The sequence below is a fragment of the Primulina eburnea genome, chromosome 2, assembly GCF_022965805.1.
Source record: "Primulina eburnea isolate SZY01 chromosome 2, ASM2296580v1, whole genome shotgun sequence".
Classification (NCBI taxonomy): domain Eukaryota; kingdom Viridiplantae; phylum Streptophyta; class Magnoliopsida; order Lamiales; family Gesneriaceae; genus Primulina; species Primulina eburnea.
This window is the reverse complement of record NC_133102.1, coordinates 47,423,964-47,563,667: the sequence shown is the minus strand read 5'-3', so window position 1 is coordinate 47,563,667 and position 139,704 is coordinate 47,423,964. Positions and strand designations below refer to the sequence as shown.

The 139,704-nt window shown below is 36.2% G+C and overlaps 14 protein-coding genes and 1 long non-coding RNA gene across 47 annotated transcripts; 10 read left to right on the top strand and 5 right to left on the bottom strand.

Moving 5' to 3' along the window:
- Positions 1 to 5,153: 5,153 nt before the first annotated feature.
- LOC140823920 (germin-like protein 5-1) lies at positions 5,154 to 6,739 on the top strand. Its single transcript, XM_073185511.1, has 2 exons — positions 5,154 to 5,340; positions 5,997 to 6,739. Exons 1-2 carry the CDS (start codon positions 5,232 to 5,234, stop codon positions 6,530 to 6,532), a joined length of 645 nt encoding a protein of 214 aa, XP_073041612.1. The 5' UTR covers positions 5,154 to 5,231; the 3' UTR covers positions 6,533 to 6,739.
- Positions 6,740 to 8,135: 1,396 nt separating this feature from the next.
- On the bottom strand, positions 8,136 to 12,166 carry LOC140823919 (glutamate--tRNA ligase, cytoplasmic-like). The gene is made up of 6 exons (XM_073185510.1): positions 11,954 to 12,166; positions 11,225 to 11,321; positions 10,883 to 11,036; positions 9,439 to 10,562; positions 8,663 to 9,130; positions 8,136 to 8,550 (listed from the first exon to the last, which is right to left on the bottom strand). The coding sequence occupies exons 1-6, from the start codon at positions 12,082 to 12,084 to the stop codon at positions 8,332 to 8,334; spliced, it is 2,193 nt and encodes a 730-aa protein (XP_073041611.1). The 5' UTR covers positions 12,085 to 12,166; the 3' UTR covers positions 8,136 to 8,331.
- A 2,194-nt stretch (positions 12,167 to 14,360) lies between these two features.
- Positions 14,361 to 20,408, bottom strand: LOC140823917 (uncharacterized). Of its 8 annotated transcripts, XM_073185502.1 has the most exons (9): positions 20,196 to 20,403; positions 19,949 to 19,997; positions 19,676 to 19,868; positions 17,993 to 18,066; positions 17,248 to 17,397; positions 15,978 to 16,263; positions 15,124 to 15,357; positions 14,657 to 15,014; positions 14,361 to 14,544 (listed from the first exon to the last, which is right to left on the bottom strand). In XM_073185502.1, exons 1-8 carry the CDS (start codon positions 20,254 to 20,256, stop codon positions 14,661 to 14,663), a joined length of 1,401 nt encoding a protein of 466 aa, XP_073041603.1. In that variant the 5' UTR covers positions 20,257 to 20,403; the 3' UTR covers positions 14,361 to 14,544; positions 14,657 to 14,660. The 8 variants fall into 8 exon arrangements, with proteins under 8 accessions (XP_073041603.1, XP_073041605.1, XP_073041609.1 ...); XM_073185504.1 differs by having other exon boundaries at positions 14,361 to 15,014; positions 19,949 to 20,016; positions 20,259 to 20,408; XM_073185508.1 differs by having other exon boundaries at positions 14,361 to 15,014; positions 19,676 to 19,865; positions 19,949 to 20,016; positions 20,259 to 20,408.
- Positions 20,409 to 24,426: 4,018 nt separating this feature from the next.
- Positions 24,427 to 27,815, top strand: LOC140823916 (endoglucanase 25-like). The gene is made up of 6 exons (XM_073185500.1): positions 24,427 to 24,880; positions 25,171 to 25,481; positions 25,654 to 26,112; positions 26,219 to 26,354; positions 26,444 to 26,616; positions 27,139 to 27,815. The coding sequence occupies exons 1-6, from the start codon at positions 24,511 to 24,513 to the stop codon at positions 27,538 to 27,540; spliced, it is 1,851 nt and encodes a 616-aa protein (XP_073041601.1). The 5' UTR covers positions 24,427 to 24,510; the 3' UTR covers positions 27,541 to 27,815.
- A 1,641-nt stretch (positions 27,816 to 29,456) lies between these two features.
- On the top strand, positions 29,457 to 32,094 carry LOC140823915 (uncharacterized). Of its 14 annotated transcripts, XM_073185496.1 has the most exons (7): positions 29,457 to 29,622; positions 29,960 to 30,005; positions 30,175 to 30,249; positions 30,334 to 30,405; positions 30,564 to 30,725; positions 30,819 to 30,892; positions 31,930 to 32,094. In XM_073185496.1, exons 1-6 carry the CDS (start codon positions 29,526 to 29,528, stop codon positions 30,883 to 30,885), a joined length of 519 nt encoding a protein of 172 aa, XP_073041597.1. In that variant the 5' UTR covers positions 29,457 to 29,525; the 3' UTR covers positions 30,886 to 30,892; positions 31,930 to 32,094. The 14 variants fall into 14 exon arrangements, 4 of the variants coding, with proteins under 4 accessions (XP_073041597.1, XP_073041596.1, XP_073041600.1 ...); XR_012116327.1 differs by lacking the exon at positions 31,930 to 32,094 and having other exon boundaries at positions 29,457 to 29,669; positions 29,772 to 30,249; positions 30,819 to 31,852; XR_012116330.1 differs by lacking the exons at positions 29,960 to 30,005; positions 31,930 to 32,094 and having other exon boundaries at positions 30,819 to 31,851.
- Positions 32,095 to 45,615: 13,521 nt separating this feature from the next.
- LOC140823914 (leucine-rich repeat receptor protein kinase HPCA1-like) lies at positions 45,616 to 53,550 on the top strand. Its single transcript, XM_073185494.1, has 19 exons — positions 45,616 to 46,003; positions 46,655 to 46,775; positions 46,870 to 46,941; positions 47,016 to 47,090; positions 47,175 to 47,246; positions 47,520 to 47,681; positions 47,769 to 47,843; positions 47,962 to 48,033; positions 48,125 to 48,196; positions 48,294 to 48,362; positions 48,484 to 48,558; positions 48,636 to 48,707; positions 49,036 to 49,170; positions 50,759 to 51,237; positions 51,312 to 51,470; positions 51,762 to 51,898; positions 52,052 to 52,271; positions 52,588 to 52,820; positions 52,928 to 53,550. The coding sequence occupies exons 1-19, from the start codon at positions 45,922 to 45,924 to the stop codon at positions 53,402 to 53,404; spliced, it is 2,859 nt and encodes a 952-aa protein (XP_073041595.1). The 5' UTR covers positions 45,616 to 45,921; the 3' UTR covers positions 53,405 to 53,550.
- Positions 53,551 to 54,788: 1,238 nt separating this feature from the next.
- Positions 54,789 to 57,755, top strand: LOC140823912 (uncharacterized). 5 transcript variants are annotated; one of them, XR_012116322.1, is made up of 5 exons: positions 54,789 to 55,573; positions 55,829 to 56,470; positions 56,998 to 57,081; positions 57,206 to 57,382; positions 57,554 to 57,755. It is a non-coding gene; the product is annotated as an uncharacterized lncRNA (long non-coding RNA). The 5 variants fall into 5 exon arrangements; XR_012116321.1 differs by having other exon boundaries at positions 56,401 to 56,470; positions 57,554 to 57,751; XR_012116323.1 differs by lacking the exon at positions 55,829 to 56,470 and having other exon boundaries at positions 57,554 to 57,750.
- Positions 57,756 to 60,812: 3,057 nt separating this feature from the next.
- Positions 60,813 to 63,232, top strand: LOC140823911 (NAC domain-containing protein 71-like). 2 transcript variants are annotated; one of them, XM_073185492.1, is made up of 3 exons: positions 60,813 to 61,207; positions 61,405 to 61,673; positions 62,409 to 63,232. In XM_073185492.1, the coding sequence occupies exons 1-3, from the start codon at positions 60,991 to 60,993 to the stop codon at positions 63,015 to 63,017; spliced, it is 1,095 nt and encodes a 364-aa protein (XP_073041593.1). In that variant the 5' UTR covers positions 60,813 to 60,990; the 3' UTR covers positions 63,018 to 63,232. The 2 variants fall into 2 exon arrangements, with proteins under 2 accessions (XP_073041593.1, XP_073041594.1); XM_073185493.1 differs by having other exon boundaries at positions 60,815 to 61,201.
- A 776-nt stretch (positions 63,233 to 64,008) lies between these two features.
- LOC140823910 (2-C-methyl-D-erythritol 4-phosphate cytidylyltransferase, chloroplastic-like) lies at positions 64,009 to 68,977 on the bottom strand. 3 transcript variants are annotated; one of them, XM_073185489.1, is made up of 11 exons: positions 68,673 to 68,977; positions 68,457 to 68,531; positions 67,730 to 67,785; positions 67,322 to 67,401; positions 67,117 to 67,199; positions 66,602 to 66,679; positions 66,165 to 66,233; positions 65,365 to 65,433; positions 65,218 to 65,264; positions 64,427 to 64,517; positions 64,009 to 64,291 (listed from the first exon to the last, which is right to left on the bottom strand). In XM_073185489.1, the coding sequence occupies exons 1-11, from the start codon at positions 68,874 to 68,876 to the stop codon at positions 64,235 to 64,237; spliced, it is 909 nt and encodes a 302-aa protein (XP_073041590.1). In that variant the 5' UTR covers positions 68,877 to 68,977; the 3' UTR covers positions 64,009 to 64,234. The 3 variants fall into 3 exon arrangements, with proteins under 3 accessions (XP_073041590.1, XP_073041591.1, XP_073041592.1); XM_073185490.1 differs by having other exon boundaries at positions 68,457 to 68,534; positions 68,679 to 68,976; XM_073185491.1 differs by having other exon boundaries at positions 68,679 to 68,973.
- Positions 68,978 to 69,235: 258 nt separating this feature from the next.
- On the top strand, positions 69,236 to 74,188 carry LOC140823909 (NADH dehydrogenase [ubiquinone] 1 beta subcomplex subunit 3-B-like). The gene is made up of 3 exons (XM_073185488.1): positions 69,236 to 69,501; positions 72,675 to 72,779; positions 73,975 to 74,188. The coding sequence occupies exons 1-2, from the start codon at positions 69,359 to 69,361 to the stop codon at positions 72,745 to 72,747; spliced, it is 216 nt and encodes a 71-aa protein (XP_073041589.1). The 5' UTR covers positions 69,236 to 69,358; the 3' UTR covers positions 72,748 to 72,779; positions 73,975 to 74,188.
- Positions 74,189 to 76,373: 2,185 nt separating this feature from the next.
- Positions 76,374 to 81,437, top strand: LOC140823907 (26S proteasome regulatory subunit 6A homolog). Its single transcript, XM_073185487.1, has 10 exons — positions 76,374 to 76,553; positions 76,707 to 76,823; positions 77,941 to 78,048; positions 78,188 to 78,379; positions 78,479 to 78,670; positions 79,313 to 79,431; positions 79,599 to 79,686; positions 80,009 to 80,128; positions 80,273 to 80,413; positions 81,173 to 81,437. The coding sequence occupies exons 1-10, from the start codon at positions 76,440 to 76,442 to the stop codon at positions 81,248 to 81,250; spliced, it is 1,269 nt and encodes a 422-aa protein (XP_073041588.1). The 5' UTR covers positions 76,374 to 76,439; the 3' UTR covers positions 81,251 to 81,437.
- A 5,717-nt stretch (positions 81,438 to 87,154) lies between these two features.
- On the bottom strand, positions 87,155 to 104,274 carry LOC140823906 (protein root UVB sensitive 6-like). 3 transcript variants are annotated; one of them, XM_073185486.1, is made up of 13 exons: positions 103,769 to 104,274; positions 103,441 to 103,539; positions 99,066 to 99,179; positions 97,137 to 97,208; positions 96,939 to 97,049; positions 96,734 to 96,853; positions 96,027 to 96,128; positions 95,842 to 95,914; positions 94,074 to 94,157; positions 88,875 to 88,939; positions 88,657 to 88,758; positions 88,406 to 88,582; positions 87,155 to 87,693 (listed from the first exon to the last, which is right to left on the bottom strand). In XM_073185486.1, the coding sequence occupies exons 1-13, from the start codon at positions 103,841 to 103,843 to the stop codon at positions 87,628 to 87,630; spliced, it is 1,260 nt and encodes a 419-aa protein (XP_073041587.1). In that variant the 5' UTR covers positions 103,844 to 104,274; the 3' UTR covers positions 87,155 to 87,627. The 3 variants fall into 3 exon arrangements, 2 of the variants coding, with proteins under 2 accessions (XP_073041587.1, XP_073041586.1); XM_073185485.1 differs by having other exon boundaries at positions 103,773 to 104,274; XR_012116317.1 differs by lacking the exon at positions 87,155 to 87,693 and having other exon boundaries at positions 88,657 to 88,786; positions 103,773 to 104,274.
- A 2,578-nt stretch (positions 104,275 to 106,852) lies between these two features.
- LOC140823905 (cullin-associated NEDD8-dissociated protein 1) lies at positions 106,853 to 124,438 on the top strand. Its single transcript, XM_073185484.1, has 29 exons — positions 106,853 to 107,078; positions 107,390 to 107,489; positions 107,593 to 107,762; positions 108,962 to 109,172; positions 110,278 to 110,443; positions 110,553 to 110,682; positions 110,788 to 110,902; positions 111,032 to 111,189; positions 111,282 to 111,405; positions 112,799 to 112,849; positions 112,916 to 112,998; positions 114,495 to 114,579; positions 114,656 to 114,757; positions 114,854 to 114,952; positions 116,039 to 116,149; positions 116,236 to 116,319; positions 116,394 to 116,534; positions 119,072 to 119,164; positions 119,272 to 119,393; positions 119,526 to 119,688; positions 119,775 to 120,014; positions 121,073 to 121,321; positions 121,415 to 121,591; positions 121,677 to 121,823; positions 121,980 to 122,096; positions 122,918 to 123,086; positions 123,256 to 123,333; positions 123,449 to 123,587; positions 123,981 to 124,438. Exons 2-29 carry the CDS (start codon positions 107,454 to 107,456, stop codon positions 124,075 to 124,077), a joined length of 3,657 nt encoding a protein of 1,218 aa, XP_073041585.1. The 5' UTR covers positions 106,853 to 107,078; positions 107,390 to 107,453; the 3' UTR covers positions 124,078 to 124,438.
- Positions 124,439 to 126,842: 2,404 nt separating this feature from the next.
- Positions 126,843 to 130,997, bottom strand: LOC140823904 (protein NRT1/ PTR FAMILY 4.3-like). Its single transcript, XM_073185483.1, has 5 exons — positions 130,672 to 130,997; positions 130,100 to 130,317; positions 129,163 to 129,606; positions 128,501 to 128,646; positions 126,843 to 127,890 (listed from the first exon to the last, which is right to left on the bottom strand). The coding sequence occupies exons 1-5, from the start codon at positions 130,802 to 130,804 to the stop codon at positions 127,017 to 127,019; spliced, it is 1,815 nt and encodes a 604-aa protein (XP_073041584.1). The 5' UTR covers positions 130,805 to 130,997; the 3' UTR covers positions 126,843 to 127,016.
- Positions 130,998 to 137,224: 6,227 nt separating this feature from the next.
- LOC140823903 (uncharacterized) lies at positions 137,225 to 139,427 on the top strand. Of its 4 annotated transcripts, XM_073185481.1 has the most exons (5): positions 137,227 to 137,408; positions 137,878 to 138,302; positions 138,425 to 138,527; positions 139,026 to 139,130; positions 139,202 to 139,427. In XM_073185481.1, exons 3-5 carry the CDS (start codon positions 138,483 to 138,485, stop codon positions 139,316 to 139,318), a joined length of 267 nt encoding a protein of 88 aa, XP_073041582.1. In that variant the 5' UTR covers positions 137,227 to 137,408; positions 137,878 to 138,302; positions 138,425 to 138,482; the 3' UTR covers positions 139,319 to 139,427. The 4 variants fall into 4 exon arrangements, with proteins under 4 accessions (XP_073041581.1, XP_073041582.1, XP_073041579.1 ...); XM_073185480.1 differs by lacking the exon at positions 137,878 to 138,302 and having other exon boundaries at positions 137,225 to 137,408; XM_073185478.1 differs by having other exon boundaries at positions 137,878 to 138,527.
- The last annotated feature ends 277 nt before the right edge of the window (positions 139,428 to 139,704 follow it).

The following is a 139,704-nucleotide window of genomic DNA, read 5'->3' as shown; positions in this document are numbered from 1 at the left end:
ATTCAACAAACTCCAACTTGCAATAGTTAATGAACACGCTAAGAAAACTTATTAATACACATTAATTACTAATCTATTGGCGGATCGGATAATTGAGTAATTACAAAATTACTCAATTAATCAATAAATGAGTTTGAATTTACTTGAGAGTATGTTTTTACATCATTTAATGATTTGTAAATCTTGAAAATGATGTCAGTTAATTGTGACATCTAAATAATATTTTAACAAGAAATTGTGGAATTTTTTTATTTTTTAATTTGATCAAATAACATATATATTATAAGCAGATTAGGAGAATATTATGTGTATATTGGAATCAATTAATACTCAAAATAAAGTAATCAAGAGGATAAACTAAGCGGCATAATTATTTCGTGTCTTTCTAAATAACTTTAATTATTTCGGGAAAATAATCATAATTACTTCGCAATTCCGACATTGTAAATTTGTTCAACACCGAAGAATTATTTTAAAAACGAAACAGACAGTAGATTCATCGACTATAACTTCCTCTTCAAATAAAATTATATAAATGACAGTAAATTATAAGCTTTTATCACCTAATAATATTGGTTAACATATGATACACACACACACACACTTTATTAATTAAGAAGATACATGTAATGCCCAAGATATTATATCATGTTAAAATACGATTATAGATTTTAATCGAGATGAGTATGTAATACTAATTTAATGTGATTATTAAAGGGCTATTACGAGACCAATCGGGACAAGTAGAATTGCATAACATGAGGACAGAAAGTCTGGCGCCCGAGCGGTAGTTTTTAACCGCCCGAGCGCCAGTGTCCATGAAAAATACGTCGCGGGCAGAGGAGTTGGCGCCCGGGCGGTAGATTATTACCGCCCGAGCGCCAAAGAAGCAAATCTGTAGTGCTCGAGCCGAGAGGGCCGCGCTCGAGCGGTACATTATTACCGCTCGAGCGCCGACCGAAAGTCACGAAAAGTAAACACGTAGCTTGGACATGCAAAGTGGATATATATATAAATTATTCCTCAGAATAAGGAAGAAAGAGAAGGAATGAGAAATCTCCGTGAAAATCCTTACGCTTTTTTATTTCAATCCGTCCGTTAGATTTTAAATCCGACTTCGATACCGTGTTCCTATCAACGTAGGCTACAACTGGACGTAAGTTTTACTACGTTTTAACATGTGAAATTATGATGTTGTTAGAATTGAGTACACGTCATATATGTTGTTCTTGACATGTTAGACAGCGTAGAATCGAAATCAGATTAAGAAACGGACTGAATATGAAATTGTTATGATTTTCAGAATGAAATTGAATGAGATGTGATATCAGATTTGTACAGGGATTGATTATAAATTATTAGAACTGGTATATACTGGTTTGGTATCGCCGGTATCGCAAGATTGTACGGTTGTACCGTCAGAATTTGATAAAACAGAGATGTTGTGATTTGATTAGAATATTGATACAGAATATATTGATATGTCATTGCCAGATTGAGTATTGACAGACCTTGTGTTCGAGACTTCGACAGATTCAGAAAGACAGCAAGAAAGGTATAAATTAATGTTGAGTTGGGATGGTACAACTCAAGTTAGGTTTGACTTGAGTTTCCCTAAATCAAATACTTTATTTTATTGCATTGATATTTGCAGATTATCAGATTGATATTGCATTGATAGTTGTAGATTATCAGATTGATATGTGCATGTATTGACTTAGAACAAAGTCAAAGTCCGAGTCTAGGGCAGACAGCCTAGCTAGGGCAGAACCGCTAGTCTTTCTCAGAACCAATAAGACTCTAGACTTACGGTGTATCGACGAGCTTCAGATGTAGATCGACGTCTATCTCAGACACACTCGATACAGCATACCAAAGTCTAAATTAGATTGGGATCCCTAGATTTGAGATAAGATAAGATTAGATCACGAGTCATTAATTCATGTAGTCAGACTAGATACATGTTTTGATGATTGTTTATGCTTTTATATATGTTTTATATGATTGCATGTATACATTGTTTATACTGGGATATTCATATCTCACCGGAGTTATCCGGCTGTTGTCTTGTTTGTATGTGTGCATGACAACAGGTGGGACAGGTACAGGGTCACAGAGGTGAAGACAGACTGAGATTAGAGTGGTGATACCGGACTTGGACTAGAGCTAGGGTTTAAACACTTGATAGTAGTTGTTGAACCTGAGTATGTATGATTGTATATTTTATCAAATTTGTACTTTTATACTGATATGTATAGGAGTTTGATTCTATTACCTTCCGCATTTTTAAAAAAAAAATTTAGACCATGTTTATTATAATTGATTAATTAGTCCCAATCATGATTAAAAGATGATTAGCGTCCGGGTCCCCACCATACCTCAACACTTAAATAATTTTTTGGTGATTTTTTTTTTCTTTGGTTCCAAAATTACCTTCACACATTTTGACTCTGATTTATATAATTGCATCTAGAGTTTTTAAAGTTTTTGTAACAATAATTATACTAATAAAACAAAAAAGACAATAAACAACCAATTCGGCAGTTTGAGTTAAATTGAGTCCTATATATACTTGTCAAATTCCCTCCAATGTTGCATTTGGTAGATTATATTTATCAAATATTAAATCTATAACTTATTTATTTACACATATGTTATACAAAATAGAATATATTCAATTGTTTTTAGTATTCAGTGAACTCGAAATCCAACATAATTAAAATAAAATAATATATAAATATAGAAGAATGAATTTGAGTATATATATGGTCTTGTTAATTTCTCGAAAGCTTTAAGAAAAACATTTGAATATGTCTGAAATCCTTATATTTAAAAATCAATCGATTCAAACACAAATCTAAGAGAAGCGATGATTAATAAATATTCCATATTTATCTTTTATTATTATGTAATTTATTGATCCCTTCGTTCAACGATGTTAATTGCAGCTCGTCTTTTTTTCATTTTGACTTATACTATGTATGTAGACATTGACTTTCAAATGCCAGCTGGAAGGTTTTAATTTTTTTAAAAAAATTATCCAGTTAATTTTAATTAAATTTAGTGTCTTCTGAATCTTATTAAATTGACAGAGTCGAATCTTTGCATTTTTTTAAAAAAATGAATATTTAAAATCTGAAATCATTAATGTCATGTAATCGTGGCGTATGACACACAATATATGTTATAAATTAGAGAAAAACCGATCATTTTAAAATTGAACAAAATATTCTAAATGAAGGAAAATTAATTTGCATTTGAAATCACTTTAAAGCTATTTCCGACTTGTCAAAATAAAAGATAGAGTATGAGAAAATGGAAAATTTTATTGGGTTTATGGATTTTAAAATTTATATTAATTAATTAATTAGGAAAGATACATGCAATTTCTCTTTTTTAAATGGCAAAAGACGGATCTTTATTTGGATAATCCATTAAAAAATATTACTTTTTATGCTAAGAGTATTACTTTTTATTGTGAATATGAGTAGGGTTGACCCGTCTCACAGATTGAGATCCGTGAGACGGTCTCACATGAGACCTACTCTTTTTAAAAAATGAACAATTTAGTCTCACCATTAATTAATCACAGCAATTTTGTAAGGGATATATGCATCACATAAATAATAAATAAATAACAATTTATTTTATAAAAATTATAATTAAAGTACAAATAATAATTTTTTTGAGCTTGTACATTCTTGGAAAGTAATAAAGTAACAGAGGTGTACTAAATGGACAGTTTATTCTTGGATTTGATCCTCGTCTCTCGGGTCCAATACGGCATGTTTCGTGCTTTTTTTCCGATAGAAACGTAGTTTCAAGTACACGTTAAAGTATTTAATTTAACAATTGGATATTAGACAATATGTATCAATTTTTAGTCAACTGTTTGATTTAATACTAATTTTATGATATTGTTTAAAAAAATTAGGCAAAAACTTATGTGAGACGGTTTCACTGATCATATATTGTGAGAAAGATCTCTTATTTGGTTCATCCATGAAAATTAATTACTTTTTATATTAAAAGTATATTTTTTATTGTGAATATCAGTAGGGTTGATCTGCCTCACAAATAAAGATTCGTGAGACCGTCTCACAAGAGACCTACTCAAAAAAAATTTTAAAAATCATGGTTGTTGCGAATCTATTCAGTTATTAAGAATTGAGTAGGTCTCTATTGAGACGGTCTCACGAATCTTTATCTGTGAGACGTATCAACACTAATATTCTTAGCATAAAAGGTAATATTTTTTAATGGATGACCCAAATAAGAGATCTGTCTCACAAAATACGACCCGTGAGACCGTCTCATACAAGTTTTTGTCTTAAAAATTAAGCGAAATTTTCTAGATCATCTTTTATTTTTATTAAATATTACATTAATTTGTATAAAACATAAATTAAAAATCACAAAATCAATTCTAGAATTCGAAATTCCTATGTTATTAAAATAAAAAATTATTAAATGAACAATCAATCAAAAAATGAAATATTTGAAAAAGAAAGATTAAAATATATATAGAGATACATTTCGAAAATTTGAGAGAGTGATATAGATAGATGAGAGTAGAGAAGATAAGAAGAGATGTGATGTAAAGCGACAGGGAGAGAAATAAATAGTTCGTGTATGAGTCATAGAAGTTTTAAAAATCCATCCAAATCTTTCGGTTGAACCAAATACAATTTTTTACAATTCATAGTTGTACTTTAGTCTTTAATGTTTGTATGTTAATGAATTCCATGTAGTTATTAAAAATATATTAAAAATTTGAATACCTATAGATTTTTATAGAGTTTTTAAAAGTCAATGTTGAATAACACTGGACTTTTTAAAATTCTATGAAAGTCTATTTTGAATATCAATAGACTTCTATAAAGTATGTAAAATTCTTAATTGAATACATTTAAACTTTTTAAATCTACAAACGTTATTAAAAATCAATAAATTTCCTACATTGAATACACCCCTGATATTTGAGACCAGATGTTAATTGTTTTCTCGACTACAAAATGAAAACAAAAAGGAAATTTAATTTAATTTAATGATATAACTAATGGGAAAATATTAAAAAATGGGACTTCATTAATAATGAGGAACCTAGACTTGCAACTTTTTCACACTTATAAATAACCTCACCCACTTTACAACTCTGCACACATCCTTAATACTCTTCCCAACCAATCCCACTTCATCTCTTTTTTCTTGTCCTAGCTCTCAGCTCCGCCATGGCCTTCTGCAGAATGCTAGCAATAATGGCTATAATCTTGGTCGCCGGAAGAGCTTCTGCCGACCCGGACATGCTTCAAGATATCTGTGTTGCTGATCTTGCTTCTGGTATAAAAAATATTTATATATATATATATATTCTCCTTTTTTCTCTATATATATATTAGCTAGGTAGATATATAATTTAATTAACTTCTACTACCAGTTGTGATTTTGATGCTTCAATTTTGATTCGATCTATAGTGTGTTCTCTCTTGTTGACCTGTGAATCCTTCAATTAATTTTTTTATTTTTTTCACAAATAATAATAAATCATCGTCTCAATGTGTTTCTAAAATACAGTATATAAATAACATTATTCTGAATAATTGAGATTACCAAGCCTAGTACTTCTTCGCCTCTATAATCTTGAATGCTAAAAAAAGAGAGTTTATTTCACTGAATAATATATGATTTATTGAACTTAACTTCGTGAAATTAATTGTATATGTTTTACCACTTGATTGGATATTATTTCATTTGATATTCTAATTATATGAGTTGATTTTCCCTTTTAAATTTATGTTAACAGATCGTTTTTATTCATTTATGATCTGGGTATTTTTTGTATTTTATTTTTGAAAAAAAGGAACTATATTATTTTTGTGTTACACTCGAGCAAACTATTTAATAGAGATCTTCCAGAAGAAAATTAATATATATGGATATTTATGATAATTTTAAAAAGTGGTTGAATTGACGTTTTTGCCTCCAAATTGGAACAGCTGTCAAAGTCAACGGATTTGTGTGTAAGTCTAACACGTCGTCGGACGACTTCTTCTCCGCCCTCCTGGCCAAACCCGGCCCCACCAACAACACCTTCGGATCACTAGTCACCGGTGCCAACGTACAGAGAATCCCAGGCCTCAACACCCTCGGCGTTTCCCTCTCCAGGATCGACTATGCCCCCGGCGGTCTCAACCCACCACACACTCATCCACGCGCTACCGAGATCGTGTTCGTCCTCTACGGCCAGCTGGAAGTCGGCTTCATCACCACCGCCAACGTCCTCTACTCTAAGACCATAAAAAATGGAGAGATCTTCGTCTTCCCTAGAGGCCTTGTCCACTTCCAGAAGAACAACGGGAGAGTTCCCGCAGCTGTGATCGCCGCCTTTAATAGTCAGCTTCCGGGCACACAGACCATCTCCACCACCTTGTTCGGGGCGACTCCGCCGGTGCCGGATAATGTTTTGTCGAAGGCGTTCCAGATTTCGACTCCCGAAGTTCAGAAGATCAAGTTCAGATTCGCGCCCAAATGATCATGGTGATCGTTAGAAATGAAAGTTGACATGCACTGTGTTTTCGATATTGTCTGTCTTCGGTTTGATAATTTGATTTATCATTTATTTTGTTGTTGTTGTGACGTTTGTACTTTGTATGGCTAATTTCTTTTGATTTTAAGAATAATAAAATCCTTCAAATGAACAAGTGTTCGATATTCAATGAAGATCAAATATTCTATCTTGGTTAGCAATATATATCATGAGATAAGAAAGAGTCGGAAGTTGATATATATGTTTTGATGACGATGTTTTAATAAATTCATTTACAATGGATATCCCACTAAACGAACGATCTCACCTATCTCACTCTATTGGTGGGTTCAAAATAAACACATGATTCCACGTTACCTTTTTTTTTTTTTGGCAAAAACTTGTGTGAGACGGTCTCACGGGTCGTAGTTGTGACACGGATCTCTTATTTGGATCACCCATGAAAAAGTATTACTTTTTATGCTAAGAGTATTACTTTTTATTGTGAATATGAGTAGGGTTGACCCGTTTCACTGATTATGATCCGTGAGACGGTCTCACATGAGACTCACTCTTTTTTTTTTATATCAAAAACAGGATCAAATTCAAATTTGTATCAAAATTATTATCCCTAAATTAACCCATTGGAAATTGTCACTCAAATAATAATAATAAAAAAGAATATTTAAGTAATTTCCCCATGAGGAAATTTAATGTTGTTCGATCATCTTAGCGAGCAGAGTTAATTGTGTTCATGTTCATCTTCTTTCTTGTATGTGCAAGCTAATTGTATATTCATTTCTTATTTATTTATTTATTTTTATATATTGGCATCTACCCCTGGACTGAACACCCCCTCATCCACGTGCCCCTGAGATCGCATTCGTCATCTACGGGGAGCTGCAAGTGGGGTCGCCAACGCCTTCTTCAATCACCAAGACAATTAAGAGCAGGGAGGTATTCGTCTTCCCTAAAGGTCTCCTCCATTTTCAGAAGAACAATGAACATTTTCCCGCCCTTGCAGTCGCCGCATTCGATAGCCAGCTCCCCGCAACGAAGTCCATCTCCACCACGCTGTTCGTGGCGTGGCCGCCAGTGCCGGATAATGTTTTGGCCACCGCTTTTAAGATCGACGTTAACCAAGTTCAGACTGGTCTAGTCCTAGTTCACAACTAATTAGGTAATTGATCATGAAAAATCACACCATGCATGAATTAGAATGAATCATTTGCTTCCGTTGCGTCTTTGATATTTTCCGTACCACGATTTCACTCTGATTTTTCTTGGAATTATCACATATTCCATAATTGCATTTGTTGATTTATACCGCTTATTTTTTTCTTAATTAGAATCACTTCATGAATTATGATTAGGGTCATCCGATTCTTGCATTAATTTATAATTTGTTTTACATTGACAAACCATAGCCAAAAAAATGAATGAAATGATAAGTCATGTGCTCGAGAAAGAATTACATTTAGCTATACGTACATAAACTAGTTAATGTTGGCATAACCAATAACAAGTCGGCCACGGGATTTTGCAGTTCGTTTTACAGTATGCTTCATTCCAAGGCTCGCACATAAAACATCACTTATAGAACAATGAAAAACTATGACAGCATTTTCATATTAACTATTGGAAATCAAGGTCAGATATACCAGTGAACTTCAATGCAGTTCCATGAATCACAAAAAAACCGTGTTCATAGATCAAATATTTCTCGGTGGGATACGCTCAACATCAGGTAAATAAACAGACGAAAAAAATATCTGACCGACGAGAAACAGTATATTTCCTTCATTTTACTTCGTCATGGCTTGTAGCTTGCCATCTGGAATTGCAAACAGGACGATCGGTTTTGAAGGCCGAATAAAAGGGACATCACATCTGTAATACCCTTTCCTCTCCAGTTGTATTATGTCACCACGCTTCAAGTTCCGCATATCAGATTCCCCAAGTGCACGTGTCTCCTTCCTCGTACAGGGATTGAGCACATCAACGAAATCTTCGTTTTCCTCGAGCTGTTATTATAAACAGGAATGAATTGTAACAAGAGAACAAACCCAAAAAAATAGATAAGAACCATTAAAGTTGGAATGAAGGAAAGCTTTCTTGTCCTGACGAAAAAGTCACCTTTTTCTTTGTGATAAGATAGTCAAAGGCTACTAGCGTTAATCTGACGAGCTCGTTGGAATCTGGAAGCCATGTGAGTTTCAATTTCGTTGTCTTGACATTTCCTTTGAGATTCAAAACTCCCACGAGCTGAGTTATGATGCCGTTTTGGTCTTTCTTGATTTCCTTCACAACTGCATTGCCCCAATCCTTTAAAGTGACTTCCTCGTCAACAGCGATCGATTCCGCATCAGCATAGTCCATCCATATTTTATTTGAATAAGTTACGGCTTTCTCTCCAGCACCGTCATATTTCTTGTGTTTGGGTAAAACTCGCACGAAGGGATCGCGGGGACCATCAGTTAGAATCAGCAATACACGTTGCTCTTCAACCACAGCAGTATACCTGGGACATACGGGATCAATGATCTTCTTATTGATCGCCCAGAGTTTGTCCCATTCCATGAGATTGAGATTCTTGGAGGTCCCCTGTAACAAATATAAAGAAGACTATGAGCACCATTATCATATTGCTGTCATGTGACAAGCATGACCACTTTGAGATTCCCTCCACACCATCCCACCCGATATAACAGTAGACAAAATCTGGCACTGGGGATGTAGGTAAAACAGGCAAACATGTGCACACACACGCATTAACATAAGACATTCTCAAAATCATCACAAACTTGTTTGATTGCTCAAGCATGAAGAACAATTTGTATCAGCAGTTATTGTTTTGCCATTAACCAATAAATGCTCCTGCAGTATTATACATCAGAGAACAATAAACTTACCTGTTCCAAGATGAATTGTATCAGTGCTTCAATCTTCAGGCCCCTGCGCACTATTCCTTGAACTGTAGGAAAACGAGGATCATCCCATCCTTCAACCTCGCCATTTTGGACAAACCACAGAAGCTTGCGCTTACTAAGAAGTGTGTACACCATATTCAGCCGACTAAATTCATATATATGGACCCTTCTAAATCCCATATCCGATTGAATTCTATGATATTGGTCATTTCGATCGTGGTATTCACTTGATCGAAGAGCATGTGTGATGCCTTCCACAGCATCAACAAATGGACAACAAAAGTCATATGTTGGATATAATTTGTATTGAGATCCGATCCTGTGATGAGGAGTCAAATTACAGCGGTAATACACTGGATCCCGAAGTGATTTATTTGGGTCCTGCATGTCCAGTTTTCCCCGTAGACAACACATTAATCCCCTCTCTGAGCCAGCTATCATTTCATTCCACAAATTGAGATTCTCCTCCACACTGTTATTTCTGCATCTTGATTCTACACCATCCATCCTTTCCTCCTTCATTTTCTCACGTGGAGTATCATCGACATAGGCCTTACCCTTACGGATCAATTTCTCAGCCATTTCCATGAGTTGGGGAAAGTAGTCTGATGTGTATGTCACAGCATCATATTTGATCCTTAGAGTTTCAATATCTTTAAGAAGATTGTCCACAAACTCACTACTTTCTTTGTCAGGGTTTGTGTCGTCAAACCTCACAATCAGCTGTCCTTTATACCGCTCGGCAAAATACTGGTTCGACAATGCTGCTTTTGAATGACCTATATGAAGATAGCCACTGGGTTCTGGTGCAAAACGCAACTTCACTTTCCCAACCTCTGCATCAGGGAGATCCAGCTCAAAGGCGGATCGGCTACCTGCTGTTTCATCCACATGGACACCATTCTCCTTAGCAATGGATCGAGAACTAGAAGTTTGCGGCTCTTTTGAGTTAGATGGTATTGATTTTCCAGAGCCTCTTTTCCCAATATAGGTTGCAAGAAATTCACTTAGCACACCATCATATTCAGCAGAAATCGAGTTGAACCACCGAACAAGGTTTTGGTACTTCTTAGATTTTCTCAAACTTTCCCATCTCAAACCAGTTCCTGAAAGACAAAAGGTATACACAATACACGTGGATAATTAAATATAACATAGATTAAAACAGAATGCAGAAAAAATTAAACTAAGAGAAGCAAATTATCCCCAATATCAAAAGTAATGAAGGTGCTAGTGCCACGTATAAAACAAAGGACAATTACAGAACAATATGTGATAAAAAGAGAAAAATAAGGAGGCGTGAAATCTATCAGGAGTCAGGAACGAGAATTAGGGAAACGACATCTGGAGTACCTAGTTATTCACTTAACAAAACTTGCACCCAATTACTTGCAGAAATTAGATTAAGCAAAATCAAATAGTTCACCTGCAAGACCAGCCCAGATCGCTACATCCGCAATTGAAATACTGTTGCCTACTAGAAAAGTATGCTCCAGCAAATATTCATCCACTGAGCTGCATGCCCCCTCAAATTCAGATCCAGAACCAAAGATAGGAGCAAAATCAATCCATTCATCAATCTACGATACACATATATAAATGTCATCAATACCAAATCCCATAGCTATGAAAAAAGGAAATCAATGGTTAGAATAGAATATTATTCTACCAAAGAATTGGAAGAATGATTAATACAGGTTTCAAATATCTATTTTCCTAAATTACAACAAATAGCACATTCAAAAAACAAAACATACAGAAAAGGAACCTGGCATGATTGATAAGCATCCCTCTCATAGAAATCAGGAATGCTGGCAGTCCTACCCACATATTTAAGAAGTACATAAGCTCCTTGCAGCCTCAGTCTGAAAATCCATTGGGTTAGCATGCGCAGACCATTCTTTTTCAGTATATTACAGATAAAACATGAAAATGGGTACAAAGAAGTTCATGATAAAGACAAACAGAAACACAAACACAAACACAAACGAACACAAAAAAATTCCAGAAGAAGGGCAGAGCACCATGATTATTAACACAAAAAAATGGATTAGTTTGATAATATACACAATCTCTGCTTCAATACTGCATGCTCAATTATTAATTTCAAGAGTTTCGCATCTAAAGGTTGCTAGATACAGGCCCTACTTTAGTCCCATCAAAGCCTAGACGACAGGCAGAAGTTGTTTACTGTTGATTTGGATGAGAATGAGAATGAGAACTAAAAGACTCCAATCTGGATTCTGTTCCATATTCCCGTACATTTGTTTAATGAACAACCTAATCTAGAACTTGTTGAGCCACATTAGAATTCAAACAAGAGTTGGCATCCCGTTTCAAAATCATGAGTTAAAAAAGTTTTGACTGTTACCCCTTCAAAGCTCAGGATATCCCAAATGTCCCTAAAATAATTTCCAAAAAAATTAAATTTGAGCTTACAGGTGAGCAATAATCATAGATGAGTTAAAAAATTGCAATAAGAAAGAGAAGAAATAACCCGTTAGATAAGGCAAGAGTTGGTGTAGAGCCGGGAGCAAGAGTAGAATTTGACGTGAGAGACACACCGGCAATCTTCGCGGCGGCGATGGCGGCAAGAGGAGGAGAATCGGCGGAGAAATTGAGTTCCATCGCGGGGGAAAATATCGCGTCGCCACCGGCACTCCAAAATTACGCTAACAGTGTGCTTAAACTTGTTACAACAGCGGTGCAAATTTTTGTTTGGCCCCAGGCACCTCAACTGGGCCCTCTTTGTTTTGTTCCCGGGTTAACATTTGGGCTGGCTCATTTGGATTGTCGGTCGAGTCAGAACGGATTGGCCCATCAAATTTTTTTTTTTTCCAAAAAAAATTATTATATTACTAATGATTTATATTTATATGGTAGATCGTATTCAAAATATTTATATTATTTGAAATGGTATATATGTATTTGATGAGTATTTAAATATTTTTGAAAAAAATCAAATTTACATCTCAAATCCATTGTATTCAAAACTAGAATGAAAGATTTGAAATCTTTTATATTACCAATTTTCAAGTTCTGAACAATAAGGATCGGTTTTTTTAAAGAAATATGAAATGTATCGGAAAATCTTAGAAATAATTCCACAAGATTTTGTTTTTTTCAAGTGACATATTCTAGCCAATCAAAAGGATTTTATTAGTAATGATGATTCGGAATATCACATATTTGATCAATTAAAGTGAGATTCAGCAACTAAAAAAAATCGATTCTTTAGGACCATTCTTTTCTTCAAACGCAATTATTGATTTCCGAAATGATTTTCTGGATATTTCTCAATATCACGACTATTAACGAAACGTGAGAAGCATATGATTGTAGTCATATCAAATTCTGAATTTCAAAAATTCAAATTCATTAATTCAAATAAAACTTAATTATATTAATAATTTTTATAGATTAAAATTCATTTTGTTATACGAACTATTGATAAAGTGACAAATTAGTACATGAACTATGATAAATTATTTAATTGATACATGTTCCAACTAAAAAGTCAATTTTATCATTTAATAAAATTTCTTTTAAGTCCAATTATTTTTCAAAGTTATTTTATTGACTAAAAATGAAAAAATAAATTTATATCTATTTAAAAATTATAATAAATGGGTATCTTACTATTTTTCAAATATATTTATATTTTACTCATTAATAAATTTTTTACTCAAATATAATAAAATTTCAAAATATTAATAAATATATAATAAAATGATATTTTTTTCCAGTCTATGTTAAAGTATCATCATTTTTTCTAAACAAACTTTTTTATTAATAATAAAATCACACTCAATAATAAAACATATATTAATTTAAAGATAATAAAATAATAACAAAATAATTTTTTTATTAATATTTAAGTTCAAGCACGAGTAAAAAAATCACAAACTTGTCCATAATGTTTAAAAATCAGGTGCATAAATTTTAGTCCATAATCACGTAAATCAGGATATGAGTGATATTTTTTTTAGGAGATGTGTTTTTTCATGCTCTAAAATTGTAATATTGAACACTTTTTTGGAATGGTAACAGATCAAATACTAGATTTGAAAATCTAAAAAACTGCTTATTTTTGCTTCGACAATCTAAAAACGAGATCAGTGAGCTCCGTAACCATATATTTGTTTTATCATACATTCATAAATATATTAAAATATATTTTGTTGTATAATTTGAATTGATAATCATTTACCATAATATAATTTAAATAAATAAAATATTTTTAAAATTAATCAATAAAATAACTTTGAATGTAAAATGGTGTACCAAATTGGTTTTAATAATGGTAGTGGGACTTAAAAGCACTTTAGGTGAAGTGTAAACTTGATTTTTTAATTTGATCATATACCAATCAAGTTATTTAAAATAGTTCATATAACAATTCAACATATTAGCAATAGTTCGTGTACCAAATAGATTTTACTCATTTTTAATATGTGAGGAATAATATTCAAATACGTCTAAAACCTTTCTGAATCAATTCAATTTGTTTATATCCTAGTGAATATATGCACAAGTGTTGTTGTATAGCATTATAAATGTTACTTTCCTAGAATGAATAGACATTTTTTATGCACATTTCCCACGTGAATGTGGATTTTTTGTTGACATTGAGCTCAATTTTATGGATCAGGGACATTTTTCGTTCTGCTATGTTAGCAAAGATTCAATTATTTATCTTGTTTGGTTGAATTATTCTATATTTCTATTCAACCCTCATGTTATGCAAGAGAATATACTGTGTTTTTCTCTCGACTTGTCCTGTGCCGTGTCAATCTACAAATATTAACATTCTAATGTGTGGTATATAGAACTACCGGCAAGATTTTCTGGTTCATAATCAAGCAGCCAAACTCTACGACTCTAAAAGAAAAGAGAGAGATAACTGTGACAGGAAGTACCACCGAGCATAATCACACAGTTAAGTTTGTTGACATTAAAACTGAAATTAATTTCATGATCTTTAATGGCCTAAAGTATAATACATAGCCAAGCCCATAATTGAGTTTGCATGTGGCAACAACTGGTATTAACTAACCAACACTTGATTCATGTAACCAACGTGTTCACCTACATATACAATTACTATCATCAGCTACTCAAGTAAAAGAGAAGCGAAAAATGTCTAATGTCAAAGCAAAAGGAACTTTTGAGGAAAGTTGCAAAACTTAATACTTGTCACCTTTTCATTGATTCGTTAGATGCATGGATTTCTGTGGAGACAAGTCTATGTCAATGAGCGAAAGGTCGTATGGCACAGAGACAGTGCTTGATGCATCCATGAGCAAAGACGAACTCACTGCCTCTGATTTAGCAGGATTATGGGATGCACCAGACTTTTGAGGAGTTGTATCACTTGAAGATCGAGGACTGGATAACTGTATGTCTTCCGACTTGTTCACAAACATGTGCTTGTTTCTCCTAACTGTGTCCATTTCTGGACCTGTTGGGACAAAAGTACGTGCCCTGTACTTTCTTGCTCCATCATCACCCTCGCTGCTATGGTTGTAGAGAACATAATCATGATAGGTCGGTGCAAACTGTCATTGAATCAAATGCATAAATGATGAGAGTTATTGTTCAAGAGATACGTTCACTGGGATCCCTCATTCCAAAACTAAAATATAAACTCCATATTGTAGTTTTCACCTGGTGGACTGTATCGTGGTAAAAGTCATTCAGTTTCAGAGCATGTGCCAGGCTTGCAGTGAGGCCATGCTTAGCACCAATATTTGCACCAGCATACTCTTTATAGGGAAAAGCATAAAGATGACCAAAAGCAGCAATAAGCATTTCAACGCATATTATGAAACTTTGGAATTCTGCAGCTTGCTCTGTATCTTTTATTAATCCAGACTTGGCGGCAAGAAAAACCAAAACACCCTATAAAAGAATTCATAAAACATATAGTTCTTGTCACATAAGTTAAATCTTCAACCACAAAATTCACATAAGCCTTAACGACAAGGTGGGCGAAAATAGCAAGCTCATGAAAGCCACTAAGCCTTAAAGTCCAAACGGGGGCAGGGGGACATGCATTCCAAGTAACATGAGTAGCAGCCTTATATTGCAAATAAACGGAAATAGTAATCAATATTCCAGTGCAGACAATCTCTACCATCCACTCGTGCCTCGGGTATCTCAACTCAGCTCTTTTCGCTAGCAAAGTTAAGCAGGTTGTTGGAAATAATAGCTTTTTATAGGAATGAATTTCATGCAAGTTTCACGGATACACAGACAATGGAAGCATATCTGCAATATTAGGTACAATCTTAAAATCACATTTCCACTTGAAAGCTCTAAAGTCCAAGAAGAATATAGCATCAAACTCAATTTAAAGCTACAACAGTCGGGCCTTGCATGGGAGAAAACCTACATTTTCTGCATTTAAAGGATGGCGATGGAAAGTAATAAAAAAAAGGTAATCCTCGAAAAATGCAATAAAAGCACATGAAATCTGAGCTGTCTCATTTTTATGCATTGGCATTCTACCAGTAAATTACCTGCCAATATGTAAGAAAAACTACAGACTTGATAATGATAAACTTGGGAACTGGATTGAATGGCTGAAGCAAATCTCTGCAAGCCACGTAAAACAAGGCCAAGGCATAGAGAGCCACAGAATAAGAGATTGTATAGATAATGGTAAGGTAGAGGTATGATTGAATTGGGCTGAAATTCCCATCTTCGTATTTTCCTTTTGCATAAAGTATAAAAGTGACTGTGACTAGAATAGGCTTGAGTATCACAAACTGCAAACCTCCTTGTTTACATCTTCGAATGAAGCGCCTGCACAGAGTTACTCACATTCAATCATTTTGAGTAACTTAACTGGAACTAGTTCAGGAGATGAAACATCCGTGTGTACAGTACTTGATGGAAACTATGGACTAAAAATCAATACAAATGCTTTACAAGACTACAGACTACAGAAGCAAGTGCTCGTCCAACTTATCACTAATACTGAGCGTTCAAAATACTCATAATTTTTCATGATGTCTAAAATGTAAATATTGGAGATACAGACCACCCTGTCTCAGAGTCTCAGCACCTAGTTCTCCAGGGATCATTAATAAAAACTTTAAGAACAACATGAAACAGCAGTGCCAAAGTAAGTATCACAATGACAATGGAGCAAAGCATTATAAATCCTATAAAAGTATTCTCAAACTACTTCAATTCTTCACTTTTTTTTTTAAAAAAAGTGAGAATTCTAAAACCATAAAGATCTTCAAACTCTGTAATGTAAAGGATCGGTAAGTAAAACAGGGACATAATTATGCAACAGAACCTGTGATGGCACTATCAGCCTTCTAAAAGTGTCTGACACCAGAATCCTGACACTAAAAGTTGGGAAAGAGTAGGACGTAAATGATGAGCACAAAAGTAAAATATTTATTTAAAATCGCCTGCACTTTGTTGCACAACCATTGAAAAAATCAAAAGCTATTTGAGTATTTTACAAACAAATACCAATTTGCATGTGACATAAAACCAAATTCAAAAGGAAGATCCCTCAAAAAATGAATAGGAAGAGCTAAAAAAAGAATAATCTATACAAGTATCGAAAATGTTTTCCATGCACTGACAAATAAAATGTTGATACATTTATCACTTTAAAATGTAGTCAACTTGAAAGTTGAAAGTAAGATAAACATGATCAAACAATTGATAATGTTTGGAAAACCCAAAGATTATATAAATAAAATCACATAAAGGGACCACACATTGCACCAGCGAGGCAAATATTAGTTTTGTGTATAGATGGCTCACCCGTCCAGCGGAACTGGGGGGAAACAACACGTCATCAAACACCAATTAGACTTCAAAACTTTTCCAGTCAGACTTAACACAACAGCTCCAGGACCACCTACCCACGCTAAACACAGTGATAGGAAATTATAAATGACCCAAGCTTCATAACTGCACAAAAAAAGGGTTCATAACCATCAAATTCACGAACGAAAAACAAATTGGCCACTCGAGCTAAAACAGCATACATAATCAACCTCAGCAATTGATAGAATTCAGAGGAATCGTGGAATTTTACAATGTAAAAATACAGTATGTCCATCTAGTGCAGGTTCCGTAGGCAAGTTCAAAAATGGTCCCTGTCTGTAACAGGAAAGTGAGTTTGTGTGTTTAGAAAATCCTATATATTTATTAGATTCTGCCCTATCCATGAGAAACCACACTTTGCATTAAAGCACCATACACAGGTATGAAACAGAGTTCCACAAATAATATTAGGCCACATCATGGATTCATGCCAAGACAATTTTTTAATTAAAAACTTCATAAGGAACAGATAGTAGTCGACAAAAAAATATATTGTTGGAAAAATATAATAGATACAGCCAATTACATATAAAATGTTTGAGCTTTTCACATTATGAGGATAAAGCATCAAAACATTGTATTCCATCTGAATGTAATAATACATAATAGAGAGAGAGAGAGAGAGAGATGAAATTTACTGAATGCAATCCAAGAACATAAACCAGATGAGCGAACTTACACTTCTCTGATTGAATTGAAGTAAATTGCACTTTCATTAAAGACCAGAGACAAAAAAGACATCAATGCATACACCTGCCAGAAAATCAATTTCAAGATGATTTTAACACATGCACAACATATTAAGAAAACCAAAATATGGAGAACTAATCTGCAAGAAAATTTACAAATTAGCATAAACACAATAAGGTATATCATGTATGTGCTGAACAAGGACAAATTTTGTTTATTTACTATATCCACGCAATGATGAGTACTTATTGTTCAAGTTTAAGCTAATCAATGAAGTGTGAGCCTTATCGGTTGAAGCCCCAAACCTGATATGCTTTAAAATCTCAAAGCATTTTTTAAGAGTGCGTTAGATGTAGCCATGTAGGATAGTAAATCAAAGGTGAAATGCAACATAATCATTGGATATGGACTAATGAGAAATTATTTTATAATTGTTCATTGTCAGTTACATATATTTAATTATATGCGAGCAAATTTTCTTCAGATATTTAAATTTTACAAAATTATTCTCTAAGGTCCTTTCTAAAATCAATGTAATCAAAATAATGGTCATTCATCTTTGTCCATACTCCATAGCTGTCACTCAATAATTTGTAAGTTATATATTTAATTATATGTAACACATTCTCTTTGAATATTTTATTTCTACAAAATTATTCTTCTATGTGCCTCACTGGTTAACAAGGCGCTTACCTCATTCTACACGCAGGCACGACAATACTCGTGCGCTATAATGCACATTGTGCTACTCATAACTACGGCACAAAGGAATCATATGTGAAAAGGGATAAATTAACGTGCTTTATATAAATCTTTTAAGGTGTCGAATTTCACTATTTATGATTGCTCATGGTTTTTAGCAGAGAACATTTTTGGTTTTATACAACCTAAACATAGGTCCTTCCTGAAATCAATGTGGTCCTAAAATAGGTGCACAATAACAACTTCAGTAAAAATATAAAATAGCCTAGAAGAACCCAGTTTAATATTTCATAGAGCTGCTTGCGTAGGTAGTCCCTAAAAATGTTTTCTTTCTCAACTCTCAGGTTTTGTTGAAGACATTCGGTCCCTTCATTGTGAAAGGACGTCTGCTTGTTTTCAAACATCACAGGACAAAGATATGCTTTATAAGTCATATCCCATTTGTAACAGCAGTATGGTCAATGGTGCCTAGCTGTCAGTTGACTGCCACATCTATCTCTTATTAGTGATAAACTCTGCCATAAATCTTCCTCTCTTTTAAGGAATATGATAAACCAAAAGTCCACTGTCATCTGTCTTAGATACTTTAGAGCAAAAAAGAAACGAGACACTGCACGTAACCATAAATCTCACCTCTACCGTGGTTATACCAGCAATTGCATAACATTCTCCTACTATACTCAACACCTGATCAGTCTACTGATTTTAAGCATGCAGATTCTGAACACTAGCACACCATCAGATGGCCTTTCATATCCGCACAATACTTTTGTGGTACTTGATAAATAAATGAGTTGTAAAATTAAAAAAAAAATCAAGTAAATGAAAACAGTGACATAAATAAGCATGCGAGCATGCAATTCATTCTTTAGAACTGAATCGCCACCAACCAATCGATAAAGCTCCAACTTTATAAATTTGCAAACATATGAGCACACATCTTCCAGAAAAATCCACCAGCAACACTTACTGGAACCATAAAGATAATCCGGACAATGTATCTCTGAAATGTGGGCTCGGTATAATTCAATAAATGTCTGTAAATGTGGATGATAGCCAATGTGATTGCCCCAACAGTGCAAGGCAATGCCACCAATATGTACAATATTGGTCCCATTTTGAATGTGGACTCCAAATCATACACCAAAACGTTCAAATTTCTCCTGAAAACAGAAAAGAAAACCCCATCATCAAAAGCCAAGAAAAAAACGGGGACGAACACACAGAAATTCAATCCACAAACCTTAAGCGCTGGAATTCAATTGTGAAAAGAACACTTTTCCTCCTCAAACCTGCCAAAAAAGCCTAACCCTAGGAAAAGAGCGGATGAATTATGAAAACCGCAACAAACAGACCCGCGTCACTAAGTGTTCGTTATTTTAACAAGCAAATGGAGTCTAAACCAAAAATTTAAAAAAAATGTCATCAATCAATTAAAATGAAAAAAATATAAAAGTTAATCATCACTCCGTAATTATGAATTAATCAACCAGAAATGCGAGCAAGAGTGTGAGCCAACCCTAGAGGTGAAGAATGAAAAAAGGGTAACATACAGTACAGTATAGATCTGCGAAAGAAGGGGAGCAATTGTGCAAAAAGAGCGCGCGAGTAGTAGTCAGTCAGTCGGAAGGAGAGGAAGGCAACCCCAATATGGAGATGATTAACGGCGGTTCTACTAGTTGTTTGTTCTGCGTTTTCTTCTATTCTCCAAATATATATATATAATAATTAACCATTAATCCAACCGCCTTTGGCATCAATAAAGTATTAGTTGCACACATGGTGTTTTTGTTTAGTTTAAATGGATTATATTAGGATTATAAAAATTAATAATAGATTAATCTTTAAATTAAAATGATAATCTTTTTTTTTAAAAAAAAAGGACAAAGTACCTTACTATGACATCATTTTTTTTTATTTAAAAAAAAAAGGTTTTTTTTTTCCTTTTGAATGAAAATTAGATAAATACATTATTAACTTTTTAAGTGGATGGTAAGTATGAAATGAAAAATATCTCACATATAAAAATAATATTAGTACGAGTGAATTTATATTGAATTATACTTTGTGAATGTGTAAGAATTATTGGTCAAAAGGTTATCTGTCGTGCATGGTTATACACGGGTGCAAATTAAGGGTCCGATTTGCACTGGAAAAGACTTGACTTTGTGTGTAAACATACGAGTACAACCTGGGTGTGTCGAATGTTGACAGTACATAATTCTGATACAAGTTTATTCCTAGAAAAATAAAAAATATTTTGAATGTACGTATCTACTATTATTGTTTTTGTTACAAAAAATGATTTTAAAGGCCGTGAAGAATTCTCTTGCTTACTAAGTGGCGACCATTTCATTCATCCATTTGCCCCTCTTAAATAAGAATGAAGATAGCTTAGAGGTTGAAGACCGAACAAGTCAGTTTTGGGAATGATAAGAAAAGAGAATATCACTATCAATTTTTAAGTTTCATTTTTGTTATCAGTTTATTTCAAGTTGTATAGTTCCCCACCATATTTAATGTTTTACATTCCGTTGGTGTGAAACATTATGTCCAATTTCGATTATTAAGCACTAAAACTCGAAAATATCCGATTAATATATTCTGAAATTTCGAAATAAATTCCAGAAAATTTAGAAATTCGGCCAGTACCTACAATCAATGATTTATCACAAATCAATTATACAAATTCGAATTAATCTAAAACTCCAAATTTGGAAACCCCAAATTCGAAATATACTTTCTAGGTTTTGAAATCAAGTTCCTATTGTATTTCAATTCTGGAGCGTATAAAATTGCATATAAATCGATATTTACTAATACATATTTTTAACACACCACTCAATTATTTGACTTTAATTTAGCATTTTAAAATAATCATCCATAAATTGTGCCAAATAACTTGGTAATTAGCATCGGATCCTTTTTAAATTAATTAATTTCAATAGATAAATTAATGGACAGACACCCATTCCATAATATTCTAATTAAATACTTTTATATATTCTCTCAAACTATTTGGACAATTCACCAATTCTAACTTATCAAAATTGTATTTCAGTCATGTAATTTTACTTTTTGTTGATTTTTTTCGTTAAATTCCTCACATGACACCGGACACATCATCAATTTTCCATTGCCACATCAACGCTCCGGCACAAAATCATCTTTGTACTGCTCCTTCTTTATCCTGCGTAGCATACTTGTATCATTGGAAATTAAAGAAACTGTGGCTTTTATGAAAAAGAACTGTAGTTTTTATGAAAGAGCTAGTTTCGTTTTAAATATCTTGAACATGGAAGAATTAATTAATCCATACTTGTTCAGCCACTTTGAAACTACGGGACTAGGCTGCTGACCATGAATAATACTCAATTCCAGTACGGTGGTGTTTAACTTCTTTTCAAAATCTTCATCGGACGTCTCGCAGTCTATCCTCTGTTGCATATATATAGCGTCCTATTGCGTCTTTGTACTCCTGCTCGAGTTTATTGCGAAGCTTAGATTCAGAGACAAGATCAGCCCAAAGCGGTTCTTCCTTCGTAGGATTCAACCCTAACTTCGGTTTGGCCGCCATTGGAAAGCTTCGATTTGGCTTCAAACAAAGTCTTTCTTGTCTTACAAAATCACGTATATATAACCCCAGCCCTTTGATAAAAGCAGAAAGAAAATAAAATTATCATTGGCCATTTTAAATTTCATAATAAATTATAGAGTTAAGGTAATAATATCATTTCTTATTTATGGCCAAAAATAAATAGTCTTTCGACTTCCCTAAAATAAATCGTATTATATAATATCATATAAAATTGAAGTTTATTCGGTATAACTATTTAAAAGGAAAAACAAAAACCAAAACGAATAAACAGTTGATTGTTTTTCAAAGTAAAAAAGAAAACCTTATTTCCAATATTTTTACATTTAATAATTTTAAAATTATCGTTCGTTCAGATGAAAATAATAATAATATAATTACTTTTGTTGTTTATAAAGGTAAATGACATTTTCATAAATAAAAAACACAAAACGGCACCGTCATTTTGGTAAATAAGAAAACATCTAATGGGAAAAAAAATAGAGGCAACCATATAAATTGACAAATTTTTCTAATAAATTTATTTGTTGGGAATTAAGTTAGAATATAGCCTTAATTTCATCTCAAGCTTCATTCGAGTTTCAGTCTCGAAACCCTAGTATTTGTTATAAAATAGTTTCTTGATGTAGATTATTATAGATTGTGATCAAGATAGATATAGAAAAATAATATTTATAAAAAATTTATTCTCTTATTTTCCGATGATTGAGTTCAATTAAAATTGCACCTTAGTATTCACTCATTTCCTCTTCTCTCATGAATTCTCTTTTCTCATCTCTCTGTTCTGTTCTTTTATGAGTATCTTATGATTTATAATATGTTATCAGTCGATTCTATAATTAACCAATTGAGAATGAAAATAATTCACGTTCTTTAAATGTCATCGTAACATCGCAACTTATTTTCAATACTCAATTTTATGAGATATTTATTGGTTGTCTAGAAGTAGTATAATTATAAATTGGTGCTCATGAAATATTAAGAAAGATATAAATCTATGTCAAAGTGTATTAAACATCAAACAATCTGTCCTAAGATAAATGTTTAGCATTTCAAACAATGGAATCAATAAACGTGATTATTTTTAAAATTTGACCGATGATATTTGGCAAAGAACTGATTACAACAAGTTATGCAGCAAAAAAAAAAAAAGGCCAAATCGTAATTGTCCGAAGGGTCGTCGCTAGGAACCAAGGCAACCACCTAATACAATTATAACAAGGCAATACATATTTATAAATAATTCAAAAGAAATAAGTTAGCTAGAATAATATTTAGAATTGCAATTTATTTATTTATTTTTTTTTTAAAATGTGGAGCCCAAAACGAAGCTGTGTGTCTACTAGAATACAGAATATGAGTGTCGGCGTTGCTGTCGGTGGACAAAGCCAATTAATCATTAAAAATAAAATAATGAAGAAGAGTAAATCTTTGAATATTATTTTATAAAATCACACAATTATTATCAAAGAATATGAATAAAAAATTATGGTGACATATTTATTCCAATGTACAAAAACGAACATAAACAACGATATCTTATGGACCAGTCTACTATCTCCGGCCCATCTCTAGCCAATTGAAAGACAGGTCTCTCAAGGTTCAAATATTCCCCTATAAATATGAGTTTTGAGCATATGATAATTCATTCACTATATTGTTTTCAGCATCACCCTTAGCTGCTCATCACTTATATCATCGGTATCTGACTTGAGCGTCGGAGAAGTTACGTCAGGACACCTCTCTGGCCCCCTTCTGACTGTCTTCTTCGTGATTTCAGGCTCGGGACAACTTTGGAACATGTGTTTGGACTAGTGACACTGATTGAAATCAGACTCTAAATTTTTTGTGAGTATGAAACAAATAAACAATTGAAAGGTAATAAAATATGATTGAATATTAATTAACTGTTGTTGACCACAATTACCGTTCTACATTAGTTAGTAGCAAATGACAAAAGATTTCGCCGGTATGTCATAAAAAAATATTATGCGATATTATTTACTAATAATAATAATAATATTCAACTAACCAATAATTGTTTTTCTTTATAATTTAAAATAAAATGATAAGACGGAGAGTCAGCGGTCACTCTCAACAACTAATAATTCCGATATTCACCAATAACAAAAACCACACTTCCATTTTACTCCTCCCCGCACTTCTCCACAGCAATCCATCCCTTTTCCGCATTTGCTTCGATTCTTGCCATGTACGGTCGTGATCCATGGGGCGGGACGCTGGAGATTGCCGCCGATTCCGCCACCGACGATGACCGGAGCAGGAATTTGCATGACTACGACAGGGCGGCGCTGTCCCGGACGCTGGACGAGACGCAGCAGAGCTGGCTGCTGGGTCCCGGGGAGCAGAAGAAGAACAAGTATGTGGATCTGGGATGCATTATCGTGAGCAGGAAGCTCTTTGTGTGGACGGTGGGGACTATTGTCGCGGCTGGATTGTTGGCTGGGTTCGTCACTTTGATTGTTAAGACTGTGCCACGGCATCACCACCGCCCGCCTCCGCCGGATAATTACACTCTGGCGCTCAACAAGGCTCTAATGTTCTTTAATGCTCAACGATGTAAGTGCATACGTTACTGTTGCTCATCACTTTATAGTTAATAATATACGGTTCAATTTGCTATTGGATTTACTGGATCTCATGATTCTGGATAGAGAAATGTAAGATTTTGAGAATTTATTAATCAATGAATAACTCTTATTTTACCCGGTCTGAGGGGAGATCAACTGATACTTTATTTCTTTTTACAATTGTATGTATCTGTCTGAATGAATTCGATCTTATCAGTTTTAAGGTGCTCTAAGACTGTGAATTGCATATTTTCTGATGCTCGATATTTATTTTTGCAGCCGGAAAACTACCCAAGCATAATAATGTATCATGGAGGGGAAACTCGTGTGTAAACGATGGAAAATCTGGTTCTACTACTCTGTTTAAAGATCTAGCCGGAGGCTATTACGATGCTGGTGACGCGATCAAGTTTAATTTCCCTCAATCTTTTGCGATGACAATGTTGAGTTGGAGTGTGATCGAATACAGTGCTAAGTATGAAGCAGCTGGAGAACTTAATCATGTCAAAGATATTATCAAGTGGGGTACTGATTACTTCCTCAAGACTTTCAATAACACTGCCGATACCATTTATCGAATTGTGATGCAGGTATCTATTACTTGTTGAAAGTTCGTTTTAGTTAATTAGTAATATTGTTTCTTCTGTGTTGTTTATTGAAAGAGAAAAGTTTCTGTAACTTGATATTTGATCACTTCGCGTGAACATGCTCAAGAAATTGGTGTACTTGATTTTTTACTTTTGAATTATTCTTTCTTGGTAGGTCGGAGAAGGTGATACCTCCGGTGAATCGACCAAGCCCAATGATCATTACTGTTGGACTCGCCCAGAGGACATTGATTATGATAGACCTGTTCTTGAATGCAGTAGTTGCTCGGATCTTGCTGCGGAAATGGCTGCTGCTTTGGCTTCTGCTTCCATTGTTTTCAAGGACAATAAAGCCTACTCACAAAAGCTTGTCCATGGTGCCAGAACCCTATTCAAATTTGCGAGGGATCAGAGAGGTAGATACAGTGTTGGCACTGAAGCGTCAACTTTCTATAATTCCACCAGTTACTGGGATGAATTTGTGTGGGGTGCATCATGGCTCTATTATGCTACTGGGAATTCTTCCTATCTTCAGCTTGCTACGGCTCCTGGTCTTGCAAAACACGCGGGTGCTTTTTGGGGAGGCCCATTTTATGGTGTGCTGAGTTGGGAAAATAAGCTCGCTGGAGCTCAGGTAATGTGAAAATAAGATGGTAGTCTGCGAAACATTGTTGCACAAATTGCCGTATTAAAATAGGTTTTGCTAATTGTTGATGGAAGTGAAATGATTCTGCATATAGGTGCTTCTGAGTCGTCTTAGATTGTTCCTGAGTCCCGGTTACCCATATGAAGAAATTTTGAGTACATTTCACAACCAGACCAGCATTTTCATGTGCTCGTTCTTGCCAGAATTTTCCACATTCAACCGAACGAAAGGTAATCAACTTTACTTCCTTGGAACTTATCCAGAGTAAATAGTTCACTTCTGTAATGTCTGTGATTAAAGTTTTGTGCACCTTGGGCAGGAGGCATGATCCAATTAAATCATGGAGCGCCTCAGCCTCTTCAGTATGTAGTCAATGCAGCGTTCCTTGCAACATTGTTTAGTGACTATATGAAGGCTGCCGATTCTCCCGGGTGGTACTGTGGACCACGTTTCTACTCAACTGATACTCTTCGGGAATTCGCTCAGACTCAGGTACCACATTATTGAGTATCATAAAGCATGCTCAAGTTCTAGGCAAAGCAGGCCGGCACGGGAACACACCTTAGAGAAAAGAGAAATATTAATGGATAATATACTGAAAGTATAACTATTTGAAGAAAATTTATTACATCATTCAATTTGTATATTTCAAACTTTTGAATGATAATAAAATAATATGGTGTCTACATGATAATGCAAAGTTATTAATTCACATTTTATTTTGAATTCAACATCACTATATTTAAGGTGAACTTAAAAGCCACTTTGAGCGTTTAAAGCACCATGGCTTGTGCTTCATGACCAATGAACACTTTGTTTTTTTAAAATTCTCGTGTTGATTCATGCTCGCCAATGAACACCTCAACCTCATGAACGGTTGCCCTTGCTTGATACAAGGATTGAGTTTTGAGCCTGAGTACATGTGGTTTTATTAATTATGACTCTTCCTTCTTATAATGTCGGTAAATTTATCAAGGAGTATTAATGGAGCTAGTGTCATTATTTGCCTTTCAGATTGATTACGTTCTTGGTAAGAACCCAAGACAGATGAGTTATGTGGTGGGATTTGGAAACCACTATCCAAAGCACGTTCACCATAGAGGGGCATCAATTCCTAAGAACCAAGCCAAGTACAGTTGTACAGGAGGATGGAAATGGAGGGACTCGTCGAAGGCAAATCCAAATATTCTTGTCGGAGCCATGGTCGCTGGTCCGGACAGGCAAGATGGTTTCCATGACGTACGAACAAATTACAACTATACAGAACCAACACTAGCTGGCAATGCTGGATTAGTTGCAGCTCTTGTTGCTCTATCTGGAGGTTCTACCATGGAAATTGACAAGAACACCATTTTCTCTGCGGTGCCACCCATGTTTCCAATACCTCCACCCCCACCAGCTCCATGGAGGCCATGAGTTGACGCCATCGTTTTTCATCGTCCGTGACTGTCAACATTCGAAGTGGTATTTTATCCTTTTTCCCCCTTTTATATTTTTCGTGTATTGGGACATAAATTACAAAAAAAAACTCACAGGGATATATAGGATGGTTAGAATAGGAGGGTTGGTCTGCTTGAAGAAAAATTTGGGGCCAATGCCATGTATTTCAATGTTGTGATGTATATAGTATGTATGTATGTATGAAATGGACCTTCATTCTTTTGACATAGTTTGGAAGTGAACTTTCTGTATGTTTCGAAATAAATATTTCTTCATTATATAACTTTGGGAGAAGAGGAGGGGAGTTGAGCAAGCAGTGCCCCACCATTTTTTTCTTATTTTTTGTTTTTTTCTATGTATTCATCTATACTATTAATAAAAGAAGATGGGTAAACAGTAACTAAATTTGGTGACACTTTTTTGAACGTACCAATAATACACTTAGTTTTTTTCTTTCTTTTTTTCCTAACTATGATTTACTTTTGTGTTTTTTTTACCAAACTCTTCTTGTTTTACAACTTAATTACAAAAAATTATGAAACAAAAATAATTTTAAACTATATCATGAATGTACAAGTACGTAATGCGTGTTTTGGGATGCTAGTATTTAGTATGGCGCATTATATAGTCATAAAATACGAATTCCTCCTAAAATTCAAATTTTATGGTTTTAATTTGATCCTGCCTAGGATCAAAAAATCCCGGATCCACCTTTGTGTGTGTGCAAGACCATCATCTGTGGATGATCGAGGAAAATTCCTCCGATGCATCTTATAATTTTTCTCAAAAAATATGTCCGAAAAGCAATGGTTAAGTTAATAGATCGTGTAAATATTGTAACGATGATTATTTAAAACTTTAGATAAGACCTTTAACTCAATTCAAGGATAAAAAAAAGTTGTATGTATTGGTTGCAACATAAATTAAATATTTTTTTTAGCACAAAAAGCAATAAAAATAATTTTATATTAAATATCACTTTTGATTTAAATTTTAGAAGCTAGATATTATGTACACATCGCCACATTAATTACAACCAAAAAATTCAAATGGCCCGTAAATCTGCCCGACTTTTCAACGTATTAATGAGATTAACAATTCTATGCATTCCACGGCCCCAAACGAGACAACACTTTACAATAATAAATTTCATAATTAAGTTAAGAGCGACATTCAAGAATTATTGGAAAATATGAGTTTAATTTTAATTTTGTTAATAATTAAATAAGAAAATGTCTATAGGTATCATTATCGGCTAAAATTCTGTTGGATTAATGACATCGTTTCTCTCACGGAAGTGTGAAAAGCATAAAATTTTAATATCAATTACATTAATAAGATATTATATAAATTATTATATATATATATAACTATATAAGTTAATAATTTATAATGCTTATCAATCGTAATCATATAATGAAATTAATATGATAATCAAAATATAGATTTTAAAAACAAAAAGACTTTCTATAATATTTATTAATAATTATCTGGTACAAAGTAAAAATTAAGCGTGATAGTAGTTAAAGAGCAGATGATATTTGAGGCTTAAAAATGGAAAGTCGGAAGAATTTCTGGAAGATTTGATTATATTTGATGAGGCTATTGACTAGTTTGAGGCAAAGTTTAAGTCTTTATGAAATGACAGAATCCAATTTTTACCTGTATAATCATATATATTACTCTGGATGCCGCCTAGAAAAGGCAAAATAATTGTGAGAGTTTGATTTATTTTCCTTTTTCTGATTGGAGTTGAACAACTATAGAATTATCCTCTCGATTTCTATTACGGTTGCTGCTCTAAAAGCACTGAAATCTAGCTGGAATAACCTGCCACCGAACTGGCTGGGGGCCGATCCTTGTGGCAGGACATGGGATGGAGTTAATTGCACTAATACCTGACATCACTGAGTTTTGGAATTTTAATGCAATAACTTCCCCAACGTTATGTTTTGTGTTTCATGCCTCACGGTCACTTCACTTGTAGGATGTTAGCAGGAACATGTTTGGAAGGTAGCGATTTCAGTGACATTTCGTTGCTGACGGCTTACAGTTTTTGTATGTTCCCTCTGTTTTCTTTTTGGCTAATAGGTCCTTCTAAACTGGTATGTCGTGTTTACTTCCCAATAGTTAGTACCTAATCCGTGTTACAAGAATCAATAGGAACCACAATCTGTTAATTTTGGACCGAATACCTACTATTATAGCAAAAGTTGTTGCTTACGACAATGGTGCAACTCAACTATTTCAAACTGTATGACAACCGAGTCATCTCACTTCAATCAGAGTGTCACATAGGCAGCCACACAATACAACCGATGCAATTGCGCCTTGCCAACAAGTAATATTTTGTAAGATATCAACCCCTGCGCTCATCAGTGTGTTGTTTGTGTAGTTACCAGTTACACTTCCAGCCATCATTTGGTGGAATTGAAGCTTAGGTTAGGTCATTTAACATCCTTTTAGAATTTAAGTGTGGGTTTCAGAGCACAAAAATCTGATGTTGTACATCATATGTTAACTGTCTATTGCTGTCTTACTGCTGCCACATTGAACTCTAAAATACACATCACCCATCATTTCCTAACAATGTCTTTCTTCTTGATTTAGGGATCTTTCGAACAACATTGGTCTCACAGGGAATCTTCCTCCTTCGATTGGGAGCTTGATGAACCTTACGATTCTGTAAGGAGGACCTTTATCTTTTCCATTGCATGGACATCTTGATTGAGCCCAGAAATTGAAAATACTTGTTTTTGTTGCTTGTAGACTTTTGGTTGGGTGCAGCTTCTCCGGTCCCATTCCAGATTCTATAGGATCTCTACCACAGTTGGTCTTTCTGTGGGTTCCTAGTTTCTTGAGTATTTCTTTGACATTCCCCAGAAGTTTGATGAATGTTCATTTTTAAAGAAATTTTGTCAACTAAATCTGTTGATTTTGTGTTATAGTTGTTTAGCTTGGGATATCTTATTTATGTCTCGTACTTTGTCGTTATACAGATCTCTGAACTCTAATAGCTTCACTGGCTCGATTCCGCCTTCCATTAGAAATTTATCTCGTCTTTCCTGGCTGAATCTGAGTCAAAACAAGCTTACGGGTACTATTCCAGTCTCTAATGAAACAGCATCTGGTTTGGATAAGCTACTCCGTGCTAGACACTTGTATGTGTTTTCCCTCTTAAGCACCAACTTTTTCCTATCTACATTTTGTCCATGTGTTCCTCTTTGGCTTTCCAACTATCAATTATTTTGCAGCCACCTCTCCGTGAATCAATTTCCGGACCCACCCCTGATCAACTCTTCAGTCACAATATGGACCTGATACATGCGTGAGTTTGCGCAATGCATATGTTCTCATTGTGTTTAAAATGATTGTACCTCTCGTCGATTTTGTGAACCGTATGCATGTTATTATCAACTATAACTTTAAATACTGCAACAAAAACTAAATCCCACACGGTTGCCGGAGCATTTGCATCTTTTGTGAACAAGTCATTTGCCTTTTCGCTTTACTTATGATAACAAACTCATCGGGAATATACCTTTGTCTCTTGGATATGTAAAGACATTGGAAGTCGTGTGAGTATCTTCGTTGCACCCGGTATTGTTGTAATGTCCTTTCTTTGCCTTCAAATTTCTTTATGAATTATTTTTCATCGGATTTTGGGATTTAGGCGTTTTGATTGGGATACTCTGGATGGATCCATTCCTTCAAGCCTCGGGAATCTTACAAGTCTAAATGAGCTGTAAGGGAATATAAAATTCGATTAGTGTATAGAGCCGTCAAAACAAGTCAAGCTCAGGAAAACCCGTCCCGTCATGAAAATAAGCGGGTTGGGTTACTGTTTTAGTTGTGTTAAAGAATCTGCAACTGATAAGCCTACAATGGGCGAGGTAGTGAGAGAAATCGAGAATATAATGGAGTTGGCTAAGTTTGACAAGAAATCAGATACATGATACGATCCATCTAGCTAGCTATGAGGAAACAACAGATGAAAGTCATCTGCATTCGAGTACCGCGGAGGGATATGATGTTAGCTATGGTTCGTTCCCTTTTCATGCAGAATGCCGTTGATTGTATTGTTTCTTTTCATAGGTTACACGTTTTTTGTTTAATTTCTTGATTCTGAATGGTTTTTTATGTTCATTCAGAGTCAATAATATTGTTCATTTGTGTGATTAGCCAACTTCGTGCGGATTATGCATAACGTGGAATAGATTTTGTTATACTACTGTTGTAAATTATACAGAATATATATAGTCACAGTTCGCCAACAAATAATGTTATTGTGCTTTTGATTTTTGGTTTTATTCTGAAAAATACCATGTCTTGAATGTTAACATGCAATCATTATGTTGCTTGCAGCATGTTTTGGGGGAAATCTGTGTCCACTTCCAATCCAATCAAGTGTTATTTCTTGGCGTACGGTGAATCACATGAAATGGAGTGCGATTTATATTGTCTTAAAAACATTTGAGGGTCATAAGATCTCATTAATCGTCTTACACTAATTTTGAAATGAAGCTCCTCTCATCGGTATAATCTTCATCTTATGGAGTATTGATACCCCAAGGGAACCCGGGCCCCGGGTACAGACCCTGACCCGAGAGGTTCTCGAACTCGGGCAAGATCAGAACAGAGAGAAAATATCAAAGTGCAATTGCTTTCATTAAACCGGGGTGAAAAACGGGATTCCGGATCTTCAGACGCCCGGCAAGTTGTGCACTCAGTTATCTGAGGAATTCCCAATGAACTACTTGGCGAGCCACCGCCCAGTGAGTAATTAGCCAATACCCGGGTTAAAAACTTCCCGGTCCGAAAAGTACCTCCGAGGCACCCGGGTGGAAAATATCCGGGGAGGAGACATGTTCTGACTACCACGTCTTCCGGACATCGCGGAGCCCATCCTCCCACACTCCATGACCAAGTCCACTCCCAGTACATGGCCCACTACCTTGCAACGTGGCCCATGATCTCAAGTCATGGACCACCACCCGAACCTTGCGGGCAAGTTATCTACCAGCTTCATCTATAAGTACCCTCCGTTGGTATTTCACAGGGGTATCGACTCTTCTCTGAATACTCACAAGCACTCACAAATATTCTTACTTTCGAAGTTTTCCTTTGCGTACATCACTGACTTGAGCGTCGGAGTGGATACGCCGGAACAACTTCCGGCGCTCCCCTAACATTCTGTGGTTTCAGGGTTACTACTCAAATCATCCCGGGCGTTGTCATTCAGGTGACAGGGAGCTCAACCACCCTGGGCCATCAGTAGCTCGTATTAACGTTCGCATATATATCTAAACACTCGACTTGGCAAATCGCCCACCCGGCTACCACCCGATTTGCCCGGTTGACATCATTGGCGCCGTCTGTGGGAAACTGTAGCTGAAGACGTAGATATGGTTACCACTCGTAAAACTACGGGGAACCACTCTGGTCCTCAAAATCCGGAAGGAGGTCAAGAAAATTCGTTGCCCAGTCACCTCCCAGAGGAGTTGGCTCAGTTGATAGCTGCTGCGGTCCAAAAAGCCCTCGCCGAAAGGGGCCTACCTGAACCCAGTCATTCAAAGGAAAATGAGGCAATGGGAGAGTCTCCTCTTGAAAAAGAAAGAGACCGAGAAGAGAATTCCCAGGCGTTTTCCAAAGCTCCTACCTTTTCTATGGTCCAGGAGCTAGAAGATTTAAAGAAGAAAGTGAAAGAGTTGGAAGCTAAAGCAGGGTCATCTCAGGTTTCAGCCCCGGATGTTTCCCAGGGATGCCCTTTCTCCCTGGAGATTGTGAGTGAGCCCCTCCCAGCTCATTTCAAAGCTACCAAAATACGGGAGTATGATGGAAACTCAGACCCTGACGAGCATCTCACCCGGTTTGAGAATATGGCCATGTTACATTGCTACTCTGACAAAATCAAGTGCAAGGTGTTCCTCACCACCCTAGTGGACTCTGCCCAGAGGTGGTTTGAAAAGTTGAAACCCCGGAGCATACAATCTTTTGCAGGTTTCCGAGACACTTTCTTGCACCATTTTAGCAGCAGCAAGAGGTATAAGAAGACTGCTTTTAGCTTATTCGAGGTAAAGCAATCAGGTGATGAATCTCTTCGGGCGTACATTCGCCGGTTCAATAAAGCATCCCTGGAGGTGCCGGCTTGTGCTCCTGAAACCAAAACTACAGCGTTCACTCAGGGACTCAAGGAGGGAGATTTTTTCAGGTCTTTGGTGAAAAAGCAGCCCGGGAATTTTGAGGATCTGCTGTCCCGAGCAGAAAAGTACATAAACATGGAGGAAGCGCAACGGCAGAAGAGGGAGTCCACCCGTCGAGAAAGAAATGATCGAGTCGGGAAAGCTGAGGACAACGCCCGGGGAAATAATCTCGGGCGTTTCTCTAGATACGCCCCCATGAAGCCGCGCAGGGATGAAGGAGTCCATCTTTGCAGCGGTGATCAGGGACCCAAATTATATCGGTCACCTCCAACCCTGCCACACGCTCCCAAGATGTGCTCCTATCATGGAGAATGTGCTCACAGCACAAGTGAGTGCCGACGACTGAAACGGGCCCCTTCCCAGTCGGGCCCCGGGGAGCAGACACATTTAACAAAGAAGCCCCGGGGGCTCCCGTGGGTAAATAAAGAGGCAGGGTACAAACCGGGGGATAAAGGCCAGGTCAGACAAGAAAAAAAAGATAATATCGGTCAAACGTCTCGTGGTCGGGAAAACAGGGACGGAGGAGGGTCGCCCACCCTTGGGGTGATTAAAATGATCTCGGGGGGATCAACGGATGGAGATTCCAACCGGGCCAGGAAAGCACATTCCCGACAAGAGAGTTTTGGAGTGGAGGATGTAGGGAGGGATGAGGGGCCGGTGATCAGTTTTGGTCCCCGGGATCTGCAGGGAGTCAGCCTCCCACACAATGATGCCCTGGTCATCCAAGCGAATGTGGCAAATTATGACATCCGCCGGATTTTCATCGATTCAGGAAGCTCGGTGAACATTATTTTCCAGGAGGTCTTGGATCAGATGGACTTGGAGGGCTACCAGTTGCAGCCAGTGGAAACGGCATTATTCGGATTTGCTGGCCACACAGTTTACCCCCGGGGGGAAATCACCTTGCCCCTCACAATAGGAGCTGAGGAGCTCAGGAAGACGGTGATGACGGTTTTCACGGTGGTAAGTGCTCCTACCTCTTACAATATCATTTTAGGCAGGCCGGCTATGAACGCTCTCCGAGCTGTAGCCTCGGCTTACCATCAGAAGTTAAAGTTCCCGGTGGGGAACAGAGTTGGAGAAGTAAGGGGAGATCAGCCCTCTTCCCGCAAGTGCTATGCGGAAACCGTCAAAGTTGAAAATAAAAGAGCCCGACGAAGTGGAGAGAGTAGGAGACCAGGGAAGGAGGAGGTGCACTCTATCCAACAGGTATACATGGTGGAAGGGGAGGAGCAGGAGGAAGTAAGCATCTTACCCGGGCAGCCCTTGAAAACAACAAAGATAGCCCGGGATCTTGAGCCAGTGACCCGGGCTCAATTACTACAGTGCCTAGCAAAGAATGCGGATATCTTCGCATGGTCCTCATCAGAATTTATAGGGATCTCCTCCCACGTAGCAGAGCACAAGTTAAATATCATCCCGGGTTCTCGGGCAGTAAAGCAGAGGAAGAGACACTTCGGTCCCGAGAAGGATAAAGTAATTGCCGATCAAGTGGGGGAACTATTGAGGGCCGGGCAGATTAGAGAAATCCAGTTTCCCACCTGGCTATCCAATGTAGTCTTGGTACCCAAATCAGCTGGCAAATGGAGGATGTGTGTTGACTTCAGGGATCTAAACAAAGCCTGCCCAAAAGACTGCTATCCCCTACCCCGGATTGATCAACTGGTGGATTCGACATCGGGGTATGAATTGCTGTGCTTCATGGATGCCTACCAGGGGTACCATCAGATCCCCTTGGCCCGGGAAGATCAGGAGAAGGTTAGCTTCATTACCTCGGGAGGAACCTTTTGCTATGTGGTCATGCCCTTTGGGTTAAAAAATGCCGGGGCTACATATCAAAGATTGATGGACAAGATATTCACCAAGCAAGCCGGGCGGAATATCGAGGTTTACGTAGACGATATCTTGGTGAAATCTCGGGCACACAATGAGCTCATCCCAGACCTCGAAGAGACTTTTTCTACTCTCCGAGAGTATGGGGTGAGGTTAAACCCAGCCAAATGCACATTTGGAGTTAAGAGTGGCAAGTTCCTTGGGTTCATGGTCACCGAGAGAGGAATTGAGGTCAATCCGGAGAAAGTCAGGTCTATTACTGAAATGGCATCCCCAAAATCAGTCAAGGATGTACAGAGGCTCACAGGGAGAATCGCCGCCTTATCACGCTTTATTTCTCGATCTGCACACCGGAGTTACCCTTTCTTCCAAGCCCTAAGGAGAGCCAAAGAGTTTGGCTGGGATGAAAAATGTGAGAAGGCTTTCAAAGAATTGAAGAATCACCTAGCCGGGCTCCCTGTCCTTGAGAAGCCTGGACCCGGAGAGAAACTTTGGGTGTACCTTTCGGCTACCGAATATGCTGTCAGCTCTGTACTGATCCGAGAAGAAGGTACTGATCAAAGGCCGGTCTATTATGTGAGTCACGCACTCAAAGGGCCCGAGGTTAGATATACCGAAGTAGAGAAGGTGGCTCTGGCCCTGATAATTACAGCACGAAAACTTCGCCCGTACTTCTTGTCTCATCCTATCACGGTGCTGACCAATACCCCTCTCGGGAGAATCATGACTCAGCCAGAGATCTCGGGAAGGCTGGTAAAGTGGACTGTAGAATTGGGAGAGTATGACATCGAGTACCAACCCCGGAAGGCGATTAAAGCCCAGGCCTTGTCAGATTTTATCACTGAGATGATTGTCCCCGATATCGAGGGAATTTGGAGGATATTTGTAGACGGGGCTTCCGGCAAAGATGGCAGCGGGGTGGGAGTACTATTGATATCACCCACCGAGGAAAAAATACAGTTGGCAGTTAAGTTGGACTTCCGGGCCTCCAACAATGAAGCAGAGTATGAGGCCGTTATCATCGGGATAAAAGCAGCCCGGAATGCTGGAGCTACTCGGGTCATTATTTATACAGATTCGCAGTTGGTAGCCCAACAAGTAAAGGGAGCGTATGAGGTCCGGGAGGAGAAGTTTGTAAAATACTTGACTATCATCAGGGAGTTATCAGCATATTTCATAGATTGGAGCGTAGAGCAGATTCCCCGAGAGAAAAATACTGAAGCCGATGCCCTGGCAAAAATGGCAGCTTCACTTACTGACTATCGGGAACCGGGTATATCTTACCACACTAGCCTGGTATCCTCAGTGGATACCGAGCCTCCTAAAACCCGGGAAGATGATTGGGCCACCCCCATCCTTGACTACATCTCCCGGTCCCATCTACCCGAGGATGCCAAGGAGGCCAGTCAAATCAAAAAGAGAGCAGCTCGTTTTGTTGTGATCAATGACATCCTATACCGGCGGTCTTTCCAAGGTCCCCTTCTCAAATGTATCTCCGGGGACGAGTCCATTTATGTTCTAAGGGAGATTCATGAGGGCTGCTGCGGAGATCATCTTGGAGCAACCTCCCTGGCTAGGAAGGCTTTGCTCGCTGGATTCTGGTGGCCTACTATGCATCAAGATTCTGCCCGGGTGGTCCGCTCATGTGAGGGATGCCAAAGGCATAGCAACATTAATCACCACCCAACTACCCTGATGAAGCCTATCCGGGCCTCTTGCCCTTTTGATCAGTGGGGCCTGGATATCGTGGGATCCTTCCCTGTGGCCCGAGCTCAAAAAAAATTTTTGCTCGTAGGGATTGATTACTTCTCTAAATGGGTGGAAGCAGAGCCCCTGGCTAAAATCACGGAGGGAGAGGTTCTTAAATTCCTATGGAAAAATATTGTCTGCAGGTTCGGGATTCCCCGAAAGCTTATATCTGACAACGGCAGGCAATTCCAGGGGAATAAAGTCAGGGCTTGGTGCGAGGAGATGAAGATTACTCAGGCTTTTACCTCAGTTGCTTACCCACAAGCCAATGGGCAGACTGAGGTAACCAACCGCACTATTGTCCAGGCACTCAGAGCTCGATTATACGGAGTTGGAAAAGACTGGGTAGAAGAGTTGCCCAGTGTTCTTTGGGCATACCGTACCACACCTCGAACGGCTACTGGGGAAACACCATTCAGCCTGGTGTATGGTTCTGAAGCAGTGCTCCCGGCCGAGATCGGGCAAACCTCAACCCGGGTGCACGCATATCCGGAGGATAATGATAAGGCCCGGGCCAATGAACTCGATCTCATTGAAGAAAGGAGAGAAAGAGCGGCAATCAAAATGGAGGCTTATCGGCGTCGGGTGATGAAAACTTATAACCAAAGGGTCCGACATCGGGAATTCCAGATAGGAGATATGGTCCTGAAAAAAGCAAATCCGGCTGGAGATGTTGGCAAGCTTGAGGCCCGATGGGAAGGTCCTTACAAGGTGGTGCGCAAAGTTAGCTCAAGCACTTATTATCTTGAAGATGGGCAAGGCCGTCCTCTCAAAAGGCCCTGGAATGCTTTCCATCTTAAGAAATATTTTCCTTAGAAGTTTTTGTAAATCCCTTGTAAATACTTGGCAATAAAAAGCAAGCTTCAGAAAAGTTTATTATTAAGGGCCCGGGTGGTACCAAGCCCCGGCTTCCCTTCAATTTATTATTAAGGGCCCGGGTGGCACCACGCCCCGGCTTTCCCTTCAGTTTATTATTAAGGGCCCGGGTGGTACCATGCCCCGGCTTCCCTTCAATTTATTATTAAGGGCCCGGGTGGGACCAAGCCCCGGCTTCCCTTCAATTTATTATTAAGGGCCCGGGTGGTACCATGCCCCGGCTTCCCTTCAATTTATTATTAAGGGCCCGGGTGGGACCAAGCCCCGGCTTCCCTTCAATTTACTATTAAGGGCTCGGGTGGGACCAAGCCCCGGCTTCCCTTCAATTTATTATTAAGGGCCCGGGTGGTACCAAGCTCCGGCTTCCCTTCAGTTTATTATTAAGGGTCCGGGTGGTACCAAGCCCCGGCTTCCCTTCAATTTATTATTAAGGGCCCGGGTGGCACCACGCCCCGGCTTTCCCTTCAGTTTATTATTAAGGGCCCGGGTGGTACCATGCCCCGGCTTCCCTTCAATTTATTATTAAGGGCCCGGGTGGGACTAAGCCCCGGCTTCCCTTCAATTTATTATTAAGGGCCCGGGTGGTACCATGCCCCGGCTTCCCTTCAATTTATTATTAAGGGCCCGGGTGGGACCAAGCCCCGGCTTCCCTTCAATTTATTATTAAGGGCCCGGGTGGGACCAAGCCCCGGCTTCCCTTCAATTTATTATTAAGGGCCCGGGTTGTACCAAGCTCCGGCTTCCCTTCAGTTTATTATTAAGGGTCCGGGTGGTACCATGCCCCGGCTTCCCTTCAATTTATTATTAAGGGCCCGGGTGACACCACGCCCCGGCTTTCCCTTCAGTTTATTATTAAGGGCCTGGGTGGTACCATGCCCCGGCTTCATGTCAATGTATTACTAAGTTGGAAAGCCCGATTACCTTCCAACACTTGACGGATTCTTCTTATTTACAAAACAAAGACCCAGGGACGAATAGGAGAAATTTCATTAAGGAAAAGTATTACAACTACCAGAGGAAAGAAGTGCAAAAAATATTAAGAAGCAGTCTCTGGCCCCGAGTCCTCCTCCACCTCGGATTCCTCCTCAGCCGGGAGCTCAGCACCGTCCTCGGGCAGGGAGTTAACAGCCCGGGCTAAGTCCAGTATGCCTTTCTTTTCCAGAGGCAGAAGGCCGGCTTCCCTCACTTGCGCTTTGCATTTATTAAAGCCCGCCTTGAAATAAGGAAAGGCTTTATTTATCACCAGCTGCTGAAATTCTGCAGTAGCAAGGAAAGCAGCCCGCCACTCCTCTTCTAAAATGGCCCGAGCCTTAAGATCCGCTTCCCGGGCTGCAAGAGTAGCCTCCAGCTCAGCCACCCTCTGAGTGGCCAGCACGAAATTATCCAGGGCAGCCCGTGCATCTAAATCTAACTTTTCAACCCTGGCCTCTGCCTTCTCCAATTGAGCCTTCAGCGAGACGATTTCTGCCCGAGCCTCCCCGAGCTGGCCCTGCAAGCAGTCTATTGTGGTGCTCTGGCCAAGGAGGGCATCCGCATGGAGCTCTTGGAGCTGAACTATGCGGGCCTGGGCCTCATCATGGAGAGCCTGGGCGGAGGCTGCCCGGGCCTCAGTGCTTTTTTGATAAGCACCCATCTTCTCAAAGGCCGCTCTAGCCATTTGCCCGCTCTGGGAATAAACCAAGAAATGCATAAGGAAGAAAGTATACAGATGAAGCAAAGAAGCAGGAGTGGTGGAAAGAAAACACTTACAGCTAGTAGGAGATTGAAACTCTCCATCATCAGATCCCCGGCCTTCGAAGCCAGAAGCATGGTCTCATCGGCAGGAGTTGCCACTCGCTTCAGCGTGTGGAAGCCTATCGACGAACTTCCGGCCGAGAAAATGGTCTCGGGCACTGCAGGGGAGGGGGAAGTAGTGCCATCTGTAGACATTGGCGGGACAAGCCCGGACCCCTGAACCACCCGGGCTCAACACGGACAAGCTCTTTTGAAGCTTTCCTTTTCTTAGTGGTTTGGAGGGGCCGGTCTGAGGACTCGTCCTCCCCTTCGATTAGAATAACCCCTCGCTCCTTGGGCTCGGAGGTCTTGGCAGTCTGGACGTTAGGAGAGGTACCAGCCTGCCCGGCCTCAGCAGTAGCCAAGGTCCCTTTTTCGACAGGCATCTGGGATGCCAGCTCCTCCTCGACCCGGTCTTCAGTAGCCGCCTGGGATGAAGACCCCCGCTGCTCTCGTGCCTTCCTTTCAGCAGCAGCGGCCTTCCGGGCAGCTTTCCTAGCCGCTTTTTCCTCAGCCAACTTTTGGGCAAAGGCCTCTTTCATCTCAGCGTCTGCAGGAAATAAAACAGCCCGTTAGATTATGTGATCTACCAAGGGAAAGGCAGCACAATAAGGGTTAGCGAAAGGAACCTACCGGGGCGAAAGGCATCGAACTCTTCGATGATGCGATCGGTAGGCTCCTCCACCCCGGGGCTCAGACCGTAAGTCACCAATAAATTTTCACCAAGGAGGGCAGAGGAGCTATACACCTTACCGCCTACCACCTCCTCACACTGGGTGTAAGAGTCAAGTATGCGGTGGTTCTCAGGAAGACCCGGTTGATCAGGAAGGGTAGAAATAAACCCAATCGGGCATTCAGGGAGTTTAGCAGGACGAATGTAAAAGAACCGACGTTTCCAGTCCTTGACGGAAGAAGGAATATCTCCGAAAAGTTTATGGTGAGACCGGGTCTTGAACGAAAAGGCGTAATCGCCAATGTAGCAGATAAAGAAAAAATTAAAAAGGCAAGGCTCAAGGGGAATGTCGGGGTGCATGGAGAGGAGGGTGAAAAAACAGGTCATCATCCTAATGGCATTAGGGTGAAATTGGTTGAGAGGAATGCCAAGAAGGGAAGATATCCCAATGAAAAAAGGGTGAAGAGGAAACCTGAGGCCATTGATAACCTGGTCTCGGAAAAAGGTAAGATACCCTTCTGGGGGCTTGTCAGCCCGGTCACTAGGGCCCGGGATGACAATAGCATGGTTAACAGGGATGGAGCCAAGGAGGCGGATCTCCTCGGCGGATTTGGCTCGGAGGGAGCTCACCATGGTAGAAAACCATGGCAAGGGGCCAGAATCAGCAGCCCGGGCAGGAGAAGGAACAGCCCGGGCTAAAGATTTCGAAGAAGTTGCCTTCTTCTTTTTCTTCTGGGGACGGGAGGGTCCAGCCCCGTGAGAAGTTTTGAATTTTTTGAGGGGAAGAGGAGGAGGAGTTGGATTCTGAGGACGAAAAGTGGAAACAGGGGAGGCAGAAATCGGTGGACTATCGCGCAGGGCCTCCGACTCGAATTCCGAGGAGCCCTGGTAGATATTACCCGAAGTAGAAGAAGTACGGGAGGAAGACATAATGGAAAAAGGGGGAACTTACGCGGTGTTTGGAAGAGAAGTAGTGGTCTGAACGCCGGGGATTGATCGGAAATATGGCAGAGTTGCAGACGCGGAGGCTTAGTGAAAATTGGCGAAAGTAATGAAGGGTTGGGGAAGGAGATATATATAAGAGTAGAGAAACGATCTGGACCGTAGATCTAGCCATGATCCAAAGGTCCGCATCGGTTCAGAAAAATACACCCGGATCACGGATCTCCGCCGTTGATCTGGAGGGATATGAACGATCAGATTGGCATCGTAAGTCGCACCAAGCAGGTGAAAGGACGTGTAATTATGAAGGTGTCAGACTTATCGGGTCCTCGGGAGACGGAACGCTGCCGACCGTTGGAAAGAAAAAAGGAACACGTGTCATCATGACATCCTACATATCCTTCAAAAAAGGATAACGGGCATGTTACCTCAGGCCCGGGAGGTTTGAAGCCCCGGCAAGTTATTTTAAGCCCGGGAGGTTTGAGGCCCCGGCAAATTATTGTTAGTCCGGGAGGTTTGAAGCCCCGGCAAGTTATTTTAAGCCCGGGAGGTTTGAGGCCCCGGCAAATTATTGTTAGTCCGGGAGGTTTGAAGCCCCGGCAAGTTATTTTAAGCCCGGGAGGTTTGAGGCCCCGGCAAATTATTGTTAGTCCGGGAGGTTTTAAATCCCGGTTCTTTACTTTAAAATCCATAAACTTGGAGGAAGAACACAAGCAAAGTGCGCAAAATAAAATTTTATTAATAGAATCGGTGAAATATTGCAGTAGCCAGCCTAGAGCCTACATGATCTTCCCAGTCCGACATCCAGCTATGAAGCTCAGGGAAGGAAAGGTTGGCAAAGGACTCGGTAGCAGCAAGCTTGCGCAGCTGTTTCCACTCCTTCCGCAGCATCGCCTGAAGCAGAACTTGATCAGTGGCTAGCTCGGCCACGTGCGTCACATAAAATATCCGTTTGTATCTCCTGGCCAGTGCTCTCTGTGGCCTGGTGAAAGCCAGACCATCTTGGAATGATTGCACAAGATTGTGAATCTTATGCCAAGTGGACATGACTTTCGCAAGAATAAACTCCTCGATGGTCCTCTTCAACGACTCTAAATGAGCACGCGTAGAGGGCGGCAAATGACCATACGGGCTGCTGCTGACAGTAGTTTCACTTGAACTCGGCATGATTGAAATGATCGCTCTCACTTCGCCTCCATCTACATATTTATATGCGGAAGGTAGGTAGTATGGAGGAAGCCGAAAAGTTTCCAACCATGTGAAACGACTCCGCATTTATGGAGGAGAGAGATTAATCACGACCGTTGGCTTAAGCATACGTGTTGGATCAGGAAGCGCCTCGTAAATTGGTTCAAACATAAAAACTTTTTATGGTTGCGACACCGTATCAGGGGTCGAGAAGTTTTAGGTTAGCGGCATTTTGCGAAGCCCGGGAAGCACCAGGCCCCGGGCTATACGCGTAAATTAATGGATTTAAAATTGTCGTATCCGGACAGTGACAGAGAAAGAAACTGAGATAAAGTTGTATTTAACCATATACATTGGCACGTACTACATCATCATATTTCTCTTCTATTACAATTATTCGTATCTTCAACCAAGCAGACAGCGGGGGAGTGGAGCCTTGCATGAAGATAGGAGAACCGAGAATGTTCTTCAGGAGCCTCAATTCCTTCCGAAGCATTAGTTGATATACACGGCCATCAGTGAAGATGTCCACCCACTCAGCTATGTGTAGTTGTTGGCGCATCTTCCTTAGTTTGGATACCAGGGCCGGGGTGACGGCTCCCCCAGAATCGTAGAGAAGTTTCAGTTCTTGAAGCTCTTCCCAATATCTGAGAACTTCGTTAAGCACTTCGTCTTCTATGAGGGATTTTTGGACTTCCAGGTTGGGCTCCCTAAGGGCTTCAATCATCCCTGGAGTTCTGGAGTTGCTGGCACCGGCCATATCTATTGAAGTAATCGGCAAAGGATAGTGGAAGGGTAGGAGGACACCATATATATATATATATATAGGGAGGAGGAGTGTATCACGATCGTCAATTCCCGAATATATCAACGGTTGAGATGAGTATTGGAAGTTGCACCGAGCAGGCGAAAAGACAGGCGTAAATATCGAGATATCATAACAGTCTTCGAAACGCGAAACATTGCGGATAAGTGTGAATCTTAGGGCTTACGACAGCATCAGCAATGATATCCACATCTGTAGGATTCTAGAAGACTCCGCTATCACCAGGAGAACTGCTTTGTACCAATCGGGACAGCGAGACAGACTCTAGCCCGACTTTTTTAGGAGGGAGTGGTGATACCCCAAGGGAACCCGGGCCCCGGGTACAGACCCTGACCCGAGAGGTTCTCGAACTCGGGCAAGATCAGAACAGAGAGAAAATATCAAAGTGCAATTGCTTTCATTAAACCGGGGTGAAAAACGGGATTCCGGATCTTCAGACGCCCGGCAAGTTGTGCACTCAGTTATCTGAGGAATTCCCAATGAACTACTTGGCGAGCCACCGCCCAGTGAGTAATTAGCCAATACCCGGGTTAAAAACTTCCCGGTCCGAAAAGTACCTCCGAGGCACCCAGGTGGAAAATATCCGGGGAAGGAGACATGTTCTGACTACCACGTCTTCCGGACATCGCGGAGCCCATCCTCCCACACTCCATGACCAAGTCCACTCCCAGTACATGGCCCACTACCTTGCAACGTGGCCCATGATCTCAAGTCATGGACCACCACCCGAACCTTGCGGGCAAGTTATCTACCAGCTTCATCTATAAGTACCCTCCGTTGGTATTTCACAGGGGTATCGACTCTTCTCTGAATACTCACAAGCACTCACAAATATTCTTACTTTCGAAGTTTTCCTTTGCGTACATCACTGACTTGAGCGTCGGAGTGGATACGCCGGAACAACTTCCGGCGCTCCCCTAACATTTTGTGGTTTCAGGGTTACTACTCAAATCATCCCGGGCGTTGTCATTCAGGTGACAGGGAGCTCAACCACCCTGGGCCATCAGTAGCTCGTATTAACGTTCGCATATATATCTAAACACTCGACTTGGCAAATCGCCCACCCGGCTACCACCCGATTTGCCCGGTTGACATCAAGTATTATGTTTAATAGTGTGACTAGTAAGTTTATTCTTCTATTCCAATACTTATTTTCAGCTTGATATTTTACCTTATAATTAAGATATTTTATATTTTATTTTAATTTAAAACAGTAAATATACATATGAATATATGATGATCGATGACAGAATAAAAATGTGATATAAATTACAAAGACTCAAACGTTCAAAAGAATTCAAGAACCTTTCTTCCCTGCATTCGAATATTTTGAATCCAAATACACATTGTAAAATTATTATATTCAACACTTCCTTTATATACTAAGTAGGTTTGATTTTGTCCCCATGATTATTTATATCACAACTCCATTTCACCTACCCGCTGCCCATTAACCATATATTGTTAATAACAAGTCTTTAAGACGACGTGTGGTTGATCTGTTTAATGCGTGCCCATTTCCATATGGGTCAACTTGCCTTGAATGCTTCCCGAAAATGACCCCCAGGTTTTTGATTAATTTCTTGAAAATATCAGCCGAAATTAATTTTTTTTATCTATTTAATTTATATTAATCCTATCGCCGGGTGGAGTTGAAAGTTGATTTGGGTTTGGCGACAAAAATGATTTGCTAGCAATCATGGATATATTATTTTTAGTATTAAAAGATTTATGCATGTACGTACGATAATAGTAACTTGTAAGAGAAGCAGCGTCACCTTGAGCAGATAACCACGTAATAAATGCATGCAGATGCGATCCCACCGTTGGAACAAATTTTTATATCCGTGGAATGTGCGGAGTTCTACTTTTTTCTGCTGTAATATTTAATGTCTGAGATCCTCGGGTGAAAGTAAAAAAATTAGGGCCTAATCTTGTCATGTAAATATTATGAAATCCAAAACTTGTGCCGTAGAGAAGTCACATATAATTATGTATGATTTATTATGATGTGCTACCATTATTGGTAACGTGAATAAGTAAAATATATATTTTCTCACACTTTGAGGAAGCTTGTGAAACTCGAATGGGAATTGATAAGACATTCGAACATAAGTCGGCTGCAAGAAGATATATTGTTTTCAACTGTTGGCAAGTTGGGCAGAAGTCAGTGGTGCTGTATTTCTCATCGTGAAGCTTTCGTGTCCTCAGTCTGTGCAGATATGTGGGGTGTTTAATTTTTTTCTTGAAATTTTGGTCTGTAGATATCAAACTTCGTGGTGTCTTGAGCAACCATGTATTGGAGAATTCATCTTTCTGTGCTGGTTGGTTTGGTCCACGTTTTGGTAGTAACAGCTCTCACAGATCCAGATGATTGTAAGTTATCTCAGCTTGCATAAAAGTTGTCTTTCAGACTTGATACATTTGTTTCTACGATTAATTGTGAATTTGTCATTTGTTGGAGGAACCATCCATCTGATGTTTTAGGCAAATGAGTTTGGTGAGATTTCTAATCAAGATCTAGCTACCACCTTGATTTTGTAGTGCTGGACTGAGTCATCTCTTCAGGGTCTCAATTTCTAAGTAATCTTATATGTTTTTTACATGTTTGAAGGAAAAATCGAAACCTTTGTTTCTCCTTTTTGCTGTCGGTTGAAAAGTTTACCTTGTTCTTGGGAGTTTTTTAAGATGGCCAACCGAACTTATTTTAGTCCATTTTCTCACTTTCAAGCATAGCATAGATATGGGTTTTGCCGAAGGATGGGTTCTTGATACTTCAATATTTCCCGGAATGAGAATAAACACTCATAGCTTGATGGAGCACTTGAAGCCTGAAGCCATGTGTTGTGTTGTTATGATCTGTATTCTGTTTGATTTCATTTTTAAATTTGAAAACCTGTTCTCCTACGCTAGTTCCTTAAATAATTGCCGATGTCGTTTTTACGGATTTGATCACCAAATGGTGGGGACAATGACTTAGAATCAACCCAGTAATGAACTGAAGGACATAGTTTTTCCCTGATGCAGTTGCTGGTCTACAGGCTCTGAGAATCAAATGGGACAATGTACCTCCAAATTGGGTCGGAGCTGATCCTTGTGGGAATGCTTGGGATGGAATTAGATGCTCTAAAAACCGCGTTGTTTCTATGTAAGTGTTTGCCGATACTTGCAGTGTAGAGGAGACTGCGGCAAATCATTTCATGTGTTTCTGAATATAATCCCAAGACATCTAATTTTTTCAGCACATTGGCAAGCATCAACTTGAGTGGTCAGCTATCCTCAGACATCAACAATTTACCAGAGTTGCAAATCCTGTAGGTGTTTCTAAGCATTTTAAATTCTTTGTTTGTCATTTGTTTCTTTATTACCATAAATTATGTATGTTTAGGGATCTATCATACAATAAAGAGATGACTGGATCTCTTCCTTCAGCAATGGACAATTTGCAGAAGTTATCGAGCTTGTAAGCAAATCTTAACGTGTGATAGCACCTTGAAATAGACATATTACTCGTACGATGAGATAATTTCTGCTTTGTGCATCGCAGAATCCTCGTTGGTTGTGGATTTTCTGGTGCAATACCACCCTCAATTGGATCTCTACGAGAATTGGTCTACCTGTAAGGGGGGGCTTTTGAATATCTGCTATGTTCTCATCTAAATGTCTTTGTACAGTGAACCTTTTTTTCGAGGATACATCGCATTAATGGATTGTTGATGTAATTTAATGACCACGTTGTTAATTAATAAGAATCTCAGTTCAGATTACTTGCCATGCTAAAGTGTTGGATTTCGTTCATATTCAAATGGGACTTAGTTTCTTACTTTTAGTTCTGTTGCACCTTTCTTCTTGTTGCATTGCAAATCTAACGCTCCATTTCCTTTTCTATAAGGTCTCTTAATTCGAACAATTTCATTGGCGGGATACCACCTTCTATTGGCAGTTTATCAAAACTTTATTGGCTGGATTTGGCCGATAACAAGCTTACAGGATCTCTCCCCGTCTCAGATGGGAGCACACCAGGTCTTGATTTGCTCGTGAATGCAAAACACTTGTATGTACATTTTCAACTCATTTTCACGTTATTTTTGTGTTATACTGATTGATTATGTGCTAACCGGAGTCCCATGTTTTTCTGCAGTCATTTAGGAAATAATCAGCTGTCCGGTGAATTACCACCCCAGCTGTTTAACTTGAATTTGACTCTAATACATTTGTAAGTAGTTCCAAATTTGTTGTACAGTTAGGAAACTTGAATTTAAAAATTGCTCCCATCATCTCAGATACCTTGTAAGAATTATACACCTATGTTTTAACCATGTTTGCTTGATTAGGCTTCTCGAAAATAATCAGCTAACTGGAAAAATACCTCCCACAATCGGACTTGTAAAACCTCTGGAGGTTTTGTAAGTGTCACTATCCCATTTTCTGCACCATAATTATCTTGAAGTATGATTTACTAGGAAAGTTTGGACTAAATACCTCGAATTACAACAGACGGCTTGATGGGAACTCTTTAAGTGGATCTGTTCCTCAAAGCCTCAACGATCTTGTTTCTGTCAAGGACCTGTAAGTGGAATAAAAATATGTAAATTTTTTTAGTTTATTTAGTTCTTCTCTAGAGTATCAGACATAAAAAATATATATATGTCCGATGAACATTCAGGTATTTGGCAAACAATAAGTTGGTTGGAGCCTTGCCCAATTTGACTGGCATGGATGTGCTGAATTATGTGTAAGTTGATCCCCAATTTACCTATGCTTTGAAATTGTTAAATTGTGATGTCTCTATAAAATGATAAACGTGTGTGGTGCATGAAACAATGGTTGAAGGTCGTAAATTGTGATTTTTTCAGGGACATGAGCAACAACTCGTTTGATGCAACTGAAATTCCAGCATGGTTTTCGTCTTTGCAGTCATTGACTTCACTGTACCTCTCCCTCTTTGGCTTTGTATATAAGTGTCATTTGGGACTGCTTTGTGTCCCTAACACTGTTGAACTTGCAGAATAATGGAAAATACAAGACTTCAAGGACAGCTCCCAGTTTCTCTATTTAGCCAACCCCAATTACAGACCATGTGAGTAAACTCTGATGTTCCTATTATGTTGCGCATCATAGAACATTAAGAGGGGACTAAAAGCAAGAGTGGCTCATATATTATTCGGTTAATCACGCACACAAACACCCCTGTTTGTATCCTGTCGTGGTCAGGAATGGAAATAGATGGGGGGAAGCTGCCCCACTGAAACGGGGTACTATGTATCATGTGGTCCGCAATGGAGCTACAACTTCTGTCGCAGCTCATCATATCATATATATAATAACTTTAGGCGCGGTTCTAGCTTTTTTGTTCTTGTAGTGATGATCGTGAATGTTGATGCATAGTCCCCTTTTGTTCCTCCTAGAGTATTGAAGAACAATCGGATCAATGGCACACTAGACATTGGCTCCGGCTACAGTAGCCAACTGCAGGTGATCGATTTGCAAAGCAACTTGATTGGCGCCTTTACACAACGAGTTGGTTACAGCATCACGATTGTGTACGTTTTTCGCCGCTCTTTTTTGTCTTCTTTCAGTGCTAAAGGGGGTGTATTCAATCTAAACTTTTAATGACTTTTAATGACTTTTTTTAAAAGGTGGACTTTTGTGGAGTTGATGGATTTTGATTGACTTTTATAGAATCTCATGGAATTGTAAAACATATTTCATAGACTTTTATAGACTTTTTTTGTAGACTTTTGTAGACTTTTGTAATTGTGATTTATTTTTTTATTAATTTTTTTTAAATAATTATTGGACATATATAACCTATTCAATTTTAAATTTTTATTTATTTATGAAAATGTAAATGAATTTTACTTATTTAAAGGTTAAATAAATTTAATTTGTGAAAAACGACAAATGAACTATCCAATTTATTGAAATCAAAATTTCAATTCTTTATGTCAATTCAATATATTAATGAACAATATTTTTATAAGTTCATAATAAAATTTTATTAAAAGAACACTCAAAATAATGAGTAGTCTTTTATAAAAAAAATCTAATCATTACTGACAATTTAAACGACATCGTTCTACATTTCATTGGTTATGGTATCCCTCCATGCATTAGCATTTGCTCGTTGTTGTTTTTGAGTATTAAATAACTGATCAAAGTCGTCACCTTCATAAACTTGTGTTGATGAAGACAATTGAGCTTCATTATCTAGTTCAATTTGAAATTCATCAAATTGACACTTCTTTCAAAGAAAATTGTGTAATATAGCACATGCCAATACAAGCTCTATTAGGGGTGGAAAAAAATACCGAATTTTCGATATACCGAGATTACCGTAACAAAAAAATATTGAATTTACCGAATTTTAAGTATACCGAAGATTTCGGTACAGTAACGATATCCAATTTGAAAATTTTGGTATATACCGAAATACCGAAAAAATATACAAAATTTTTAAAATATATAATATTTTAAAACAATAAATTATAAATTTTTTTAAAATGTAAGGTTTTTTGGTTCGGTATATCGAAAATTTTGGTATAGTATCGGTATGAATTTGCTTATACAATAATTTAAGATATAGATTAACTAAAATTAAAGAAAATAATTAAAAATAAAATGTTATATAATAATTAATAAAAAAATTAAATTTTAATTATGTTTTTAAAAAGTACAAATAAAATGAAAAATAAATAGATGAGAAAAGAATGAAAGTTTGTATTGAATATGTGAATTTGGGAGATTTCTCAATTAAATGTACATCCAAATCTTTAGGTTGAACCAAAGACTTTTGTTGACATTTTATTGTTGTACATTAGGTTATAATTCTTGTACTTAATAGAATTTCATAGAGTCATTAAAAGTCTATTGACATTTTGAATACCCATAGACTTTTGTAGAGTTTTTAAAAGTCAAGTTTGAATATCACATGACTTTTTAAAATTCTACAAAAGTTTATATTGAATACCACTAAACTTTTATGGAGTATATAAAAGTCTAGTTTGAATACCTCTAGACTTTTAAACTCCATAAAAGTCATTAAAAGTCTATAATCAATACACCCCCCTAAGTTTCTGAACCCATGATTTTTTTCTTTGATAACACGGGTTTCTGGTTTTACATCTGCAGACTTGCAAATAACCCTATATGTTATGAAGGAGCAACAGAGACGTACTGCACTATTCCTCGGCAGACTGATTCCTCATACACAACGCCGGCAGAAAATTGCATTCCACTTTCCTGTAGTTCAGAGAAAATTTCGAGTCCCACCTGTAAATGTGCTTATCCCTACACAGGAACCTTGTTTTTCCGAGCTCCTTCCTTCTCCAATTTTGGAAATTCAAGTGTTTATGTATCTCTAAATCAAGAACTGATGAAATCTTTTCAGTCCAATAGTCTCCCTGTGGATTCAGTTTCTCTGAGTAATCCAACTAAAAATGTTGATAACTACCTTTTACTGAATCTCCAAGCGTTTCCATCCGGTCAAGATTATTTCAATCGAACCGCGATTACCGGAATCGGGTTTATTCTAAGCAATCAAACTTTCAAGCCACCGCCTGGTTTTGGACCCTTCTTTTTCATCGGCAACAACTATGCATACTTCGCAGGTATTTTTATCTTCCATTCAAATCTGTAAAATGAGAAATCCACCCGACAATTGGATGTGTGTGTCATTGTTCAGGTCAGGCTGCGGGAAAAGGCCACTCATTCAGTACCACAATTATCATTGGAGTAGCAATTGGTGGATCTGTCCTCCTCCTGCTATTACTCCTCGCTGGATTATATGCTTTCCGCCAGAAGAGAAGAGCTGAAACAGCTGCCAAAAAGACTGATCCTTTTGGTATGCTTGAGAATTTGATTTGCCTAATCTTCTATTAGTTGTTATAGCTAGTATACCCGATCACAAGTCTGTAAAAAAATGTATTACTCTTAGAACATTATGAGAGTGAAGAAAGTTATTCGCAAAATAAATTGTTGATTCATAGTTAAAATGCGGTTTTAATAGAGATATGCCTTTAGATAGAAAGCACAACACATCAAGAGATCGAACACCGTTAGTCCAAGATGCTCTCACATAACATAAGTAGTAGATATATCATAACAACCGTTATAATTTTACTCATTCTTGCAGCAACCTGGGATCCAAATTCTAACAGTGGGGGGGTTCCACAGTTAAAAGGAGCAAGAAGTTTCTCCTTTGAAGAACTGAAGAAGTGCACAAATAACTTTGCAGAAAGTAACTGTATTGGAATTGGTGGCTATGGAAAGGTGACTTTTTCATTCTTTTTTGTTCCATGATACAATGTTTTTGGTCGAAATTATTACTTCTTATTATTCGGTTTAAAAATATTAGTAGCTATGCCATATCTCCATTCATACCGACCGATCAATTCTGTATTTTTTTTTGGTAACATATGTCAGGTATATAGAGGAACTCTTCCCAATGGGAAACTGGTTGCCATTAAAAGAGCTCAGGTTGGATCCATGCAGGGAGCAGGGGAGTTCAAAACTGAGATTGAGCTTCTCTCGAGGGTTCATCATAAGAATGTTGTCAGTCTTATTGGTTTTTGTTTCGACCAAGGCGAGCAAATGCTAATATATGAATATATTGCGAATGGCACCTTGAAAGATAGTATTTCAGGTAATCCATGAAACTGAAAACTGGGCAGAAGATCTATCATGTTTGAACTGGATAATATTGGTGCTTTGGCTTATTCTCTCTGTTTCCAAACCTTAAGTTTTCAAACATAATAATTGCATTCTTAGATAAAATAGCTATACTAAATTTGTTTTCAGGTTTACTCCTTTCCTTTGTGATCGAAACAAGTAAAATATATGAGCTACACTAGTACTTATCAGCTATAACTTTTGTTACAACATGTTGATTTCTTAATATTGACGGTGAACTCTATCGTTTCCCTTCAGAAAAATAAATGGTATAAACTTGACTTTTGCAGGGAAGTCAGGAATCAGGTTAGATTGGACAAGGAGACTCAGAATAGCTCTTGGAGCGGGCAAAGGCTTGCAGTATCTGCATGACTTAGCCGACCCTCCCATCATACACAGGGATATCAAATCAAACAACATCTTATTGGATGACCGCCTGAATGCTAAAGTGGCAGATTTTGGTCTCTCGAAGCTCAAGGAATCTGAAAAGGGCCATGTTACAACTCAAGTAAAAGGCACAATGGTGAGTGAATTTATGGGAAATATGTGCAGCTTAATTGTTGTTCTATGATGAAGTGCCTTTTTTTTTCTAATCTGTATATTCAACTCCTTTCTGCTTTTCTTTACAAGGGATACCTGGATCCCGAGTACTACATGACACAGCAATTAACAGAAAAGAGTGACGTCTATAGCTTTGGGATATTACTACTTGAACTCGCAACGGCCAGAAATCCGATTGAGAAAGGGAAACATATTGTTGGAATGATTAGGCAAGCAATGGATAAAACCAAGGAGTTATACAACCTCGAGCCAATTCTTGACCCAATAGTTGCTTCGTCTATGTCACCAAGGAGCGTAGAAAAGTTTATCGATTTGGCGCTAAGTTGTGTTCAAGAATCAGGTGCTAACCGGCCACTGATGAGTGAGGTAGTGAAAGAGATAGAGAATACAATGGAATTGGCTGGTATGAATCCTAACACCGAATCGGCATCGACATCAGCAAGCTATGAAGGAGCAAGCAAAGGTTTTGAACATCCTTATAATAGCAATGAGAGTCTGTTTACTTATAGTGGGCTTTACAGTCCCTCAAAAATAGAACCCAAGTAGTGTTGCTTAACATGTGCCAGTGGTCTGCGGTTCAAAAGAAACCATTTTTCGGGGCTAAGAGCATGGACACGAAGATTCCAGTGTAAATGGTCACAGGTAAATGTACGTATAATTGTTAGATGTATTTCATTGAGTTGTTTTGATTGTTTTCTTGGATAACAATATAATTTTTCCTTGGGTTCAACACGTTTCTCCGAAATTGATGCGTAAAGTCATCAAATTTCACAGTTTCCGTTAGATTTTAGCAGCGGTTGATGATCAACTGATTAATGCTTGTTACAAGCCGAAACGTGTGATAAAAATTAAATATTTAAAATTAATTCATAAATGATTACCATAAATTTTTGTAGCAGCTTAGTTAACAATTTTCTAAAAAATACTACTATGAAATAATTACTATGGAAGTCCATTATGCGGTCGAGGACTTTAGAGTAAATGTCATCAAATAAATACAACCGTACCTTATATAGAGAAAGAACACGTAGTTGATTTTAGGTAAAAATTTGTGTGAGACGGTCTCACGGGTCGTACTTGTGAGAAGAAAAAGTATTATTTTTTATGCTAAGAGTATTATTTTTTATTATGAATATCTGTAAGGCTGATCCGTCTCACGGATCAAGATTCGTGAGACAGTCTCACATGAGACTTACTTTTAATTTAAGAAATAAAACAGAAATTAAATGGCTACTCGAACTTTTTCCATACGAACGTATAAATTTCATCGAAACAAATGGAACCAACAATATTAGACCAAATTAACTATAATTAATTTATTAAAACCCAAGAAAATAAATTTGTCGAACTGGTCGTCAAAATAAAGAAGCTTTCTATCAGAGTGATATAATGAACTAAACTAGACAAATAAATCTTGGGATTGTACATAAACGATGTTTATCACTAGTGTGGTTTACAGTCACCTGAATCGAAGAGAAGTGTTTGCAGTCCATCGTCACACAAAAAATATTATTATTATTATTTTAATAAAATATCCGAATGTATTTATGTAGTAAAAAATAAGATGAATGGTTTCGTTCTCCTTTTTTTTTTTTTTTTTTTATAAAAGATTACAATCAGATTTTGGTTATGACAAACCATTTCTTAAATTCCGTTGAGTAATGAGTTATGTGCGAAAGTTTGAATGCCCTAAAATATATTTTGGAAAAAAAATTCAAAGAATTGTACAAAATAATAATTAGTATTATTTTCAAAATTGATATACAAAATATGAAATAAAATACTTTAAGAATTGTTTTTTTTATATGTTAGTGACTATTGACATTTGTTGCATGGACTTTTTATAATTAGTTTTATTTATATTTAAATATTAATCATATCATACAAATAGTAAGTAAAAGATATAATTTTGTTATAATATAAAATAAAGGTATGGTGATTTTGACTTTTGAGCCTCTTGTTCCTCATTCTATATGAGTAATTTGTGGCGAATAACTGGTCTGAGCCTGGCCTTGGCGGATGGTTTACACTGTGCCATTAGTTCATTACTTTATTGAGCAAAAACATCGGGAAAAAGAGAAAAAAGCCTACAGTCAGTTGAGCTGGATACTAGACTTTTTGAAGAATACGAAACGACTTAAAACTTTTGCCAGTGAAGGGTTCAAGAATCGTTGAAATGTAATGAACTTTGTTGGACCAACCAAGAAATTCAAGAAAGGGAAACAACAAGATGCATAATCGTACATGGCATTCAAGAACAAGAAGCATCCAAGTGTAGAGTAGCCTACTCATGAAAGCCATATCAAATGCTTTGAATTGAGAGACAAAGGAGTTTCAAAAGAGAAAATCTGACACGCCCAGGCCTGCAACTAGTTATCACAGAAAGAGAATGGAAAAGGAAGAAATGCCAGATGACAACGAAATTTCTCGAGATCCAACTCTATCCCTCTACCATTAATACTTTTTTGCTTTTACTGTTTTGTTCAACTTAGTTTTCCAGGTTGTCCGATGTAGAACATCTAAAGTTTAATAATTTACTCAACTCTTGTAACAGTACAAACCAGGGTTTAGACACAGCATTTCCTGTCTTACTTGTTGATGGTTATAATGTTTGTGGCTATTGGGCTAAGTTGAAGAAGCATTTCATGAATGGAAGACTTGATATTGCTCGCCAAAAGCTGATTGATGAACTGGTAACATTTAGCGTGCTAAGAGGTTTGTGCTTCGAATCATTTTTTATTCATAGTAGCTAGATGTAATCCATATCTTTGAAGTACTGTTCTGTTAAATTCTGGCCAAATACGAATTGCTGGTGGCTTATAGCTTTGTCTAAAAGTTTTATTTTTTTCCAGTATTCAAGCATGTACTCTATAACTTGGATTTTCATTTTTATCTTTTGGAGCTCAGCATTGCCCTCCCAATCTATTTAGAGCTTATCCTTTATGAGAATTATTATGTACTCTTCTCCAGGCGGCATGTGAAGGTCATTGATACTTGATTCACACCCAAAAAAACGAAGCTTGGAAATCTTACAAGTGATAAATTGTTGAGACTGATAAAGAATGTGCTTTCGATTTTCTAGCAAAATATGTAATACTGCTTCTCAAAACATTTACTCGGGATAGAGTGTGGCCCGGCAATGAGTTGTATTCTTCCTATGCAGGTTATTTGACAGCCAATAATGCAATAGCACTTCTGTATATGTCGACGTAGTCAATTTGATAGGACAATGGATTAAATTGATTCCATTAGTCAATCAATCGAAATTTGTTCCACTCTAGATGACAGAAATCCTTATTATGATTCATCAATTTTATTAGAAATTTACGGTCTTTATCATATTGTAAAAACACGATTCATATCCTATTGGAAGGGGAAAATGTGCTGCTGCATATATGTTTGTTTACATCTAGATTTTAAGTTCTAATATAATTCTTTTATTTGTATTTAAAAATTGGACTTATTAGAAAAATATTCTACTCCATGTGTTCTTGTCTGCTTGCATGGGCACTATCTCATAGACTATTTTGAAATTTCTACAGAGGTGAAAGTGGTGGTTGTATTTGATACCATGATGTCTCGCCTACTAACGCACAAACAAACTTTTGCTGGGTATTCTTTTGTGAATAAGATTTTATGGCCTAATTTCCTTGGAATTTTTATGGCTAATCTATTAAAATCATAATAGATTTATCAGCTGAAACATGTGCTGATTCATGGATTGAGAAAGAGGTGAGAGACAGACTCAAAACAAAACCTATGTTGATTCATAACCAATATTTAAACTTACTTTTATCATAGAAAACAATGAGTTTATGATATACCTCTCTTTCCTTTCCAGTCACGGCTTCTGTAAATTATATTTATCAGTGGGAAAAATATATGAACATTATTAATTAGTTAGAAACATTATATGTGGTGAAATATTTGTTTGTGTAGAATTGTACAGTTCTTTTGGCACACATATTGAATATCTCTGTCTGCTACTTTAACGTTTAATAGACTAAGGCAAGTTTTTTCCCCTTATATTCAAGAACTTGGCATCCTTTCCTGAAACAATAGTTTATTTATTTTATGTTATAATATTTCTGTGTTTACTTCAACTCACCTGATGGCTTGCTTTTGTTTCTTATGAGTAGGTTGTGACATCAAGGGAGGATGGCTGTCCAAAAGTTTGGGTTGTGTCATCTGATCGTTGTCAGCAGCATGCAGCTCATGGAGCGGTATGTGATCTCTTCAACATTTTGGACTACACTCGTATAATGAATTGTATTATGCTAATAACTTAGTCTCTAAACAATTCTCAATATTTCTGCATATTCAATCTGAATCCTTGTTTGTTATCAGAAATTGATGTAAAATCGCTAAGATTTAATTCTAAGAGAAGGGTCCATGCAACTCAAAAATACAGGATTCGATCAGTTAGCAATCCACCCATTCCTTGTCTTCTCTATTGCCACTGACATGCTTTGGAATAGAGCTCTGGAAAGAACCTTCGGAGGGCGACTCTTTGCCTGCAAGAAGGTACAATGTTATAGAAGTCTGGTTTTTTTGTTGATGTAATCTTCAACGGGGCGTGATTTTGTTCAACAAATCTGTTGATCAGATTTGTTTTCTTTCTTTGATAGATCTTGTATCCATACTAATGTGTTCATTTACTCTTCTTTATTTTATCTAATTTCTATTTTTGTCCAGATCAACTGCCATGCAAGGTGAACTGTGGAAGACAATCTTGATTCGGAAGTAGTTGACGCTCTCAAGGATTTAAGGAACAAATTGTCTGAAAATGCATCCCCTACTTCACTTTTAAGTCATAAAGTATTTGGAAAGGTCTCCTTTGTTTTTAACCATTGACATTTCTTTCGCATAAAGATTACTTTTATTTTGTTTATGTAGGAATCAAACAGAGTGCATTTTATATTTAAATAGTAATACGAAAATGTATCATAACACATTTCCGAAGAGACTAAAGCCTGAGAGAAAAATATATATTTAAGAATTTAACTAATTTTTTAATTGCACTAGTTGATAAGTCGATTCACCGAAAACATATTTCATATTCAATTATATAATATGAATTTACTAGAAAAAATTTACTTACCACGCAACTTAATTTTCTTCGGCTCGTGTTTGGGCTAAGAGTTGCCGGTTGCCCAACATACTTGGCTATTGGATGTATAGTTTTATTATTATTATTAAATTTTTTTCTTTCGGAAAAGAGACGTATTTCTTTAATCTCGAGGACTCAGTGGCATAAGTCTTGTGTAATTTGTCTGTCAAATGTGACACGGTTGGCCTTTTCAATTACATTGCACAAATGTTATGTTCATATCAGTCGAGGATCTGCCTACTCATTCGTCCATTCCAGAAAACGAGATGACCAATCATGGCAGGCCCATTCATTTTAACATCATCGCACCATCAAAATATATATACATCATCACACACGCGTATGTATGTAGGTACGTATTAAATTTTTTATACGGATGCTGACGTATGGAGTTTCACATCAATATCTCGATTAATTATCATAAATTGAAAGGTATATGACTAAAAATGAACTTTGACAATATAAAAAATTAAAATCACAAACAAGCAAACATATCAGATCAAATATGTGCGCAGTTTTACTTGATTCAGTTTTCCGTTTTGAAGGGTTTAAGTCTTCAATTAGATCCACTTATATACTCTCATCGTCCTTGTATTTTGGCTTGTGTTTGTTTTCACACGATGAAAGTTATTAAAAAAAGTAAATTTTACAAAAAAAAATTCATGTGTAGGTGTCCAATTATACGTTCTTTTTCTCGTAAGTCCTATAATTCGAGGCCTAACTCCAGTGAAAATTGGTTGACTTCAAAATGGAATTCAGTACTCTAAACTAGATTGTATAATTAAGTACGGCTCTGTTCGATGATAAAACAAAAAGGGAAATATTTATATATATCTTAAATAATATTTTTTTTATATGATATCTAAATTAAATTTTTATATTAGATATTTCTAATGTAATTATCTTTGGTATTTAAAGCACATCGAATTTTCCCCTAAAATATCTTTATATTTTGTGAGAAAACAAAAAAAAATTAAAAACTTTTAATTTGGATTAAAAAAAAAACTAATCCTTAAATATTATATTTTAAAAGGGATTGTAAGTAAGCGGTGGTCGGGTTCGCGATCCCCCTATTTTTCTTGCCATGTATTATTGAAAATCAAATTCTTAAAGTAGCAAGTGTTAGTTTTTATAGATGAAATGTGCGAGAGATTAGAAAGAGATTAGTTAAGGGGTGAAAAGGATGGGAAAGGGCAATAAAAACAAAGAAAAAGAAGGTCTTGTTATTGTCATAATGGGAATAGTGGTCACGGGATTCTCTTGAATTTTTGCATGTCTCCCAGCTTACCCATATGCATACATATAAATTTATTTTTTGCCTTACAGCCCCACACCCCAAATTCGATGAATATCTATGTTCGACTTAATTAGGTTCATGTGTTTAAATTTTAAAATTTTGAATATATATCAGCCGAGTTGATCAAGTCATGTGTTCGAGCGCTAACGTGTACTTAATACTGTATTAACATGCTGCTGCTGCTCTTCGAAATTCTTCATCAGCTAGGGAAGTGATTAAAAATGTGTGAACTTCGTATTTACGATGCCTTTTGTGGGTGTGTGTGTTTTTGGAAAGGTGTCCAAAATTAGCCAAGAATGTAAGTGTACTTTCCAGTTCTCATAACTGCATATATACTTCCTCGGAGTTTCTTTAGTGCATGCTAGCTAATGTTGACAAGTTAATTTGTGTATGCATAGATTTAAAATACGAGCAGTTGTCTGATCTGAATGGCATGCATGTGATGAATCTAACTCAGATTTGATATTTTGATCAAGATAACATTCAGAAGTCCTAAATGTATTTTCATAGTTTGTTTTCTCGTATGTTGATGATCCAAGTATTAATATTTGACTATGTCGTAGAGAGATAAATACTTCAGATATAACATAAAATAACGCGTGGTTGGAACATGGGCTCCAATTAGACTAAATGGCCAACCTGTATCGTATTTGTAATGTCCCTTTCACATCTACAACACCTTAATCAATGCAGCGGCTTCCACACGTAGGCCCTCAAGCCAAGCTAGCTAACGAATTCTTTCAAGGGGTGACCAAGACTAGCTACTTCTAGTCTTTTAATTAATTTATTAATTTCTACATGTTTAAAAATTTTAAATCGAATATATACTTGCTCATTTTAACATGGTTAATTTTCTTTGAAGAAATTTAAACCATTATTTTTTTAAAAAAAAAGTCATCCCACAAGTACAATGAGATTTGTACAACAATTTTTACTACACAAAAAATTCCATACAAATCTCACGATATAATTGTTGTAAAAATCGATGTATAATATATTTGTTGTAACTTCAGCATATTCCTTCAAAAATCGGAATTAGATGGTACAAAAAGAATTAAAAAAACAAGGACTTGTTACAATTTAGTTTTGATTCCTAAAAATAAGAAATAAGAATTGGGACCAAAACCATAAATTAAGTATAATTTCTTGAGTAGGTCTCTTGTGAGACGGTCTCACGAATTTTTATCTGTGAGCCGGTCAACCCTACCAATATTCACAATAAAAAGTAATACTCTTACACAAGTTAAGAGATCCGTTTCACAAAATACGACCCGTGAGATCGGTTCACAAAATACGACCCGTGAGATCCGTTTACACAAGTTTTGATTCGAATAAGAGATCCGTTTCACAAAATACGACCCGTGAGATCATCTTACACAAGTTTTTGCCTAAATTCTTTTGAACACTTTTTTGAAAAAATTAATAAGTAAAATCAGGTTAGTACAAAATAGTGATTTTTTTTTTAACTTTTGTTTTCTAACTACACTAGATTTATAATTTTTAAAAAAATTAAAATGTACGGGACCTTCATTCTATCAACTCACACCCATTTTGATGAGGTAAACCCTTGAACCATACATTGTAGTATTGTACCTGCGCCTATTAATATTCATCTTCCTCCTCTCTCCCATTTCTCTTTGTGCACAAATTCCATGTCTGCAAAGAGATGTAGAGATATAATTCTTTTGCTGATACTAACTAACTAAGGATTTGTACTTTAGTTTTATGGCCGTTGACGCAGCAATGAATACTCAAGAAGAAAACTCGAAGCAAGACGAACACGAAAACGACATGATTATGCCTGGATTTCGCTTCCATCCGACCGAAGAAGAACTTGTTGAGTTCTACCTCCGGCGGAAGGTGGAGGGCAAGCGTTTTAATGTTGAACTCATCACTTTTTTAGACCTTTATCGATATGATCCATGGGAACTTCCTGGTAAATGTATATATGCTTTCGTATGATTTAATGCACTTGTGTATATCTCTTATGATCCTAAGCAACCCTTTTCTTGTCTTACGAAATATCTTCAAAAAACTGGAAATTTTCAAATTCTTGTTTCTTTTTTAGGTGCATCTCTTCTGATTTTTTTTTTTTTTAAATTATATATATACATGATTTGATTCTTTGGATATTCTTAGCCTTTGCTGCAATAGGGGAGAAAGAGTGGTACTTCTATGTTCCAAGAGATAAGAAGTACCGAAATGGGGATCGGCCGAATCGGGTCACGACTTCTGGTTATTGGAAGGCTACTGGTGCTGATAGAATGATAAGAAGTGAGAATTTGAGTTCTATTGGTCTCAAGAAAACCCTCGTTTTCTACTCCGGTAAGGCTCCTAAAGGAATCAGAACTACTTGGATCATGAATGAGTACCGTTTGCCGCAACATGAAACCGAACGCTTACAAAAGGTACCATCTCAATATCAGATGGTAATGAATAAATATATAATCTTTCTGTGTTTCTTAATAAAAAATTTCATTCTTACACAATTCCTGGCAGTGCGAGTTTCCGAAATTAATGATTTTTGGGCCATTATTTTTGTGTTTTCTGTTCTTTTTTATCAAATCGTTTTGCTCCGATACCTGCTAGTCTTGTGTTTTGGTTTCAATAACCTTATGTTGCTGACACTAACAAATCCAGTAAGAGTTGATTTTCTTGATACACAGTGTGTATGTATCATGAAACCAAAATGAGTTTTTGTTCATGTATGAAATTAAGAAAAGGTACAAGAACCTGACAACTGTCTGTCTTGATCTCTAATTTTGTTCTTACTATGGGAGTTCTTAAATGTTCACAGCAGAAACATAAAGAGACAACACATAAACATTAAATTTAGGCACATTTAATGCACTGAAACTTCCATTAACTGCTACCATTCAAAAAGATGCTGCTCATATATATGTTGTTACATAAAATAACACTTCTTTCCGGACGGAAGCCAGTGTGAGGATAATGACAATACACGGTTTATTCAATACAAATTATTTCAAATTTCACCGCCCCGTTAATAATTTTATTACTTGGTTGATGCATGTAACAACATGTATATATGGAAGTGTTTAGTAAAATGTTGTACGTTCATTAATCCTCGATCTAACGAGAAATCCCCGGTTCGCTCACCGTACCTTATCTCGTATTCTCAGGCTGAAATTTCTCTCTGCCGAGTGTATAAACGAGCTGGAGTCGAAAACCATTCGTGTCTCCCTCGGTCTCTTCAGACAAAAGGTTCGTTATCTTCAGCGAGAGCGACAAAATCAGCTCGAAAAACTAATGGAAAGATGAGCAAAACAAGGCCGTGTAGCAGCACAGATATTGGAACCTCTCTTGCTCATGGTTCAAAGTCCGATTCTTTTAGCACAAATATAAACTCATTTCTCCCCATAAACTCAACTATTACGCTTCATAATTCATCAGAACATGATAGAAGTATATCGCACCAATCCAGAGCACAAGATTGTACCGCCATTTTCGCCGGTTCTTCATCCCATTCAAGTGATCCTGATCTTCACAAATTAGTGAATATTTACTCACAGCAAGCCGCTTCAAACCTCGGTCAAGAAAATCAGCATTATTCTAATAATAGTGCGACCAATATTTTAGCCCATTTCTCCACTTTGCAGCAACAGCAACAGCAAATGCCGGTAGAGATTCGGAGCTCTGGTCAGATCGATTTCTCGGATAGAATGTGGAATTGGAATGCAGTTTCAGAGGCAAGCAATAAAGATCATCACTACACAAATCTTTACAAGTAATTGTAACGATCGTCAATAATAATGTGCTGCACATACACATGTTCCATACCTCCATTGTCATTATTTGATTCCTACTAAATCTTAATATTTGCTATTACACTTTTAAATTTCACAATTTCAACATTATGATTTTGGTTTTTGTTGGTTTTAAGCAATGTATGTAGCATCACCCTCACAATTATTTCGTTTCTTGAGAAATTGCAATTTTTGTCCGATATATATTTGTAATTGCAATATTGGTCCTCTAAATATCAAATTGAATTTTAATATCTTATCTTTCAATTTTTTACAATTTTAATAATTTTTCATTGAGCATGCTAATGCACACATACATGAGCATCATATCAATGTCATGTCATAAAAAAGACCAAAATTGCCTAATAAAAAAAAATTCTAAAACTGAACTTGACAATATAAAATATCCATTTTTCCCAAAAAATTTTTTTAAAAAAAACAAATCTGAAACTTTTCACATTAAAACGCCTCAATCACTAAAATTTTAGGTAAAGGACGCGCAAAATTAATGACGATGCTATGGTTGCATACAAATATAAAATTGAATTTAGTCAAGGATGCTGGTTGCTTGCAGAGGATAAGTAAGAGAGAAAGGAAATCGTAACCATAGAAATTAAATTACAACTCAATTTGTACTTGCACGAACAAGAGAGACAAAAGAAACGAGGTGTGGATGATGTTAGGAGTATGTATTGTCGCATACGCATATGAGAAGCTCTGAGAGAGAGTCCGTTTGCGCCCAAGATTGAAATAGTCCATTGTCGTTATACATTTTTAATTTACACAAAAGATGAGAAGTAGAGTTCCCACAGATGTGAATTAATGTTCTCACTCAAAATTAACAATACAACTAGTTATGCTGAGCAGTGCAAACTTAATCCAAGTTCTTCGGAAATTTTAATGAAATATGCTGATCACTTCCCTATATTAGAAGCTTTCGTAAAATAATGGTCAAAATTTGAATTCAGACAATATGTGCAGTGTGAATAGATTATTTAAACTCGAGTCACTAAATAGAATTGTACATAATCGAAGAAGCGACAAAGTTGATAAATTTCATTCATTCACTTTCTTATGATGTAACAATATTCGAAATACACGTAAAACTCAAAATTGGCTAACGTTTTGCAGGACCTCGATGAATAATGGATACGAAAACTTTAGGCTACCTGTACCCAAGTTGAGGAATTCATGGTAGAATTTCAAGAATCAGGATTCAATATTCTCTCAGCAAGTAATAGATCATCCGGGGTTGTAACCTGCAATTCGAAATATTAACTGAACTATTTTCTTTTCGAAATCAAGCTGTGTAAAATATAATGTCATTATCATCATCATCCGAGTCGACAAAAGGAAACAAGCAATTTCACAAGACCGTGAATTTATTTATTTACCTTGATGTTGGTGTAGCATCCTTTGGTAATGTAAACCGGATGCTTAAGATACTCTACAATTGACACATCGTCGGTGACTTCAAGACCTTCCCTGTAGAAACATAAAAAGGCTTCAAAATTTTCCATGGGACTTCCCAGTGCAGATAGGTAGGCGAACATTTTCTTTACACTAGAGAGTAGAGACTAATCTATTTCATCCATTATCCGTCTGCTACCATATTTAAGTATGCTAAACATTTAGGCTGGCTTAAAATGAGCTGCAATGCTTTCATAGTAGAACAATTGTGATTTTCTGATCGATGCCACGCCCAGCTATGGCTTTCACATGCAAAATTCTACACAATGGATTCGGTAATTAGCAATTACTTAGCAAACCGATATGAGACGGGCTTTATACTCATCTGTACAATATTCCATGTCCTCGTTGTCGGATAAGATATTGATCCATTGGTACCAAAAATCTATGAGAGTCATAAGAGTTCAAGAGATAGTCCCCGTACATGTGGCACCTTATCAGAAAGGGTCAATGAGAATTTTCTCTCACACAACATTTCTCACATAGAACTTAGTTTTTTGGTTTTTTCTGTCAGTGAACATCTCGTAGATCATTATATCACACCTCAAACCCACAGGCAAAACTCTACAAATGGGCTACACTAGAAGCTATTTTCCTTCATACTCCATTGTTCAACATTATGAACACATTCATTCCAATTTATCCAACAAATTGATGTGCAATGAATAATAAAAAATGGAAGTTATTATTTTGGCTGTCGAGATTTTATAATTACCTATTAACCAATTCAAAACCTTTCTTGAGCAATTCAGGCTTGACAACCTGCCGAACAGTTGATGACATCAATAGTAAGAAAATGCCTCCCAACAAGTTCGATAAATAACATTGTGAACACGCACTAATAAAGTTTTGATGCTAAAACCTGGGGAGTTTGCATTTCCCAAAGCGTCTTTCTGTCCAAAGTTTTTACCACGAAACCTTCACTATTTGCCTGACCCATTGCAGTCACAAAGACACATAAATTTATTTTTTAACACAATGTGCACGATGCATGAATAAGAAAGAGGGAAAAATAACTTATTATCTAATTGCACTAGTCTTCAAACTAATTTTTGCCTTGAGTTCCATATTTAAGGTCTGTAACTGAATCATGACTTTACTCTGAGATCTGATAGTGCCACAAATTCCAATCTTTCTGGACTCGAGTGGTGGTGATTATGCAAAAAAACTTATATTCAGGCTCAAAGCCCATGTTTAATCTTTTCTCATTCAGCATGTATTGAACACAACAGAATCATTTTTTAGTTCACACACATGAACATGATAACTTGTTTGAAACCATATATATGTATAGAAGAACTCTAGTTCTCCTAAGATTATAATCATTGTTACTTTATCAGAATTCTGGATGAACTTGTAGAGTAGTACAGATAAAAAAAAAGGAAGTATCAGCAAACTCTTGGTCAAAAGCGCACTAGAAGACAATTTTAATCAAAATCATAGATATATCATCAAAGAGATCTCATTTTATGGGATGTAAAGGCTCTCAGCCACATTGGCAGTCATAAGAAGAGAATTTAAATCCAAAAGTTAGAATATATGAGAAATCAATTATAAAACAATGCGTTCAGCCCTCACATGTAAAAGTAAAACTGATCTTTTCTCCAGAAAATTATTTCATGTATAGCTGGGGCTTTACAGATGGAGATGTGAAATAACCACCTCTTTAATTGTAGCTTTCGCAGGAACACCTAATACAGCTGCCCCGATAAGCCAACCATCCTTAAGAACCTATGACAAACCAATAGAGTAGGAGTTTAGGAGAATGATTTCATAGAAAGTTGGTTTCTATGTAAAAAAAACCAATATCAGATAAATTCCGATCACAAACAAAATTAATAGCTGAGATGAATTGCTAATTCTTTTAAGTTCATCCCTTGTTCAAGATGCAGTTATATATGCTTCTTGATTTCTTTGCCGATTGAACATAAACAAGCACAGTCTCAATTCATTACAGGGTTAAATAATACTATGTGAGTGGTAAATTCAAATAAATATGGACAACTAATAGGATTTTTGAGAACCGAGAAAAACTGAAGCTGAAACGGTTAAAAGAAAGATATAGACAAGAGAAAAACCGATTCAACTGAGAAACCAACCTGGGTTACATCTTCAGTTAATACAAGAGGTCTTGCAGAATCATGAATGCAGACAAGCTCAGAATTTGAATCAATTGCCTGAACATCAAGAAACCACATTCATCTCACAACACAATCCGGTATACTTAATTCACAATAGAAAACAGTTGTCTTATCCTCTTATCTACAAATGTTAGCCGCCATAAGTTTTCATTGACTGAATTCCAAGTTAAAAGCAACAATTATGATAGTTATTTGTAGAGAAAACGTTCCAAGATTGTTCCTTTACATGTTTGGTGAAAATAAAAGTCTCCAAATTCCCAGTCTCCAAATTCCCAAGAGATAGCCATTAGTAATACTACTTGAAGGCGGTCGGGGTATTCTAGTTTTTTGTAAAATCTAGAACATTATAGTCTGCATGCTTGATTATAATTTTCTTAGATAAAAGGATGCTGGAGGAAAATAAAAAGTGCACAACTAAAGGAAAGGCCTTCACAATCCAAGTACGAAAATTAGAACAGGAAAGGTGTATACACCTCTAATCCACTATATACAGAATCTTGTCTCTCCTTTCCGGGTAATGCGAATTTCAGGTCCACTTGGATGTTCTCCTTGGCATCTAAAAAAAAAACAATGAGAAAACAAGCTTGATCGATCTTGAGAAGTGTGTATTTTGCAGTAATGTTTCAATAAATATTTCTGGTTTGGCATTACTTCAGCTAATATAGAGTAACTTCAGACCTTCAAAAATATCTTGATAAGAAGGATCGCATACAACAACAATTTCCTTCACTTCAGGCATCTTTGAGAAAGTATAGAAACTGCAAGAAAATGTCAAGTTTGTGATTTCAAAAAGTAAAAAGATCATAAATGAAAAATAAAATCTACAATCCCTAATTTGAAGTTCTCATTTTTATTCTGTTTTATCATGATAAGCCTAGACATAATCATATTTCTGCTGTATCAGTATCCGAGAGAGCCGGAGCAAGGATTTCAACATGGACAAATTTCACAATTTAACTACTACCTAGTTCACTTTAAAAAAAACCTCAAAATAATGAAACGAAAGAAAGTTATATCAAAAGAAAAATGTCATATATCTTGGTCACAACTGTCCCGAGTTCAAGAATATTGAGTCACCGCACTCGCCTGTACAATGCAATTGGTTGGCCCAGAAGTGGAAGATACTGTTTTGGCATGCTTGCCTACATCAAAATATACTTATATATATTATCATGTACTTGGAATACAGTCCATAAAAGTGAATAAGTAATAAAAGCATAAAAGGGCATGACAAACAAGAATTACAAAATCCAGAGAAACTTTCGTGACTCAAATTTCAGTTCATTTTAACTGTCGCCAACTTAACAAGCTAGTCTATCTTTCCATCTTATTATCACAGTTCACCTTCTCAAAATATTGTGGCAAGTCCGATTTTCATTCTTCACCATGCTATAATGACAGGATTTATGTGCTTCTTTCCTGTTAAAAAAGGGATTTGGGCGTATCCATTCTATCAAATTTGAATGGTTGTTTTATTCTAAATCACTACGTTAGAATACCAGAAGGCCTTCAGCTTCTACATTCCATTAATATTGGATCTTGCTCTCTTTAGCAAGGATCCTAGGTAAAAGAGAAAAAGAAGAAGAGAATTTGAAATGGTCAACATATTTCATAAGCTCACTATATTGTAAAAGCATTCAAAAGTAGAATTCTAAGGTTACCCAACGAAATTTGGAATCTTGAAAAGATTATTCAAAAACTCCTATCTTGTTTCACTTAAGATACCATCGTCCCAACCACGAAATAATGCCAATTCTTTATGACCAAAAATCATGTACAGACAATTATATAAAAGGAGGAATTAATGACTTACACCCATTCTTTTGCCCTTTCCTCCTGCAAGCAGGACAACAGATACACTTTTGTCTTTCACCACCACTTCAGAACCCTGCTAAATACCAGCCAAAAAAACTTAAAAACTACAACTTTTCAAAGAACTCCAGGCCATCTAAAAACGCACAAAACACAATTCCAAAAAAAATAAATATTTGCGTAACTTCTATATAATAATGCAACTTCTGTTTTTAACCTCTACCTTTGCAGCATCCGCAGAGCAAGTGATTCTTGAATGGAAAAATCTGTGTCCCTTCAAAGACTTAAGTCTGCTAGAAACCGAGTAATTCTTGAAATGGGTCGGATTATTGGAGACAAATGGCAAAAATTTGATGGAAACTGGGGAATCATTTTTCAAGAAAAGTGGAGAGATTGAAATAGCTAATTGATATGTTGACATCGTATTGTTTTTCACAGTGAGCAGTCTGAGGAATATATAAATATATAGCAGCCGAGCATGTCTGACTTGCTTGTGGGGGAAATATGAAGAAAATACCTCGGTTGTTGGTCAATGTTTTCCTTTCTGTTTTAAATTTTCGTTTAATTGTTGTGTGACTTAGGTAGAACCAATTTATATTTGTTTTTTTTTATACGAATGTGAGAATTATTATAATTTTTTCTTCTTGAAAAAAGCTGATATGGAAGTCATAAATTCATATTTTCAGGATTTTTTAAATTTATATTTTAATATTTTTTTAAAGTATTTCTGTATCCAAACATAAAAAATTATTTTAAAAAAATTGATAGGAAGGCCTATTACATAACCAAATCCCAAGTGGGCCCAATTTTAGCCCATCGTCAAGAGCCATCCCATTCCCAGCTCACCCAAGCTTCATTTCTGATCGTCGGGATAAAACCACCAGGAAAAAAGGAGCATTGTCGATGGCGAAGCCGCTGGGATCCACCGGAGAGTTCTTCAAGCGGCGCGACGAGTGGCGGAAGCACCCAATGTTGTCGAATCAGTGGCGGCACGCCACACCCGACCTTGGTATCGCGCTTGTTGCCTTCGGTATATATCTTGTCGGCAGAGACGGATTTATACATGGGCTGCACTGGGCTGGAGCCCAGCCCACTTTTTTTTAGCGACGATTTTTCAGAAACCGTCGTTAATATTTGCGACGGTTTTAGTAAAATCGTCGCCGATCCGACTGTTTTTTGAAAAACCGTTGCTAATAGCGACGGTTGTTTCAAAAACCGTCGTACATCAATGTCTTAGTCCAATCAAGTCCCGTCCATTTACGAGGATGAGACCAAATCCATCCCATATCCTCTGATCCGTCCCACCTCAATTCTACAAAATTTATCTCCCTAGTCCCAAGCCCTTTAACGACAAAATAGAATTGCGGACTCCCGAAGAAATCGAATTGCTCATCAGCAAGGCAACAATCCAAGTAAAAATTGGCTATACATTTTTTATTTTGTTTTTTATAGCTTCTCTATGCGTAATTTGTGGTTTCTTGATTGTTTGTTGTTGAGTTGTTGATTGACTATTACTTGTGGTTTCTTGATCCACCGGAGAGTTCTTCAAGCAGCGCGACGAGTGGCGGAAGCACCCAATGTTGTCGAATCAGTGACGGCACGCCACACCCGGCCTTGGTATCGCGCTTGTTGCCTTCGGTATATATCTTGTCGGCAGAGACGGATTTATGCATGGGCTGTACTGGGCTGTAGGCCAGCCCACTTTTTTAGCGACGGTTTTTCAGAAACCGTCGCTAATATTTGCGACGGTTTTAGTAAAACCGTCGCCGATCTGGATCGGCGACGGTTTTATTCAAACAGTCGCTATTAGCGACTGTTTTTTGAAAAACCGTTGCTAATAGCGACGGTTGTTTCAAAAACCGTCGTACATCAATGTCTTAGTCCAATCAAGTCCCGTCCATTTACAAGGATGAGACCAAATCCATCCCATATCCTCTGATCCGTCCCACCTCAATTCTACAAAATTTATCTCCCTAGTCCCAAGCCCTTTAACGACAAAATAGAATTGCGGACTCCCGAAGAAATCGAATTGCTCATCAGCAAGGCAACAATCCAAGTAAAAATCGGCTATACATTTTTTATTTTGTTTTTTATAGCTTCTCTATGCGTAATTTGTGGTTTCTTGATTGTTTGTTGTTGAGTTGTTGATTGACTATTACTTGTGGTTTCTTGATCCACCGGAGAGTTCTTCAAGCAGCGCGACGAGTGGCGGAAGCACCCAATGTTGTCGAATCAGTGACGGCACGCCACACCCGGCCTTGGTATCGCGCTTGTTGCCTTCGGTATATATCTTGTCGGCAGAGACGGATTTATGCATGGGCTGTACTGGGCTGTAGGCCAGCCCACTTTTTTAGCGACGGTTTTTCAGAAACCGTCGCTAATATTTGCGACGGTTTTAGTAAAACCGTCGCCGATCTGGATCGGCGACGGTTTTAATTCAAACAGTCGCTATTAGCGACTGTTTTTTGAAAAACCGTTGCTAATAGCGACGGTTGTTTCAAAAACCGTCGTACATCAATGTCTTAGTCCAATCAAGTCCCGTCCATTTACAAGGATGAGACCAAATCCATCCCATATCCTCTGATCCGCCACACCTCAATTCTACAAAATTTCTCTCCCTAGTCCCAAGCCCTTTAACGACAAAATAGAATTGCGGACTCCCGAAGAAATCGAATTGCTCATCAGCAAGGCAACAATCCAAGTAAAAATCGGCTATACATTTTTTATTTTGTTTTTTATAGCTTCTCTATGCGTAATTTGTGGTTTCTTGATTGTTTGTTGTTGAGTTGTTGATTGACTATTACTTGTGGTTTCTTGATCCACCGGAGAGTTCTTCAAGCAGCGCGACGAGTGGCGGAAGCACCCAATGTTGTCGAATCAGTGACGGCACGCCACACCCGGCCTTGGTATCGCGCTTGTTGCCTTCGGTATATATCTTGTCGGCAGAGACGGATTTATGCATGGGCTGTACTGGGCTGTAGGCCAGCCCACTTTTTTAGCGACGGTTTTTCAGAAACCGTCGCTAATATTTGCGACGGTTTTAGTAAAACCGTCGCCGATCTGGATCGGCGACGGTTTTAATTCAAACAGTCGCTATTAGCGACTGTTTTTTGAAAAACCGTTGCTAATAGCGACGGTTGTTTCAAAAACCGTCGTACATCAATGTCTTAGTCCAATCAAGTCCCGTCCATTTACAAGGATGAGACCAAATCCATCCCATATCCTCTGATCCGCCACACCTCAATTCTACAAAATTTCTCTCCTTAGTCCCAAGCCCTTTAACGACAAAATAGAATTGCGGACTCCCGAAGAAATCGAATTGCTCATCAGCAAGGCAACAATCCAAGTAAAAATCGGCTATACATTTTTTATTTTGTTTTTTATAGCTTCTCTATGCGTAATTTGTGGTTTCTTGATTGTTTGTTGTTGAGTTGTTGATTGACTATTACTTGTGGTTTCTTGATCCACCGGAGAGTTCTTCAAGCAGCGCGACGAGTGGCGGAAGCACCCAATGTTGTCGAATCAGTGACGGCACGCCACACCCGGCCTTGGTATCGCGCTTGTTGCCTTCGGTATATATCTTGTCGGCAGAGACGGATTTATGCATGGGCTGTACTGGGCTGTAGGCCAGCCCACTTTTTTAGCGACGGTTTTTCAGAAACCGTCGCTAATATTTGCGACGGTTTTAGTAAAACCGTCGCCGATCTGGATCGGCGACGGTTTTAATTCAAACAGTCGCTATTAGCGACTGTTTTTTGAAAAACCGTTGCTAATAGCGACGATTGTTTCAAAAACCGTCGTACATCAATGTCTTAGTCCAATCAAGTCCCGTCCATTTACAAGGATGAGACCATATCCTCTGATCCGCCCCACCTCAATTCTACAAAATTTCTCTCCCTAGTCCCAAGCCCTTTAGCGACAAAATAGAATTGCGGACTCCCGAAGAAATCGAATTGCTCATCGGCAAGGCAACAATCTAAGTAAGAATCGGCTATACATTTTTTATTTTGTTTTTTATAGCTTCTCTATGCGTGATTTGTGGTTTCTTGATTGTTTGTTGTTGAGTTGTTGATTGACTATTACTTGTTTATTTGTTTAATAATTATTTTATTCTTGTTTAGGATTATAACTTGAACTTTTTCAAAATGGAACATTAATCTTGTTTTGACATTACCTGTGTGCCCCAACTTCTATTCCTGGATCCGTCCCTGCTTGTCGGAGAAACCGCGTATAACAAGATCTACGCTCCTAAATCTCATTCTCATACCACCTCTTCTTCTTCTTCTCACTGAATTCTATCGAATCGGAGACTTGATTTTATAAGGTCGGGCTCATAACTCAATGTTCTCAGTCTAGGATTGCATTTTTAAAACAAAATCAGTTGTATGTGTACTGCTTGATGTTTAATCTGATAAATTGTTTTTAACTGCTGCTCGTCTATCCATCCCATGAAATTTAGTTTTTTTTTTCTTTTTTATGACATGAACTTGGAGTTACTCGGGCGTTATTGTTGTCTGCAACCTAAGTTGTTTCATGACAAGAACGTGGGTGTGCCTTTTGGGTGGGCAGTGGATATGTCTGTACTTTGTGGTGTTGCAAAAGCTAAAAGCCTAAAACTTCAGTGTTGCTGTGGGATGATAATTTATGTACCATCATCATTTACTGGTAATAAGATTTTGTGCATCGAAGGAGCTGAGTTTGGATGTTTGTTCGAGATTTGAAAAATATTGTCCAATTCAACTTAAGCACCATCTTTCTCTTTACTGTACTTCACAAATATTATTTTTATTTTTTTTCAATTGTGTTTGGTCAGTTGTTTTTAGTACCCCCAATATTCAAGACGTATAGGGAATTTAAAAAATTCATATGGTTGCCTTGAAGAATCAGTTTGTGAGAGTTACTGTGAGCAGAAACAAATGTTTGACATTCCGTTGGTGCTACCAAATTAATCAAAATAGCATTTGAAACGGTTATTGAAATCGAGTAAATAATTTTGTTTTCATCTAGGCATATGGATTGATATGTCGTGAAGTCTCATAGACATGCCAAAGAGAAATAGTAATATTTGGTATTGTTTTTTGGGTGCTTGCATTGGAGAATATAATGTATGTTTGGTTTTATTTTATGAAAATGACTATTTTAATGTCATGTAGAAATTTGTTGGATTGATTTATTTATGTTAATTTTGTGTATTGAGTCTAAAGTTAATACAATGACAGTATTGTGGGGAACAATGAATAGTTGAATTAATGATTATATCAGGAGATTTGAAATGAAATAAAAACATCTCTACTTACTCAAGGTTTCTTCTCTGAGCAGGTTCACAGTATTCCTATGTCATAAACTGATCGAGGTGAATAGTTTGTATCCTAAGGGTGAAGTCAATGAGAATTATTACAGTATTTAGGTGAAGAGAGAGAACATCTGCTCACAAATAGTAATTGAAGTTGTGCATTTTAGAGTATTCATTTAATTCCTTACACATTGTAATTACTTGACTTTCTAATTGAGGGATGCAGGTGGCACACACTTTTACTTTGGTATTGCTAGGAAATTGGTCCCACGAAATCTAAGTCCAAGTGGTGACTCGAAGGCCTTTTGCTATAAGAATGCTCTGCAGCATTCAACTATTTTTGCTTTCTTCCCAGATTTATGCATTTGGTTATAACTTTTTAAGATGAACACTTATATTTGACTTTTTTTTACGGTTATTGATTAATGCTACTTATTGCTAATCAGCAGATGAACCTGCATGTCGGGCCGTGCGAATGAGGTGTCATCGTGTTTGCCTGTTCCCAATTTCCGAGTGTTGAAGTAAAGTAATCCTCGGACATGTTTATTGCTTTCCATTGGATGAAGTTTCAATTAATAACCAAATTAACAGTGTTGTATCCAGTTATACATATACGTGCAAGTTTGTGTGCAGTCACAAGGTTGACCCTCAATATGTGCTCGTTTTGCTCTTGAAACTCCTTAGATGGGGTTCATCATATGTGATCATGATATATCAAATTAGCACAGGCGCCAGAGACGGATCTACGCTAGGGCTGTACTGGGCAGCCCAGCCCATTTATTTTATTTAGCGACGGTTTTAGCGACGGTTTTGTGAAAACCGTCGCTACTTTTGCGACGGTTTTAGTAAACCTGTCGCCGATGGGGATCGGCGACAGTTTTATCAAAAACCGTCGCAAATATTAGCGACGGTTATTGCTAAAACCGTCGCTAAATTATTAAAAAATAAAAAAAAAGTGGATCGGCGGTTTTAATTAGCGACGGTTTATTCAATAGAACATCATTACCACTTTGATGTTTTTAATGCAGCAATAGATTTCATTTTGATGGAGTTAAATACTCGGTTCAATGAGTAATCGGTTAAACTTCTTTCTCTTAGTATAGCTTTAGATCCTAAAAATTCATTTGACTCATTTAACAGTGATGATATTTGCAAGCTTGCGAAGAAGTTTTATCCTGGAGATTTCACAGATCAAGAAATTGTTGTTTTGAAGTATGAATTGATACATTTATAAACTCGATGTGATGCAGAATTTAAAGGTTTCTACACTTGTTGAGTTGTGTCAGCAATTGACCGAGAGTGGACGGTCAAGTGTTTATGTTATGTTGACTAGATTGATTCATCTTGTTTTGACATTATCTGTGTCTACTGCCACTATTGAACGGGCTTTTTCAGCAATGAAGCATGTGAAGACGGAACTTCGCAATAAAATGGAGGATGACTTTCTTGCCGATTGTTTGACACTCTATATTGAACGAGATTTAGCTAAACATATTGATGTAAATTCTATTATTGATGAATTTTATGTTTTAAAATCACGTAAGGCACAACTTCGTTGAACGATATGATGTACTTTTTTTTTAATAATATATAACTTATCATATTGAGTTCAAGCCCACCCCAACTCTTATTCTTGGATCCGTCCCTGACAGGCGCCAAATTTATATGATATTTTTGGTTCAATCAATTTGATTCTCCATACTTCAAAAAATAAATAAATAATTTTTTTTTATTAGTTTCATTGTTTGATTAAACTTTTCTTTGTAAATTTTGTTTACAATCTCAAGAACAATTTACTTGTACACGGTAACATAGAACACCTTTTTTATGAGATTGGTTCTAGCTTGCTCTTTAATTAATTTGTTTTGGGGAAAATAAACAAGTATAATTATATGCCTTTAAAAGATTGAATGCGCATTGCACTTCCTTTTTGTGTTCGCTTAAATTTCATACTCATTAATGCTTTAGGATATAACCTGAATCAAGAATTGCATGGAATTCACGCCATCTTTACATTGAAAGTAGCTATTAAGTCACCTTTTTTAAATAAAAAAAAAGTGCAAAGTGACACTTTAAAATGAAAAAGATTTTTATCCCAGAATAAAAAAAGAAAACAGTAGACTATGGTGATTATGAAACGAAGCTATTTTTCGCTCATTAAAAATAGCAACGCTAGTAATATTTGGTTCCGAATTGCGTTTCATTTCCTGTTTTATACACAAATGATTGGTATGTGTAGTTAAACAAAATATACGAGAAAAGGACATGAAACACAAATATATAAAATTAGTTGTGCAACAATGGCTTCACTTTTAATTTTATCCGAATTCACTCAACAGGAACAATGGCTTCCAACACCTAAGTCGTGAAAATTAACAATTTGTTGAAAGAACTATAAAACGACGTTTTTAGTTATCAACCAAGCTTTTGAACTTTGCAATGCAATCCAATGCACGCTTGAAATCACCATCTTCCAGACCGAAAGTGAAGTTTTGGGCCTAAAATTTCAACAAAGGTCAAGCCCGAAAAGAGAATCCTTCACTTCAAAGCCCATTAACAAAATTGAACCATTAGCCCATGACATCATGTAGGCCCATATACTTAAAACCACTTTTCGCAGAGAATTCCTCACTTCTACGCATAACATTAACTTACCCCTCTCTCTCTCTCCCCCTCTGTGACGGTCGGAAAATGGCGACGCCGATGGTAGAAGACAATTTCGAGGACGATCAGCTTTCTTCCATGACCACCGAAGATATCATTCGCGCATCTCGCCTTCTTGATAACGAAATTCGAATCCTCAAGGTCATCTTCTGGTCACTTTTTCTACGTTTATTTGAATATGGTGATGGATGATAAAATTTTGCGTTGATTATAAAATTACTTAATTTTTTTTATCTTCGGTGGTACGTATTTTAGTCCTACTGTGTTGAAGTATTGATCTCTTTATTTTCACAGGAAGAGTTGCAGAGAACGAATCTCGAGTTAGATTCATTCAGGGAGAAGACGAAGGAGAATCAAGAAAAAATTAAGCTGAATAAGCAGCTTCCTTATCTGGTCGGCAACATTGTAGAGGTATTTTTTCTGTTCATCTTGGTAGTAACTTTAGAAATTGGAATAATTTTGCGCCATTGCTCAAGGTGTTGTTCAAAAGTTTTTATTTTTTGACCTTTCAGAGAGAAGGAAACAGAATTAAATGAATACAGAATACTGTTTAAAACAGCCATCTTGGGTTTTAGCTCTTTACAGTTCTTGGTCATTTGCTAACCATGGACTGGTGGCGTGAAAAATTCAGTCAGGGGGTTAAAAGGAACTCTAAGTTCTGAACCACATGTGGTAGAAGCAACGTGTTGTCGTGGTGTCGACAAGGTGAATTGCGGACGGTGCTGAGAGCTGTACTAAATCTATTAACGGGTTGCAATGAGAGACTGTTTCTTTCTCGTTCTTTTTCGTTTTTTATTTTTAAATTTTCAGAGTTTGGGGGCAAGGGTTTGGTGTTAAGAGGGCATAGTTTCTCCCTACATGTTTCGATTTCTTTTTGGTTGATGATCCAACATCTCCTCTTATTAACTCTTCCCTCATTTGGAAATCTCTATTCCTTCTTAGTTACGTGTATTTAGTTGGATTGTGAGAAAAAAAATCATTATCTGGTATCATCATCCAGTTGGTGTATTATGTTGAGACTATGTTTCTCTGTCTCGCAATTTCATAGTGAATATGAATTCAACAGATATGGACTGGATTAAACCAATGGAAGTTGGTGGTAGTAGTAGCAATCACTTTATGGTTGTGGAAAGAAGGGATAACTATTAGTCTTTTGTGTCAGTCTATTTGGAGCTCTATATTTATCTTTCTACCTCTTATGTAAACTGATTAAAATGAAGCCGGAATTGTATCAGTTTGCTCCTCATTCCTTCTGTTACCCTGTCCGTTTCTATGCCTACTCTGTGTGTATGTGTGTGTGTTGGGGAGGATATGTATTTGAATTAGAATGCTTTGAAGATTGAATTTTGGTATCAATCAACTCTTAGACTAGGCAACTTGCTATCATGAATGATTCTTAGAGGCTCTCCCTTAAGGTTGATTTTGTATTCATTAATTTCTCTCATTTGACAAGTAGTTTGAGAATGTTTAGGTAATGTGATTTTCCAGATTTTGTGAATCATATTTTCCCATTCTCTACTTTTGTTAGATTTTGGAAATGAACCCAGAGGAAGAGGCTGAAGAAGATGGTGCAAATATTGATCTTGATTCACAGAGAAAGGGTAAATGTGTAGTGCTAAAAACATCCACTCGCCAGGTTTGATAGCATGTATCCATGCATTTTTTCCTTTTTCTCTCTTCCTCTTCCTTAATGAGCCTTTTTTATATTGATCATACTTTGAGTTGTCAGCCCTCCTTGATGGATGGTATTTTTACTACATACTATGTCAATGCAGACAATTTTCCTACCTGTAGTAGGCCTCGTTGATCCTGACAAATTGAAGCCCGGTGATCTGGTTGGAGTAAACAAAGACAGCTACCTGATCTTGGATACACTGCCATCTGAGTATGATTCTCGTGTCAAAGCCATGGAGGTTGATGAGAAACCAACTGAAGACTACAACGATATTGGAGGCCTGGAGAAACAGGCAAGTTATTCCCTTTGAGACCAATTGTTATGGGCATATTATCATAAATCTTTTCTAATGCTTCTATTCCTTAATGGGAATACTTTATGATCGCTGCAGATTCAAGAACTGGTTGAGGCAATTGTATTGCCCATGACTCACAAAGAGAGATTTCAGAAACTAGGAGTTCGTCCGCCAAAAGGAGTCCTTTTATATGGGCCTCCTGGGACGGGAAAAACTCTGATGGCTCGTGCATGTGCTGCCCAAACTAATGCTACTTTTCTGAAGCTAGCAGGCCCTCAGCTTGTACAGGTAACTACATTCAAGATTTTTTTAGGAGGATTTACCGTCTGATGAGTTTGAGTAATCATAATCCTGAATATGCCTGTTAGGTATCTCTACGATTTTTTGGGTTTTGAAGTTGCTTTGTTGCATATACATTTGGTGTCGGTATGGTAAATGAGTTATTCAGAATTTGAAGGAGTATTGGATTGTTGAGAGTTTTGTACTGGAGTTGATAAAAGCTGAATGAATTGCTAATTTCAGATGTAGATTTTAATTTTTTAGTTTTCAAACTTCGTCCAACTTTAGTTGATTCGTGTTTAAACTGTCATAATTAAGGCCAGTATGTGAGTCTATGATTTAGTTTATTCAGTGTTCCTCCTTTTTAGTCAGCTACACATTCTAATGCAGTTTTGAAGACTTCATGTAACATGCAATTTTGTGGTGTTTCACCTTTTTATGATTTCATTACATGGCTCGTTTGGCATCATCTGCTAAGAAATTTCTGTATATAAGATGCTGTCCTTGTGACACGTGATTCTTATTTAACCAGAGAAGGCACTACCCTACATTGAAGCTATAAAATAGCCAAACGATGTCTCACTTTTAAGTGAAGAGTATTTTCTTTTGATGACTTGAATCCACCATAATCGATTCTACTCTGGATTTTAGATGTTCATTGGAGATGGAGCAAAACTTGTTCGTGATGCTTTTCAACTTGCCAAAGAGAAATCCCCTTGCATCATTTTTATTGATGAGATTGATGCTATTGGCACAAAGCGTTTTGATAGGTGGCATTTGCTTTCTAATTGTTTGTCTGGTTGTCATCTGTCCCCCTGCTTCATTTTTGTGATTCTTGAGTCTTTAATCGGAGCCGCTTCCTAGCCTGAGGACTGGCTATTGAGGGCTCCGGTGCTTTGTCTATGCTGATAATTAATGATGCTTTCTTCTTATGCAGTGAAGTTAGTGGGGATCGAGAAGTGCAGAGAACTATGTTAGAGCTGCTCAATCAGCTTGACGGTTTTAGCAGCGATGATCGGATAAAGGTATTTTCCCTACTTGTTTATTTGTTCCTTCTTGTTGCGTACTTTAGTGATCGTTGCATGTTGGAACTTTTTAATTGTCTTCTGATCTTCCCACCTATGATTGATGGGATGGAATTGCTTTGTGCTGTTCTTTCGGCCTTTGATTTATTTCATGGACTTTGTATGTGCTATTAGTTTGATCTTTGGTTGGATACATTTTATTCCACCATTACAATATTTGAATCTGAACTCTGTAAAATGTGTTTTCTTTTGGTGCAGAAATTCATGTATCGTGTCTAGTTTTTTATCTTATTATGCTCCGACATTTTATTACCATGTTTAGGTCATAGCAGCGACAAACCGAGCTGATATCTTGGACCCTGCCTTGATGCGGTCTGGTCGACTAGATCGTAAAATTGAGTTTCCTCATCCTACGGAGGAAGCCAGAGCTCGGATTTTGCAGGTATACCTTTTAGATGAGAAACTATATATGATTGTTTTCCTAAAGAAATTTTTGGTTTTGAAGTGAGTATGGTATCGTGCCCAGGTTTTATTTTAAAGGAGTTCCCTGTTGGAACATCTAAACTATAAATCTTTTTAATAACAGATCCACTCCAGGAAGATGAATGTTCATCCAGATGTAAACTTTGAGGAGCTTGCTCGGTCTACTGATGACTTCAATGGTGCACAACTTAAAGCTGTTTGTGTGGAAGCAGGCATGCTAGCCCTTCGCCGCGATGCCACTGAGGTCTCTCTTTCCCTCCCCTTCACCCCCCCCACCCCCCCCCACCCCAAAAAAAAACCCCAACACACACACCTCTCTCGACATGAGCATACTCATGCATGTGCCTGTTTATGTCTACTGAGACACACGGGCATCTAAATGAAACAGTGCTGTTTTATACGTAACAATCGAAATATATGTTTTAGCGTTTTTTCCCGTGGCGGTGCACCTAAAATGTACTAGGGTCAGGGCTGAGGCATGTCCACCTTAGAATTTTACGTCATACCATGTTAATTAAAATAAATAAACAAATAAAACAATGGTGATTTGGTGATTAATTGGTATAAGTGGAAATAATTTGGCATTTGAAGGTTAAAAGGTTTTGACATTTGAATTAGAGGGGTCTACTTCAAATATCCCATATAAGGGGTATAGTGTATTCAAGCCCCAAACTTGATTCAAGATTGTCTTTGTTGGTTTTGAGTATTGTAGTTTGGAAATCGTGATATTGTTTGAGGTTTATTGGAATTCAGTGTGTGTATGAACTTTGGAAATCAAGTCTACTCCAAAGGTTACACAAATTTAACCTGTAACTTTTGCCGTGGCACTTGAAAATTTTGTTGAACTTTGAGAATGTAAGACTGTTGCCTTTGCTCATCTCTGTAAACTTGTCTGGAGAAGCAAAAATGTATGAGTTGCGTCCTAATGTTCATGATTTCAAATCTCTCTTTTTTGTACATAATTTAATGATACATAAATATATGTCTGATCTTGATGTAACAGGTAAACCACGAAGATTTTAATGAAGGTATTATCCAAGTTCAAGCAAAGAAAAAGGCCAGCTTAAATTACTATGCCTAGGTGTCAAATGCTCTGAACACTGTGGAACTCTTGAGCATAAAAAACTCAGGGAATCGCGAATATGCCCCCTTGGAGTTGAAGATTAAAATACTTGAAATCTCTTCAAATGGCTATATCCTAGAATTGTGTTCTCATTTAATTTGACGCAATTCAAAAAAGTCATCTTGATCGTCATTTTTTGGAAGCTTTGAAATAATGATTGCGTGCATCATGTCATGAGGATGATATAGTTTCAATATCATTTGTTGCGTTTAGAACATAATATTATATTATTCATTGAAACAAAACAAATTTTCTTATATCGAGTTTATATTTTGTTTTATAATATTTTATATCTTGTGGAACGATATACAAAATTAATTTTTGTATTTTAAAAATATTGAGAAGAGATACGAATAATGTAATTAAGATATGCATATGAGATATCATTCAAATATATGTCAAAGTATTTGTCTTATTCAATATCTCATCTAATAATATAACCACTTAGATTTCATGAGCATTTTATGATAGTCAAAATTAATTTGATGAAATATTATAGAATTTTATTTGAATTTCAATATTTGGCTAAGTGAATTTATTTGACGAGGAGTTTTCTATGCTACCATCATAAATGTTATGAATTAGCTGGTTAGACACTTTGACTAAAAAAGAGACAAAAACAATCTCGTAGTCACCTCGAAATATATCGAGACAATATTGGAGGAAATAAAGTGAAACTGGGTTAATGTCTCAATAAAATGCACATAATTGATCTACTATATTGTGTCAATAAAGTTTTAGAATTGTTCTCATACCATTATAAATAGAATGAGAATTATGCACAATTTGTTTTTCATGTATTTCTTTTTCTGAATGCAAAAATTTTTCTTTTTGAAAAAATATTTTATTGAAAAATATTAACATTTTATATGACATACATATGTCGCACAACCATGAAGTAGCAACATAATCATTATATAACACTTAACGTACACATACAATTCTTAAATTTCTTCTTCATTGTGCTTTGTTGAAATTTAAATCTGAATCATTCTTGATTTTAACATTTTGCTTTAAATATGATTTAATATATATGTATATGTTTTATGTTACTTAGTTGGACCTAATTTCAAATATCTATAAAAAACGTGCTTGAATTATATCATACAGAAATTAGGACATAATATGTAGGACCGAGCGCTTGCCGTTTTACCAAAAGCTATAGCTAGTAGTAATGGTGCAAATCAAATCTTTTAAACCTCACATATGCTCAAACACCACGGTTCGGCCGCTTTACCAAGCAGGGACAATTATTGCACCCAACAATCTTCCTCCCAAGAATTGAACTCCTTGCAATTAATGAGAATCGAACCCGTGATCTTGGCTCTGATACCAATTGTAGGACCGAGCGCTTGCCGCTTTACCAAAAACTATAGCTAGTAGTAATGGTGCAACTCAAATCTTTTAAACCGCATAGTAGCTCAAGCACCATGGTTCGACCACTATGGTGCAACATGTCTCTTTTTTTTCATCCACTATGTTTGTCTTAACTTTTTTGTTCGAAATTTGACGCATTTCGTAGACTATATGTATGAAAAACCAAGAAATTATATAATTCACATAAATCATTTATTATTCTCTTCGTACAACAGAAGACCCAGAATATGTGGCTTTGATTGGTATACTCTCATACTTATTTTTATATAAACTAACCAATTGCCGCCAACAATACTAACCAAAACGTATAAAAAAATCATAACGCAAAGAACCTCGATATGAAAAAAAAATGATAACTTAAAGTTTAAAAATAATTTATTTAGTACAATAACAAAGAAATTGAAGTATATACGAGCAATAAAAAGCATAAATCACTCTCCAATTAAATATTAACTCATATTATTCACAATTTGTATAAATTTTCCAATATTTTTTTCAAATAAAGAGAAGACGCCTTATTAATGTCATCGTTTTATAGATATTAATTCCACTTCTTTAAAAAAAACACAAATGAAAAATGGTGACTTGAAATCATAATAAAACCATTTAGAAAAGCAGCCGTAAAAATATAATACAAAGTCACACAATTTTTCTTAAACCATAGAAAAATATTATACTATTGACAAAATATATCTAGCAACAACAAAACATGCGTTAACTTGTGATATAATTAAAATTTAGAATAATGCATAATCATTGAATTAGAACAAAATCGCATTCCAAAAATCTATTGGATATTATATATTTTAATAATTTATCCATATTTGTCGTTCATCAGAGAACTCTTAGACCGACCAAATTTTGTAGTTCACCTATTATTTTCATAATAAATAATATTACAAAAATAATATAAGCAAGAACATAAAAACTCAAATTAAAATGCCTTCTATCAATCTAAGTAAAAAAAATTGATTAGAGAATATAATAATATCGTAAAAAAATTAAATATTGATTTATAGACAGAAGTTTGGAAATATATTTGCCCCAATAAATAAAAAATATTATCTCTTGATAATCTGATACATAAGGTAAAAACGAAGAAATATTTCAATTTTTTTAGTATTTTGTAAGTCACTTCAAACTAAGTAATCTAAGCAAACAGAAAACATGCATTATGTGTTTAAAAATTAAAAAGATATCTCAACAATAAAAAATTGAAAATAAACATTTTTGTTGGATATTTGATTTTGTTTCTCTTTTCTTTGTGCAAACAAACAAATCACATAAACAATTCAAACACAATTACATGATCATACAAATGACATATAACAATCAAACATGTAACGCTAGGGTAAAAAAACTCCTCTCATTGCAAGAACACAAAATAATCAAATGGAGCATATTATTTAGTAATATTTATTTAGCAGCATTTATAAAAAAATTGACTAAATAACTTAAAAACAGTGTTTGAAATCACTTACAGACAAACATTTCTCTCAATCACATATCTCTATTGACACATAAAGATTCTGAAAATATTTTTATTTTAAACGACAGAAAGAAATTTTGTATGACATTAATATTTATTAATAATTTATTTTTATTCAGTCCGACTCATTTCCCTTTGTCTTCCTATTATTTTTTGACGGCAATATATAAATTTAACTAATAAAAATTAAATTTAAAATTAAATTAAAATAATAATTAGTTTGATTGAGTTAAATACACTATTAATGATCTTATTAAACTAAGATAAAAAATGACTTAAATAACACTATTAACATGACAAATTGTAAAACAAAAAAATAATATAATAGTAAGCTCACAAATGAAAGTCATATATTTAATAGATTAATTAATAGATAATATATTATTTAGTAATATGTATTTAGCATCATATATTGAAAATTGATTAAATAACTTAAATGTTTGCAATGAAATCACTTACATACAAACATTTTCTCAATCACATATTTTTGTTGATATATAAGTAATCTATATATATCTACCTTCTAAATAGGAAAAATATGTTTTATATGACGTTAATATTTATTAATAATGTAATTTTATTCAATCACACTCATCTCTATTTGTTTTCCCATTATTACCTTAATGTTCGTAATATTAACAATTTATTTAAATTTATAACATTATCATAGTGATTTTCTGTGAATTTGATGTCAATGTAAATATTAAAGTAAATAATTTTAAATTTAAAAATAAAAATATATTAATGATTATTATTAAATTAATAGATGAAAAAAAAATAAATATATATTTATGATAGTGCTTTTATGTAAATTTGATGTCAATGTAATTATTAAAGTAATTAATTTTAAATTTAAAAATAAAAATATATTAATGATTATTATTAAATGAATAGATGAAAAACAAACAAAAAATAAACATGTATTTATGATAGTGATTTTCTGTGAATTTGATGTCAATGTGAATATCAAAGTAATTAATTTTAAATTTAAAAATAAAAATGTATTAATGAAATGATTATTATTAAAAGAATATATGGGAAAAAACATTTATTAATGATTATTATTAAATGAAGGTAAGAATATTTATGTAAATTATTATAATTAATAAATGAAGATAATGATATTTATGTAAATTCACAATTCACATTCATATATATAGATTTGTATATAGATATAGATATATATTAAACCTCGACATATAAATTTATAATTTCTTATTTTATGTTTTGTTAAATATAAATTTTTTTGTATTATTTGTAAAAACTAAGATTATGAAAAATATAAGTAATACATAAATTGTAAAAATAAGTTCGAAACCTACAAATTTTTTTGTATTTTTTTGTAAAAAACTAAGATTATGAAAAATATAATTAATACATAAATTGTAAAAATAAGTTCGAAACTTCTATTAGCATAATTTTTTGTATTATTTATTTTAATAAAAGAATGTATAACACTATTACTATTATTTGTAAGGTATTTTCACAAAACCAATTCATTTTATAAATAATATTATTACATATTGATTCGAATCATTAGTTGTTGAACAAATATTTTGATATTATTTGTAGTCATGTCATGAAAGTGAGTGAAAGAGTAATAAATAATAATTAGTCAATGGATTAATAATAATTGATTAAACAAAGTGTCATTAGAATACAATTTTAATGAGGATAATAGAGGAAATTCACAATTCAATTGGTATATTTATATAGATATAGAATATAGATATAGATATAGATAGATAATTAATAAATTAGTCATAAATAATATAGTCCCATTAGTAATGAGCTTGGACATTCGGAGCCAGGTTGGATACTTTTATGTCAGAAGTTTACAGATTGAGCCCGAAAAAGTTGATGCTACTGAGAGGCGGGGATGCGAAGGGGGAGGAAGCAAAATATGACAGGCCGATTAAAATTTAACTTTCAACCTGATCGAGATTATTAACTGTCACTAACTGAGTCTAAGGCTCCAATTCCTTGACGAGTAAAATTAAGTGTTTAATTTCAAATTTATTTAATAAAACTTACCATATAATCCCAACTTTTGTTATACATATTACAAATGTTAATTACAATTTTTACGAGATTAATAATTAACAAATCTCTGAAAAAAAAAACTCTTAAGAAATTTTTTTAAAAGTTAATTTTGTTAAACGAGTCTCTTACTCGACCCATAAAAAGTTTTATATTTTATGCTAAAAATATTAATTTTTAATTCAGATATTAATCGGATCAACTCGTATCACAAAATACTCACTCTAAATCTTTTGGTCAAGATTCTACTCGAGATTAAAAATCAAGCTTCTTGAGCACAAGCTCTATCTATTAGAAAAACACTTGTTGAACTTGAAATCAAGCTTGAGTAAATAATTTCCTTTTCCGAAGCACACCTCTGGAGGCGAACCGCGAGCGTGCCCCCCACTTTATTAAGCCTGGCAAATTTCATTGCTTCGGAGTCCCTAAGCAACAGACTTGTTGAATATTAACAACACCACTTGTTTGTTATCGTTGGTTCTGTGATGGCCGAAATAATCTGCGGGTTACAAACTTCCAAATTTTGACTTTAAAAAACGATACGAAATTAAACGAAGTATACTTCAGAAACAAAATGAATTTTAGTACACACATCTCTCATAGATCCATTTACCAATAAGTAGAGAATACAGATGCCCTTCTGGCACATGATCGAATTAATTATCATACATCCATTGAACAATAAATATATGTTTATTTTTATTTTTTCATCATTTGTCGAAGAAATGTCGGTATAGATTTTTTGATACAAACAATTAGACATTTCCAAAGTAAAAATATTAAAACAAGAAATATAATTAAATGAGTTTGGGAAAAAATATATATTTATTACCCGAATGAAAAGCTAAAAAGGAGGAGGTGGATGATCTCCACGACCATTCCTATAGAAAAATTAGGAAAGGAAATAAACGAGGCAAAAAAGCAAAATATCTGCGCAAACAAGTACAGGAACGTGAAAAAAGGATAAAATATTAAGGCATATCACAACCGTTTACAGTACTGAATCTAAATTGAAGCACACTGAGAAGGTATACAGAGTATTCTCGTAACTGAATATACATAGATAAACTAAATATATCTAAAAGCACATGGAACAGGATACGAAGTATACAGTATATATTATATGTAGAACAAAAAGGCAACGTAGAATCCTTTATAACTAGATCAGAAACATAATCAAAAATTGTGAATCCATGCATAATCTGACCTCCCCAATCATCACATGTAGTGCCAGGTTCGACTTCCGAGTAGCAAAGTCTCGGAAGTGCATTTGAGGCCAAAACTGATTTTGATTATCGTGGTTCACATGAATCTGACAACAGCAGTTCTGGGCATGTTCAAGTATAATGAATGATAACGAGCAAACTTCACATCTTCGGAATCCATTGATATTTTTACAGGATATTTGGAACACTAATTTTGTCATATCTTAACTGCCCAATTCACATAACCGTGCTCTGCCGGGATTAAGCAGTGATTCAGACATAACCCAACCCTTCAGAAAAAAACAAGGTGTCGGTTTATTGAGAATATATTAAAAAATAATCTTACAAATGAAAGAAATAGTAGGGACAGGTGCTTCAAGTCAAGTTCCCATAATTTTTATTTTGTCGGAACATATTTTTAGCGTTCAGTTTTGTTAGAACGTATTTATGTTTCAGTAGATGGATGAATTACAAAGTTTCTAGAAGTTCTTTTAAACCAAGCACTATCTCAGTCCCACTGATGATGTTAAACGAACTCTCAAACAACAAGAAACATTTATCGTATTGAGTGGGGCAGGCTGAAATTCGGCCTCAACTTTCTCTTGCTGTTATCAAAAACATTACCAGGACAGAAAATCAAGCATTTGAGATCACAAAGTTGAAGCATTAAACGCACATGAACCTGATAAACAACAGCGAATCATGATTCTAGGCTTTCTACTAGTAGCCTAATGGTTCAAAGCATGAAGCTAGAGCTGTCGGTAGGGGTTATATCGGCCCTTCCCAAAAATATCTATTTAGTAATACTCCCCCATTACTGGCTTTAGATGAAGCATAGGACAAATGAGATTTACACAATTTAATGTCATGCACAATTTTACCATAGGCTCCACTGAATCAATAATAAAGAACTATTTAATATTAATGCAAAGTAGCTGAACTTAGGTGCTTCTCTATTCAAATTTCAAAATTAGAGAGGAAAATAACTAGGCCTGCCCTCACCTGTTCCATAGCTTTATTCTTGAACAGTCCATATAAAGCAGACACCATCTGATATGATTCAGCATTATGAGATTGAAGATCAGACAATGTTGGTCCAACCGAGAAATCATGCTCTCGTTTCCCAGGGGAAGACATGTTCTTATTGGAGGTGTGAACAATGTGAAAAAGCACACGAGCCTGTAATTGAAAAGAATTTAGAAAGAAACACCAACAACGGTAGTCACTATAATATCAAAAATCATCAATCTTACATGAAAGGCAGCTTTCAATATATCATCAGACTTTGCTTCATCCTTGAATAGAGCATATATTTTGTCCTTCGAAGAATTATAGGTAACAATATATTGCTCTTTCTGTTGCCAAAAAAAATTCATTATGCCGCTGTAAGCCATTAAAAGTCGTAATGGACAATCACGTGAATGTACAGCCCGAAAAATAAAAATATCTTCTGCTCAGCATGGTAGCATACCTCAAAAATTGGCTCCACAGCAAGATATGAATTAGGATCTTGGAATGCGTCTTTAAACCGCGGACCTGCAAAAGTAGTAGAAAATAGTATGATCTGTAATTTGGGGAATAAAATATCTTAACTTTTATTGAACACCAACCCTAGTATATATAGTACATTTGAGAATAGATAGAAACTAACAACTAGCATAAAAGTAGGAACTAACAACCTCCCAACAATCAGAGAGGAAACTAAAAAACAAATAAAAGATAAGATAGGGACTAATGATAAGATAAGGAATAACAAAAAGAATTCAAATAAACTGCCTATCCTAACACTCCCCCTCAAGTTAGTGCATAAATGTCTAATTGTCTATCATGCCCAACTTGCTTATACAACTCTCAAACATCGGTCTAAACAATCCCTTGGTGAAGATGTCCGCAGCTTGCTCGGTTGATAGGACATATGGAGTACAAACCAGCCCATTATCTAGCTTTTGTTTTATGAAGTGTCGATCCACTTCAATGTGTTTAGTCCGATCGTGCTGAACCGGATTGTGAGCTATGCTAATCGCTGCCTTATTGTCACAATACAGTCTAATTGGAAGAGTAGCCTCAATTCTCAGGTCCTGTAACACTCGTTGAACCCAAATAGCCTCACATATCCCATTAGCCATAGCTCTAAACTCGGCCTCGGCACTGCTACGAGCTACAACATTCTGTTTCTTACTCCTCCATGTGACGAGGTTCCCCCACAAGAAAGTACAGTAGCCCGAAGTTGATTTCCTGTCAGAAATGGACCCAGCCCAATCAGCATCTGTACAAACTTCCAACTTCTTGATCTCACTCTTCTTGAAACATAAGCCCTTTCCTGGACACCCCTTTAGGTACCTTAGGATTCTGTTAACGGCTTCAAGATGGTCTCTAGAGGGAGCGTGCATAAACTGGCTCACTAGGCTCACAACGAATGCTATGTCTGGTCGAGTGTGAGATAGATAAATCAATTTACCTACGAGTCTCTGATACTGATGCACATCTGCAGCATTCTGAGTGGTGGTCTCCTCGAGTTTTTTATTTGCATCTATTGGAGTCTCAGCGGGTTTACAGTCACTCATGCATGTCTCTCTTAGCAAATCCATGATGTATTTGCGCTGAGAAACAGCCAGCCCTTGCTCGACCGAGCAAACTCCATAGCTAGAAAATACCGAAGCCCACCTAGATTTTTGATCTCGAATTCCTTTGATAGTTTTTCCTTCAACGAACTCATCTCTCCAATATCATCACCTGTGAGAATAATGTCATCCACATAGACAATCAAAACCGAGACTTTCGATCCCCGAGAACTTTGTGAACATAGTGTGATCGGATTGCCCCTGCACATAGCCTTGTTTCCACACAAATTGGGTAAATCTTCCAAACCAGGCTCTTGGAGACGGCTTGAGACCGTATAGAGCCTTCTTCAACCTGCAAACTTTCTTACCACATGTGCCTTCAAATCCGGGAGGAGGATCCATGAAGACTTCTTCCTTTAACACTCCATTTAGGAAGGCGTTTTTCACGTCAAGTTGTTGAAGAGGCCAGTCCAAATTTACAGCAATGGACAGCAGCACCTGGACAGTATTCATCATCGCAACAGGTGCAAAGGTCTCCGAGTAATCGATGTCGTATGTTTGTGTGAAGCCCTTGGCCACAAGGCGTGCCTTGTATCTTTCAAGTCTCCCCTCTGCATTAAATTTCGGTGTAAATACCCATTTACACCCAACGGCAGACTTCCCCACAGGCAGCTCCTCAAGAACCCAAGTCTGATTTTTCTCAAGTGCACCAAGTTCCTCGTGTACAGATTTCTTCCACTCAGGACTTTCTAAGGCTTCTTGAATATTTCTTGGTATATGGACAGAGGAGACATTACCTGTAAACATTGAGAATTGTGGACACAATCTAGAATAGAAGACAAAGTTGGATATAGGGTATTTGGCACATGATCTTCTTTCTTTTCGTAGAGCAATTGGGAGATCCAGAGGGGTAGGGGACTTACCTTCAGAAGATGGCTCTGAGTTGGACTCATGGTCAAGTTGAGATATGATGTCTCTCCCTCCTTGATGTGAAACCCTTCGCTGGTAGACTTGCTCATAGAATTTTCCTCTTTGAGTACTACCTTTATCAATTGGTGAAGATTGAGAAATACTTGGGCTAGATTCTTTATTATGCAAAATTTTTGAGTGGTCCACATTTATGTGGTCAATGTTTCCCACAATTTTAGGACTCGCTGATATAACAACCGAGTCCTCATGTAATCCAGGGATAGTTTCTTTATTCTCGGAAGTTAATTCAATAGAAATATCAGGACTTTTAGTATTTTCATTTATTCCAAAAATAGATTTATCACTCTGATTGTTAGAGACCGAAGGAGGCAACAAAAAACCTAAACCATCATCTTCACTAGTCCTTATCTCCCCTTGAAGATGAGACCCAAAAAACGGAATTTCTTCAAAAAACGAAACATCAAAAGATACATACAGTTTTTTTGAAGTTGGATCAAAACATTTGTATCCTTTTTGAGTGGAACCATAGCCAACAAAAACACATTTTTTAGCCCTAGGATCTAATTTACTCATGTTTCGATCAAGATTTCTCACAAAAACAGTACATCCAAACATTCGCAGAGGTAGAGAATAAGAGAACAATTTCGAGTTTGGAAAAATGTCTTTGAGAATACCTAGGGGAGTTTTAAAATTGAGGACTTTAGATGGTAATCTATTAATTAAATAGACTGCTGTTAGAACTGCTTCGCTCCACAAATATTTCGGGACTTGATTAGAGAACATAAGTGCTCTGGTGACTTCTAATATGTGCCTATTTTTTCTCTTAGCCACACCATTCTGTTGTGGAGTATCAGTGCATGAGCTCTGTTGGACGATACCGTGCTCCTTAAAATATTTGCCTAAGGTTTCTTTAAAATATTCCCCTCCATTGTCATTTCTTATCATTTGGATATTTGTTTGAAATTGATTGACAATCATGTTGTGGAAAGTTTTAAAAATCTGTTCAACCTCAGATTTTTCTCTCAATAAAAAAACCCAACAAGCACGTGAGTGATCATCTATGAAAGTGACAAACCATTTTTTTCCGAGAAGACCTGTAACACTAGAAGGACCCCAAACATCACTATGGATTAGTGAGAAGGGTCTGCTAGGTTGATACATTTTTGGTTGATGCACAGCTCTATGATGTTTAGCGAGAGCACAAATTTCACACTTAAACAATGAAGGATTTTTATTCAGAAACAACTTTGGAAACAACTTTTGCATATAAAAATAACTAGGGTGTCCTAAACGATAATGTCATAAATAGACTTTATTATTCAGATCAATAGAGGTAGTCTCCAAACCAGAGAATGCTTGAGCAACTTTACAAGAGTCGGTTTCCCCATCAAGGAAGTAGAGTCCACCATATTCCCTAGCATTGCCAATCATCTTCCCCGAGTCCACCTCCTGAAAAACACAATGAGAGTTAGAAAATTTAGCTTGACACAAGGTCTTGAGTTAGCTTGCTAATAGATATAAGGTTACAAGACAATTTAGGAACATGGAGGACATTTGAAAAGGTAATAGATGGTGTGAGTTTGATGTCTCATACTCCTGCAATCGGGTTGAAGGAGCCATTAGCAATCCTAACTCTTCTATTACCTGCACATGGTTTGTAAGTGGAGAAAAAAGGAGACGAACCAGTCATGTGATTGGTTGCACCTGAATCTATGATCCAGGTACATTTGGGTTTAGAACACATGAGAGAAACAATAGGACGTTTACCATTTTGTGCGACATGACAGTTGGTAGAGGATGGGGTTGGATTTGAGGTTCGGAGTAACCTAACAAGTTGGTCTACTTGGTCCTGAGTGAATGGAAACTGTCCAGAGTTGATTGGAGTTCCTTGAGAAACCTCAGTCACCGTTTGTAGTGTCTTCTCAGACCGTTTCTTCCAACCAGGTGGCTTTCCGTGAAGCTTCCAGCAAGTTTCTCAAGTGTGCCAAGGTTTATGGCAGTGGTCACACCAGGGCTTCTTCTTCTTATCAGTATTTGGAGTTGAATCCGAGTCTCGAGATACCAAGGCTGAGTTATCGCTTATCGGGCCAATAGTGTTCTCGGCCTGGTTATGCATCACCTTCTTCCTGTTTTCTTCTTGGCGAATTTCAGAGAAAACTTCTCTGATCGACGGAAGTGGTTTTCTTCCAAGTATCCGTCCTTTAACTACATCGAGATTTTGATTCATTCCAGCCAAAAACATGTAGACCCGATCATTCTCCTCCCTCTTCTTTTGTCTCGCATAATCATCTTCGTTGGCCCAGACATCATCGTAGTGTTGATCCAGCTCCTGCCACAAAGCCGCCATTTCATTATAGTAAATGGTTACCTCACGATCACCTTGTTTCAGATTCCAGAGTTTTGCCTTCAACTCGAATATCTGAGATGAATTCTCGGAGTCTGAGTATGTCTCTTTTACAAAGTCCCACACATTTTTCGCAGGCTTCATGAACATATGTGGTCAGGCGATTGAGGTGTCCATGGAGTTGAGAAGCCACGCCATCACAAGAGAGTTTTCTGATCTCCATGTTTTGTATGTTGGTCCTGTCTCAGCCGGTTTCTCTGCTTCTCCAGTCAAATACCCCAGTTTTCCACGCCCATCAATTGCAAGTTTTACAGACTGTGACCACTCCAAGAAGTTTTGCCCATTTAGACGATGGACAGTAATTTGAATCGAGGTAGATGTCATGTCGTGAGGCGAGGATGAGGTAGAAATTCCAGAGGTTGCCTCTGATTCAGAGGTTAGCCCAAACGAGCCAAAATTTATTCCGTTGTTGGCAACCATGACAGGTTAGGGACCATGCTCTGATACCATGTAATTTGGGGAATAAAATATTTTAACTTTTATTGAACACCAACCCTAGTATATATAGTACATTTGAGAATAGATAGAAACTAACAACTAGCATAAAAATAGGAACAACTAACAACCTCCCAACAATCAGGGAGGAAACTAAAAAACAAATAAAAGATAAGATAGGGACTAATGATAAGATAAGGAATAACAAAAAGAATTCAAATAAACTGCCTATCCTAACATGATCAACATTTACACAAATAATGTGCTAAAATAAGATGAAAAGCACCAAAATATGCTAAGCTCATGTGAGGGCCAGCAAAAGATATGGTTTTTCATGTACCAAGAACAATAGGCCTGTGTTCCTTCCATGGAAGATTGAATATATTTTCCATTGAATTTCCCTCGTGTAACGTTGGAACTTGCCCTGGAAAATAAGGATATGTTAAAGTTAGAGTGGAATCATAAGGTGTAAATATTTTTCTACTAGAAGCACAAAATTCATGTCCTAATTCGTTTCCAACTTGACTGGGACGAAAGGGATACCTTATCCCTCTTGCTTTGCTGAAGGTATAGACAAACTAGAAATTTGAGCCATTGTTTTTTGCAAAGTTAGCCACGCAAGCATTGGCAAGCACTCTCTGAAGCATCTCTCAATGGTCAACCACCATGTTCAAAAATATTTACAGAAACTTGTTTAAAAATATTCTAATGGCCTTTCTTCCTACACTCAAACTTGGTTTCATCCAATATTTCCAAGCCAGATCCTCATGCATGTGTCTTTGTACAGTCCGATATCAGCCCCATCCTTATGAAGATATCGTATATTTTTCCAAATGTACCAGGAGTCCATCACCCAGATAACATCGAAGGTTCTCCTGAAATTAATTCAATTGGTTGTTTCTATATTTGATCAAAAATTTGGTGATTTCTAAGTTGAGCGAGGCCCTCGTTAATGAGGATTGGTTGTAAGTTGATTTCCATGGCCTCCCTAACTTCTTGGTTTGGGGCTGTTCATCGGATCATTTGCCCTGTATTGTCTCGCTTATTCAAAACAACAGGATGCATCACCCCTTTAAATTCTCCAATATACGGGTTTTACATGATTCGTTTTTTAAGATTGTATTGAGATGTTGGTCTTTTCATGTTCGAGCACTAGACAATTTTCAGTTTGCCGCAAGCTACATTACTGACAATAGATTTGAAGTGCCTTAATGACTTACACTTCTACCAAATTGCTAGTAGGGTTAAGGATGCTAAATTGAGTTTGAATCTGCCCAAGCTCACTAGCTATCAGAATCAGATGAGGATGAGGGCCCCCAATTGACCGACATGCTCGGATGCTTCTGGAAGCTGAGAGCTCATTCTATCCTCAAAGGGACAAGCGCCTTTATTTATCCAAAGTGGTTGTTGCACTAGGTTTTTATTTATTTTTTTAACAATTTAGTCAAAAAGAAAAACTGAAGAAAATTAAGTTGTTGCTACTTGTCGGCACAATACCCAGATGACTACTAGTAGTGACCAAGATGCAGAACACGAACTTCGATGCAAAGATTTCGTGAATGAATTTTTCCTTTTTTGCATTTTCATTATTGACGAGTTAATTCAATAAGTCTCCTTACACGGAAGATAGCACATTGTCTACACACATAAACTAAATTATAACTTAATGAATTGAACTCTTGCCAAAGTCATTACTCTCTCCGAGGTTTAACCAATATTATGCATATTCAGCCTATCTCCGAGACAACAACGTGAAATAATACTTCATGAAGCGAAGCCTACGACCCTACCACCAGGAATAAGTAGTTTTCTCATGGGGACCGACCAACTTTCAAGGAGACCTAATATTTTCCTTAATTGGGTTACTCGAAAATTAATAGCACGTAACAACAGCTTTCTTCACCTGATAAGCGGAAAGGAACAAGAATAAAAGGCAAATGTTTGTTTGAGAAGTTCTGAGCATATGTTACTATGGTTTCCTACCAAAATAAATAATACATTCCTCACATTCTCCAATCAATATGATATACAAACAAAAACAAAGCCTAAAGGGAGATGAACAACAAGCGGCACAAACACACACGGGGAGAAGACAAACTCATTCTGACCTGTCTTCAAGAAGGATTCAACTGCCACAGTTAATCTTGCCCGATTCAGCTTATGCAATACCACAGATTTCACCTAAAAGAACAATAGAATATTCATCTCAAATCAGTAGTTATATTAGCTGGGAGAAAAGAAAGTAATAAACAAATAGAGAAACAAAAGTTCCAGTGTTTTCTCTCTATCCAACCTCTTGGTAAGAGCTCATCAAATACCCACATGAGAGCAAAGTAAATGTGGTAACCAAGGATGGATTTTGCTTAGACAGCATAATGCTCAGTCCAGTTCCGAGCTTCACAAGAAAGAAATTCAATAATCAGTTCCAGCGAAGAGATAAAACTGGTTCGAATTCAAAATGCAAGAACTAAAGTCGCAATTTTTCTGTCAAAAAGTCAAAGACATTCATGACAACTCAGAAATGAAATATTCTTCATAAGCATTTAGATTGATAGGACCAAATATGTTAAGTAGGTAGGTGGCCAGGTTAGACCCCTTCCTTTTGTACCCCCCCTTATCCAAGATCATAAAATTACTTGGTGGTTAACGACTCTAATTAACCCGTAGTTACCTTCTCAATCCCGCTTCCACACACCCAGTGCTTCAACTTGCAAAGTATATTTCCTTCCATTCCACCAGTTTCACATTAGTGACTCTTCGTCTGATTTTCAAATATATGAATTAACAGTTTGAATTTATCACTGAGAGGATGTAAGAAAAGAACTAGACTTCTAAATTTAATAATAATCCTCTCATATCTACCCCTAAACCAGGAATCTGCAATAAATTGGATTAATCCATTCACTCGTGGGCCGGAAGTTTTTGAATCAGTTTATTTCGCAGTAGTGCTCATTTTCCACAATTTACAATGTTGTGATATTTTCAATCAGAAGAGCATACCAGATCAGCCATATTTGCAACACATTCTCCTTTGGCAGTCACATCTCCAATATTTTCGCCCCTAGCAAAAGCTTTGTAGATTGGGGTTCGAGTTGAAGCAGATGTCACAGCAGCAACATTCTATAAGGAAAGCACAATGAATGTCGACATAATTAGCCAGGATTGCATGACGCGGACAAGTGAAAGTGACAATAGATGATACAACCTTGGAAACATTGGCTACACAGGCCAAAGGAAGAAATAAATGGGGAACAACAGCAGTTGCCAACTCTAAACCAGCTCCCAACTCCATCATGATATCGCCAGCAAACCTAAGCTGTGTAAGAAAAATCATCAGACAAGGTGTTATTTCTATAAATTAAGTCACAAAAGCATCTCCTTTGACCTCCAAATTTTTACATACCTGCTTTAGATCATAGTCAAATTTCTTTCCCTGACGAGAAAATAGCATCTTCCCAACCTGTCCAGCACCATCCTACAGTTAATTATATCAAGGAACACGATATAGATAACTTTATCACAGGACTTCATCTAGACCATTGTATGATTGTTTTAACTGACATTAGCAACTCAATAAAAATCCATATATTGTTGTTGAGTAAGTAAAGCAACATGCATTTACATCCAAGAGTACCTCAATTTTAACATACTTTAATTTGCTATTTTAGTCTCATTTGCTTTTATCATACGTAAATGTAATTCAGAAATTTTGGCAAGTGGTGGTTCAGTGCATATGTTGGACGGTATGATTGGAGAGAAATCAAAGAATATTTGAGGAAAAAGAGTCAAATATGGACACATGCTGGGAGAAGATAAAGATTAATGTTGCCGTGTGGATTGGAATTCACGAAGAATTCAAGAACGTTTCAGTTTTTGATATATTAAGACATTGGGATTATGTGTATCACTAGATTTTTGCGTTCTATATTGTGCTTCTTAGGACAGTGAACTCCTAGTCCACTGTTGTAACACTTAATATTATATCCTTAATAAAGTATTGTTTCCTAGCAAAAAAAAAATGTAATTCGGAAATAAATAGCATAGTTCTATTTCATTTTTCTATCGATGAGGTTTTTACATGTGTTTGATATGTGCTACATTTTATAGCTTCAATTCCGAAAGAACAAATTCCACTTGAAACAAAATGATATTACCCGATATGTCTTTGGGGTAGAAAGGGTGTAAAACAACTAATTTTTAATGAGTTTCTGAAACATTAATTTTTTTAAAGACTCAGCGTTAAAGAAGCCCTTCCAAAATTTCCTAAAAATAAAGCAGATGTTAAATCAATGCTACACTTCAAATAGTGGAAAGCGATGGATGTAAATCAAATGAAATTTAGACGTAAATTGGAAAGTTCGGTCCATAAGTTTCCTAGTTGATTATATGTAACTCAAAAGGTGAGCATTGTTCCTAACAAGCACTTACAGGAAAGAAAAGACGCGATAAAAATTAGATTCTTACATCCAGATTGGCATGTTAGCAGGACAAAGATGCATACTATTTTTCACAGTTTTGAGGTATTTTCTACATCTACAAAACTTAATATATTGCTGGAAGAACAACTACATCCCACGTAGGCTCCACAAGAAAATATAGAACATAATAATTTGTGAGATTCTTCTATCCCATAGCTAATCTTTTCAGTGAGGGCTTTTCTCTCGAGCTTAACATGTGTTGTTAATATGAGCAAATGCAGTAGAATGGTTGACTTAGGAAAGGTTACTATCAGTGTCAATGATAATGTTGTGTGCATATTATATGTTGGATTAAGATGTTTGGGAAGAATATTGATAGATGAGTGAAAGACGTCCAAGACCATTTTCTCAAGGGGTGGATAATATTACATCTAATATCGACTCCAAAAGTAATTGTGGAATGGTTAATAAGTTTGGAGACTCTCCAACCTAGAGATCTGGTCTTCTAGCTTTGGTTTTTCCTCTAAAAATAATAGCAAAATCTTTTACCATGAGAAAGATACAATACAAGAATAATAAGTAATCTAAGTACTACTGGATTGTTTAAAAATATGTGCTGAACATGATAAATATAACGTTCAATAAAAAAGAGGTCAATGTATACAGAAAAAATAGAGGCAGCCAAATTTCGTGATTTGCCTTCAACCCACTACTTGAAGCATATATCTGTTACCAACTACCCCTGAGATTTATTTCAAGCTTCAGGGTGTCAACACTTTTCTGTCAAGCATTTGAAACATGTCCTAACTTTCTAGGATACACAAAAAAAAAACCCAAGCACCTCTAAAACTAAAATGTAAAAAACATTTTTGTCTTCATTTTTTTCCAACTAAATTGCATTAATTTTATGATACCTTTATAATCCAGTTGATAGCCACAGCTCCTGGTACAGCTCTATTTCTTGATACTCCCACTGAACTTAGAAGAGTTTGAGTTGTGAAAACACTCATTGCCCCGCCAAAGAAGTACTACAACAGAATGCATCACAAAGGAGCAGCAACTAAACATGTCACCATGCTATAGTATATAGCATGCAAGCACATTATCAATGGTCTTAGCTTGTGCAGGTTAGATATCTTTATTGGGTAAAAAAAGTAGGTAAACCCCGGATCCCCTTTAGTTACTCATCAACCTTTCGATTCAAAAAATGTAAAAGAGTACCTTTGTAGTAGCCCGAATGCCGAATTGGGTAATCAACGGACTAATGGTGATTAATCATGATCGGAAGGTCCGAAGATGGTTCGGAAGCACCGAAGTGTTCGGAAGGTCCGAAGTGAGTTCGGTGGATCCGAACATGAGGTGTCAAGAGTCGATGGACACGTGCATGATCGGACGATCCGAAGTGTATGATCGGAGGATCCGATCATGAGCTGTCAAGAGCCAATGGACACGTAGCGTTCGGACGTTCCGAAGTGATGTTCGGAGGATCCGAACATGGCCTATAAATAGTGCTCGGATTTCTCATTTGTGACTTGCCATTCCTTGAGTTAAGTCTCCTCTTTGAGAGTTTTGGAAGGATTCTAGGGCTAGTTGTTGTTCGAGCGATAGCCAAGAGCTGCCGGGATTGGTAGCATAGCAGCGCCGGAGTTTCGAGGCAATCGACATCAAAGGGCTGTCGACGGACGAAGGTAAACCCTAAACCTTTGGTAGTACTAGGGAGTACTGGTTTTGCTAGCCGAGCATGGTAGTATTGTTCATTGGGTATGCTTTTGATGAATAGGCTTGGATTAGACCTGTTGTCTGGTTGTTCCAGTGGATTAGGATTGCAGTGATAGAGGTACGAAAGTACTATCCGAGATATCCTGGTTGAGTATACATTCATATATGTGTTGCATGATTATCTGTTGCATTGTTATATATCATATGATGCATGCTATTATGGCACGAGTTATGATGCATATTGCATTTCATGTTGAGCCGTATCTCCTTCGAGATAGCCTTTGCTGTTGAGCTGTATCTCTTTCGAGATAAGCTATATCTTGGGGCCGCTCAGCCCTGTCTTGTGGACGCATGGACACCGAGAGTACACAGTGGCCGACGGGTCGGGAGGGCTTCGGTGGTCCGGGACATTTTAGGTCCACGTCCGTCTTGTAGTGGATGCAGTGACCCAGAGGTGTACCGCGCGGCACTATCCACTTGGCGCCTCTAGACTGAGCATTGTTGAGATCCTTTCCTTTGTGACTCCTGTTTCTTGACTACCCCGGTATCATGATCATAGCATGTGCATTTCATATAGGTCTGTATACTCATACTTTTGTACTGGGCGTTCTTATCGCTCACGTCCTCGGTTTTGTTTATTCTTGGACACCCCATTCCCACGGGGCAGGCCTCAGGTTGGACAGCTCAGGAGGAGCAGGAGGAGGACGTTGAGTAGCTGGTTGGTTTAGTTTATCGGTATTGTTTTGATTCGATATGGTTGTATTGGATATTTTATTTTGAGTTATTCTAGACTTCGATTGGGTTGTATAACCATTATTTTGTTGACTTTTCCGCTGTTATCTCTGATTATTGTTAATTAGGTTAATTGCATGCTTAGTTCTTGCTTAGTAGGTGATTCTGGAACGGGTCACTACATTTATGGTATCAGAGCATGCGTACGTTTTTGGGATATAGATTTCTGTTTTGGGATTTCCGTTGACCAATTTACTAGTTCCTCATTCTATGTTGTAGCGATGGCTGACCACTTTGGTGATGAGAGTAGTCAGGGGAGTGTAGGTCGTTGGGGCGACCAGGACGATCGTAGGCGGCATCGTGAGCATCGTCATCGTCGGGATGGTCCTAGGCGTTTCGATATGCATCGTTTCATGCAGATGGGGCCTAAGCCTTTAGTTGGCGGTGAGACTCCCGATGATGCGGAGGATTGGATAGAGCGCATGGAGAGTTGTTTTCGCGCATTCCAGTGCACCGATGAGCAGAAGATGGAGACCCTTAGTTTTCTTCTCGAGGGCCGTGCTCGCAGGTGGTGGCGATCGACTTCTGCGCCGATAGTTCAGTCGCAGGGTAGAGCGACGTGGGCCGATTTCCGTGCAGCGTTCATGCAGCTGTACTTTCCTCCAGCCCTTCGCCAGGCCAAGACGATTGAGCTCCTGAACCTTAAGCAGGGGAGTATGTCTGTTGATGAGTATCAGCAGAAATTCTTCGAGTTGTTACCCTTTGCGCCTCATATCAGTGGCAGTTCTGAAGCCAAGTACGATCATTTCCTTCAGGGCCTTAACCAGGAGATCTTTGATCGAGTCACTGTCTGTGATAATCCTACTTCGTACGATGGGTTGGTGAACCGGTGTCGCCAGGCAGAGATCAGTCTCCAGCGTGGTAGGGCTATTTTTTCTTCTAGACCTTCGCATACTTTGAGCCCTCGACCTCAGTCTTTCAAGAAATCTGGTTCTTCTTCTTCTGGATCTGGATCAAGGTCTAGCGGTGATGTTCGCTTTGGTGAGAAGAAGGATTCTTGTGCGCATTATGGGAAGAACCATCCATCAGAGCAATGCCGATTAGCAGCAGGAGCTTGTTTTCAGTGCGGAGAGATGGGTCATCTCAAGAAGAATTGTCCTCAGTTGCGAGGTGGAGCAGGATCTGGTTCTGGATCTCAGACGACTGTTCAGCAGAGGAGGCAAGGTCAGGCTGTGGGTAGTTCGAATCTTCGACCTCGTGCCCAAGGTCAGGTTTTTGCGCTGAACCAGGATCAGGCTGCAGATGAGAGTCAGAGATGAGAGAATTGAAGCAACAATTGAGATGTAATAATGATGTTGTTTTTATTTCAGTTTTGTTCATTCTATAAACTTGATTTCGAGGACGAAATCTTTTAAGGGGGGGAGAATGTAGTAGCCCGAATGCCGAATTGGGTAATCAACGGACTAATGGTGATTAATCATGATCGGAAGGTCCGAAGATGGTTCGGAAGCACCGAAGTGTTCGGAAGGTCCGAAGTGAGTTCGGTGGATCCGAACATGAGGTGTCAAGAGTCGATGGACACGTGCATGATCGGACGATCCGAAGTGTATGATCGGAGGATCCGATCATGAGCTGTCAAGAGCCAATGGACACGTAGCGTTCGGACGTTCCGAAGTGATGTTCGGAGGATCCGAACATGGCCTATAAATAGTGCTCGGATTTCTCATTTGTGACTTGCCATTCCTTGAGTTAAGTCTCCTCTTTGAGAGTTTTGGAAGGATTCTAGGGCTAGTTGTTGTTCGAGCGATAGCCAAGAGCTGCCGGGATTGGTAGCATAGCAGCGCCGGAGTTTCGAGGCAATCGACATCAAAGGGCTGTCGACGGACGAAGGTAAACCCTAAACCTTTGGTAGTACTAGGGAGTACTGGTTTTGCTAGCCGAGCATGGTAGTATTGTTCATTGGGTATGCTTTTGATGAATAGGCTTGGATTAGACCTGTTGTCTGGTTGTTCCAGTGGATTAGGATTGCAGTGATAGAGGTACGAAAGTACTATCCGAGATATCCTGGTTGAGTATACATTCATATATGTGTTGCATGATTATCTGTTGCATTGTTATATATCATATGATGCATGCTATTATGGCACGAGTTATGATGCATATTGCATTTCATGTTGAGCCGTATCTCCTTCGAGATAGCCTTTGCTGTTGAGCTGTATCTCTTTCGAGATAAGCTATATCTTGGGGCCGCTCAGCCCTGTCTTGTGGACGCATGGACACCGAGAGTACACAGTGGCCGACGGGTCGGGAGGGCTTCGGTGGTCCGGGACATTTTAGGTCCACGTCCGTCTTGTAGTGGATGCAGTGACCCAGAGGTGTACCGCGCGGCACTATCCACTTGGCGCCTCTAGACTGAGCATTGTTGAGATCCTTTCCTTTGTGACTCCTGTTTCTTGACTACCCCGGTATCATGATCATAGCATGTGCATTTCATATAGGTCTGTATACTCATACTTTTGTACTGGGCGTTCTTATCGCTCACGTCCTCGGTTTTGTTTATTCTTGGACACCCCATTCCCACGGGGCAGGCCTCAGGTTGGACAGCTCAGGAGGAGCAGGAGGAGGACGTTGAGTAGCTGGTTGGTTTAGTTTATCGGTATTGTTTTGATTCGATATGGTTGTATTGGATATTTTATTTTGAGTTATTCTAGACTTCGATTGGGTTGTATAACCATTATTTTGTTGACTTTTCCGCTGTTATCTCTGATTATTGTTAATTAGGTTAATTGCATGCTTAGTTCTTGCTTAGTAGGTGATTCTGGAACGGGTCACTACAACCTTTAAAGCTCTCCACGTCATGTAAGGAACATAAGAAGGTGTAACCGAAACAGGAAAACCTTCTGGAACTACGTAGGATCTTATAAAAGTCATCAACTCCTGGAACAGGCACGACCGAATTTAGGCAAGATTAAGGAAGGTATTTCATAATATTTCGTGCGCAAATGTACAGTTGCAAGGTATTTCATAACTTTTCTGTGACAAATGTCCATTATTACATCAAGGTCTTTGACTGCAGTATCAGGCCGTTAATGAAAATAAAAAGTTCAATCGCTCAATTAAATTATTTTAACGAAGCTGAAAAATGGAAAAAAGAGGAAGAAAATACCGACATCAACGGGAGCCTTGGGTGACTGCAAGCAGACAGCACGAATACAATTCTTCTTAAATTGCTTCGATCCATGACTTATAAAATCATCGTTCTCAGCGAAGTATTTCCATCTCCTGCCATCGATCTCCTCGCAACAGATCACCCTCAAGCTCGAATCCACAAATTGATCATTGGAAAGTCGGTCGAGTCTCAAATCCTGCCGCTCCGGCGTCACCGCCGCTGCCGAGGGGTACGGAGGAGCCGCTGATGCTAGGTTTGCACTAATGCAAAGCGTCTCCCGCACTAGAAGCCTCGAATCCGCGGACGCAATTGTTTGGGAAGTCGAATTCGAAGGGTGCTTGAATCGCATATTTTTCAGAATTTGATCACACTTTGATTGCATATATATAAATGTTTTGGGCGTATCTATCTATATAGAGAGAGAGTAGGAGCGAGAATTCCTCGTTTTGGTTTCTCTCCCCTCCCGGCATGTGACGAGAGAGCGTTTTGATAGAAAAGGCGGGGGAGCGCGGGGGGGTGGGGGGAGCGTTTGATTCGATGACGTGTGGGTGCAACGAAGACGACTGAAACAGACACGTGGAAGTTAATGCAGCACGGAAACCCACACTTACTGCTGTGAGCGTTTTTCGCCCGTTCGATATCTGTTTTATTATGGTAAGTTATATTTCTTAAAACGGACACGTGGAAGTTAATGCAGCACGGAAACCCGCACCCACTGCTGTGAGCGTTTTTCGCCCGTTCGATATCTGTTTTATTATGGAAAGTTATATTTCTTAATCTTAATTTATGAAAAATATAATGGTGTGATTAACCAAAATTCGTTAATTATAACATTGATTTATCATCTTATTAACGTTTTAAATCAAATTTCTTCCTTGTACATTATTTTTATAGCTCAATGGATAACTATATGTGTTGTGAATTTAAATTGGTTTGATTTATGAGATCAGGAGATAAATTTGAAATATGATGATGATAAGTTATTTCTCGACTCCAAATATCGCTGAATTTTATTATTCGAAACAAACAATTTACCCTAGAAAATTCATACTAAAAAAACTATTTTTTTATACAGAATGTGATGGTTTGAAATTTCATGCAAAAAATTTGTAAATGAAACATGAAAGGCTGGTCATCCTTTTGAGAATGTGCATTTTATTAATGAATACGTCTCTTATGAGACGATCTTATGGGTTTGTTTTTTGTAAGATGAATCGACTTCATCTATGCCTACAGTAGAATTTAATACTTTTGATATAAAAACAATGTTTTTTTATAAATTAGTCATAGATTTATGTCACAGAAGTGACTCGTAATATGATCTTACCAAAAATATTTCGGTATACCTCAATTTTGGTACGGTATCAGTGTAATACCGTGTATACCGAATTTTTTTTAAAAAAATTGTTATTCTCATCACAATCACAACAAAATAACTTTTAACCATATGTCCTACCAATGAAAATCAAAATGATACCTCAAATTTCACATGGCAGCCACAAATAACATGATTTATCCAAATGAATTCCAAGAAAACATAAATATCTCAAAACAAAACAGGTTTATGGACAGATGCAGCAAAGATTAAACTACACAAGCCGTATCTACTTTAAAAGGAAACTAAACGCCACATATCGAATAATAGAGTTTTATAATATATATATATATTTCAAAATAGCAACTCAACAAGCAAGAATTCTACAAGACATGATAATATTTTCAAAACAAAATGGCACATCAAATATATCACAAAATTGTAAGAAGGAGGACGCGGACAACAGACCAAGCAAACCTTCTTTGTTGACCTTTGCTCGCTGCCACGTAGGCAGAATAAAACCGAGACTCCAAAACAAAGCAAGACAAGAAGAAAACAAAGAGGCGGAGAAGGAAGAAAACCTTCACTGTAACGTGTTATCTCTGCAGTTGTGGTAGTCTAGTAGAAGAAAAAGCCCAAGTCACGTGTTTGGGTTTAACCAGTTACGGGCCAAAACTGGCCAAGCAACCCAAATTTACACTTTAATACGAGTAGATAAAAACAATATTTAGTAATAAAGTTCGGTACGACATCATAACGTATCGAAATAGTCGTTATATCGTTAAATTCGATATGTGCGTTATTTTGTCGTACGGTAAATGCGGTATACCGGAATTATCGATATTTTTTCCCGCCCCTAATTTTATTAATGTATTAATAAATTTTTTAGCACACTTAACTAACACATCAAGCTCTTTTTTTTTCTCTCACCTCCAAATTTCCTAAATTTAGGAAGAGTGTGTCTCATGTGAGACCGTCTCACGGATCATAATCAGTAAGACGGGTCAACCATACTCATATTCACAATAAAAAAGTAATACTCTTAGCATAAAAAGTAATACTTTTTAATGGGTAACCCAAATAAGAGATCCGTCTCACAAATACAACCCGTGAGACCGTCTCACACATGTTTTTGCCATTTAGGAAAGTTGAGTTTGTTATAAGAAGGAGAATTACGTCGATTATTTTAATATTTTTTTTAAAAAATGTTAAATATTATTAATATATTGAATTAGAAGATTATAATTTTAATTAAAATAATATTGAGTCAAATCTCATATTGAAATTGACGAACACATCTATACTATCTATACTATTTTATACTATATTATTAAGTGTGAGACATTCAGAGTAACTAATTTAGATGATACCAAAATATTTAATTCTATAATTATCTTTTTTATCATACTAAAAACATCATCCAGTGACTCCATATTTTACATGAAAAAATTCTAAACAAAAGTTATCTTTTATATCTAACAACTTCTTATAAATTAAAAATAATTTCGTTTTAATTGTTTAATATCATTTGTTAATAACACATCCAAAACGTGTGTGCATCTTTTAATAGTTTAAAAAATATTAACACATAGATGGCAATTTAAGGACTTAAATTAATCATAAACTAATTCTTTTAAATAAAAAAATTATATAAACAAATACTATAATAAAAATAAAATAGAATTGATAGAAGCGCACGGGACGTCTCGATCCGATCCCACCGCAAATGCAAACAAAATCATCTATCTATGACAAAAAAAGATATAGATTCAAACTGAATAACTACGCGCACATAATTTATAACACGCATTGCGAATGCGCGAGTTATCATTGCCGCATTCACGATTGTTGTGGCTCCATCTGATCTGGCCACCACTCGAGTGAACTCACTCTCCTCTCCGATACTTTAATAGGGTTTAAGAACAACCACAATCGGTCCATCCGCCATCGGCTCCGGCGTGAAATTTATTCCGATTCCTTTCGCAGTCTCAGGTAACACATGCCAATCCATCCCGAGACAATTTCTGAAAAATAAGCCTGTGCAACCACTCTTACTGTAGAATTCTTTTACCCCATTTGTTTATTCACCGACTTGTATTGATTTTGTTAACTTCCTGCTTTGCGATGCCCTTCGGTAAAATGTTCTATCAATTGGGGTTTTTCTGTGGAATCTCTTATTTTTATCGCAATTGATTGATTAATGTATGTAATGTCATATACGGGTATACTCATTTTTCGTATCTATAAACTCAAAAGGCGGTCTTTCTTCTTATACTCATTTTTCGTATCTATGAACTCAAAAGGTGGTCTATCTTCTTCTGCTGAATTACAAGCTGAACGAGTTGTTGCACTTAGAGGTTCAAGAAGATGGCTAACTTAACATTAACTGGGATACTTGAAAAGGTAAGTCATGGATACTTTATATTCTCGAATTCATCTCGTTGCTCTTATTTTTCTAATGTTAGTATGACTTAATTATTCATTAAATACTGTCTATGCCCTACAGATGACGGGAAAGGATAAAGATTACCGATATATGGCGACATCTGATTTGCTTAATGAATTAAATAAAGAGGGATTTAAACTAGATGTCGACCTTGAAGCAAAATTGTCTAATATTGTCATACAACAACTGGATGACGCAGCAGGCGATGTTTCCGGATTAGCTGTGAAGTGGTTTGGTCTCGCTTCTTTAAATAAACAGCCTTTTGGATTTATTCTCTGTCTTATTCTTGTTCATGCATTTTTTTCCCTGCATTATGCTGCTGTTTGACTGCATTGACTTGAAATATATCTCGATCCTTTGTCATCATCCTTTCCAGAGATCAGAGTGTTCAAAGCAATTGTATGCTCATCTTTTTGTTAGCCATAAATCCTTGTTTGTCTCTTGGAGATTCTACTTCATCGTTTAGGATTTTTTTCCAATTCCATTTTGTGTACCCACAAGATGAAACCGAATATCACAAATCACAATCTTCATTCTTCTTCCCCAAAGAATCTTTTTCACTTGCCTCAGTATAATCGTTATTTTCAATTCAACTGTTCAACATTTTCCAAAAATACCACATTGTGATGTTATGTTGTGGTCTGAAACACAATATTTTATAATTTTAAATCATTTATATATTTTGATGTGACCAAGTAATCTATGACATGATTTGATATCAACATAATAGATTTTATTACATTACAAAATATGTCTTACTTGTTCAAAGATTTCCCTAAATTTATATCCAAACATATATCCTGGATATATCCTGAGAATGCCAAAATGAAAACAAACAAACCCCGCTACAATTGGTTTTCTTTTTGCCCTTTTCCCTCTTTTGAATTTTGGTTTTCTTCATGCTTATATCACAGCTCATATTTTTCAGCGATAATTTTCCTTAACGCATTGTTTCGTTCGAAGGTTAAGAATTAGAATACACATACTAGCATTTGGATATCTCTCTCATTAAATTGTTATTCTTTTTGCTCAATTATCTTAATCCAGACACACATTTTATGCTGTACTTTGTGAGGTTCTAATTCAGGTGTGTCTATTGCTGGTTGAAAATTATTTCCAATCCCCTTGTAGGCTTAGATTCATTCCTGGTCTTCGTGAATATCAGGAAGAGGGTTCCCCTTAATTAGAGTGATACCCTATGGAAATTAACTAGTTAATGTTCTGCCTTTTACTTATTATATTCAGTGCAAATTTATATTATGCATCTTGATCTAATAAATTTGTGGTTTTTGGGTGTCTCATCCCTAAATTGCTACCTACAAGTTTGATGCTTTGTAGTAGGCTTATCACTGCGCAAAATTTTCGTTTCATAATAGTTAATATTGGGAAACTGCAATGTTATTGATTTTGCTTTGATGTTCATTTCCAGTCTTGTTCCTTTGGTGAAGAAAATTAGAGAGCAGCAAGTTCTGGAGATGACTAATAAGCTCTGTGATAAATTGCTCGATGGGAAAGAGCAACACCGTGACATTGCTAGTATCGCTTTAAAGACGATTGTTGGGGAAGTTCCTAGCCCATCTATTGCCCAATCTGTTCTTGTATCTATTTCTCCAAAGTTGATTCGAGGAATAACCGCTCCGGTGAGTCACATGATCAATACTATTATGTGCAAGCTTTGTTGGAAGTTGGAGGACAATAGTTTGAATGCGTAGGGATTTTTATTTTAGGATTCAATAATAATATAAATTTAATTGAGCTGTGCAAGTCACTCAGTTATTGGTCACTGGATATTTCCTTTCCTTGGGCAGTACCTCCCAACAAGATTGATCCCTTCGGATCTTGGTCCATGATGGTATTTTTATTGATTTTGACGATTGGATCTCTCTATTAATGGAAAAGGGTTCCTCATAGTTATGGTTATCTGTTTCGTTAATATTATTATTATCATCCTCTTTTTATTTCCCATGAATTGGATCTTGGGTCAGGTTAGTTGATTTATCATGATATCAACATGAGCTCATTGTCCTTGTTGATCTGAAATAATTTGATTTTCAAGCACTATTAGTAAAGCATAATCTCCGAGTAACTTGCTTAAACCAGTTGTGAGACAAATGTGAATTTGGAGCCATTAGCGTGTTTCACACTTGACTGCTGAAAAATTGATTGTTAGAAAGACCATTAACATCGTTCACTTTTGGACAATAGTTGCATGATCACTCCTTTGTTTTAACACGGGCTTCATCATCTTAAAATGTCTGCTTTGTTACAAATTATAATGCCCGTCAGAATGGACCAGCATTATTTAAAGATGACCTAGTGTAGGTGCGTGTTTAGGTTTCTTTGGATTGTTTTGGGAAAGATAGATTCCTCCTATAATGCAACCTGTTAGATCTAGAAAAGGAGATCAACTTGCGTGCTTGGAGTCCTTCAAAGCTTGAAGATGAGAGTGTTGGAGCTGTCGTCTAATAACAATAATTTTCTTTGACCTATTTTATGAAAGATTTTCTACTCTCTTGATTTACGGGTGCTTAAAACTAAAAAATTGACGTGCTGGGGTTTTTAGACCTTGTCTTATGGGGTCCCAAACTGTAGATTGTGTAATTGTGTGTGGTGTTTTGTATATTGTAATGGTAGATTTATTGCAGTGAGTTGAAATATTTATGTATTCACAAACTTTTTTTCGTTATTTAATTCGAGTTTGGCGTTCTTTATCCTCATTATGAAATTTATGTATCCTCTTTTCAGGGAATGAGTACAGAAATCAAATGTGAATGTCTTGATATTATATGTGATGTTCTTCAAAAATATGGGAATGTAATGGCGTCAGACCATGAAGTCTTGTTAGGTGCATTGTTGCCTCAGTTGAGTTTGAATCAAGCCAGTGTCAGAAAGAAGGCTGTTTCTTCTATTGGTAGGATGAAGCTAATTCAAAATCTTGCTGATGACACTTTGTTGTTTCTAGTTTGATCAGTTTATTAAATTCTTCCGTTTCGCTGGTTATTACAATATTTCTGCTGCAGCGTCTCTCTCTTCAAGCTTGTCTGATGATTTGTTGGCTAAAGCTACTGTTGAAGTTGTTCGGCTTTTGAAAAGTAAGGCCACAAAATCTGAAATTACACGGACAAACATCCAAATGATTGGTGCTTTAAGGTAAATTATTGAAATAACCTTTTTTGGCTGATGGTTGTGTTTCCTTTTTTGTCATTCTTCTATGATGAATCATATCGATTGACTTCTGAATTTTTGGTTTTCAAGCCGAGCTGTTGGTTATCGTTTTGGTCCGCACCTAGGAGATACTGTTCCAATACTAATTGGCTACTGTAATAATGCGTCAGAGAATGATGAAGAGCTTAGAGAGTACAGCTTGCAGGTATTTGTTCTTTTAATATTGTGTATCCGTGATCATTTTCGTGACTAATAATGTGTTGAGCAATCTTTGTTTGAGTTCCCTGTTCTTATTTCTCTCATTTTATACTTGGTTGAATACTTTTCTGCTCAGGCATTGGAGAGCTTTTTGCTGAGATGTCCCAGGGATATATCTTCCTACTGCGACCAAATTTTACGTCTTACTTTGGAATTTCTCAGTTATGATCCTAATTTCACTGATAACATGGAGGAAGACACAGACGAGGAGAGTTGTGTGGAAGAGGAGGATGAGTATGTTCCAAAGTTATTTGTTTGCTGATTGAGGACTTGGATATTATCAATGACAGGGTTTTATGCTAATATTTCATTCTATGAGCTTGTAGTGAGAGTGCTAATGAATACACAGACGATGAAGATGTGAGCTGGAAGGTGCGTCGAGCTTCTGCTAAGTGCTTGGCAGCATTAATTGTTTCTCGTCCTGAGATGCTCTCAAGACTATATGAGGAGGTATACATTGATAAGTTTCAAGATTGTATACATACTTTATATGGAATCGTAACATTCTATTTTAGTGTGGTAATAGTATGCCACGATCATTGTGGCTCTTCTCTCGGCATTGTTCTTGCACATCCTTTAAATAATTCTCCACAAAATTAAATTGTAAGAGACTTGTAATAAATTGTCATTCAAGAATCAAGATGTCATTGACAAGGTGACTTTTTCTCTCAAATGAGCATACAGCTCTAGCCTGTTTAATTACTTTATGTTTCCTCATGAATTGTAAGCTTATCTGCTTTTTGGAGTTGCGAATAATTAAATCGGAAAGAGCTTCTAAACTTGTTAAACTCTTTTACCGAAGATACGAAACGAAGAGAGAATATTGCGAAGATAAAAGAATTACTTGTAAGGTGGCGATATATTGCTAGTGACAATGTTGAAAACTTGAAAGGTAGAAATAGAAGCTTCCACTTCAACAAAGCAAGCAATGCCAAAGATTTATCTGTACTCTCAGGCTTCGCCTTTTCTACATGAATAAGATAAATTTAATACATTATTTGTTTGAATCTATGTTATGTTCACAACTTGGAATAATATTATTAACAATGACTAAATTTGTCATTTGACATGTATCAAGACGGAAGGGAAAAAACTGTACATAGTGGCGTTAATTTAATCCCAAAAATATGGAATGGGTCAAGTTTCCGTATCTGATGAAATTGTCATAGTTGAAATTAGGATAACCCGAGCAGAGCTGATGGTCAAGGAAGAGCATAGTGGTAAATGTCAAACTGTTTGGTTTGAATCTATAGTGGATAATTTTGGACAGATAAACCTTGACGTCCTTTGTGCTACATAGGCAATCAGTCACTCCTAACTCGTTGAAGTATTGTGTGATGATTATAAAATTTTCACAAACCCTAGTGTATGTTTTGATTGGACATTTTTCATTTTTTTCTTTGGTGTTGAATTTCAAATTGCCTTTTAATGCTTTAAAGCTTTATGATGTTGGTTATCATTTGAACTCCATTAAATTTAACTAAAAAAATTGAAATTGCAATAATTATTGGAAAAATCTTTTTTGTTGGGCATAAGTCATGTTTTTACAATGGTAATACTAATCTTGATGGCGTAGTGACATTTAAAAGGAAAATTATTTTGGTTAAAAACTCAGTTGTCATATGTACATGATTCCTGAAATATAGAGTATGCTTTTATTTTTTCCTCAATGTCATGAATGCTATTTTCAGTTTTCGTTACCATTGTAAATGTAAGTGCATGAAAAATGAGATATTGGAGTATCATCGAGAAGATTATTTGTGTAAATAAACCATTTTTCTTCAATTTCTCTCGTGTTCAGTTAATCAGAATACGGTGGTTGACTAAAAAAGTATACTTGCAGGCATGCCCGAAGTTAATTGATAGGTTCAAAGAGAGGGAAGAGAATGTCAAGGTATGACGTAAACTGTACTATTCTTTGTTTTACTTATCCTTGGCTGATCATCTGTCTTTGGTGCAGATGGATGTCTTCAGTACGTTCATTGAGTTATTAAGACAAACAGGAAATGTTACAAAAGGCCAGACAGATTTTGATCAATCAAGGTAAGGTGTCATGTATTTCGTCGGATATCCATTCTTTCTATGACATTTAAATATAGTTGTGATTATCAGCAGTTCAGCATGTCAACTCTATTATATGATGTTTGACACAATTTATTTTTATGTGGACGTCAAAATAATATAATGAAACAAAATCATTTTTCCGATGTTTTTGACGAAATTTCAACAAATATCTCAGCAAATAATAATTTGAGGAACTTGAGATTGCTTATCTTAATGTTTTGTGAGCTTTGGCATGTTAAGATGACGGAAGAGATCATTTTTTTTCTGGGACCATAAACAAAGAGGAAAATGATAGTTAATAAAGCCAAAAAGTGGAATTTTTGCGTTTGAATTAACAATGTCTAGTTAGCTGATGACTTCACTAATGAAGCAACACAAATGGGTGTATGGGAGAATGGAACATTGATGTTGAATTCATGAAAAGCTTATGTACCAGGACGAATTTAGGAATTAAGGTTTGGAGGGCTTGAATTTAATGTAATAAATTATATATTATTACCAAAAAATGTAATAAATGTTATATATATATATATATTATGAATTTAAGTTTCAAAATTTCGCATGGCACAACTTCGTTGTGTTTTATTTATTACAAAAAAAAATCTATCACATTATACAATCCAACGAATTTGTGCCATTTGAGATTTTGAAAAATATAATGAATCTATAATAAAATATATGACTCAACAACAAATGATTTCGTCTTTTCTTCTTTGCAGCAAATCAAAGTTTCATTTTGAAATAGTCAAGTTATATCCCTAAACGACTAATAAAATAAAAATCAATCAAATAAACAAGTAATAGTCCATCAATTAATCAATAACAAATAATCAGGACTGAAGAATCAATGATTCATCAACAAATATTCAAGCAATAACCAATCAATGACTCATCAACAAATATTCAAGTGAAAACCAATTAAGCAATCTAAATGGTTTTCTATACAATATAGTTTAATACCCATTCGATAATTTCATGAATTTAGAGTAATAAGACAATAAATACGACTTGAAATTTTCATTTTTTCCAACTCTTATAATTTAGTTTGATCTAACATCGAATAGTTGATTAAAATTTCATTATTCAAGAATTGCGATTTTTTTATCTGTCAATCATGAAAAAGTCTCATTTTTTTATTACATTCACAACACACAATGATCGTAATATTTAAAATAATATGAAAAAGGGATTTGGCACCTGTGCTTGAGACTCGTGGCTGAATTTTATAGAGAAATTTCAGAGAAACAACGCGTATGCAAGGACAAGAATTTTACAGCACTATTAATTATTTTGGAATCCCTACATAAATAATTAAAAAAAAAAAGGGCTGGGCTATAGCCCTAAGGAAGATTCGTACCTGCTTCTGCTTGTGTCAAAATTTGATGAATTATACCCTGATTACGGTACACCGTTACCCTTTCCTACAACAAGTATGCAACGGCTTTTTTTTCTGATATGCTGCATATGTAATGCAGTCCCAAATACCTATTGAAGCAAGAAGTGCCAAAGATAATTCGATCTGTAAATAGACAGCTACGTGAAAAATCTATCAAAACTAAGGTAAAAAATGTGGCAAGTATACCCCTGTGATTTTAAAATAGATTCTGAAATTTCTTACATTTTTCATGTCTTACAGGTTGGTGCCTTCTCAGTTTTGAAAGAGGTGGTAATTGTTTTACCTGATTGCCTTGCTGACCACATTGGATCTCTTACCCCTGGCATTGAGAAAGCACTTTGTGTAAGTTTAACCCTTTTGGGGATTCTATATTGTGAATGAATTTTGTTATTTTTTTTGCCAGGGATGCTCTAGTACTTATATTACCTTTATGAACAGGATAAATCCTCGACCTCAAATTTAAAGATTGAAGCTCTTGTTTTCACAAGATTAGTTTTAGCCTCGCATGCTCCTTCAGTTTTCCATCCCTATATTAAGGTACTTGTCTTCATGCCACGGAGTTTTATGATGTGTTGAAAAGTATGAATATTTGGCCAATTTCTGCGAACACGCTTTATCTAAATTAATGTTTTATCTGTTGAAAAGGTGATGAAACTCCGTTATGAATGTCGGGATGCTTCTCTGTGATCTTTTAATCTGTTTGAGTTGAGTTAGGATTGTTCATTTTAGAACCCCCAGATTCCGGAAATAAAGATTGGAAAAGAGGAGTCCAGAAACTATTCCTCTATCAGAGAGTAAATACCAAAATAATAGATAGCTAAATTGAAACAAGCAGTTAGAATTGACTTGAAAATGCCATGCGACTGCTTGACTATCTCTTCTGTGTGCTATAAAGTATCGGTGATTTCCTTGTACCATGTACTCCTAAATTTTGTAATATAATCAGCAGCTGCATTAGCTTCCTGTAAAGATAAGTACATGTTTCTGCAAGTCACCATAGCCACTTAAAGATGTCTAGTTTGTAGCTGAATTTAGTCGTGGCTGTATTTTCTGTTGTACGGTCCATGTAATTACACCCCAAACTTCTTTCAGTAAGTGGTTTAAGCTAGTTATCATATTTTGAAATTTTCTTCAATATCCTTGTGCATATTCCATGGTCCTCCAATATTCATAAACAGTATGTATGGTTGGCTTATCTATGCAATGATCATGACCATAAGTAATAAAACAGATAAACAGAAAGATTACCTTTTTATTTTAGCTTGCCATGTCCTTATTGGCATTACCACCAAAAGGATATGTTGCAGTCTTCGCTCTTTTATGATAGCTAATGGATGATGTTATTTATGGACTCTTAACAGTGCATGCGAAAAATCATTGAAGATGATGATGTAGGATTACTGAGATCTATTGGTGTAAGGAGGAAAAATTTGTTTAAAACCAGATGCATTGATTGTTGTTCAGCTCATAATGTAGAGCATGGGGCAGTGGTTCAATTTATGCAGACCAATTTGTAATCTGTAAAATGCTTAAGTGCAAGATTTAAACAGTGTTTTTCATAATCACTACAATTTGACCAACAAATATCTAATACTTGCTTCTCTACTGAAAATCTTGTTCTAGGCCATTTCTGCTCCTGTTATATCTGCTGTTGGTGAACGGTATTACAAAGTTACAGCCGAGGCATTAAGAGTTTGTGGAGAACTTGTTCGTGTTCTACGACCAAATTTTGAGGTCCATTCTCATACTCTCAGTGCATTCCTGTCTTCTGGATTTTGGAGGGCCACGTCCTGAGATTTTACTTTGATCTTGTTCCTCAGGCTTATGGTTTTGATTTCAAACCTTATGTCCATCCAATTTATAGTGCTATAATGTCACGCCTAACAAACCAAGATCAAGATCAGGTTAGGGCCATTTGTCATATAGAAATCTTGTTCTCTCACCAGTTTTTTGGGGTGTGATTTCTCTTCTCTCTCAGGAGGTTAAAGAATGTGCCATTTCTTGTATGGGACTTGTGGTTTTTACATTTGGTGATCATGTTGGGGGAGAATTACCTGAGTGTCTTCCTGTGCTTGTTGATCGGATGGGTAATGAGATAACTCGACTTACAGCTGTGAAGGTATTGAAAGATTTTGCTAAGGCTTTCTTCTTTTTCTCTTTTTTATTCCATGGTTGTTAATGCATTTGCTGCTTTCTTACGATTGTGTTAAGGGCTGAATTCTTGTATTTTTGCCAACTGCACTATATAACTGTTATTGATTGTGTCGTATCAAAAAAAAAACTGTTATTGATTGTGGTGTTAGTGTTCGGAAATACTTTAATAAGTTTTTTGAGGGATGAAGTAGATCTTGTATGATGAAGAAGTCTGCTTATAAGAGAGTGAACTTCGAACAACTGTTCTTCTTCATGGATCGTTTTGTCCTGCTCTTGTTTGATGTGGCTGTCTTAATGTGAAGTGTTTGGTGCTTGATAGAAGCATATTCTGATACGTCGTTCTGCTTTTGTAGTCTGTTTTTATTAAGTTTCGTGCATGGAACTTAAGTAAAAGAGTTCCAGGGATTAGCGATTTCAGATTTAATTAGAGATTGGTCTTACATTTATTGGTAGAAGTTTTATTTTAGTTCGTTCGGTGGATTTCTAGTCCACTTCCTGTAATAGACTCTAAGATATTTTATCAATAAAAAGTTTGTTTCTTATCAAAAAAAAAAAAAAAAGTTTCGTGCATGGAATATTAGCTAAGTGAAATTTTTAATTGACTGAAGGAGCTGGGTCATCTATCATTTGAAGCTCCTGAAGTTGCTTACTTTGTAGTTCTAGTCAAACACGGTAGTGGATTTGCTTTTGTTTCTATGAGGGAGAAACATGCATATTTTTTTTACTAATTGACATCTGCATTTTAAGTCATATTTAATGTGTTATCGCAACCTCCTCTATCAAACAAGGATAATGCTAATGTATATCTAATGTATCATACATCATTGGGTGGGATCAAGTGTGTAAACCGAAGGAGAGGGGAGGCCTGGGATTGAGGAATATTTGTTTGAGGAACAAGGCACTTATCGGGAAATGGTGGTGGAGATGTTCAGTGGAAAGGGAGACGTAGAAAAAAGTAATCAAGAGCATTTATGGTCTTCAAGATAATGGGTGGGATGTGGGGTTGGCTAGGATCTCGGCATTCAGAAGCTCTTGAAAATTTATCTCTCGTTCTTACCTAACTTTTCATCAATTAATTAGGGCGGTGCTAAAAGAGGGTAATATCATTTTGGGAGGATGTTTTTTTTTGTAGGGTGGGGGTGGTGTGGTGGTTTCATGGTTTAAAGACCAATTTCTGTCGTCTGTTTCAGATATGTACCTTGACCAACAAACCGATCCGTAACTTTGCAGATGTTGTCGATATCAGAGTCAATTCTACTTTCCAATGGGATGTGCGGTTTAGAAGAGATTTTAATGAGGTCGAAGTAGGTGAGTTCACTAATCTTTTAGGGGTCTTAGAGGCAATTAAATTGGAGTTGGGTAAGGAGGATTTTAGAGTTTGGTTGGGAGATTCTTCCGGGTTGTTTTCTGTTCGATCTTTCTACGACTCTTTTTTCCTGATTTTTAACTTCCTTTTATTTTCCTACTATTATAATATTTGGAAAGTACCTATCCCACAAAAAGGTTTTAGTTTTCTCGTGGATTGTAGCTTTGGGGAAACTGCCCACTTGTGATTCGGTGCAAAGAAGGTGGCCTGCCTGTGTCTTATGCCTGCAATGGTGTACCTTATGTCGAAAGCAAGAGGAGAATCAAGACCATCTACTGGTGCATTGTTCTTTCTCGAGTAGTGTATTTGGATAAAAGTGTTGCAAGAGTTGAGTTTTCAATGAACTTTTCCGAGTAAGGCACATGACATGTTTATTATGGAGCCAAGATTTCCCACCGGGAGAAGATTTACGAGCTTTTGGTATATGGTAATTCATTGAATCTTTTGGTCGATATGGTTGGAAATGAACAATAGAATATTCGTGGATTTGTCGGAGTCCATGGACGACATCTGGAAGAAGATCAAATTCAGAGTGGCGAATTGGACGACTAAGCTGTCGGAGTTTAATCACTTGTTTATTTCAAACTTAGTTAGGGATTAGAAGTTTATATGGTCATGATGATAGCGTGGTAGTATTTTTTTCGATCTCCCTTGTAACACGTTTTGCATATTCTATTGTAAACCCCTCTATTATTATAATTAAGTTTAATTTTTTATTTAAAAAAAGAGATTTTGACAAGTTGAAATTTTGTATTGTTATTTTTTTTGTGACGTAAGATTTGATGTACAAATATGATTTACATGTAGCATAACTCATCAAATAATGCTTCGGTTTGTAACAACTGAATTCCTTCAATTAAAGCTGAACTATCTTTAAGTCCAATCGATGAGTAGAGAAAGACATGCCTAAATTTTTCTGATAGATTTATACTATTATATAACTTATTTTCCTTCAGGACTGTCAGATGGCCTTTAGTCTGCTTTGGAGAATTTCTACACGTATCGTATGAATTTTGTGGAATTGATTTTATTGAGACGCCATGCTCAAGAAATCCATTTCTTTTTAACATTTTGGAACATTACTGCATAAAAATGCCTCTGCTTTCAAATGTTTAATCCTTTGCTCCTCTCTGCAGGCTTTCGCTGTCATTGCCACTTCTCCACTTCACCTCGACCTATCTTGCGTATTAGAGCATGTAATTTCGGAGTTGACTGCTTTCCTACGAAAGGTGTAACATGCTATATTTCTGTGTTACTTTTGAATGGTTTTTCTGTAATGAACCTTACTAATTGGTACAATAGCTGTTGATAAGCTTACATGTTTTCTAATTAACAGGCTAATCGAGCATTAAGACAAGCGACCTTGGGAACACTAAACACACTAATTGTTGGCTATGGTGATAAAATTGCTTCTGCTGCTTATGAAGTCATAGTAGTTGAACTTTCAACCCTGATAAGGTTTTACCCAAGTTTTGTACTGTCCACCCCTCTGCAATTGCTATCTAGTTTCATCCTCTAAGTTTTGGTGATAAATTATTTATGGGCGATCAGTGTAATGTTTTTTATATTAAACCTGCCTTGTGTTTCCAGCGACTCAGACTTGCATATGGCTGCTCTAGCCCTGGAATTATGCTCTACCTTAATGGCCGACAAAAGATCTGGTCCAAATGTTGGTTTGACCGTCAGAAACAAAGTTCTCCCCCAAGCACTGACTCTAATTAGAAGCTCATTGCTGCAAGGGCAGGCCCTACTGGTATTAATCTAATGCTGTCACAACTGACAAGTGCACCTGCTATAGAATCGTGTGCTATGTGGTAACCATTATCTCTAAACATGCAGGCTCTGCAAAACTTTTTCAGTTCCCTTGTATCCTCAACAAACACCAGCTTTGATGTCCTGTTAGACTCACTTCTTTCAACTGCAAAACCATCTGCCAAGTCTGGTGCTGTTGCGAAACAGGCTTTGTTTTCCATAGCCCAATGTGTGGCAGTTCTGTGCCTCGCTGCTGGTGATAAGAATTGTTTGTCCACTGTAAATATGCTCACAGATATCTTAAAAGCTGATAGTAGCACCAATTCGGTATGCTAATCTATCTGTCTTACCTGCTGTACTGTACTTCAATCATTATATGCATTCGGAAAATAAATTGTAAAATTTAAGAGTTGATATATAATTATTGATAATAAAAGGATACGAGGGGATGTGCAAACTAAAATTATTGGTGAACTCTAATTGTCAGTGTGATAAAACTAGTTCACGAGAATTAGAGCGTCTTCTCTCTCGAAAGAACTGTTTGTTTGAAATACTTGAAAACAAAGGTATTAAATGTATGACCCACTAAAGTGGAGTCTACTCTATTTTAGGAGAGATTATGTGAGAAAATATAGGTATTGGAATTTGAGTAACTACTTGGCTTTTCTTCTCTTCTTAACTATGAGGTTGGAAGTAGGGATGCAGAAAAACTGAATCGAGTCGAAAACTACTAACGTTACACTTTTGAGTCAGAGCTTGGAGTTTTTTAGACAGTTCTAGACTTGAAACTAAATTTTTTGAGGCTCAAGCTCAGTGTGAACTAGAGTTCGAAGTTGAATTTCATTCAGTTGGGTCGAATTTCATTTTAAGTATATTTATTATAAATCATATATTAAAGTTCACAAGCTACCGAATAAAATGATTTGCGATGTAATCGGCTTGAAATTTTAAACGAATATGATTGACCTGGTTCGAGTTTGATACTTTTTTATACGAATCAAATAATATTTGAGCTGTTTCTTTTCTTTTGCACATCTAATTGGAACAAGTTGGATTAGGCTTACTAGCATGCACACACTTCCGGCTTTATTTCTGTTACATTTCTTGAGCATTTCCATCTGGAACACTTCGAAGAATTTCACTATCTGGGCTTCTTATCAAACAAATCTTCTTGTTATCAAATATTTGGAATGTGATGAAAGCAGTCCCCATTGTTCTTATATGCATTACTTTTGTGCTTTTCTGTTGTTTTCGAGAAATACTTGTGGCTTTAAAGAAATATTAGGTGTACTTTCTCAACAAATTCATTATGCACTTGGATGGTGATTCCTTCTCACTATTTTTAGTTGTCATATTATTTTACCAATCTGCATTATTTCACATAGGCCAAGCAACATCTTGCTTTGCTGTGTTTGGGGGAGATAGGGAGAAGAAAAGATCTAAGTTCCCAGGACCATATCGAGAATATTGTTATCGACTCCTTCCAATCACCTTTTGAAGAAATAAAATCTGCGGCATCTTATGCTCTTGGAAATATTGCAGTTGGTAATCTTTCAAAGTATCTGCCTTTTATATTGGACAAAATCGATAATCAGCAGAAGAAGCAATATCTATTACTCCATTCTCTGAAAGAGGTGTGCTCTCTGAATATAAACCCATTTGATAGAACTTTTTAGTGGATGTGTTCTGGTAACTGATTTTTGCTTTGCTTACTCCCCTGTTTACAGGTCATTGTGAGACAATCTGTTGATAAAGCTGAATTTGATGATTCTAGCGTTGAGAAGATCATTAATTTACTTTTTAACCACTGTGAAAGTGATGAAGAGGGAGTTCGCAATGTGGTTGCTGAATGTCTGGGAAAAATTGCACTTATTGAACCAGGAAAGCTTGTTCCTGAACTCAAGGTACCATCCAAGAAATGATACATTTTCTTAGTTGGGAGGAGCTGATTGTGATCACTCTTCTGGTTTGCTTGACATATTATTGTAGGAGAGGACTTTATATCCAGCTGCTTTTACTCGAGCAACCGCAGTGATTGCAGTGAAATATTCTATTGTTGAGCGTCAAGAGAAGATAGATGAGATTTTGTACCCTGAGATTTCTTCTTTCTTGATGCTTATCAAGGATACTGACCGGGTATTTTGACAAATCATTCCTAGTAATTCTTAAGTCATTCAGTATATACCTAACATTCATGAAGAATCATAAAACAGTATTTTATATCTCATCCAGATTTTCCTACTTGCTGTTTTATAATTCTACCTATTCATGGCTTGTCAATTTTTTGTGCAGCATGTGAGGCGTGCAGCTGTATTGGCCTTAAGTACTGCGGCTCATAACAAACCGAACTTGATAAAGGGCTTGCTTCCCGAACTATTGCCGCTTCTATATGACCAAACCGTAATTAAGGTGATTTCTCTAGTATTTTCATCCCTGTTTTATAGTAGCCTCACAAACTATAAGAAGCACCAATGATGATATCTTATAAAAGTCCTATTCGGGATAAACATTGTGGATCCCGCAGTTTGCTGTCGAAACTTTTGGCATTGTTTCTTACAGTGTTATATTCTAGGTTTTGTTTTATGCTTGTATGCTCAGCCACTCATACATTCACTCGATGCTTCAGTGAGCATTAAGCTTCATTTCTTATCCTCGAAAAGATTACAGTTGTGCTTATGACTCCGCGTTATGTGAACGGCAAAAATTTTCTACATACATGGTTAAATGAATATTTGGGGCTTATTAAGAGATTATCACTCAATATTTGAGAGAATGTTTTATGTAAAATTTTGATAGTTTGTGTCATGCGAAAATGCATTAAAAATACTGTTTCCTAAATTCAAATTCTTTCAGACAAATAAATTACCTTAAATAATAGGACTTATCTCATGTTTAGAGAACATCAGAATATTGGCAGTGATCATTATCTTTATTCAAAAATTAACTCAATTGATAAACCGCATATAGCTAATCCAAAACCAAGACCAAAGAAGCTGAAAGTTCGCTCTGGTTTTAATAAAACCGTAAAATGTGTGGATTAAACTGCAATCTAGCTGGCACGCCCGCAATCTTTCTCCTTTTATCTCAAAAAATGTCTCTCTTTGTTGTTACCCCTTTAGTCATACTGCAAGCAACCTAGTGTATATTTGAGTTACATGTTACTGGTGGTTGCTGAAGTCCATTTTACCATTGAAGTTTTGGCTGATCAGTTTCTTTTTTTTTTTCCACAGCAAGAATTGATCAGGACAGTCGATCTAGGTCCTTTCAAGCACACTGTTGATGATGGGCTTGAGTTGAGGAAAGCTGCATTTGAATGTGTAGACACTTTGTTGGATAGCTGTCTCGATCAAATGAATCCTTCATCTTTTATCGTCCCATATCTTTCATCTGGTTTAGATGGTAATTCAATCTGACTCCCCATATACCCTTTCAATACTGTGTTATTCTTTGGCTAGTTAGGTTATACTAGTTTTGAGCATTACTGATTTACTGTAAGACCCGTGACCTAATTAATATCTTAAATACCTTGATGAATGCAGTATTCATTCTTGCATCTTTTCTTCTCCAGATCATTATGACGTGAAAATGCCTTGTCATCTCATCCTATCGAAGTTGGCTGAAAAGTGTCCGTCTGCTGTGTTGGCAGGTATTTATTTCAATTCATTATTTCACAGATGCAGTTAATTTTATTTTTCCGCTTCGCTGTAGCTTTTAAATTTGAAGTTAATAAACATTATTGCTGGATAATATTGTACGTTCAGTTCTGGATTCTTTGGTGGATCCACTCCAGAAAACTATTAATTTTAGACCTAAGCAAGATGCTGTCAAGCAAGAAGTTGACCGGAATGAAGACATGATCAGGAGTGCCCTCAGGGTAATTGCATCACTGAATCGTATAAGGTATGTTTCTGGTGATTTCTTGGACAGTTCAATTTTGTGTTTCTTCAGATTGTTCCAGCATATCAAGTTTAAGAACCACCGAGGTAAAACCTAAACTATAACCACCTCAGGCTTGATTTGTTAGACCTTTGATCCTTTAAACTCTTCCTACCGAACCCCCTCTTTGTGGCATTTTGTTCTTCTTTCTTCTGTTCAGGAAGAATAGAAATTACCTGACATATTTTGGAAGTGGAACAGGATGGATTTTGCTATTCCCAGCTTTTCTCCTTTAAAAACCCGATAGTTTTCTTCTAATTAGATGCATTGCATATATTTTCTTTTACTTCATGAGATTATATGAATTTAGGATTTTATTTATTTTTTCAATCTATAATCTACCGTTGATGATTGCAGCGGAGATGATTGTAGTCACAAGTTTAAGTATCTTATGAACGAAATAGCCAAGTCCCCAACTCTCTGGGAGAAGTACTCTTCAATCCGAAACGAATGAACTTGCTTCGGTGCATGCTTTGTAGGTCATGCTGTAAAATTTTGAGGGCACGATCTTTTCGAACTGGGATATTAACCTCAGTTACAGACGAACAATGTATTGCTTACAGGTTAAAAGAAAAGGGGAGTGGTAATTTGAACATGGCTTGCTAGATTTGCGAATCTTTTATGAAGAGATTGAACCGATTCCACCCCCCCGAAAACTGTGTGTGGTTTCCTGTGCCCTGTGTATAGGATGCACTTTTGTTGTTGTTTTATAGTCCTGTGAAAGGCGACTACAGTTTAAATTTGGAGGACTCGGTTTTATGTTTTCTATATTTTGTACAATGTTATTATGGAACTATTTGATGACTTTGATAGTTTCATAGTTTATCAATACGAGGTCTATTTTCTTGTCAGTAAACATTTAATTAGTTCTCAGTTCCCAAAATGTCTCATATTGTTTTTTAAAAAATATAGTTACCAACAATATGCATTAAATGATAAATGACAAAGCAATTGTTAAATTTTAGTCACAAATTGAAAAATATTTGACCTTTGCGTCATAAATTCATACATTTTATATGATCGTTTGTTGATATTAACCAAACGATAAATCCTTCCAAATATTTTTTTTAATCGATATCAACAGTTTTTGTTCATATCTTTCATCTAGTAGAGAAGCTCCTTTGTACGGATGTTAGAACTTAGAACTCGTGGTTTTATCTCAATAACGGGTTAGATTTCTTTTTTTTTTTTTTTTTGAACACGTCAATATAGGAAATTAGGTCATTAGATGATTTGTGGGAAAGTGGGGTTAACATCTACCCGGCGCACTTCCCCTTGTCATTTCATTGTTTCTCACTAATGACAAATTGTCGGCCCGTTGTTTCTCATATGCTTTTTCTTGTACATAATTTCTTTTTTAAACGTAACTGCGAAAGAAGGCCGTGTGAAACAAATGAAGGCGACATCCTGAAAAAAGGACATACCACATAATTTGTACATAATGAAATACTAATGATCTGAATTTTTCCTATATAGTCAATCAGGAAAGGTAAAGTTATTTTGATAGATTTAATCAGTTATACCGAATAGATATAAAATAAAACCTCTAATATAATATAGACAGATACAAGTCTACAACATAGAAGTGTAGTTACGTATAATGGTCGAAAGACAATTATTTATGATTGGTCTTTATCAAATTGAAATTGAATGGTAGAAAACATATTTTCATAAGAGATCGAATTTCTTATAAATGGGAACAAATTAAGATGAATACAAGTTTGAAACTAAAAAGAGGGTCGTTTATGAAAAGCCATTAAGCTACCCCAAGATACCAACCTATAAGGTGTTCTATTTTATAAAACACAAAAACGCTAGTAAGACTGTTTTATGAGTTAATTTTGTCATACATATCTTTTATTTGAGTCACTCATGAAAAATATTAATTTTTTTAATTGTAAATATGAGTAAAATTGTTCTGTCTCACTAATAAAGATATGTGAGACCGTCTCATAAGAGATCTACTCTTTATAAATACGCAAAAAAGTGTAAAACTACTACGGATTTATATATATATATGAAGTATTTACTATATATGTGATATAATGATTATTGAGTCAGAATGAAGATTTAATAATTAACACTTACTACAGAAGCGGTGATTATAAATTGTACAAGCTTAATTTTTTACATGATCTTAAATAATGAAGTCCTTGAGTCATGGTGTATCATGGAATATCCCATGACTGAAGGGTAAAAATTGTCAAAGAAAGTGAGTAAAAAGTTAAAAGACAATTTAGAATGGAGGGACCAATTAATGTCAATCTTTTAGGCAACACAATTGAGGCATTGGTGTTAGCTAGGAATTGGAAAAAAGGCTCCTTTTCAAAGAAGATGCAATGGGAGGTAGGGCCTTGTACGTTCCAACGTCACATCGTGTTCCAGACATGTTTCTTTGTCAAATTAAAGTTGAATCATTAAGAATATATACTGATTAGGATATATTCTATGAATAATATATACATATATAGCTTCATTTTGAACACCTACGACAGATTCAAATATTTTTTATTGGATGAAATCAATAAATTTTTTTATAAATTGGATCATATTTTTTTCTATTTGAGTGGATATTGAATGGGAAACTGTTCTCCTATTAATTGTCTTAAATCGGTTGGATAAAATGTATGGAAGATGTATATATGGACTTGGATAATATTCTCTTTTTGATCTAGATTTTGGGGTCGAATTAGATATAAATTTCAATCTCAACATCTCTCACAGTGTCTGCACTTCACATGTCAATATGCAAAGTGAATATCACAACGGAATATCCTATTGCCTTTACTACAACTTGCTTCCCTTAGCTTCACGTTCCGTGTTAAATTTGCATTTCAAATGAGGACTCTATTCTTTCAAGCAACGAAAAGTAGAGACAAAATATTGGCTGGCTAGCTACCTAGCTAGGCCCTCCACTTTCCCTCACAATTTCTGTCGCTTAGGGAACTATATATGTAGACAATGATGCAATAAGGCAAAATCAAATGAATCTTGATTTGGATGTAGATGATCATATTAATTCCTTGATTTTTATTATCATTTTTCCTTCTCAAAGGTTCCTTAAAAGTGGCAATATCTCTTGCGCACTAGAAAATTAAATTAGTATTATTCTACATAATAAATTACTAGCTATTGAAAAAGATTTCTTTCGACCCAAGATGACAAGAACTTCTTATTTTTGAAAAATAAATCGAAAAAAATAAAAAGTTCAACATAAGATAAGATAAGAAAGTTAATATTAATGCCGTTTTCTATATACACATTATGCAAATGCCATCACCACACACACACAGAGAGATACATACATGACATTATTTTCTCCTCCCAATTCTCTACTCTTAAATAGTACAATAATACTAACAATAAAGTGAATTACAAAATAAGTATAATAGATCATACAATATCATTTTGATCATCTCCACCAATAATTTTTGGATTATTGGAACCATTCTCTTGTGGCAAGAATATCCCAGATGCAGACTGATTTTTAGAATACCATCTTGCCCAAAAAAGATAGTGGAAAAAGTTGATGAAACTTAGACCTGCAAGCAACCAATAGAACAAGTCCAATCTATCTTTATTCAGATCATTGTCACTGAGCCATCCCGAACCAGAAGAGCCATGTGAAGTCACCTTATTCACTAGTGAAACTAGTATCGAACTCAAATAAAATCCAAATGAATATGAGCAATAAGTTGTAGCTGTCAAGAAAGTTTGCATCCCTTTCACTGATTGTTTGTAGAAGAATTCAACCAGCCCAACTGCAGTAAACATTTCTGATATCCCGAATATCAGGAACTGAGGCGTAATCCAAAATATAGATATCGTTCTATCTGAGTCCCTTCTCTTTTTCTCCGTAATGGCAGCTGATACCATCGAAAAAGTCGCGAAAAACAGGCCGAACCCTATTCTTTGTAAAGGGGTGATCCCGGCTTCGTGACCGGTGATTTTACGCGCAAAAGGGACAAAGAATGTGTCGTATAGAGGGACGATGAAGATTAACATGATGTAAGGGATGGCTTGGAGGGAAGCCGGAGGGATGTGGAAAGATTTCGTGATTTGAGTGTTCATTTTGCTTCCTTGTTGCACTGAGAACGTTTGCAATTGTGCTAAGATGGTGTTGAAAACAATTGTGCATGCAAATATTGGAATCACTGAAATTAGTGTTTTGACTTGCTCTACTTGGTTTACGGTACAAAGTCTCCATGCACTTTCTTTCTTCTTGTTGTTTGAATCTTGAATTTTTATGCAGGCCTTGTTCAAAAATCTGCAAATCACATGTATAAGGAATTATTATCATTATTATTATTATTATTATTATTATTATTAGTGCATCAAGCACATGCAACATAAATATATTTATAATTAAAATTTTTTTTGAAATTTTGAATTTATTTATAATCTTTAGGATAATGAGATGGTTGTTAAATTTAAATAACAGGAAAAGAACGTGGAAATTTTTGAGTGACACTTTAATTTTTTGCGACTTAATTTTTAAATATCTAGGAAGAATAGTAATGACAAATGTGGTTAATATTATCAAATATGCATTATAATATAGTAAAGATTATTGCAGAAAGACATTTTTGCTTCAAAATGGAGAGAAAGGAAGCAGACTAAAAAAGGAGGAAAAACCCACTATCGAAAAAGGAAACATCAATCATATACTTTAAATCAAATCGTGTAATTCTACCTCGATGCTAGATAAGGTTTAATTATATAAAACCGAAAAAAATATTCTAATATATTTTGATTTCTGAATATTAATACTATATATGACCTTCCAAGTATATATATTGCATTTACATCTTTGATTTTTTTTAAAATAATACAAAAATTTCTGATATTTACATGTAACTTTAAGAATATATTCTAACCTGAATCTTTGAGTGAGATGAAAATTGCCAATATTATCAGAAATGGAGATGCCGCCATTTGTTAGTTCCTTTGAGTGGTTTCCATGAAGCATCGTAGGATCAGAGGGACATATTTGCTTTCTCTTTAAAGTTGCAGCCACGATCACCTGAAATTAATTCATATATAATAATTGGAAAAAGAAATTTAATTAAAAGGCTGGATTAAAAAATTTTAATTATACGATCAACAGGTTGCCAAATCTTCCGACAAATCAGAATCTTGTATTATGATTAATTAATTAATTTGTCACTTTTAATGGTAGTAAATGAATATTCAAATGGGAGCACTAGCTAGGACAGGCAGAAACTTATTAAATTAAAAATTGAGGGGAAAATTTGTTTAGTAATCAATATTGCATTCATGATCATCAGAATCAAATAGGAAATATCGATAGCTAGAATATTAAAGACTCGTCTCAAATATGATAATTATTAATTGATTTATGAACATAAAATAGTAGGGACCAACTGCATAATTAGGAAGTAATCGAGCATGTTATGAGTGCAATAATGGGATATAATAAAGATGAATAAAATTTTATAATTTTAAAGCCAATTAAGCTATGATGTTCTGATTGGAATTAAGTGCCGAAAGCTTTTCGAACGAAATCGCGGGAACTCACCTGTGCGATAGGAGTCAAGATGCTGCCCTGAGGAGGCTTGTTCCTATAAACAAGTGTTCCACAAATCAAGCTAAGCAATCCCATGGCCATGGCTGCAGCCGAGACCCCGAATCCAATATCCATCCCGGAGTGTGTTTGGACATAAACCAGGATAGTTAAGGCTATGAGTTCACCCACAGAGAATGCAAAATAAGCAGCATTGAAATATTTGGATAACTTCTTGGATTGGTTTGGATTATCTTGAATATTGAATTGGTCAGCACCATGTGCTATCATGTTAGGCTTCACACATCCACTCCCTAATGCCACCAAATAAAGTGCTACAAAGAATATAAATGCTTTGAACCCTTTGGCTTCTACGCAGTTTTCGGCATCGGTTAACATGTTGCATTGTGGTGGTTTGAGTTGGGGAAGATGGGCTTGCACTGATAGTAATATAAAACCCTGCAAAATTAATTTCTAGTTAGATTTTAATCGGAAAAATGGTAAGAAGAGAACATAGGCGGTATATATTACAATTATGTGCATAAGTTTGTCATAATAACATGAGTGCATGGCACATGCATCAGTCATGGTAATTATAACAATTAGCTTTATGTTTGCCTAATATGCATTTGGGGCAAAAGTTTGAGTTGGGTATGGAAATTCTACATCATGAATAAATTGTAATATAGCAAGTATGCATTTACGATAAAATTGCAGAATAATTGATTAAACTACTCCCTAGCTAGAAAAATCTAATAACTCTCTATATAAGTATATCCAAATACAATCTGAAATTTAAAAAATAAAGGGAAAAAACTCGAACATAGGACATTTGTGCATATTTTGGTGGCAAGAAGTAAGCTACTTTTTGTTAAATATTGGGAATAGTTAAAAAGGGAGACAAAAAGTATGGAGAAAAGGTGTAGAAGAAGACAATACTATTATATATTACCGAAAGTTCAACAAAGCCAAAGATGAGCATAGTCCAGAAGCAACCAAGATGCGAATCAGAAAGATAGCCACCAACAAGTGCAAGAATGAAGACTGTTCCTACGAAATTGGTGACTGTGTTTGCAGATTTTGACAGCGAAAAGTGCATCTCGTTTATCACATATGTTATCAGATTGTTCCCAATTGCTGCTATTCCCATTATCTCAAATCCTTGAAGCCCTGCAACATTAATATTTAGTTTCATGACCAAGAAAATTCAACATTATTCTAAGTAAAAGAATACATTTGTTTTGTAGTTAATTTCTTAATCCATTCCACACATTGTTATAGTTATAATATTAGAAATCCAAAGAACTAAAGCACTTCCAACTTCGAAAGAAACTGATCAAAACATGCATTTCAGCTAACTAGCAACAACGAGAAATCAAGAAATCTGTTGCATTCCAATATTTATGGGGGGGGGGGGGGGGGGGGGGGGGCAGAAACCCTTTTAGCCTTTTCACAATCAAAACACACACACACACATGTGAGCTTGGACTCCAGAAAATACTATTCAAAGATGAAGAAAAAGACCTAGAACAAAGGCAGCAGCTTTCATTCCACCATGCTTGTTAGGGTTTGAAGGTCTTCCTCTCCAATCAACGGTACCACTCCCTTCACAAATTCTTTCTCCCTTAAACTCCTGCAATTTTCTCGTGTTCTCCATTTTCACACACACCGAAGACTGTGGAATATATCAGTATAAGACTTTAAAATAGTATCTCCGCAAGCTAGCTAAGATATGAAATTTTCCTTAGCTTGTTGTATACTGAAATCAAGAAAGTAGCCTCAATTTATACAATCCCAGAGCCACATGTACAGCTCCCTCCCGACAGTTGAATATTACGACCAACTGCCAATGAAGAAATTAAACACACTTCTAACTCTAACGCGTGAGCAACACTTCTTATACATATACATCTAACATAATTAAATACATCATCATCAACTTTAGAAAACGTATACATATAACATAAATACATCAACTTTAGAAAAAAAGTATTTTTAATTAAAACCCATTTAGAATCAATATATATAATTCAAAATCTGGTCAAATTAGTTCCACTCCATTGGTTCTGTTGACCTTAAATTAAGGTGTGTGACAGTAACAGCACAGTGTAACAAAAGTTGTCTTTTGCTCTATTTTACTATAGTGCCAACCTGCCAAATCCAACTGCCAAGCAGCTTACATAATTCAAAGATTCAACATGAACCGATAAGATTAAAATGCGAATTGAAGAAAAAAAATCATATGATTTGTTATAAATTACATGTCATCGTGATGAACAGTAATCATTTGAGCGATTTTTTTAATTCAAGAGGGACTGCGTACCTTTTTACTTAAAATTTTGACTCGACGATCAGTTGACATTTGCATGTGTACTATAATAAAATAATATTAGTCATGCAGCTTTGTTCCATGTGAAGAAATGGATATCATCATTATCTCAACAAAAAATAATCGAATTTACAAATTTATAATGTAAATAAACAGATATATTTTCCTTCAAAAAGTAAGTATAAAAGTCAAACAAATAATAAATTAAAGAAATATTTAGTACTTATCAATACAAAATTACAGTTATAGAATATAATTTTGATATTTTGCAAAGTATATGGATAAAATTAGAAGAAATTATGATTTTCAATTAATTTAATCGTCTTATTATCATATTTAATCTTAGTTTTTCTGACATGATAATGACGTGACATCAACGTGGTTCTGATATAATATTGACATATGTAGTGTCACATCACACACTAATAGAAATTGTCTAAAATTGTAATTATTTGGATTCAAATAGAAAGTTCACACGACCATATATATTTTCTAATGGATATAATTAATATTAAGCATGCAATTTGATGAACAGCTGTCAAAATTAGAAAACGTAACCATGTTATAATATTTAGTCACGAGAAAAAGGAAAAAAAAAAAAAAAAGAGGATAAAATTGTCTCAATTGGGGGAAAGTTTTCCACGCCCACTAAATACTTTAGTGCAAAGATGTTTCATTTTCAACAAAATATTATAAATGTAAATTAAATGGTGAGAACATGAATTAGCGTATTTTCTTGACATATGTTTTAGATTATAATTTAATTTGGAAATAAAAAGCTATACTTGATATATAGCAGACTGAGACGTACATGGACTATCTAGTTGAGTGGCCTTTTCATTATTCTCCAATGCCTTTCCGAGCGCAAGCGTATGTATATGTATATATTTTAAAAGTCAATGTTTTAAAAGATATCATCTTGATATTGGGTGGTCGCTTGACATCTCAATTTTTGGAAAGACGATGTATATGGGCGATGTTTAAAAAATCAGGAGTCTATGCGGCTCAAAATTTGTCTAATCAGTCTTCTAATTTAATATATAGAATATTTTATGTAAGGTCTAAAATTAAGGCGACGTAATCCAACTGCATGCGAATATAAGAAATAATGAAAAATGAGTAATTAATATATAAAATTGAGTGGCCTGTGGGGCTCAAACTCTGTCTAATCGATCGTCTAATTTAATATATAAAGTTTATTATTTTTTACTTTTTAATTAAAAAAATTGTTCGATGCGTGTGCATATTCCACTAATACGTGAATAATTAAAATAACTTCCCCATACTCTATGTTCTCCCCCGTTTTCACAAATGTGCTACGCAAAGAAGGCTAGTTTATATTATGTGGGCTGGAGCTCCGCACAAGCATGAAGCTTATTAATTTAAATCAAAGATTTTTCAAAAGTTAACCTTTAATTATCACCACATTTGTTGAATTATCATCCAATTTTTTTTTGACTCTATTATGCTTTCATATTCGCATGTAATGCTTTTTTCGCATAGTTATGTGTTCCATCGTTGGAAAGACGAGGTATCTAGGCGTTGTTTAAAAACAAAAGAAGAATCTCGTATTAAAAGTAAATGTTAGAAAGAATAATACTTATATATATATATATATATACACTATTTGTATGTATGTATGTATGTATGTTTGAAAATTTGATTGGTGAGTCAGTCCATAGGCCCCATCCAAGGCAACAAAATTGGTTGGTGAATTAGTCCCCATACAATATAATATTTTCATCAGCCATATGAATGAAAGATGTAAAACAGGTCAACTTCACAAGGTGGCTTACGTGTTTTCCAAATTAAAAGTGCCAAAAACAAATAGTACTAGCCAATAAGTATATTTAAAATTGGATTTGTCAACAAAAAAATAATAATAATAATAATAAAGGGGAATTAAAATTTTCCGTTCTCTCATCCAAACATAAATTGGCACCAGGTCCCACAACCCTATTCATTTTATTATTTTGTATAATAATATTAACGAATAAACAAATAAATATAGAGAGAAAATTCCCAAAAAAATATAAAGAAAATGTAATTCGATCTAATTTTTGACAAGAAGAATTCTTCTTAATGCAAAATACTTACAAAGAAAGCCTATCGAGTAGAATATATACCACTCGATATTCTTATCGATCCTCTATGATATGAACTTGAGACTTTTAAAATAGAGAAATTAATTAACCTGACCAATATTTGAGGATGAACTTCAAAACCATTCCCATATCTATGCATGTTTGATGGAACAAATTAAAGCTGGTTTCTTCATCACCAATTAGCTAATTATCTACTCGATCGACTTAAAAAATTTGGTGGAAGAAATAATTGGAGGCAATATATAATTCACTGTTAACCAGAAAATCTGTGTCCTTGATGCATCGGCACGACACATGGCTGACGGTTATTGGCTGGTCGGTCTCGAGGTATAGATCGAGTGCATGACAACTTAAAACACCTATAATCTTTGGTACATCATTTCATGTAGGGGAAGATTAGTGTGCGGGAGACAAAGTGGAAACATCAATACCTTTTCAATTCTTTGTGGACCATATATTCTCATTCATACTTAAACCTCAAAATCGCGACCAATTATCCTGAAATTTGGAAGAAAAAATGAAGGGTCGAGAGTACTGGTGATGCATGTTCCAATTCCAATCTTGGTGGATCAACTAATTGTACGTTATATCATGTCATGCATACCATTAAGTGACATTTAATATAAATTAATCTTTAATTGGCATTCGTTTTGAGTTGAATTGGATGTGTGAAATATATGAATAAATTAATGAATATGTTTGATTTGAGTTTTGTTTAATAAGATCGATCTGGTGTTCAAGTCGTCTTATAAATAAAGGGTATAGTTCATTTGGAGTAATATATCTCCTAGAACCTGCAGGGAGGCTACATTAATTAGCAAGATATATATGTGAAGGGATTTTTTTAGAGCATTATATGTAAAAGGAATTTTGAAGTCAAATATTGACGTCATCACCGAATATAATGTTTGGACTTCAAAATCCCTTTTATAGGAAGGTTCGATCCTGGGTGTGGGGGCAGTGCCCACACCCAAGATCAAGGGTTGAGATTCATATCATGGGGAATAAAAAAATTTAAAAAAAATAAAAAATTGGGCCAGAAAAAATTCTGGCCCTTGGATGTACCCCTACAGGCACTGAAAAATGTCAAAAAAGATACAAGTAGGTAAGTTAGCACTGAAAAATGTAAGATCACTTTGCCTTCCTTTTGGTTTTTGGGTCCTTTCCACTAATTTCAGATTCGTGTCTTCAACTACGCCATGCATTATGCCCTTGCGACTTTTGTATCTTCAATCATTACTATTTATCGGAGGGTTTTGACTTTTTATCTGCAAATTAATTAAGTTTTTAATTGATTTAAAATAATATTAATATTAATGGTACAAATGTAAAGTGCAAGAGATAATCAACATATATCATTCGTTTTTTTTTATTATATTTTTTTGTTGATAACAATTTTATGTAATGGATAATATCTTTTATTTGATAAAATTCCTAAATCTGTTGCTGGTGAGCCTGGTATATCAGATTGATGAACATGAATAAATTTTCGATATAATCGATAATTAACAATCTTATGCACATGTTTTAAATGTATATAAATTAATTTTTTATTTCTATTATTTTTTATGGAGTAATTTTTGTGTGAAAAATTTAGAAACGATATTAATATTAAGAATTTTTCAGAACAATATTTTTATAAGATTTTTGTTGATAATTAATTATTATTATTTAAAAAGCATTTTTTAAAATAATTAGTTTATGTGAACATGTGAGAATCTTGTGAATCAAAATTATTGACGTACGATATAACTATTTTTTAATCATTATATTCTTTTTGTGCACTGTAATTAATATACTATATATAATATATCAATAGTTTTCTTTACAACAAAAAAAAAAAATTAAAGAAATAGTTTTCTAAATAGTATTGTTCATGTGACATGATCAACAATATCCAGCGTCAAAGAGTTAAAAATAAAAAATAAAATAAATTTTAACCCAAAATTAAACTTTAACTTCTGGCAAGACCAAAGACAAAAATAAGTCAAGTTAAATATAATATCGATCCAAAACTTCTTTAAATTTAAAATATATGTTGGAGCAATACGAATAATTCATGGTGTATGTATATAGGTTTTGTTCGGATACCATACACATTTAATGGTGTTGATTGCGTTATTTTAATTTGTGAAGAATATGCACCCAATATGGACATTTTTAGTCTCTAGCTTCTCTAACATAGAAACTTTTAATCTAAGATGATTTTAAAATTAAATTAAACTTTATTTTATAAATTAACTTAATTATCAAAGAAATTTATATAAAATTGCGCTTTGATGAGATGATTTAATTTATAAAGGATATGAAGGCGGTTGGTTTGAAGAATGATGACCTCATATGAATTGTCTCGTAAAGACTCCAAAAAAATTGGTTCAAGTCAACCGAGTATCTTTTCGAATGAATGTGTTTGATTTGATAAGTTTAAACCATATTCCGTCAATCGAATCTTATACGTTTGGTTGGTTTGCTTGGTCAGATAATGATACATATATACATACATATATATATATATATATATATATATATATATATATATATATATATATATACACACACACACACACATATACATATATATGTATAATGGTGCTTGAGTGTGATTCCACTCACTCGATCGAGTACATAAAAAGAAAGCTGGATACCGTCGGCATTCCTTAGAAATTGCCGATAAGGACATGTTGGACTAAATCCAAAGGTCCTTGTTTATGTACTTTCACATATTCCAAAAAAAAATATATAAACGTCACACGTCGTTTTTTTTTATCTGAGAAAATACACCTATAAATTTGTATTGCATGCAGTTATAATATGTATATTAAATCGTCGTCATATCGGTCGATCGTTCCATCATGTTCATCCTCCCATCCATGTTGATAGCTAGGTAATGTGAGCGTAGACATAGGACCTTCTCTAATGGCTTTATGTTTCCACTGCCTTGTGCTTTTGAAATTGGGAGTTCGAGTCCATATTCATCCGGCCAATAATGTATTAATGCTTCCGCAATTTTAATGAAGTCAGTCTCTTTGACATTTACCAGTACTACTGGTGGAAGTCATTTCACCCCACAAATATACGTTTAGATAGATAGATAGATAGATAGATAACCACCACACGCGCATGCAACTAATAACTGACAAGTTTTTGTTTCTCTCTAGTCTAAACGTCGAGACACAACCCATGTCGAAAATTACGATAAAAAAATATGAAGTTATTTCAACATGGATGTTATGCATGTACTACGTACTAAACTCAACGTGTAGACTGTAGCCTCTAGGCCAGTTCACATCCCCACAGCTGAATATAAAATTAAGGCAGTGTAGCTAACAAGGGCATGTGGATGATGAGGATGAATATGCTCCAACATCATCGATATTCAACTATGATATGGGCCCAACTCAGAAAACAAAACTTTAATTATCCGGGCCTAAGTTAAGAGAAAAAATAAGTCCGGCCCAAATTATTGTTTACCTCCTCCATTGGTAAGAATTTAATTGCTTTGCTTTCGGTATGCCATGCATTGTCATTTCTTCTCGTTTAACTGGGCTTGACATGTTGTTAGTGGAAGTAAATATCCCCATGTAGGCCAAATGTCGATTCACACGAGACTGAAACCCCGGCCGGCCTCATAATAAAAAAAATTTTTTAAAAGAAAAATTCGTATCGCCATCAGCATTCCTAAATTTCAATCCAATCACTCACCCATTCCGCCACCGCCACCGCCACCGCCACCGTCATATCTGCCTGGAATCCAACACCTCTGCTGCCCCACCCGCGTCTTACCAATTTTCGTACTCCGCTTCCACGGATCAGAGACTCTGGAAACAGTAAATTTCTATTGCTCATCTTCTCCCATCATATTCGCTCTTCATCTCTTCCTGGGAGCTGTAAATTTCAGCTCTATATTTTTTGTCTAGGCTTGCTTTATTTTTCAGCTTCTTTTCGATTTTGGGGTTCCTTTGGCTTGTTTCATGATTCGAGTTCCATAGGCTCAGACTCAAAGATTGAGCTTTAAAATTTTACTAATGATTAATCAGATTTAATTCAGTTAGAAAAAATCTCATCAAATCCCTTCAAATGCGAATTATGAAATGTCTGTCCAAAAGGGTATGTGTGATGATATCCGGGTAATGATACAGTGTTTAAGGGAAATGATCAAGGAAAGGATATATCTTCCGGAAAAATATATCTATGTAACTTTGGGTATCTATAGTGTCGTCTGCAAAATATGGTAAGGTGGTTGTCCATATTTTCTGATGACTTATATAACACGCCAAATATATGTTGTTCTGATAGATAAGATTGTCCATATCAATATACTCGAGTGTGGTGCGCTTCTCGAGATAGCCCGGGTAGAAGTTCTCGGGAAATTGCATGAGTGCCCGTGCTCTTGATTGCCCGGGAAGATAATGTCCCGGGCATCTCCATGCCCGACTGCTGAGTAAAGTACTACTTATATTGACTCTGATTTGGGCTATCCATATAATATACTGGGTCATCCACGACCCGGACAAGGATATCAATGTGTAATTCCAAATCTATTGAAAATGCAATGTTATGAAGCACGATGTTATCCTTGAAACTTGTTGGACTGAAAAAGTATCTTACATGGTCGTAGTAAGAATTGAATATCATTTTAAGATTTCCAAGAATGGATAAGAAGAATTTTGATGGAAATTGATCCAGTGAAAGGCACGAAATTAAGGACCAAGCTGATACATGTATTTGTCGCCAAAACTTTCATTATGAGAAAATTTATTCATGGCTCACCGTTTATTGGAGCAGACTTTAACTCTGATATTTCCTTTGATTTTGTTTCTGTTTCTGTTTTTGTTTTCCCCAGAATTTCTCGCAAAGTTCTTGGGTCGTCTGCAAGCATAAAGAAGTTGGCAAGTAGCATAATGCATCCTCCTCTAACAATCCACAGGCATCCCATGTGTGCTGAAGTGAGTTTTTTCCGATCAGAAAATGTTTTTACTTTATATTCACAAGGAAGTTGACTTGGTTATATTCATGGTGCTATTAGCTTTCTGCAGAAAAAAATTGAACGTGTGACATACATGATGCAATTAGCTCTCTTCCAAACAATGCGATAGTGATTGCATACATGGTGCTATTAGTTTTCTTCTGAAATTACGTACATGGTCTGCCAGACAAATCTAGTGACCAATTCTTTGTGCTATGTTGTGCAAATCTTTGTTGATAGAAAATATGTTAGAATATCGTTGTGGTGTACTCTTTATTTTCCCTCTTCAAAATTATTGGCGGAAATAGTATATATTTGGGTTCATGCATGTTAAACACTTGAACCCGCTACCCATTTCTTCTGTTGAATTCATACTGTCCCGAGAAATGACGCCAGTTAAAACTTCTTTGCCATTTTCATTTGTCCAAGTGTGGTATGTTCTTGTGTATATTGAAACTTATGTGACTATGTTGTGCAGATTATCGAACAATTTCAGAAGTGTCACATAGACCATCCTCTTGGGAAGTTTTTTGGTGAATGCACGGACTTGAAATTAAAGCTTGATAAATGTTTCCGTCAAGAAGTGAGTTCTAGTCAGACATTTACCGTTTCAATTCAATTTATTCGTTATACTTGAACGACCTTTTTCGGCAGAAAGCTCTGAGACGGAAGGCGAATTTTGAAGAGAGCAAAAAGTTGAAAGAGAGGTTGAGAGAATACAGGAAAGAGAACCTTGAGACGAGAGAATCGAAGGCCTTTGCCCAAGCTTAATGTTCAAACTAGAAAATTCACTATGTAATGCAAGCATAATGTTGCTATTCATTCATACATGGAATGACATTCTTGATACGGAACATTACAGGAATTTATCTTTAGATTTTGTCTTGATTGAATGATTTGATTTGGGCAATAAATTTAAAATTCATTGTTATAAATAAAAATACAACGAAAATGAAAGTTTAAACTTTTCAAATCCAAAACCATCCAAACACGTAGAATGCACTTGGATCAAGGATTGGAGATTCAGATTCACCAACTCCTCCTAACCAAAAGGATTACCGAAACATTCGTTTTTCATCACCTTAACAGGTACAATAACAGTCTCCTAAAGTGCGGTATTCGCTTATAGAACGTCGAGGGCAGAGGGAATTGCTGTC

Bases quoted from the DNA above. Each gene is read 5' to 3' on its own strand.
- LOC140823920 (XM_073185511.1), top strand. From the start codon at position 5,232: ATGGCCTTCTGCAGAATGCTAGCAATAATGGCTATAATCTTGGTCGCC. The intron at 5,341-5,996 runs GTATAAAAAATA...AAATTGGAACAG, and splicing joins TGTTGCTGATCTTGCTTCTG to CTGTCAAAGTCAACGGATTT.
- LOC140823919 (XM_073185510.1), bottom strand. From the start codon at position 12,084: ATGGAACTCAATTTCTCCGCCGATTCTCCTCCTCTTGCCGCCATCGCC. The intron at 10,563-10,882 runs GTGAACTATTTG...TTTGTCTTTCAG, and splicing joins GATCTGGGCTGGTCTTGCAG to GAACTGGTTTGAGATGGGAA. The intron at 8,551-8,662 runs GTGACTTTTTCG...TTATAATAACAG, and splicing joins ATCTTATCACAAAGAAAAAG to CTCGAGGAAAACGAAGATTT.
- LOC140823917 (XM_073185501.1), bottom strand. From the start codon at position 20,256: ATGTTACCCTTTTTTCATTCTTCACCTCTAGGGTTGGCTCACACTCTT. The intron at 15,358-15,977 runs GTAATTTACTGG...ATTCTTTTATAG, and splicing joins TTTTTCTTACATATTGGCAG to GGTGTTTTGGTTTTTCTTGC. The intron at 15,015-15,123 runs GTGAAAACTACA...ATTCAATGACAG, and splicing joins ACCACGATACAGTCCACCAG to TTTGCACCGACCTATCATGA.
- LOC140823916 (XM_073185500.1), top strand. From the start codon at position 24,511: ATGTACGGTCGTGATCCATGGGGCGGGACGCTGGAGATTGCCGCCGAT. The intron at 24,881-25,170 runs GTAAGTGCATAC...TTATTTTTGCAG, and splicing joins GTTCTTTAATGCTCAACGAT to CCGGAAAACTACCCAAGCAT. The intron at 26,113-26,218 runs GTAATGTGAAAA...TTCTGCATATAG, and splicing joins ATAAGCTCGCTGGAGCTCAG to GTGCTTCTGAGTCGTCTTAG.
- LOC140823915 (XM_073185495.1), top strand. From the start codon at position 29,526: ATGCCTCACGGTCACTTCACTTGTAGGATGTTAGCAGGAACATGTTTG. The intron at 29,623-29,959 runs GTATGTTCCCTC...TTGTTTGTGTAG, and splicing joins GCTGACGGCTTACAGTTTTT to TTACCAGTTACACTTCCAGC. The intron at 30,006-30,174 runs GTTAGGTCATTT...TTCTTGATTTAG, and splicing joins TTGGTGGAATTGAAGCTTAG to GGATCTTTCGAACAACATTG.
- LOC140823914 (XM_073185494.1), top strand. From the start codon at position 45,922: ATGTATTGGAGAATTCATCTTTCTGTGCTGGTTGGTTTGGTCCACGTT. The intron at 48,034-48,124 runs GTAAGTGTCACT...GAATTACAACAG, and splicing joins GTAAAACCTCTGGAGGTTTT to ACGGCTTGATGGGAACTCTT. The intron at 51,471-51,761 runs GTATGCTTGAGA...TCATTCTTGCAG, and splicing joins CAAAAAGACTGATCCTTTTG to CAACCTGGGATCCAAATTCT.
- LOC140823911 (XM_073185492.1), top strand. From the start codon at position 60,991: ATGGCCGTTGACGCAGCAATGAATACTCAAGAAGAAAACTCGAAGCAA. The intron at 61,208-61,404 runs GTATATATGCTT...GGATATTCTTAG, and splicing joins ATGGGAACTTCCTGGTAAAT to CCTTTGCTGCAATAGGGGAG. The intron at 61,674-62,408 runs GTACCATCTCAA...TCGTATTCTCAG, and splicing joins AAACCGAACGCTTACAAAAG to GCTGAAATTTCTCTCTGCCG.
- LOC140823910 (XM_073185489.1), bottom strand. From the start codon at position 68,876: ATGTCAACATATCAATTAGCTATTTCAATCTCTCCACTTTTCTTGAAA. The intron at 66,680-67,116 runs GTGTATACACCT...CTTGATGTTCAG, and splicing joins CTGTATATAGTGGATTAGAG to GCAATTGATTCAAATTCTGA. The intron at 65,265-65,364 runs GTTTTAGCATCA...ACTGTTCGGCAG, and splicing joins GGGAAATGCAAACTCCCCAG to GTTGTCAAGCCTGAATTGCT.
- LOC140823909 (XM_073185488.1), top strand. From the start codon at position 69,359: ATGGCGAAGCCGCTGGGATCCACCGGAGAGTTCTTCAAGCGGCGCGAC. The intron at 69,502-72,674 runs CAGAGACGGATT...CCTGCTTGTCGG, and splicing joins TTCGGTATATATCTTGTCGG to AGAAACCGCGTATAACAAGA.
- LOC140823907 (XM_073185487.1), top strand. From the start codon at position 76,440: ATGGCGACGCCGATGGTAGAAGACAATTTCGAGGACGATCAGCTTTCT. The intron at 76,824-77,940 runs GTATTTTTTCTG...TACTTTTGTTAG, and splicing joins TGGTCGGCAACATTGTAGAG to ATTTTGGAAATGAACCCAGA. The intron at 80,129-80,272 runs GTATACCTTTTA...TTTTAATAACAG, and splicing joins CCAGAGCTCGGATTTTGCAG to ATCCACTCCAGGAAGATGAA.
- LOC140823906 (XM_073185485.1), bottom strand. From the start codon at position 104,153: ATGCAATCAAAGTGTGATCAAATTCTGAAAAATATGCGATTCAAGCAC. The intron at 96,129-96,733 runs GTATGCTCTTCT...TTTCTTGTGAAG, and splicing joins TTGCAAATATGGCTGATCTG to CTCGGAACTGGACTGAGCAT. The intron at 95,915-96,026 runs GTTGGATAGAGA...TTGTTCTTTTAG, and splicing joins TGATGAGCTCTTACCAAGAG to GTGAAATCTGTGGTATTGCA.
- LOC140823905 (XM_073185484.1), top strand. From the start codon at position 107,454: ATGGCTAACTTAACATTAACTGGGATACTTGAAAAG. The intron at 107,490-107,592 runs GTAAGTCATGGA...TATGCCCTACAG, and splicing joins TAACTGGGATACTTGAAAAG to ATGACGGGAAAGGATAAAGA. The intron at 121,592-121,676 runs GTACCATCCAAG...ATATTATTGTAG, and splicing joins AGCTTGTTCCTGAACTCAAG to GAGAGGACTTTATATCCAGC.
- LOC140823904 (XM_073185483.1), bottom strand. From the start codon at position 130,804: ATGGAGAACACGAGAAAATTGCAGGAGTTTAAGGGAGAAAGAATTTGT. The intron at 130,318-130,671 runs GTCTTTTTCTTC...TTAATGTTGCAG, and splicing joins AGCTGCTGCCTTTGTTCTAG to GGCTTCAAGGATTTGAGATA. The intron at 127,891-128,500 runs GTTAGAATATAT...TGTGATTTGCAG, and splicing joins CATCTCACTCAAAGATTCAG to ATTTTTGAACAAGGCCTGCA.
- LOC140823903 (XM_073185478.1), top strand. From the start codon at position 138,252: ATGGAAATTGATCCAGTGAAAGGCACGAAATTAAGGACCAAGCTGATA. The intron at 138,528-139,025 runs GTGAGTTTTTTC...TATGTTGTGCAG, and splicing joins GGCATCCCATGTGTGCTGAA to ATTATCGAACAATTTCAGAA. The intron at 139,131-139,201 runs GTGAGTTCTAGT...CTTTTTCGGCAG, and splicing joins ATAAATGTTTCCGTCAAGAA to AAAGCTCTGAGACGGAAGGC.